We start from the raw sequence: 144,179 nt of genomic DNA, 5'->3' as shown, positions 1-144,179 counted from the left end.
GCGTTGGTGATTGCCCTGCCGTACTCACAAATTTTAGAAATAATCTATCCCTACACAGTTGGTTTTCTATCAGACAAGATTGTTAAAGCTATATCGGAGAGGAGTTGTATTGAAACCTTCTATGATCACTTTTTGGCAAACTTTATTCCTGCAAGAGCTCTGTCATCCCTAATTCAGAAATATTATTTCCGAGTCCAAAGGATAGATAAAAATGTAGCTGATTTTATTCAGGATATTAAGTTCTATACTAGAGTTTTTGCTTTGCACTATTCCGAAAATCAAATTGTACAAACTATCATTGAAGGGATTTCACCCTCTTATTGATCATATTTGTGTTTTGTTTCACGTCCTCAAACGGTTAGACAACTTGAGGCCAAGTCCGCATCTGGGGATGGAGCAAAATATTGCAATACTCTGGGATTCGCTCGACACTCCACCACATTCTTCTAATATTTCTCGGCTACCCCTCGCCGAACGTTCACTCCCCGCAAAATTATGCGTGTGGGTCTGCGAACTATTTACAAAATAAGTATCCTCTATTAAATAACAAAGTATCTAAGAATGGATCATCGTCTTCTACAGGCTGTTTCAAATGTGGATCATTTACACATCTGGAAAAGAATTGTAATTTACAGAATAATACACCTTCTTGTTCTACCTCCGGTAACAACAACACCAACAATAACAGAATTTGACTAGAGTGCCCGGCTGAGTCCACTTCACAGACTCTCTCTCCACGCTCAGCCGAGTTATAATCTGACGATACTATTGTATGTTCTGAGGAAAGAAGGCTGCCTCAAACCTTATTTGAAGGTCCTAAAGAATACCTGAAATTGCCTCTGATACTCCAGGATTTGTTCCACTCCTCAAAATTGAAATACACGATGAACCTGTTAATGCACTGTTGGATTCAGGTAATATTGCGTCTATTATTTTTGAAGCATGGTATTCTGCGTACTGTTGCGTTCGGCTAACTCTTCCACGGTAGAAATCTCAGGCTTTATCAATGCCAAAATTCATATTTCATAATTTACCCGGAAATGTAAGCTATTTGTTGCTAACAAATTGTCAAGCCCTGTAATATTAGGGGCCGACTTCATGTCTCACTCCAGTCTGGCGCTTGACTTTCATAAAAAGTCGTGCACATTCAAGTTTGATAATAATGTCCATATGCCCATTTTAACGTGTAATTCTCTTTCATGTTCGCTTATTTCGCATCTTCAGTGTGAGATAGCGTTAGACCTTAGGCATCTACCTGAGGATCAGGCTAACTGCATACGTAAATTATGTCAGTCATTTCCTGACGTGTTTTGGGAAAATCCTGGGGGAGACTGACTTATCTGAATACAAGATAGATGTTGCGGATTCGATTTTCGTAAGATTTCCTCCTAATAGTCTATCTCTGTCTAAAATGAACGCCCTCAAGGAAATTATGGATAAGATGTTGAGTGATGGTGTCACTCAACCCTCCCAAGTCGGCGTATTCTACATGTATTTTTCTGGTGCCAAAACTAGAAGACAGCTTCAGGCCAGTAGTTGATTACAGGGCATTCAATCGTAAGATTGTTCTACAATCAGTAACCTTTTCCGACTAACATCCATGTTTCACTTGGTTTCGTAAGGCTTCACCATCTTAGATCTAAACCAAGACTACAATCAGATACCCCTAGAGGAAGATTCGAATAATCTGACTGCTTTCGCTACCGACTGGAACCAGTACGAATACAACCTTATGCTCTTCGGGCTCCCTTCGGGCGCAGCTGTTCTTACTAAACTGCTAGATAGTGTCTTCCCTGATATTGAATTTGATAATCTTTACCATTATTCAGATGATGTTGTCATTTTCTCTGAGACCTTCGAAGAACATTTAGGTCATCTAGAGGAAGCTCTAAAACGCCTTCGTAAAGCAGGTTTGATGGTGAAGCTGTCAAAATTATCTTTCGCTAAACAATATGTCTTTCTTGGGCATATTGTTTCACCTGATGGAGTTTCGAGAGATCATTCCAGAGCTGAAGCCTTTTTTTTGTTTTCAGGCCCCCAAAGATTTGTAAAGGGGTTCATTGGCATTGTAAATTTCTTTAGGAAATGTATCCCTAACTTCGCTAATCCGACGGCACCCTTGAATCTTTTTCACAGGAAAGGTGTCAAATTCGAATGGATACCTTCTCAATGGGCCGCTTTCGAAGATTTCAAATTAGCGCTTTGCAACGCCCCTGTCTTAGCTACGCCGGATTTTTCTAGCAAATTTATTGTACAACCGTCGCGTCTTCATTGGCGGTCGCTTCCGTTCTTCTTCAGGAATCTGATCTCGGAAGACGGCCCATCGCCTATGCGTCTCAGACCTTGTCTCCTCAAGAGGCCAAATACTCCATACACGAGTCAGAGGGACTGGCAGTGCTCTTTGCCTTAGAAAAATTCCGCCTTTAGCTTGAGCGTGTTAAATTTTAATTAGAAACTGGCAATCAGGCCCTACGCTGTGTAATAGCTGGGCCCCGTCGTATTGGGATCATTTCCCGCTGGGCCATTAGAATTTCAGCTTCATTTTCACGTGCGAAACATTCGGGGATCTGAGAATGTGGTCGAAGATGGGTTAAGCCGAATGGTTTCCAGTAATTCTAATTCTATTGACTCGGAGGAGTCTCTCCCCACACCTTCTGGTATAAGTGCTATATAATGACATAATTAAATACCAGCGTGAAGATCCGGTGCTGGTTCCAATTCTGGAAACCCTTTCTTCTGGGGAGCATGTCCTTATGTTTTGAGGACTGGGGTCATTTGTGGCTCCTCATGGCACGATCAAAAGGTATACACTGTTGTTCCGGCATCCATATGATTTTCAACTATTACCATGACTCCCCATTAGGGGGAGGTCTGGGCATTTTTAAACCCAGGGAGAAGATAAGGGAATAGTTTATCAGGAAGACTGTGGACGGCGAAATTAAAGAACTGTTTAAAGCATGTAAAATTTGTTGGATAAGTAAGCCAACGTTGTCTACAAAAGTAGGGCTATTGTCGTGACAGCAAGCCTCTCGCCCTATGGAGCGATTGTATATCGAGAATGTGGGACCATTCCCGCAATCAAAAGAGAACGGGAATAAATTCATTCTTGTGTGTGTGGATGGCTTTACACGATTCTCATGGCTGTTTACGACCAGGCTTTGCACTGCACAACTAATATTTCTTGTCTCAATTCGGTATTTGCTTCTGATGGACCCTGTCAGTATATTGTTTCAGATAACGCTAAGGCATTCACTTCCAATTTCGTAAGTTCTGCTTCGATCTCTCTATTTTACATGTCACTACGTCGGCATGTTACCCACAGCCAATTCTCGCTGAGCGGGTTAATCGAAATCTTCGATAAGCTCTTATTGCCTTCCACCAAGAAGATCATTCTCGTTGGGACACATCTTTACATTGGTTATCATTAGCCTTCAACTCGGCCGTTCATGTGTCCCACAAGCTTTGTCCAATACAGTATCTGTTATGTTTAAGTTCGCCCCAATGACTCCGGTGTCAAATTCGTGGTCAGTCAATGAGCTATTACCAGAAATAAGAGATGCGGAGAATACCCGCGTTCTATGTGGAAAAGCTAGATATAATCTTAGGGCATCTCATAAGAGAGAAAAAATGATGTATGAGCATGGACGAACACCCACCAATTTAAATGTTGGAGACCAAGTCATGATAAAGAATTTAGTTCCCACGGGCAGGATTGCCCCCAGATCTCATGGATCCTGTATTATATTAGATGTTCTTACTCTTGTCACCCCTTTGGTGAGTGATCCGGAGACTGAAAGGATTTTTCGTGTTCACCTGTCTAAAGCCAAGACTGTGTGAAGGGATTCGCTTTGTTCAGTAAATGCCACGAAGTGATTAAGTTTCTGAATTGATATTATTTCCTTCCTTTATGTAAGTAAAGCGAAGGTGTCTTTCTGCTCCTTTTGGTTATCAAAAGTTATGTATGTAAACTAGAATTTATTTACATGTTTAAAATACATCCTAAGAAACCTTGTTTCATTATTAAAATTCATTTGTTAAAACCTTTCCTTCTATAAGTTACACGTAATCTGCCACGAAAGCCCCTGCCTCCAAACCTAAGTCAGAAACACCGTGTGTTCCTCCTCCAAAGTCGCCAATCTTATCTACGCCATGTGTACTGTAGCACCGTTTGAGAACCAGTTACTGCTACCACAAAATGAATGTTGCAGTGCCTATCTTTCATCCGAGGCCATGCCATATCAACCTGGGAGAGATGCCGACGTGGGGTATGGGCCCGCCTCGTTCCGACGAAGACTCAAGATAAACAGCCTCAGTTGGGAATAATGCCATTGGAAGATTTCGAAAGGCTGGACTCAACATCCCATGCTATCCTTCGACTGAACCGTGCTACTGCGTTCTTGCCTATCATCACCTTCACTTCAGCCTTCAATATATCGGGATAATCGTAGCTCAGGGTACATAAGGAGTCCGGGCGACTCCAATCCAAACAACGGCAGCGGCGGCCGCTCTTGGCGTCAACCTTGGACACTACAGCCCGGACATGGACTTCTTCGGAAACGCTATCAAGGCTACTATATTTCAATAATCTGAAACAAACAAACAAACAAACAAGAAGGGACTATCCGTCAACATATATTCTGACTTATATGTGTCTTTCTCAAAATTAATATATCTCAAGATTTCAAGCTGTTTATCCCATTGCAAAATCTTAGGGAGTGGAGGGGAGGTTGTACCGGGGGTACATCCTCTCCGGCCATGTAAACTGCGCGCCTTCTGTAAGGCGATCTATGCAAACAAGCTTGAACTGATGTACTACAAGACACTTTGGTCTTCAACTGTTAGATGCCTCTATCATCGCTTTAATTGCTCCCTCTAGCGGGACGAAGTCTAATTAATCTAAAAAGGAAAGTTTAATTTTGCTGTTGGCAAACCTTAGGTTTTGAGGATTGTTTTCTTTATGTACCAAAGTTGTCAAAACTTCAGCTTGTTCCTTCTTCAATAGTAAACAACCTATCAGAAACATTTCAATATTTTCTCTATCCGTTTAAATTGGGGGTGTTTAAATGAATCGAGCCTATCAGTAAAGAGTTCTGGAAGCTTCCCCTCAAAAATACAAAAAAATCCTGAGCGCTTTAGGACCATATTGTCTGAATTGCTCCAGTGTGTGGAAGGTGTATTGACGTGAATCAGGAGGCAGGGGCGCGCGTGGCGTTTGTAAGGCCCAGCAACTCAAGGTAATGGCAGAATTTTCATAGCCATATGATAGGTCCTGCAGAGAGTTTGAGGGGAAGGTTTCAAACTTTTTATTTATGTACATTTCTAAGTTTGGTGCTTTAAATGTAGAATATTCGGCAAGTCTGAGGACTCTACCCTATTCCCTAGGGAAAAATATGTAATGTAAGGGAACAAAGAATGATTACCCTCTGTAGGTTACCATTAAATTTGGTATGGGGTGACTACAATTTTCTAAATTCTAAACGTCTTTAATCATATTTTGCTTTAATATTTCCTACTTAGTCACTCCACTGTAGAATAGGCTTAGCCTCTGTATCACTGGGCCATAATCCCACTTAGGGTTTTAACTATTTCTATCTTGATGGCAAACGTTTCGCCTCCTGGCCATTTGTTTATGGCCAGTCATGTTCAACCTTTTCTATTTATATTAAGGCCAGTTATTATGGGCAATCATGCCCCTGTTTATTCGATAATTGTCTCTGGTGTGAAGTTTCCTTTGGAAACAGTAAGTTTTAAACTATTGAGAAATAGATAAGCCCAAATCAAGGACACTTGGTGTAAATATTTTTTTGAGCACAACTGATAGATTGGTAGGTGTAACTAAAGTGCGTTATAAGAAAATGATGCCTCTGCGAGGCTGGGCTATAGTACATTTTGGAGCTCAGACTCTTATGTTGCATCAATGATCGGAGCAAAGAATGCTCTTTGCAAAATATTATTTTCGTCAAAAGCAACAACTCTCTTTTGTATGTAAACCTACCAAACTATTAACAATTGTAAGTCTCTTCTAATTCTAATTCCACTATGTTCTTGATAGGAGCAAATCGTTCCCAGGAAATTTTGTACTTGCCAAGAGCAATTCAGCTCTTTTCTGTGGAAATTATTATTTTTAATTCTCCCAAGTTTGGTACCTGATATTCGGACTTCAGAGTCCACTATATTTTCAGAGTTGACGGGCTCATTATATGGTTGTAATTCATTAAGATTTTCTGTTTATCAAGTTTTCAATTAAAGAAAGGGAAGAAATAAAATTTCTAAATTTATTGCTTTAAGTCCTGCTCTAATTAATTACTTAATTAATTAATTAATTCAACCCTCACGCTTCTTACACCTATGTGATCCACATATTTTCTTAACAATTATATTTGCTACTAGGGCCTTTGTGCGAAATCTTTTAACCACGAGAAAGTAGAAGGAACATTCCGTACTTTTGTTGATTATTGAGACGATGGAGGCTCAGAAATGTATCACAACGCGTTGAGTCATTTTGTCAATTTTATATTTGTACACAACGAAAGAGTAGAAAATGAAGCTTTTCTCGAGACTCGAGAATTTCATCACTGGATCGTAAGCGGATTTTTATAACACTAACAGACAATAGTGAAAAAACACGAATATAAAATTTAACAGAAATATTGATGGTTGTAAAATTGATAACGTAACATGTAAACAAATAATTGTATTTTCTTGCGCCTTTTCTACAAGAGTAATAGTCCATCAGAGGGTTAAAACGCTTTCTTATATTTCGTGTATATCTTCTTCTTCCTCTTCTTCTATCTTTAGAGAGCGTATGATCTTTATCAACTCCTAAGCCTATACCTTGGTGCAGGTACCAAGGGATGTCGGATCTCATCGCCTATAACTTGTTTAGCCCAGGTTTTCTTTAATGTCGTACGCTGAACCAACTTTTGAGTGGATCTGCTCCTCCGTAGGATTCTGTAAGGTAACGCGGTAACATCCATTCGACAAATATACCCAAGGCAGTGAAGTCTCCGTGACTGAATCAGCTCTTCGATCGTTGGGTCTTGTTTACATCTACTTCCAATGGCCCCTTTTCTGACATGTTTCCAAGTTAAGATTTGCATAATTCGGCAGACATCGCATTTGAGTTTGAACAGATCAGATTTAAGTATGGTCCATATTTCGAACCGTTAGGAATAATAATAATAATAATAATAATAATAATAATAATAATAATAATAATTTCGTGTGGCTATTTCTAGCCGAGTGCAGCCCTTGTAAGGCAGACCCTCCAATGAGGGTGGGCGGCATCTGTCGTGTGTAGGTAACTGCGTGTTATTGTGGTGGAGGATGGTGTTTTGTGTGGTGTGTAAGTTGCAGGGATGTTGAGGACAGTACAAACACCCAGACCCCGGGCCATTGGAATTAACCAATGAAGTTTACAATACCCGACCCGGCCGGGAATCGAACTCGGGACCCTCTGAACCGAAGACCAGTACGCTGACCGTTCAGCCAACGAGTCGGACCCGTTAGGAAGTATCAGGTTGCGAGAAGAGGCGAATCTTGGTAATGGAGGAGACTTCGGCTCTTTTCCACAGACACCAATTAGAGGGTCAAATGCTGTGGCTGCTTGATCTATCTCAGTTATAGACTCCACTTTCTTTTACTGATCAGCAAACCTAGATATTGAAATTCTTTAACCTGCACTGCCTGAATGCTCACAAGTTGAACAAGGGTTTGTGATCCGTCGGATGTCATTGCCTTGGCCTTGTCAATGTTTATTTTTAAAAACCATGTGATGATAAAATACGGGCGGGCAATATCGTTAGAAATATTTATGGTCCTGGCATTCTTATTGGCCGCATTGCCACTGTCGTCTGCAAGCATACGGTCTGCGTGAATGTGGTCCTCATCAAATTGAACTCCAGATCTACCCACAAAGAATTATCTCATAACAGTGTCAACTACGTCGTTGAATAGTAATGGGAAGAAGGCGTCCCCTAACAAATTCCAGACTGAATTGCAAACACGTCTGATAATTTATTTCGGATTCGTACCTGACCACATGATCCACTATAACTTGTCTGGAGAAGCTTGATCATTTTTGGGGGAAAAGAGCTCCACAAAGTTGGCCTATAGATGTAAACAAAAGTTGATCGATAAACAATAAAAACTGTAACTATTCATTTGCAACAGGGGATTCCTTCTTCCATCAGCGGACAGATTGTAAATATCTGTTCATTGGAGCTAGGTTTGGTTTAGTGACTACTTGTCCTTCCACACTAGTCTCCTCACGATACCTTTTGGATTATCGACTAAATGGCCTTGGAAAAGACATTCCCAAGTATGGAGAGCAGGCTAGTGCCACGGTAAGTTTTTACAATCATAGCTACTACTTTTCTCATCCATTGGTATGACGATAGATCAGCATGTTACCAGCAGGCTCGATTACTTCTGCAATAACCTTGTCATTACCTTTACCTAGTACCTTGATCAATTTCAAGGATGGGACAACTGCTTTCAATTCGTAGGTACTGGATTCGATGGCAGACATTTCGAACATTGGGGACTGGATGTACAGATGTTCCACAGGAGTGCCGTGTGTAGATTCGTGATTATATGACTCTCTCCAAGCGCTTGGTGGTGGATCGTACGCAGGCTCCATCAGCTTTTCGAATTTTACCATAAGTTGATTGGATCTTTGCACTCACTCCCATGAGGGTTTGACAGAGATTGAGATACTCGTGTTTGGAGGCACCGTCCTCCATATCAGCTGAAATTAAGTTCCAAGTCCCCTCACTCTCTTCTTTCATCTGTCGTCCGATTCAACGCCAGGGATTTTAATCGCATCTGATTAATGCTTCTGGCTCGGGAACTGGTTGTTTAAGTTTGTTTCAACACTCTCCTGTTCGTATTCAGACAACATATCACACTACCATCCACGCCAGAAACAAGCAATAGTGATTACATCCCTCCGTACAGGGTTGGTGTCAGTAAGGGCATCCAGTCGTAAAACAAGGCCAAATCCACTTACGACCCAATATGGACCCTCTACACACCAGGTGTTGGAAAGTTGGTAGAATAAGAAGAAGAATAATGCTCGCTGCGTGGAATCCTTAGCCACCTAAAGTACCTTATTCTAGCACCACACATGTTTTTGAGCGATCGCTCCTTATCCCGAAGTCCTCCAGATTACGAGGTGTCATTTGGTCAACACGATGAATCCTATCGCACATTATTCATGGCTTTGTATCCGGGATCGCTATCTCATCGTCAGATAGCTCCTCAAAATTTTAATCACGCAGGCAGAGTAAACGTCGAACCAGCACTCAGATCCAGGTAAAAATCTCCGACTTAGTCGGGAGTCGAACATGGGGCCTCCGGGTAAGAGGCAGGCACGCAACCCCTACACTACGGGGCCGGCACCCTGCCACATACCTGTACATAGTTGCTACTACAACTAGTCACCTAGATCGAGCAAATTCCTAGTTGCTCAATCTGGCGCCCCAGGTCGTCTTAGACGTCTTCGATGACTGGTAAAATTCGTGATCGGGTGGAGCAATGTTACGGCGGAATTCCTGTGATACCATTGCTGTATGCAGCTGAGCATTAACTTGCTGAAAAATGGCTCTTGGAAGCCCTGCCATGAAGGGCAACACACATGCTACCGCAAGACTCCTGCTGTTAATATCCTTCATATCACTCGCTACAAGGGGTGAAGGATTATCGTATACACTCGCTCCACCCCTATCGCCAGCACAACAGACAAGTACACCAGCAGTGGGGGCGGTGTGTTGTGCCACAGGAAGAAATTTAGGTGCTTCTTCCAGACCGAATACAGCCACCATCAGTGCGTAAAGAAACCTGGATTCGTCACTAAAGACGATCCAATTCAGTCCATATACGTCGGGGTTTGTCATTCACGTCACCACTCTAAACTCTGACGACGGTGGGTGGTTTTCAATGGCTGGACACACAATGGGCGTCGTCGAACTTAATATTCTTCAGCCAAGCACCCGAAAATGTTGATGAAGGGCAACATAAGCCAAGCTGCCGAAGTGCGTATCTTCACACATCCATTGATCCCAATACGTACTAACAATCTGAAAATAACGGCCTAGGTGATGGGCGATTCTTCGATACGAACATCCAGCCTGGTGCATTCCAATAATATGCCTCGTCTCAAACTCTGATAACTGGATGAAATGTATTCGTGCTCGACGAGCTTTCAACGAACTGAAGCAGCGTTCCACTACGTACCATGATGTATGTATAATGGTGTGTCAGTGCGCATCCAGTCCACCGCAGTCACGTCACGCTGGTAGCAAAGCAAGGAAGATGTAACATTTCTCGCTCTGTGAAGAGAGCACATCGTTCAAAATGTATTCGTTTACAATCGAGAGACCATTAATACATTACTTCAGTCAGTTTATTATTATGTCATTCATATTCTAAGTATTTTACTATTACATGTATATAATGAATGCCTTACACATAGGCCTAAGCGTTATACGGTAGCTCTAGCAGTTAATAATGTTTGACATTTTCTTGGACGTTTCTCTCAGAGTATATTATCTAATTTCCTTCCTGTTTAACTGTTTAAAGTGGATACAGGATCTTCTCGAGGAATTTTCACCATTGGCGGTAATTGCTTCATTTTCTCTCTCTGTTACTTTGTCAAATATGTAGGGTTCCCCGCAAAGGTAGTTACCCTGAACGCCATTAAATTATTTCTCCAGTGTATTTGAAACTGTCAGTAACTCGTAACTGGGTCTCATTACATTTCCTCTTGAGACACACTAGAGCCAGTTTGTTTGTTTGTTTGTTTGTTTGTTTGTTTGTTTGTTTGTTTGTTTGTGCCTGCCGAACAGTTGTAGGCCTACCTTTCTTTCCTTCTTTCTTTCTTTCTTAATCTGTTTGCGCTCCAGGGTTGGTTTTTCCCTGGGACTCAGTGAGGGATCCCAACTTTACCACCTCAAGGGCAGTGTCCAGGAGCGTGAGGCATTGGGTTGGGGGATACAACTGGAGAGGATGACCAGCACCTCGCCGTGGCCTCACCTACTATGCGGAACAGGGGCATTGTGGGGGAATGGGAAGATTGGAAGGGATAGACAAGGAAGAGGGAAGGAAGCGGCTGTGCCCTTAAGTTAGGTACCATTCCGGAATTTGCCTGGAAGAGTGGAAAACCACTTCCAGGATGACTGAGGTGGGAATCGAACCCAGCTCGACTCAGTTGACATCCCGAGACTGAGTGCACCCCGTTCAAGCCCTCGTACCACTTTTTAAATTTCGTGGCAGAGCCGGGAATCGAACCCCGGCCTCCGGGGGTGGCAGATAACCACACGAACCAATACCCACCACAAAGGCGGACACAGTTGTACCTAAATAGGAATATTTGTGGTGAATCTGGTGAGTGATATAGCCAGCAATGTATTTCAAGCTTTCCTGATTAATTGTTTCTTTTGATGGCATAACTTCGAAACCTTGGAGCATATTTATGTGTCCTGGAGTCATCCACACTTTAACTAAGCCTCTAGCTATGACAATTTGACAAGTCTTGTGTGGTCATACTCCCTGTTGCAGTTTCTTATCGATGCAAATTTCATTCGATATATACATTTCATCAAATATCAGAACAGTTAAACGCTCCTGACGGCTTGACTCACGAGCCTTGGTTTTCATTAAAACAAACAAATCGCGTAATATACCCTGTTCTACATTGAAACATGCTACCCATGAACTCAATGTTGAAGGAGTCAGGAATGGGTAATGGTGGGGCTCTTAGGCAACAGTATGCCTTTGGACTGACACTTCCCAATGATATCGCTGCTGATATATCGTCTGAAGTCCGGCTCCATGGCTAAATAGTTAGCGTGCTGGCCTTTGGTCATAGGGGTCCCGGGTTCGATTCCCGGCAGGGTCGGGAATTTTATCCAAAATTGGTTAATTAACCTGGCACGGGGACTGGGATCAGCTAATGGTTTATGTTTCACTTTTAAGAGCACATCGGGCGCAGACTGACTTCAATTTTATATTAAATGGACATTGTTAATAATACTAATAATAATAGCGTGTTTCCTCCGGAGAAGTCTGGTAAAGATCTTTCTAGTCGACGCCTGACAGGGGACCTGCGTTTCGGTGAGGATAGGGTCTTACCTATTATTAATTCAATTGTGAAGACGGCACAAACACACCCAGCCCCCGAACCATTGTAATTAACCGATGGACGTTTAAATCCTCGATCCGGCCGGGAATCGAAGCCAGTACCCCCTTGGACCAAAGGCCAGCACACTAACTACTTAATCATGGAGCCGGACGTTAATATGAATTTAAAAACTGTTCAACTGAACAACCATATTATCTAAAAAAAACGTAAGGTACGAAAAAGCAACAGAATACGGGAAGACTCTCACAAACAAACGTTTGCCATAGTTCAGGAGCTAACTTACAGTGCAGATGGGCTGGATTCAATTCTTAGCTCCGTCAAGAATTCAACACATTCTAACGAATTTTCTCCCACAGGTAGAAAAATTCTCTGGTTCGAATGGATGATGAATGAAGAGAAGCAACATCATTTAAAAAAATTATATTTTGAGGATATTCCTGGCATGTCCACATTCACGTGCATTTCTCTCTGCATACACTGAACTATGTACGATTTGATATTGTAAAATAAAAAATATCTAAAAAGACTCATAAGAGCGGACCCTATACACCAGGATTCGTGCTTGTAAACATGAGTTTAGGAGGCACGAGCCTAAAATAACTACGTTTACCAGTCGATTTTTAACATGTGTTACTATTATTATTATTATTATTATTATTATTATTATTATTATTATTATTAAGAAAAATACGTGATGTCCATGAAGACGGTGCTATTCGATGCATTTAAATATACTAATACTTCAAATTCAAATAAGGAATTTCTTTGTAATTCGCACTTAAAATATTCTTCACATGATTGCCATGCCCGTCTCTGGGTATAGTTATACACAGAAAGAAAGAAGATACATAATTTAAAGGATTCCAACATTGCTAGCAGTTTTATAAAACGAAGACAGTACAGTTTGAAATACAAGCTGTGGGCTAACACTACTTTGGAAAAAATCAGTAAAATAAAAGAACAATAAACTAAAGTTAAATTAGACAGACAATTATATTTCCCATAGCTATGTATACCTCAGAAACCTAGGCAATGAATATTACATCACGAGAAAGAATTTCATACGAAATGTTGGTTATAGGCGGGTGCTAAAAGTACATGGATGCAGCATCGAAATTGTTAATCTATTTTGAAACAACTGACTATCACAAAAGAGATATGTAGAAGGAAGTCGAATAATAATAATAATAATAATAATAATAATAATAATAATAATAATAATAATAATAATAATGGGCCGATTACCTTGGATGTTAGGTCCCTTTAAACAACAATCACCATCATCATTAATAATAATAATAATAATAATAATAATAATAATAATAATAATAATAATAATAATAATGTCTTTACATCTCAGTAATCACTTTAATGATTTTCAGAGACACCAAGGAATCAGAATATTTTCCCACAGGAGTTCGTCTTAAGTGTCGGTAAATCTACTGACACGAAGCTGGTGTACTTAAGCCACTTAAAATGCCACCGCATTCAGCCGGGATCGAACCCGTCAACTTAGTTTCAGTAGGCCAATGATTCAATCATGTGAGCCACTCAGTCCAACCGAGGCAATCGAGCAATCACACCTTAGTTATTCTGGACACATTTCCAGAAGTAGTAGTGGCCTAGGAAAAATAATAATATCGGTTGTAAACGTCGGAAGTAATAAAGCCATTTACTGGCCATTGAATGTATGCAGTCGTTCACGTAGCACAAGAAGTACAACTCGCATCATTGAAACATGAAGTCACCAGACTCTTGTTAGATTAACGAGACTGATGATGAACCTCGTAACAGTTATTAATACAATTGTTACATTTAAAATAATTTTCCACTGGTTTCTAAATTGGAAGGGGTTGTTCTAATGTTCGCTTCATTTATTTCATTATTTCGTACAGCAATGCATCATGGATGTTACCTACCTCGTATATGGAGTTTTACATAATAAAAAATGGCCATCAGGTAAATGAACTACGTGAAGACACGTGAATCCCAACGGAGATGTGTAGATAACACACAGGGCATTTGACACGTTTTCAACGTAAGAGCTGAAAATAAGGACAAGAGCATTTAGACGACATCGATATCAAATGGTCGTCATGGGACAAGGAGGCACAGTATGACGTAAACACATGTTAGCACTTCAGCTTCCCTCGCGCTCAAAAGTGAAATACACTCTCGAAATTATTACTGTTGTATTGGAGAATATACGGAAAAAACGTAGGCGAGGTGAGGGATGTCCATTAGAATTTCTGCTACATTAGTGACATTGATATGTATGAGTGATATTCGGAAAGCATTCCAGATTTTCTCCTCACTTGGGTTCACTCAGCCTGCATGAAACATGAATTCTACAGCAGCTTAATTCCAGGGGTCATAGGCAGTCGGACAAAGCGCTGACCACTCTGTTCCACATAGTGTGAACATTCAGTTGGCAGCCTTCACCTCAATGGCCTTCACCTTCTTTGCATTGCCACTTTGCTTTCTTCATTCGGAAAGGCGTAAGTTCGATCGCCGCTGGCATCTAACTCCAAATCCTGGGACTGTTCATTAATGGAGTAAACTCTCTAAACTACGAGGAAAACTATCAGAGGGATCACAAGTTTTATGAAATGCGATATTCCAGAATACCCATGAGAGTCAATTATTATTATTATTATTATTATTATTATTATTATTATTATTATTATTATTATTAACAACAGAAATCCAGAATATTCAGCAGATAACAATAGTTTTGTAAATAAATAAATGTGAATTACATTGCAGGTAATTTTTTTAAGTAGTAACTATTTCTTGTAAGAATGTTGTAGGCCAATTCTTTTACCATAACTCTCGAAATACTAAACGCAATGAGACTGAACGAAAAACTGCCAGATACATCGAATGTTTCTGTATATTTTGTATTCTTAACACTGCTCTGTTACTACAAGTCAGAGACAGTTATTACCTTTTATCTACCAACTAACTAAAAGGCCCAAACTACCTCTTTTGGAAGGCCATAAAGTGATTCTCTGAATCAGTGTCGACAGCGAAAATGAACAACCAAAAACGTCCACCGGTTAGCAACGTGAGAAATATATAAGAAGTTACATGATTGAAGCTGATGAAGATAACAATAGAGAACCAATGACATTAAACACTACGGAAGTGTACATTATTAACTATATTTATCATGTAGTGAATGTTAGAAGTGGTCACCAGTTTAATGTTCACACGAAAGCTCTAATTCGAGACTTTCATCCTATTTGTGTAAATGAACTCAAGTATAAAAGTCCTTACAGGGATACACACTTGTATGTTTCTAAGTTACAATTATTGTTATGATTATTGCAATGTTTATACATTTACAGCATTTAAATTACCTTCTTGTTGTCGTTAACTTGATCCTCTTTCAAAATTTTCTTGTTGCTCTGTAATGACCTGTTAGATTATGTTAAATAACAGTTACTTTGGAAACAAAATATGCCTAACGCAATATAGGAACCAGAAAGACATTACATATTATAACAAATCGCATATTTAATTCGATTTGCTGCTTCAGTTATGTTCAGGAAGTGTCTGTCTATCAGGAATATCCTTTAACTCCAATATAAAGGAGAAATAAATCAGATATAACCAATATATCTCAAGATTTTAAAGAAAGAATCAAGTTTCTACATTTTCATGAAAAATAGCTTGGCAATTTACGAAGTTAAAACAGCAAGGTCGGCTGGCACTCGGAGGCTGAGGACGTGACCTGGATGCTACCAATATTGATGAGTCAGGGATATTTCGTCCACCGTAAAGTTTCATCCAGTTGTAGGCGTAGTCCACAGTAATGTTGTATCCATAAGAAATTCTTCCGCCATTTCATGTCCACTTTTAAAATTCGACCACTGTATATTTGGAATCACAATGTAAACATGTCAACCACAAATAATTTAATCTATATCGTACACTTACGTTCCTCGAAAACGCGTATATTGAAAGAAAAATTGTAATAATAATTTCGTGTGGCTATTTCTAGCCGAGTGCAGCCCTTGTAAGGCAGACCCCCCGATGAGGCTGGGCGGCATCTGCCATGTGTCGGTAACTGCGTGTTATCCTGGTTGAGGATAGTGTTATGTGTGTTGTGTGAGTTTCAGGGATGTTGGGGACAGCACAAACACCCAGGCCCCGAGCCATCGGAGTTAACCAATGAGTTAAAATCCCCGACCCGGCCGGGAATCGAACCCGGGACCCTCTGAACCGAAGGCCAGTACGCTGACCATTCGGCGAACGAATCGGACAATAAAAATTGTGAAACGCTTTTAGTGTTTGGGTACAACGCGTATATGGCCGACAGTATTTAACTTACGATTATGTCTCAGTTGACAGACAAAGAAGGAGGCTACCTATTGCATATATATATAGAAGCGTAGCTTTCTTAAAGCAGCGCTTCAAAGTAAGGCAACATTTGTGCTAAACATATGACGTCACACGCCCACTCTGTTATAATATGGCGCTGTGTTGACTCCCGCGCTCAGTTGGTTGTACTCTGGGGCTATTACAACAGCTCTTTATTCGTTTAGAACGGCTCCTGCATACACACAGTTATCAAATAAATATTTCAACCACTTCCTTTAGTATATCCTCAGAAATCTTATATCTTATCACTCCCAGCTACTTTTCTAGTTCTCAATTTTTTTAAACATATTTTTACTGTCATAGGTAAACATCAATACTTCGCCAGTACTAGTAACCTCCTCTACCTGCAGATTACCCTTATATCAAACAATCTCTCGGGTACTACTACAGTGCTACAATATACTACCATAATAAGGTTCATCAAGAATGATTTAAGATTCTCTGTTTACGACAGTAGTATATTTCGTTGGTTTTATTTATAGGGAAAATATACTATGACAAAAATTGAGACGTATTTCACAGAAAATAAACAACAACATTGGGACCAAATAAAATGAAAAACATTTTCATGAACCTATGAATTTCATTTCATTGTCCATTGAACCCCCATGGTTGGATTTTTCCCTCGGAATCAGCGAGGGATCGCACCTCTACCACCTCAAGGGCAGTGTCCTGGAACGTTAGACTTTGGGTCGGGGATACAACTGGGGAGAAGGAAAAGTACCTCGCCCAGGCAGCACCTGCTATGCTGGGGCCTTGTGGGGGATGGGAAGTTTGGAAGGGATAGACAAGGAAGCGACCTTAAGTTAGGTACCATCCCGGAATTTGCTTGGAGGAGAAGTAGGAAACCACGGAAAACCACTTCGAGGATGGCTGAGGAGGGAATCGAACCCCGCCTCTAATCAGTTGACCTCCCGAGGCTGAATGGACCCCGTTCTAATCCTCGTACCATTTTCCAAATTTCGTGGCAGAGCCGGTAATCGAACAGGGGCCCCCGTGGTTGGCAGTTAATCACATTAACCATTACACCACAGAGGCGGACACTTACGAACCTAATGGGCAATAGTGGAAACAGCAGAAATATATATATGTACAAAGGAAGTGGACGAAATGTTTTTGTTCCAAATAAGAGTGGATTAAGTGACAGTGGACATAATGACCTGGAATATTCTGGTTCCACAACGTTTAGGATGCCTTATTTTGAGGTTTAATATTTTCAGGTACATACCATCTAAGAAAGACTTCTCCACTGTCGCCGATAATTAATTATTGTGTAGATACAAGATTTGACATGTATGTATTCATACCTGACGAACCAGCAATAGGCCTAGATAGCTAATAATGAACGATCGCAGAGAACCGCGTTTCGGATTTGACAAGAACGCTCCGTGTTGATCTGAAACTATGTTGACACTGAAGTGTTAGGTTATTGGTATGAGACAGTATTAAGTAGTTTGTGACCCCCCCCCCCATAACCTTTTCGAACTGGCATGTGTGTTGCCATTTGGAAATTCTATGTCAATCGGCTTTCGCCAATATCTCCTTTGTTATGATATGCCGCGCGCTGTTGAACGGAGTTTTGGTCTGCGCCTACTGCGCGTGAGCGAGTGGTGAGGCGAGTCTAGTCTTGACCCCTAGCAACTACTTCCGAGGGAGTCGGCGTGCTGTAGCCGCCATGGATAGACGTGTATGTGAGTGTTCCGCTATGCGGCGGGTGGTACTGCTGAAACCCCCATGAAACCAACTTAAGAGGGATTATCCCATATTCTATTAGTTGCTGGCCTCCTACTGTTTCATTGGATTATGTTTTTGCTACGATAATCCTCCAGGATCCTTGGTGAACAACCTTAGTTCACGGCCTCGTGGTTGCCGGTCTTCAATAACAATGGCCAAGGTTTGAACTTCTCAATTTTTCTGGACTCAAAGGTATGTAACTGTTTTGGATTAAAGTAATTCTGGGGAAGCAAGAAGATTTATGTGTTTCGGCGTACTTCAAGATAACTGTAACGATGATAATAATAATAATATTTGGATTAAGACTTCCTCTTCGAAAATTGTGCTGGATATCGTGTGCGTCTGTGAACCTTAGGAAACGGTTTCGGCAATTAATCATTTTAGAATGCAGTTCGCACGGTGGAAAAAATTAGTATGATTATCGTAAAATTCTGTAAAAGTTTTTTTTGCACTTGATTGTACAATAAGGTGTGAACCAAGGCGCAGTTTCCAAGGTAGCGGGGTTAGCTTTCCTTCGGGTTCCTTGCCTTCTGGGATTTATTTCTCCTTTTGTTCTTTTTGCATTGTTTCTGGGATCTCTGTTTTATTTTTGACTTAAAACCGTTGGTTTTACTTCTCATTTGTAGACCGTGCTTGCTTGTCCGTTACTATGGCAACGTGTGTTTGGGTAATGGTGGTGGCTTTTGTTTTACCGTGATTGTTGTTGGTTGGTGTGTTCTTGTGGGATGAATATACTTTTGTTCCCTGGTATCGTTGGCATTTCTTTCATATAAGTGATTTATTTCGGCCTACCTTTGGTCGTTTCGTCTCGTTTTTTTTTGGGCTGGGCGAAATGTGTAACTTCTTTCTTTATTTTCGTGTGCCCTTGAAAATTGCCCTTGGTAGAAATTGGAACGAATTGTGGTAAAGTTAAAAGGCAACCGGCCTAAAGGTCATGGAACTACGGTTTGTTTCTAAACATGGTATTTGTTTTTTTCTCTTAAACGCGTGATCGATCACATTTAAATCAATATTTAATTATCTTGTTTGACGGTATGGAGGTCACTGTTGTTTTTTTTGTTGATTTTTACGATTTAGTTCCTTTATTTTGTTAAATGAAGTCTGCATTTTCTTATTTAAAGCTGCCTCATTGGGTATTTATTTATTAATCACATTAATTTCTTGCAGGTTAATCCAATTATTGTTAATCGAGTATTTACTTTCTTTTAAACAATATGGTTCAAGGTGTTATCTGAATTAATAATGAACCTAGCTCCACTCCTGATATTATCTTGAAATGTTACCTCTCATTTAGATGTCTATTAAAGTTTTCTTTCATATCACTTGAAAGTTGGTTTTCATTTGCCACATTTGGTGCAGCGCTGCAACTATTTCTTTGTTTGGTTGTCCACGGACCTTAAGTCGCATTTCCTCCACGTTTTGGGTAAGTGTCTCTCTTTTCTTCCTTTTGGGTAATTTTAGTATCATGTTGTTGGCTGGTGCCGTTTTTATCCTTGGAATTTTTTGATGTACTGTTACTTGTTGCTTCTTTTTCGCCCTTGTTCTCTCTTGTGTTCGCTTAATCTACCCTTATGGGGCGGACACAATAGCAACCTTCTCACCAGTCTCTCTCTCTCTCTCTCTCTCTCTCTCTTTTTCTCTCTTTTTCTCTCCCTCTCTCTCTCTCTCTTTTCCTATCTCCTTCTTTTCCCTCAACTGGTGGGTAAGGTTATTAACCTCATCACCGCTAGGGCGTTACCGGGGTCCTAGAGGGTGGTGATCGGTTAGAGTGGTAGCAGAGCGTGGTTGTTTGTTGTTCCACTGTTGTTGCTCTGCTGCCTAATCTCTGTTGTTTCTGCCTTGTGCAGCCTAACTTTCCTCCCCTCCTACCCTTGCTCGGTGCAGTGCTGTGGCGAATGTTGGCGGATGGAAATCAAAAATTAAAAAACTAAAAGTGTTGTTGTCAATAACTATTGTAAAAGGGAGTGCAAGGATCTTGTGTAATTTTTTGATTATTTTGTTCCATGTTTGCTACCATGGCGCGTGCCGTTACGAACCCCTCCTTCCTGCGTCGTGCCGAATTGGAGTACGAGTTATCCATTCGTGGCCTTGAACCTGCCCGTACTGTTGCTGAGTGCGCTGCCTTGCTATCAGCCAACTCCCAGGTCCCCATTAATGTATTTTCTATTGACAGGAGTCGAGTGGGTGAGTACCTTAACCTGATCTGTGACAATCTTAACGAAATTAATATTATTCGCGAAGAGTTTATTGAATTGCCTCCGTCTAAAGCCCAAGTAAACCGGCTGAGGGCCAGAGCTGACCACTACTCGGGCCGAATTCTGGATTTATTATCTATTAAGCCTGATTCTGTTTTTGTGTCAGAATGTGCTAGATTGTTAACGGTGGTTTCTGGCATCACCTCTGATTTAGATTTGCTGTTGATTAACAGAGATATGGAGAATTGTTCTATTTCTACTGGACTTAACCCTACTGTACCCACCCCGAGTGTCCCTTCCCACCAAATTGCGTCCTCGACCCATGCCCAAGGTCAGTGCTGTGTGACTGCTCCTTTACTGGAAACCTTAGTCTCTAAGCTAAATTCGGCGTCATCGCCTAACTGTTTAAAGGAAGTTTTTCGGGGAGTGAAGTCCTTTTCTGTAAATTCTATCGATGAGTGTATTCGATTCCTTCGGTTTCTGGTGGAGTTAACCGAGACTGGTAATGTGTACTCAGTCGATGATTTGGGGATTTTCCGCGCCCTCTTCCCTCATTGTGAAGGGATTCTAAAGAGAGAAATTTCTGAAGCTATCTCTAAAAATTTATCGATTAGTACCTTTCATGAACTTGTCCTTTCCAAATTTATTCCCTCTCTTGCTCTCCAAAGTCTTGTGCCCCAACACTGTTTTCGGACCCAGTTCCTGCATGAGAACTTGCTAACTTATGTGCTGGATCTGCGATTCTTTTGCAAGGTTTTTAGAATTTCTGTGCCAGAATGTGAAATGGTCTCTAGAATTTTAAAAGGAATATCTCCTGCGTACCGCTCCTATCTTTCCTTAACCCGTTGCCCTACCTCCTTTCAAGAATTGGAAGAGGCCTGTTCCTTTGCTGAAGATGTCAAACATGGGGATGCCTCCAGACCTGTGAATTTCCCTCCCCCTACTACTACCAATTGTCCCGTCCTTCCGTCAACACCTAAAGTAGTGAATGCCCGTAAGTGTTACAACTGTGGGTCCCGAAGTCATCTAAGAAATTCCTGCCCTGACGTTAGACGTGGTCCAGGCGCTTGCTATTCCTGTGGCTCTAGACAGCATGTTAAAAGAAATTGCCCCTTGGTAGACAGAAATGGTACTCAATGACTAGAAAGGGAAAGGGCAAAGTCTGCCAATTCTAAGTTTGTAAACCCTGAATCTCGTAAGAAACCGGTGTGTCCCCCAAGGTGCAATAGTATTTCTGCTCATGCCCCCTCCTCTGGCACGTGCACTTTTGTCGAGGTCAACAATGAACCTGTAGATGCCCTTCTTGATACTGGAAGCGTAGTATGCTTGATGAATTATGCCTGGTATTGTCAAAAGAAATCCTCGTGTAAACTTCCGGAAATAAAACCCACTAATCTAAGATGCGTTTCGGCTAATTGTCAGTTTTTAAATATTTTGGGGACTGTGAAGGTCAAGTTGAGGATTGGGAATTTCACTTGGAAGGTCAAGTGCCTGGTGACATCCAATTTATCATGTAACATTATTCTGGGTACCAATTTTCTATCTTGGGCTGGTGTCGTTTTGGATCCTCAGTGTCGAAATTTCTTTTTTAAATTTTCTCCTGACCTGAAATTTGAATTGATTAACGTTCCCTTGAAAATGCCTCAAGTTTTGTGTGCGGGTTACCCTGAGCCAGATGAGTCTAGGGACATCGATCGGCTTGACCTGAATCATTTAGGAGATGCCGAAGCACGGCAAGTTCGTGATCTCTGCAGGGAATTTCCCGATGTGTTCACTAGCAAGTTAGGCTTGACCAACGTACTCGAGTATGACATTGAGTTGTCTGACCTGCAGCCTGTTCGATCCCCTCCTTATCGCCTTTCCCCACCCCGTATGTTGGAATTAAAGAAAATCATTGAGCAAATGGAAAGAGACGGAGTGATCAGACCTTCGACTTCCCCGTATGCGTCCCCTGTGTTCTTGGTACCCAAACCTTCTGGTGGTTATCGTGCTGTGATTGACTATAGGGCCCTAAATAGTAAGATTGTACTCCAATCTATTCCTCTACCCGACCTTGTGGTTTTGCCCCCATTCGGGTTTTCCGGTGCGTTTCCTTTCCCCTGTTGTAACCTTTTGCAACACGAGATCATGCATTTCCTTAATATCAAAGGAGACTTGTAAAGGTATTCATGCATTAAAAATTAATTTACCACCGTGCTTGAGAAAATAACCTGGATGCGTGGACTTATAATCATGTGGTTTTTGTTTAATTTTGGTCAGTACATCTGTGATTAGTGTGAGAGTTGCCGAACCTCAAGGTGAACTGCGTCATGTGTCATAAACTATATCATTGTCTGATGCATTGAAACAATGTGTATTGGGTGAAACTGAATATTTGGCGAACTCTGGTCATTGTGCTCTCTATTTGATGACAAACTTTACTCTGGTGGCTTTCCGTGTGCTCGGTTAACGTTTCTGGACACTGATGTTGATCGCAGCCCGCCAATTATTTCTAAAAACTATGTGATATGGAACTGTGTATTGGACTATTAACCTGGTCATGTGAACTCCTAACTGAAATTAGTTAATCTTGGTGGTCGTTTCCTGTTGGACTACTTCGCCCAAATTTAGTATATATGTGACCACCACATCATCATCGTGTTATGCTTCAGATTTGTCGTCTTTCGGGGCGGGAGGGCTGAGACAGTATTAAGTAGTTTGTGACCCCCCCCCATAACCTTTTCGAACTGGCATGTGTGTTGCCATTTGGAAATTCTATGTCAATCGGCTTTCGCCAATATCTCCTTTGTTATGATATGCCGCGCGCTGTTGAACGGAGTTTTGGTCTGCGCCTACTGCGCGTGAGCGAGTGGTGAGGCGAGTCTAGTCTTGACCCCTAGCAACTACTTCCGAGGGAGTCGGCGTGCTGTAGCCGCCATGGATAGACGTGTATGTGAGTGTTCCGCTATGCGGCGGGTGGTACTGCTGAAACCCCCATGAAACCAACTTAAGAGGGATTATCCCATATTCTATTAGTTGCTGGCCTCCTACTGTTTCATTGGATTATGTTTTTGCTACGATAATCCTCCAGGATCCTTGGTGAACAACCTTAGTTCACGGCCTCGTGGTTGCCGGTCTTCAATAACAATGGCCAAGGTTTGAACTTCTCAATTTTTCTGGACTCAAAGGTATGTAACTGTTTTGGATTAAAGTAATTCTGGGGAAGCAAGAAGATTTATGTGTTTCGGCGTACTTCAAGATAACTGTAACGATGATAATAATAATAATATTTGGATTAAGACTTCCTCTTCGAAAATTGTGCTGGATATCGTGTGCGTCTGTGAACCTTAGGAAACGGTTTCGGCAATTAATCATTTTAGAATGCAGTTCGCACGGTGGAAAAAATTAGTATGATTATCGTAAAATTCTGTAAAAGTTTTTTTTGCACTTGATTGTACAATAAGGTGTGAACCAAGGCGCAGTTTCCAAGGTAGCGGGGTTAGCTTTCCTTCGGGTTCCTTGCCTTCTGGGATTTATTTCTCCTTTTGTTCTTTTTGCATTGTTTCTGGGATCTCTGTTTTATTTTTGACTTAAAACCGTTGGTTTTACTTCTCATTTGTAGACCGTGCTTGCTTGTCCGTTACTATGGCAACGTGTGTTTGGGTAATGGTGGTGGCTTTTGTTTTACCGTGATTGTTGTTGGTTGGTGTGTTCTTGTGGGATGAATATACTTTTGTTCCCTGGTATCGTTGGCATTTCTTTCATATAAGTGATTTATTTCGGCCTACCTTTGGTCGTTTCGTCTCGTTTTTTTTTGGGCTGGGCGAAATGTGTAACTTCTTTCTTTATTTTCGTGTGCCCTTGAAAATTGCCCTTGGTAGAAATTGGAACGAATTGTGGTAAAGTTAAAAGGCAACCGGCCTAAAGGTCATGGAACTACGGTTTGTTTCTAAACATGGTATTTGTTTTTTTCTCTTAAACGCGTGATCGATCACATTTAAATCAATATTTAATTATCTTGTTTGACGGTATGGAGGTCACTGTTGTTTTTTTTGTTGATTTTTACGATTTAGTTCCTTTATTTTGTTAAATGAAGTCTGCATTTTCTTATTTAAAGCTGCCTCATTGGGTATTTATTTATTAATCACATTAATTTCTTGCAGGTTAATCCAATTATTGTTAATCGAGTATTTACTTTCTTTTAAACAATATGGTTCAAGGTGTTATCTGAATTAATAATGAACCTAGCTCCACTCCTGATATTATCTTGAAATGTTACCTCTCATTTAGATGTCTATTAAAGTTTTCTTTCATATCACTTGAAAGTTGGTTTTCATTTGCCACATTTGGTGCAGCGCTGCAACTATTTCTTTGTTTGGTTGTCCACGGACCTTAAGTCGCATTTCCTCCACGTTTTGGGTAAGTGTCTCTCTTTTCTTCCTTTTGGGTAATTTTAGTATCATGTTGTTGGCTGGTGCCGTTTTTATCCTTGGAATTTTTTGATGTACTGTTACTTGTTGCTTCTTTTTCGCCCTTGTTCTCTCTTGTGTTCGCTTAATCTACCCTTATGGGGCGGACACAATAGCAACCTTCTCACCAGTCTCTCTCTCTCTCTCTCTCTCTCTCTCTTTTTCTCTCTTTTTCTCTCCCTCTCTCTCTCTCTTTTCCTATCTCCTTCTTTTCCCTCAACTGGTGGGTAAGGTTATTAACCTCATCACCGCTAGGGCGTTACCGGGGTCCTAGAGGGTGGTGATCGGTTAGAGGTATACCTGCAATAGATTTCTCTTTGGCCGGGTGTTTAACGGCCAGCGCTGTGTTTTTTGTTCGGAGGTTCAAATCAGGTGCTTGAAGAATATGCGTTTATTTCAATCCCATGTGAGACACAGTAATGAAGATCAATATTCATTTTGACAACATTTCACAATCGACGCCCTCTGCTATGTTTGAATATTAGGTAGCCCTTAAAATGGTTGCTTTAAGTGAAAGCATATCTCACAACAGCAGGCACGATGGGATATTTGATCAACATGCGCTTCCTTGACGCCCAATGAGCTGATTAAGACTGGTATGCAGGTTATAATCAATTTCATTTTGGATAGTTTCTTCGTTATCACAAAATATCACCGGAAAGGTGGTTGTCTTCCAGGGGACATCGTTTTTTGCAGTTGTCTTTCAAACTTTCGAAACGCTTCTGCAGTCGGCTATTTTCGTTCAAAAATCGTTTTTGGCATTAGCATCGGGCTTCCACTGGATTTCATCTTGCTTCTCCGTAGAGTAATTTCATATCCACGAACTCATCACCCGAACACATAGTGGTTGCCTACACACAAACTATGATTCGAATGTGCAGACAGGTTTGCCTTCCTGCAAATACGCCAGTGTGTTTAAGATGCATACCTCTCTTAAATCCAGATATTTGTAACCATGCCCAACAAGTGGGATATGAATTTATTGCTTAGTTGAATGGATACAACATAATGTTGACAATGGTATACACAATGCGCGCCGAGTGAGTTGGCCGTGCGGTTAGTATCGCGCGGCTGTGATCTTGCATTCCGGAGATAGTGGATTCAGATCCCACCGTCGGGAACACTGAAGATAGTTTTCAATGGTTTCCCATTATCACAGAAGGCACATGATGGGGCTATACCTTAATTAATGTCACGGCCGCTACTTTTCCACTCATAGCCCTTTCACATCCTTCCATCGCCGGAAACCTTCGATGTGTTAGTGGGACTTTAAACAAGTACCAAAAATCAAAATTAATAACGCGCTTGTCCGTCGTTGGTGTTTACTTGGCGATATTTATTATATCTACTTTATTTATTACAACTTCATTGTACGGATATAGGAGATTTCAGGAAGTCAAGTATTCATAGAGCATGCCTTTTCGAGTAAAGTCTTATGGCCACCAATTTCGGCCTTTATTCAAGGATCTAATAATTACAGTACATGGCTTAAGCTATTATGTAGACCTATGGTGTGTATCATTTACGTGCTATAATTTATATCATCATTTGGAAAATAAATCGTATGAATTTCAATATGACGAGACTAGTGGTGAATGCACACGCCTATAATTGGTTCTAAACTATCACGTTCTCTACGACACCACGTCCACGTTTTCCTCTCAAAAATAAAATAGGGTAGCCTCTTAGACAAAATACTCAGTTCCCTAGTGACAGATCTGGGGATGGATATAGTATGTATAGTAGAGTAACCTTTCATAAAAATGATTGGGGAAGTAGACTCAGCTTTGCATAAAAGGGTGCGGTGTTTTCCAGATGGACCTCACAAACTGCCACTTGTACCTTTCATTTATTTTTGCACCGGGCGATTTGGCAGTGTGGTTAGGGGCGCGCAGCTCTGAGCTTGCATCCGGGATATAGTGGGTTCGAATCCCACTGTCGGCAGCCCTGAAGTTGGTTTTCCGTGGTTTTCCATCTTCACACCACGCAAATACTGGGACTGTAGCTTAAATAAGGCCACGGCCATTTCCTTTCCACTCCTAGCCCTTTCTTAACCCATCGTCGCCATAAGACCTGTCTGTATCGGTGCGACGTGAAGCCACCAGCAATATTTTTTTGCATTTTACGGGGAAGCTTATATCAGAATATAAAACTGATATATGACGTCGCTTTAGATACGACAAAGAGACATTTCATTCCTAGCAGATTGCATAATATTTAGAAAAGTATGTATACATATTCAAGAACAAAAATCTGAGTGCTTTATATTACAATGTTGTAATGTGTAAAACCATGTTCAGATCGACCGAAATATCACTCATATTTTCCCAGTCAGTCTATTATAAAGCTTCCTTCAGTTTCGCCAGATAATTATGAATTCTTTAGAAACTTTAAAAACACTGCAGATGGTTTCAAGCAAATTCCTTATACCTGGACACGTTTCATTCGTACGTTAAGAGAAACATTTTTTCCTGTTACATTGCGGAAGAGTGACGGATGACGTACCGTGGTAAAACTATACTATCATAAATAATTAGATGCTGATAACGTAGATTGGCGGAGTGTAATATAGAGGGTAATATTTGCAAATTTTAATGTAGAGACCTTACTTTCGAATGAAAATAATTGCCCCACGAAGCACAACGCTGACTACGTAATTGTAGTTCATATTAACATTTAGGTAACCAGAAAACCTATCATTTGGGAAATGATACCCCGCTGGAACAGAAACAAATCACCTAGCCAGTATGAACGATGGTTATATTTGCAACAAAGGGACTTCCGAACACATTATGTTTATCATTGACTGCTATGATGTTATCTATAAATCGTAAATTAAGCCATGGCCTTAGAATTGTGCAGCTTGGAGAGCGATAGCATTTACACCGGACTGTGACATCAGATAGAAAAATCGTAATAACATCAGTTAACAGCTCTTTGATTTTTGAGTGATTTATAAACCAGTAAATCACGTCCTTTTCTATTTATTGAATGAAAATATTCATTTAGAAGGGGTGATGAAACGTGATCGTAGGTTTTATAAATTTCGTTTCAAACTGAATGCAACCTACATTGCAGCCAAAATTAACTGAGGTGTCTGAGTGAGTGTGTAGCTATTGCTGTTTAGACACTCGCCCACTGTCTTCAACATAGAGACATGGAAGCTTAGTACATCCGAGTGATATGTAAATGTGCTGAAATATAAGAGACTAGTATCAACAGATTTATTAGAGCGTTGTAAGTTTTCTTTTGAGTGCGAAGGAAGCGCCCGTGACCTTGATTAAGGTACTGTCCCTGAATTTTTCTGGTGTGAGAACGGGAAAGCACGGAAATCCATCTTCAGAGCTGCCGATAGTACGGTTCGAACCCACTATCTCCCGAATGCATGCTGACACTACGTGAACCGAGCCGTGCACCCACTCGCTTGGTAAGTGCCAAATTCTGATACTCCAGAGTTCCCTGAAACTGATAATTGTTTGAGGGATGTGATACACATCGGTAGTATAGAATCCACAAAAGGTGTCCTGAAATTCTTTACCATACTTTCCGGTCGTTTAACCAACTAGCAACAAAATGGAAAATGCGGGAATTAGTTTTATACATAGGTATACGCCTACCACATTCATCTGTGTATATGTTAACTTACGAACGGATGTTTCAATTGCGATGAAATTTGGTGCAATAAAAGTATGGCTGCTGCATATCCGAGTTTTAAACTTATGATCGGTATCATTGCTACCAACTGCAAGAAACAGACTTGTCTGATTGTTTCAGCAATCTTCCATCTGTGACAGAATGCTAATTCTATTTCATTCATATTTAATAGAGAATGGACAATTAATTTTGTAATTGATATTCATAGTATGTCTACTAATCGCCAACAAAACATTCAATTTTCATCTTCCAGTAATGGCACACTTCATTATTATTCCAATTTCAACGAATATTTTTACTTCTAACATTTGATAAAAGTGTACCAGAATTTTGAACATTTATCATGGGCAAAATAGGCAGGTATTTCTCACCTTACTAAGTCGACACATAAACGTATGGCTCGCTTACTAACAAAATAAACTCCGTTTACATCCTGTTATACTTGAAATTTCGAACCCATCTAACTGAAGTGCGCCTGTACTACGCTCTACCTCCTCGCTCTTCCAAGAAAAAGTGTTCGGCAGATTGAAAAGCTTTAATGTATTGCACCCATGGAATTGAGCCCAGTTGCATTATTTATAATAATTGTAATCAATATCATAGATGGAATATTTCCACATAGTAGAAACTCGGTTTCTCACAGTACTGCAGAAAGGAGGACCACACAAAAGGAGCCTTAAACCTATGAAGTCTCTTAAAGTCACGTTCTGTTGTCCCCCAATAAAGTAATTATCTCTGAAGAATACGGCAGGGATACGCCAAACCCACTAGAAATCGAGGTCAATGTTCAGTACTTTTCCATAGTGTGTGAGAGAGAAACTCGGAGGACAATGATGAAGGAAGACAGAAATATCTACCAAACACCCCTCAAAATAGAAGTGGAAACAGTCCAACTTCCTTGTTAGAAAACCCTCTCAACCAATTAGAAGCTTTTATTCTGAATATTTCGAATAGAGCGCCCTCAAATATTCAATCTTTTGGCAGAAACTGGCGGTAGTTAATAATTTTTCAACTGTAAAGACACTGCAATTCGTATATTATAAACGGTGAAGGATAATAATTCTGTTGATATGCAGCAAATATTTAATTAAGAGAGGATGTGTCTGTGGACAAGGGTGTGAGGATATTACCGCCATTGAGGTATTACACCCAGCATTACGACAGGTGAAATAGTTCGACCGAAGCCATCTAAATTATGTAAATGTCTATGATTAATTCGGTGAGCGCAGTGTATTAATCGACTTACCGGAATTTTATTGACGAAGTGTGATATTCATGAAGTAGCAGAAAGGGATTCATGACTTCAAAGTCGCTCCCTAAGTCAGCTTATATCACTCCGCAAAGAAATCCAAGGAGGCACAGGACACCTAGCAGAAGAATCACTTGTTGTTCAACGGTCGTGTAGAGTAGACGCGTAATGTCAATTCTCCTATTTGAGGAGTATCCTAGGGGACAGTGTAAGACAATTACTTAACATGCAGAGCTTCAAATGAATCTTTAGATTTATTTAGCAACACTATCGCACACGTCAGATATGTTAATACATCTAGAACTTTATACCAAATTTTGTTATGACAAGTTGGTCACAGATGATATTTTCAGTGCGTCTTAACTAGTTATATTTGACTGTTACATGGGAGACGGAGAAAACTTCTTTCCATGAAAGGCGGGCGGTACCCCAGCTGGCTCGGAAACACTTTTGGTTTCACTAATTCATAACAGACAAGTAGAGGGAGTGAGAGTGAGTGAGCCGTTCTACTACAAATAAGTCATTAGCATTACTACAGAGGCCAAGGAACTGGTAAATAGGATTAAATGGGCTCGAGGACAGCAAAGCAGGTATGCGGGGAAAATACTTTCACACAATAGGGAGTCCAGCACACATAGTAAACAACACTAAAAACCTTCAAACGCGGGTTACGCAGAGGAGAAGTGAGAAATAAAAAGTGTATATAATTCTCTCCATATTATTGTGTGTTTTTAAATGTTAAAGTGTTAGAATTAAGGCATCAAGAATATATATAATGCGTGTGAATAGTGCAACCATTATCATGGGTGGATACGTCGGTATTATGAAGATGCATATTTTCTTTGTAATCATGTTGTAATTCCACATCGGCGGATGCCCTAGGAAGGGCGAAACTTCATTGCAAAAATGTGAGTAAAATGATTCATATAAAAATCTAACATGGAGTATACTAACGCGAGCTATCAAGTAGATATGTAGTTATCGTAATTATATTTTAGGGTATAGCACAGAGGAGATACGATAATGACAATTTATTCACGCATGATGGTATCAATTTTATTTGTTTTCTTATTCTTCTTCTTATTATTAATATTCCTTTTATTATTATTGTCAATTGGACTAATTTGTTTAAATGCATAGGCCTACATTTAAACGACATTAGGAACCGTCAATATATTTTTTTTGATGATTGCACATTATGAACTTACGATTTGATAATTAAATGATATAAAATTATTTTGATTGATATCAAATTTTCTTTTATTCATGGTTATTTGTATAATTTCCGTTATTTTGATACATACATCACCTGAATAACCGGATTATGGACAGGTGAAGAATAATCATTTTGTTAATTGGTCATAGTGTATTTGAATGGATTTGATTAATATTATTGCGATACGATATAAAGCACTCAATTGGGAGATTGTAGTTGAATAATTTCAGTAACTGGGAAGAATGAACCCAAGGAAAAGATGTTATGTCATAAGGCTCAAACGATGATAGAGGATGATATTATGTGATAATTGATTATGCACTGAGGACGAATGTCTCAAGGTAAATGAGAAGTTGACTATGTGTTACCAGCCGCCGAGCTGCGATGGAAATAATTAAGCCGTAGGTGCTAATAAAGTGAAATAATATTCAAGCTTTGCAAAGCTGATATTGTGTATGTGAAAATAAATGCCGGCCATGACGAGCCGAGGGTATAATGAAAGTGAGCGGGAGGACAAGCCCGTGGTTTTCTTGCAATTAAGGTGCATTAATAATGATGATTATCCCAATGAACAGATGCTGAGGCAATATGACATACCATCTTAAGCGAGATAATGATATGCAAAACCAAGTAAATTGATCGATGTAAATGACTTAAAAAGATAGTCTGTGATCCCAATTGGTATGCGAAGATTGTGTCACAATAAGTATTCATGAGATGTTATTTGATGTGATTCAGTTCGTTATCACGTTTCTTTTGATTTATTGCCAGTTAAGTTTGGATACATTTATTTTGTAATATTCCTTGATTTATATCAGAGAAATGGAGTCAGGAGAGCCATGAGATGTTGATATGGTCGTGGTGACATACCATCCTTACTCAGAGATTTGAAGTTAATGGACTCTGAGCAGGATAATAATTTTCTTATGTGTAATGATGCAATCTGAAATCTATTATGTTTGATTTATGAACAACAGTGCGTGAGTGAATAAAATAGTGTAAATAGAACATGAATTTGTACGCAAATTACCAGTTAAAAATGATGGTCGTTTTTATTTGAATTATAAATAATTTGCATAAGTAACCTCTCTGTGACTATAATGTAATATAGTGTGTTTCTCAATAATTCCTATCTAATTTTGAGTGTTAATTATAATGTTCATTTATAAAGTATTAGAAATGGTAGTGCGCGTAACAATTAGTACACGAAGTGTTAGATTCAAAATTTCTCCTCACATAACAAGCAACAACAAATTTTCTCGGAATTACTGAACGAATAAATTGAACACTGAATTATAATTTTACTAATAATAATACGATGATACTGATGATAAATATAGTCAAAAAATTTGTCAAATAAATCTTTTCAATTTTCAATATAATATTTATATGAAAGTTTACATAATCCAGGCTGAGATCAAAGATTAGAGCTATGCTTAACGGAAAGTTCAGTAATGTCCAGATTTTCAATAAAATACTTGCAAGACATATTGAGTCAAAATATGTCACACTACACAGTGGTTTAATTTAAATGGTGTATTTATCCTCATTATTATAAAATGAGAGTTCAATTGCTAAATAAGTTGCATTAATTACGGAGAATATACTCCTAGAAAGTGATTGGAATGATCTAAGTGTATCAAAAGGTGGTATTAATTTGTAATAGCGTCATAAATTTTTATTTTCAACAATTGTGATTTTTTTATATCAAGCTCAAAACTTAACTGATTTTATTGAGCCAAGCTATTGAAGCTGTAGATCATTTGTGATCGAGAAGATTGCCACGACTTATTTAAATATTTGACGATGTAATATGGTCACAAGTAAAGTTTGATTTAAATGGATAATTTATATCCTAAACTTTTATTAACTAATTATTTAATAATTATTTTTATTTGTTTTTAAATTAATTGTGTTTATAAAGCTTGAGTTTGCACTTATATTATTTGAATACTATAAATTTGGTTCACTTCCTAATCCATGATAATGATTTCACTTAATTTATTAATAAAGAATTATTTTATTTTACAAAAATCTGTCTGAGTCATAACAGTTATTTATTCAGTAGTCATATGGTAACCTTTAGCTAGGCAATCCCTCAGCAGCACCCTGTGGACGACAAAGGACTGATCACCAATGAGAGGGAATCTCATCAATGCGTTAGGTATAACTTTTACAGCAGCCGAAGCAAGAAAGAAGAAAATTAACAGCAGCTCTACCGATTAAAGGGTGCAGTATAATTACCGAAGAAGAAGCCACACAAGACTGAGCTCCGGGTCCCGTTGCTGCAAAATAAATTAGGGAACACCTTATGTTCTATTGACGATCCTAATGCCGAATCAGTATTCATAATGTGTCCATAACTACTTTTAGCCTGGCGTTTCACTATCTGTGCGTTTTGTGGATCTATTGTCATGTGTTGTGGTGTAGGCATATACAGTATATAGTGTTGCCAAAAATGTGGAAAATAAGTGAGGCGTGAATACTACACCCGAAGACAAACAAGACGTCCCAATGAATATACGTCGTAGTAGTCGATCGTTTACGAGTTACGCTCTTTATAATTATGTTATGAGTTTGAATGGAGGGGATATTTCTTATTTATTTTTGAGTCAGTAAACATGTCCTATGGTCTTGTATCATTTAATTTACAATCTAATCATTACGAATTCAATGGTCTGTAATAATTCTGTGGCTGAAATACCGTAAGATTCACTCATTGATAACGTCATGCACAATTCCCAACTCTGAAGGAACTCCCTTCAATGATGATTTTGGTGTTAATCAACATCTCACCGTTCTCTTTTCATCTTGTTTTTGGTAGTGGTTTAAAACCACACTAACAAATTGAAGGTATTAGGTGACTAGAGGATAGGAAAGTGCTAGGATTGGGAAGGTAGCATCTGTGGCCTTAATTAAGGTACACACCCGGCGAGTTGGCCCTGCTATTTGGGGCGCGCAGCCGTGAGCTTGCATCCGGGAGATAGTGGGCACACTAGTCAAATGTTGCGTCTGTACATTAGTTAAGGCCACGGCTGCTTCCGTCCCACTCCTAGACCTTTCTTATACCATTGTCGCCATAGGACCTATTGTTGTGACGTAAAGAAAATCGTAGACAAAAATTTTAAAAAATAAGGTATAGCCATCACTTGCCTGGTGTGAGAAAGGGAAACTTCTGGGTTGCCGACGGTGGGTCCGCGCTTTCTTAATGTCCTCTTGTGTATTTCCTTCTCTTTCTGCGCCGTTTTTCGTGCATTCTACTACTACGTTCTTTCAGCAAATACAGTGGGAAATTATGCTAATGATTGAACTTGTCAGCTACTCAGATAGGTTCTGGCGACGACGTAATAGGAAGGGGCTAGTATTTGGACTGGCGTGGCCATGGCCTTCAGCCTCATCATTTGCCTGTTGTGATAATGAGAATCCACAAATAACCACCCTCATGTTTGCTGATGGAGTGTTGGAACTCACCATCTACTGAATACAAGCTGACAGCTACATGGTTCTTAGCGCACAGCTAACTTGCTGGGTGATTAAAGGGTACATATACTGTATATCGTCAGAGAGTTACGGTTCAGTTCTTCTCTGTAAAGAAAAAATATTTTGGCATGATACCAATATATTGCCTTCACCAGAAATTTCAATTTTCTGGTGCCTAGAAAAGTCTGACTGTTTATGCAAGTGAAAATGAAAGTATGGTAGTTAACTTGGGAAACATATTCAGTCAACAAATATAGTATACAACGGGTGTTGAGAAACGTCCAAGGCCACCTTCATGCGACAAGTTTCTGTCGGTAACTAAAGACGCATGAAGCCACACGTTGACTAGCTGAAATATAATGTCGTTTCTGATCGTTGTCCTGGCATCTATTGTTTTTCTGTGACTTTTGCAGGTGATACAGCTGATCGGAACTAATAATATTTATATGTGGTAGAAATTTGTGGTAAATCACGTCGTTAAATTTCGACCAGAGAGAAAATAAACATCATTCAAAGGAATATTTCATATGTCATCACTAAACGATTGATTCACAAAAAAACCTCCCTTTATTCACAACACTAAGTTTTCTACATGACAGTGCAATATGAAAACATCACATGACAAACATACAAATAAATTTACACTTTTCACGACTGAATATAACTGAGAGGCGAAATAAAGTGTCGCCTTAGAAGTGACAACTGTAACGGAGCGCTCTAATATATATTTGACTATAATTAATTTACTTATTACATGTTGAATACAATTTCTTAGAATATCATAATATAAAATTACAGAAAACCAAGGTCTCTGTACGTTCTCAGGCGTCGAGGTCCTCTGTAAGCCCTCTGATTGCCTGGCAAACAGCCGAAGCCTGAGTGTATGCAATGTAGTGTGACAAATCCCCTGTCTTCCAAGATGTTGCTCGTGAAATTGTGAGATTGCAATTAGCAGGTTCCTGTCAGGTACTACATAGTTTTCGCACACATGTCATCGAGTACCGTGTGCATGTAGTGAAGTTACTTACCTTCTGAGCTAGGCAATTTCGTGGAAGTTTTTGGTAGTTTTCCGAGGGACAGTATCAGGTAATCTGACGAACACGTAAGTGGATGAGGGAAATGTGAAATAAAGTGATGTGTTTCATTCTTCGAGCGAATGGATGACTAAATGCTATGATCAAAGCTATTATCTGAAAATATTTTTTGTAGACTTTTCAGAGTATGCAATAAAAGAGACTAGCACGACATAAGAGAAAGTCAACTCACCTCCGTACACGATATGAAAACCTTGGGAGAAGTGGAAATTAACGGCTTCCACTCTCCGTGACAGCAGAGCTAAGTGGGACAGAATGGTTAGTTCTATACCCGGAAGTCTTTGACTCAAGAAATAAAACTGGTATTTTATTTGTGGTGTAGACTGAGTGAAACTGAAAGCAAGAGGTTGAAATCTCTTTTCTACATTCCCCGTCGGGAAGTCGAACGACATCCTTCCAAGTGAACCAAGCGTCCTGTTGTACGGTTTAGATAAGGTTATAGGCATTATTTTCACTATGGATCTTTCACTGAAAGGTATACATTTATAGGGAGAGATTCAGATGGGTAGATTAACGTAGTAGTAGTAAACAGTCTGGGATATGCAGACGATTTCTTCTTTACGATAGACTGCGCTTAAAGCCTACAATGTAATATCTCGCAGTTTGAAAAGAGTATGATTTGGAAATTCGCATTTCCAAGACTAATGTGATGTCAGTACTGAAGAAAGCTAACAGGACTGACTATCAGGTAGGGAATGCAGACCTGGAACAGGTTGATCACTTCAGGTATTTAGAATATGTATTCTCTCAGGTGCCGGCCCCGTGGTGTAGGGGTAGCGTGCCTGCCTCTTACCCGGAGGCCCCGGGTTCGATTTCCAGCCAGGTCAGGGATTTTTACCTGGACCTGAGGGCTGGTTTGAGGTCCACTCAGCCTACGTGATTATAATTGAGGAGCTATCTGACGGTGAGATAGCGGCCCCGGTCTAGAAAGCCAAGAATAACGACCGAGAGGATTCGTCGTGCTGACCACACAACACCTCGTAATCTGTAGTCCTTCGGGCTGTGCAGCGGTAGCTTGGTAGGTCAAGGCCCTTCAAGGGCTGTAGTGCCATGGGGGTTGGGGGATTCTTCCAGGTGCAGCAAAGCTAATGCAGTGAGCAAGCAGTAGCGGTCTACGGTATTCTCTGAGAAAGAATTGAGGTCTCGAACGAACTGCCTATAGATACATCGGTTTGTTTCCAGACCGAATTTGATGTACAGGAGTGAAAGCTGGCTAGACCCAAAATATCTTATTAATAAGTTGGATGTAATGATGATGCTTGTTGTGAAAAGGGGCCTAAAATCTAGGTCATCAGCCCTAGTTGGATGTAATAGACATGAATGTAGTGAGAATAATTTCTGCTACAAACAGGTGGAAAAAACGGCAGGAGAGTAATCGAAATGAATAAAACTGGGCTAAGTTAGAAATGAACTCCAAAGATGAAGCTGTAGGAACAAAGCAGCTCAGAAGTGGGAACGTTTACCACATACACTTCGTAATCTTGCATTGATATAACGATACCATTCTTGGTGTTGAACCTCACAACTCATCATCATCATCATCTGTTTACCCTCCAGGTTCGGTTTTTCCCTTGGACTTAGCGAGGGATCCCACCTCTACCGCCTCAAGGGCAGTGTCCTGGAGCTTCAGACTCTTCGTCGGGGGATACAACTGGGGAGTATGACCAGTACCTCGCCCAGGCGGCCTCACCTGCTATGCTGAACAGGGGGCCTTGTGGAGGAATGGGAAGATTGGAAGGGATAGGCAAGGAAGAGGGAAGGAAGCGGCCGTGGCCTTAAGTTAGGTACCATCCCGGCATTCGCCTGGAGGAGAAGTGGGAAACCACGGAAAACCACTTCCAGGATGGCTGAGGTGGGAATCGAACCCACCTCTACTCAGTTGACCTCCCGAGGCTGAGTGGACCCCGTTCCAGCCCTCGTACCACTTTTCAAATTTCGTGGCAGAGCCGAGAATCGAACCCGGACCTCCGGGGGTGGCAGCTAATCACGCTAACCACTACACCACAGAGGCGGACTGAACCTCACAACTACGTAACAAAACTCGTCTACCTCATCCTCACCTGCTCATTTAAATGATCACACCGACAACGAAATATCTAGTGTTAATTTATCTAAGTATCTATCCACATCACCTGTTGATTTTTGCTCTAAACAGCAACTGTACTGCGTGCTATGGTTTCTATAAAGACAATTCTTGCACCGCACACCGCCCTTCACCTTGGTTCTTATTACGGTCATATGATAATCTCCTTTCTTCTTATCATCCGTACTTAATTAGATAATTTTGAGACACATGCTGACGCATCCTGCTTTTTGAATCAGTCATTGTCCGGCTCCATAGCTAAATGGTTAGCGTGCTGGCCTTTGGTCACAGGGGTCCCGGGTTCGATTCCCGGCAGGGTCGGGAATTTTAACCTTAATTGGTTAATTTCGCTGGCACGGGGTCTGGGTGTATGTGCTGTCTTCATCATTATTTCATCCTCATCATGACGCGCAGGTCGCCTACGGGAGTCAAATCAAAAGACCTGCATCTGGCGAGCCGAGCTTGTCCTCGGACACTCCCGGCACTAAAAGCCACACGCCATTTCATTTCAATCAGTCATTTATACATTAACTTTTCCTTAAGCTCCATTTACATTGATAGAATACTAGACAATTCAGTTCCACCCGTCAGTTATTTGCAAGGAGTCCTAGGGCAGTGAAATGGAAGTATGACTCCGTCACTCCTATAGGTCTGAAGCTAGCAAAAATAGAGATGTGCTGGCCCGCACTCTTTATTTATACGTAGCTCCAATGAGAATTCATTCATTCTAACCGTTCCGGCGAGCTCCGGTTGATTCGTTTGTTCTAGTCACCTGAGCACAAGCGAAGTCATGTACAGGATATACTCCAGATGCCCGCTTATATCCCATAATAATCATACCTAGAATCTCAAGACCACTACTAATAAAAAAATGGCGTCTGGCCTCCGGAGAGGCCTGGTGCAGGTCTTTTTCTAGTAGACGGCCTAATACGCGACCTGCATGCCTGTGAAGAGAAGGGCCCTACCTAGGATGATTTCTAATGTTGAATACGCTACACACACACAGCCAGACCCCGAGCCCCCGAGCCATTGGAATTAACCAATTAAGGTTAAAATCCCCGACCCCGTCGGGAATCGGAACCCGGGACCCTCTGAACAGAAGGCCAGTACGCTGACCATTCAGCCAACGAGTCCGATAAGACCACTACTGAGATCATTCAGATCTTGCACGCAGTTCACGAACTAGAATGAGACTACAGGAACTCTTATCATGAACAATGTGGATGAATGTCGAAAGGAGGAATTTAATCTATCTATCTATCTATCTATCTATCTATCTATCTATCTATCTATCTATCTATCTATCTATCTATAGATATAAGAATGTGCCTTAATTTCATTCTTCAGCTCTTCACCTGACGTGTCTAGTACGCTGCATGTCTTTTAACTTGATGTAAAGAACAGTACTGAATGATCATGTAATGCAAAGAGCAGCATGAAATATGACAGCGGATACATGCACGATCCTTTATTAATTCTGTGTAACTGAACGACTCTTTAATACCATGCAAAATTGTCCATTTGAGTCCCGCTGGAATGCCTGCTGCTCCAAGTGCATGCATGATTCATAAATAAAGCAGACATTTTCCAGTACAATAGCTGGGATTTTAATTAACGACGTAAAAACCTCCATCGCAATATATGCGTGGCTTCAGGCGAGTCGCACACATTAGTACACTCATGTGATCAGCTTATACCATCCTCGTCCCGCAACACAAGCCTTCCGTCCATAAAGGCTGTATAGTTCAATTCATTTTGCCCATACTACTACTACTACTACTACTACTTATTTCTTATAAAAAAGGGTTCAACATCGAAGATCATCTTTCCTGTGACATTAAAGTGATCCGGAATAACTGATAATGGGTGGTCATCACAAAGGAACATTTAGGAGGAATTTATGACGTCAAAGAAATGGAACTATATGAATGATGGAACTTGAGATACAGTCAGCATAAGAAATTATATTAGATACTTCCATTGATCAGTGGTCATGTGTCTATCTCCAAATCCCAAGATCGTGGTTCAAAATCCCTAATAAGTTGGATATTTGAAAGGCATAAAAAGGTACATTTGGTACTAAATGCCATACCATGTCGTCCTGTGAGAGATCTATTGTGAAACATTTGGTTTACCCCCAAAACATTTTGAAATCAGCCTTAGTTTCTCATAAGAGTTTCATTTCCTCCGTCATCTGGTAGAGTAAAATGGAGCGTGGAAATTGCCACGCAGGCAGGCTAATTACATCAATTCAAAATGTGTGAATATGGTAGCGGGAGCTACGCAATTATTATTATTATTATTATTATTATTATTATTATTATTATTATTATTATTATTATGTCCGACTCGTTGGCTGAATGGTCAGCGTACTGGCCTTCGGTTCAGAGGGTCCCGGGTTCGATTCCCGGCCGGGTCGGGGATTTTAACCTTCATTGGTTAATTCCAATGTCCCGGGGGCTGGATGTTTGTTCTGTCCCCAACATCCCTGCAACTCACACACCACACATAACACTATACTCCACCACAATAACACGCAGTTACCTACACATGGCAGATGCCGCCCACCGTCTTCGGAGGGTCTGCCTAACAAAGGCTGCACTCGGCTAGAAATAGACACACGATATTATTATCATTATTATTATTATTATTATTATTATTATTATTATTATTATTATTATTATTATTATTATTATTATTATTATTATTATTATTGCAGGTATTGTCGCTGAGATGTTTTGTTTCAAATTTTTAGGAGCTTAAGGGGCATACATTTCCAAACCCATGCGACTGTTGATTGTGTTATGTTTGATAATATGTGTGACAGTAATGTGAGTTTACTAGGAGTATTTTTAAATAACTGTGGAGAAAATTTGTAAGAAAGCGTTCTCTGCCTGGTGAAAGATACAGAAATAATAATAATACATATTTTAAATGTGACCCTTAGATCCTTATCCATTTGAGTCTGTATGACGATTAACTTCTAAGGTATATAGACAAAATTTATGAATCAGGAATTCGGATAAAAACATAATTTAAAAATTGTTCAAAGCAAAAAAGCAAAGTCATCTCCGTACAGGCCATGAAGGCACATGGAGGGGTGGAAGGTAAAGGCTTCCACTACCCGTAACCTCGACACTTTGTGGGGTGGAGTGGTTAGGTCTACGGTCGGCAATCTTTGTCCCCAGGAATTAACCTGGTACTCATTTTCAAAGTTCTTAATATCAAGTAAAATAAGGAAAGTTATTATCCAGAGTTAAGTAACAAAACGATGATATCTGAACGTGTCACGTTAGAGTTTTAGAACAACACAAAAGCCGGTTCTGTGCGTGTGAACTAGATTGCAAACCTGTGTGACCTTATGTCTATCCATTTACATTTCTAATTTTTTTTTTTTGCTATGGGCTTTACGTCGCACCGACACAGATAGGTCTTATGACGACGATGGGATAGGAAAGGCCTAGGAGTTGGAAGGAAGCGGCCGTGGCCTTAATTAAGGTACAGCCCCAGCATTTGCCTGTCGTGAAAATGGGAAACCACGGAAAACCATTTTCAGGGCTGCCGATATTGGGATTCGAACCTACTATCTCCCGGATGCAAGCTCACAGCCGCGCGCCTCTACGCGCACGGCCAACTCGCCCGGTACATTTCTAATTAATTTGAGTGATAATAGAAAGATAGAAAGCATGTGAAATCGAGGACAATGAACGAAAATGGAAGTTTTAGGAATTCAGTATTTTTTTCTAATACTTGAGGAATGTCTGTAGAGACATTGCTGTCACGCTTCTGAAATTTTGTTGAACGCTGTAAGTATGTCAAGGCGACACGCGCCGTATATGCAAAGCGGTGCAAGAAATAGACCACATTGTGGGGCATAGTGAGGCTCCACAGACCGCATGGCCGTACTAGAATATTCCAGAAGTTGGTCGAAGTATTTAACAGCGCGTTCACATTAACTCTGGCGCTTTCGCCAGAGGAAGGTGACTATGTCCATCGGTATGATTCCGGACAGCAGCGACGTACAGATGTCCAACAATGCCATTCTACACAATGAGCGACTTTGGTGGACCCAACATAAACCACAGAACAATTTGGAGGTTGTGAAGCACCACGGTAATCAGCTACAATAATCCGCAACTGTTTATTCATAGCTCAGCTACGAACGAGAATGCAGCTACGTCGAAATTACTACATTCAGTTCTCCAAATGCAGTAGGAGATACCGTAACCCATATATATCATAATCATTCACGGGATCAGTTTTGGTAATTAACAAAGCAAACAACAAATGGTTCAAGTGCAAACCGCGACTTGGAACGTGGCTCTACGATACATTCTCTAAGTTCAGTTTTTTCACTGTGAATTCTCGTATTCGTCTACGTTTATTTCGTTTCAGTTTAATAGAATGGGGCCGATGAACTAGATGTTAGGCCCCATTAAATAACAAGCACACGCAAGTTTAATGGAATGTCCTATGTTCATAATAAGTCATTTTGTGAGAAGAGTGTTGTTTATCATAGCTACGGATCGACTATTTCTTTCTTTACATAGATTTGAGTCAACATTCGAGTTTGAATACAAGCAGCAGAATACTTTTATTTTCAGTGTTTTGTATGTAGAAAGTGATTTAGAAAATCTTGCTGAATCTCGCTCGCACTCTTTATAAATTACATATGTTCTGCATTCTCCGATATTTGTTCCCGATATTTCTCAAACTCTCCTGTTCCGTTGACTTGCATCCATCTCTCCCTTCCTCACTGTGAGTATCGCATGCTAAATGAATGTATGTGTTTGGTTGATCGTCCATAGCGTGAGTGAAGAAAACCTGGAGTGGATGGGCTGGAATGAAACAGCTTTCGCTACAATAAGAGACGGCAAGTATATTTCCTCCGTCATGACACCTTGACATCAACGGTACTGTCTACTTCCTGCACTCTAGCATATTGCATGTATATTAATGTTACCGTGAACAAATAGTAGGCCATGCGAAAAGGAGAATCTTAACACTTCTCCTTGTCTTAAACCCTTATGCCAGCATATTTCTCGCTTGAAGATTAGGCTGTAAACTGTGGAAGGCGTGTTGGTGAACTCGGAAGTTGATAAGTATCTCGACAGTGGTAGTAAATTTCGCACGTTTCTGCACGAGAAAAAATGCTGTGATGCACTATGGAGTGTATGCCTTCCCTCGTAAGTAAAATTTAGAAGTAAAAATGTTCCAAATTACAGATATTTAAAGGATTCAGTTATTGATCAGGAAGATGTATTCGTTCCCTGTGTGAAGCCGTAACTTTCTCAATCATCACTGAAAGAGTCCATGTAAATATCTTTTATTGCAAAGTGCATACCGGTTATCTTTCTACTACAGAGGAAGCTGCCGTACATATATCGACGATATCGTCAAAAGCCGTAACAAGTAAGAAAGAATGAAATTCCTGTTCTTACACCAAAAAATGTAATTCCGCCGTTCAGCAGCCCAAAGTCCAAATACCATAAGTTCAAAGTGCTATTTGGCTTATATCTGTATGAAAGTTTGGTAAACTTATGTTATATTGTCAGACCAGAGAGTAACAGCTAAACGTGTTGCTTTTGGAGTGGAAAATATGTAATAACGTCTCCTCAGAAAATCAATACAACTGAATATTTGAGATATATTAATTGAGATCTAATTGGAAATCAAATTTGCAGTCTTTAAAATTCCTTATCTCGAAGAGTTGGATTTTATATTTGTTACGGTTTTAGTGACTTCATAAACGTATGCGAAAAATGCCGTCCAATAATAACAGTCCGTGATAAATGGGGCCAGGACAACTACAATGAGGATAGAAAGTAATCCTCTAACTGGCCATTTTCATCCAGATTCAAGTACACTACCGCTCATTAATATCAATACACCCTGGTATTTAGGATTTACAACACAAATCAAACGTTATTTTTCACAAAAGATAATTATATTAACTTACACATCTATATATTTAAAATAACTTGTCCTGAGTGACCGACTGACTGATTCATCATTGCCGAGCCAAAACTACTGGACATAAAGAAATGAAATTTTGTGGATACATTCATATTAAGATGTAGGTGCTCGCTAAGAGAGGATTTTTGGATATTCCGTCGCTAAGGGGGGGAAAAGGTGGTTGAAATTTTAAAATGAGTATCTATATCTCAAAACTTTAAAAGCTTACACATGTAAAAATTGGTATTTAGGATCATCTTTAAAAATAAGGAAACACGTATTTTTTTGTTTTCAGAAAATCCCAATAGGAGGGGTGAAAAACGGTGTAAAAAGGGTTGAATGCCCTTAATCAGGATACCGGTACTTATATCTCAGAAACTGAAGATATTACAGACCTAAACATTGGTACACTTGATCTCTTTTAAAAATAAAGAAACACGTATTTTTTTGTTTTTAGAAAATCCAATTAATGTGAGGGGGAAAAGGGGGTGAATTATTAAAATGAGTGTATCAATATCTCAAAACTTTGAAAGTTTACAGATGTAAAAATTGGTATTTAGAATTTTCATTATATATAAAGTAACACGTATTTTTTTGTTTTCGGGAAATCCCAATTGGAGGGGTGAAAAGGGGTGAAAAATGGGTTGAATGTCTTTAATGATGATACTTATATCTCAGAAACTGAAAATATTACAGACCTGAAAATTGGTGTCTGGGATCTCCTTTAAAAACAAAGAAACACGCAATTTTTGTTTTCGGAAAATCCCAATACGAAGGGTGGAAAACGGTGAAAATGGGTTGAATGCCTTTAATGAGGCTACTTATATTTCAGAACCTGAAGATATTACAGATCTAAAAATTGGTATTTGATATCTACTTTAAAAATAAAGAAACAGGTACTTTTTGGAAAATCCAAATAATGGGGGGTGAAAAGCGGGTGAATTTTTAAAATGAGTGTGTCTACATCTTAAAACTTTAAAAGTTTACAGATGTAAAAATTGGTATTTAGAATCTCCTTTAAAAATAAATAAACAGGTATTCTTTTGTTTTCGGAAAATCCTAATAGGAGGGGTGAAATGGGTTGAATGCCTTTAATGAGGCTACTTATATCTCAGAAACTGAAGATATTACAGACCTGAAAAAAGGTATTTGGGATCTCCTTTAAAAATAAAGAAACATGTACTTTTTCTTTTTGGAATATCCAAATAGTGGAGGGTTGAAAGGGGGATGAAATTTTAAAATGAGTGTATCTATACCTCAAAACTTTCAAAGTTTACAGATGTAAAAATTGGTACTTAGAATCTACTTTCAAAATAAAAAAACAGGTACTTTTTTGTTTTCGGAAAATCCCAATAGGAGGGGTGAAAAGGGGTGAAAAATAGTTTAATGCCTTTAATAAGGATCCTTATTTCTCAGAAATGAAGATGTTACTGACCTGAAAATCGGTATTTGGGATCTCCTTTATAAATAAAGAAACATGTATTTTTTGTTTTTAGAAACTCAAAATAATGGAGGGGGGTTAAAGGGGGGTGTATTTTAAAAGTGAGTGTACCTATATCTCAAAACTTCAAAAGTTTGCAGATGTAAAAATTGATATTTAGAATCTCCTTTAAAAATAAAAGAACATGTATTTTTTTGTTTTCGGAAAATCCCAATAGGAGTGGTGATAAAGGGGTTTATTTTTTTAATGTGGATACTTATATATCAGAAACTGAAGATATTACAGACCAGACAGTTAGTATATGGAATTTCCTATAAAAATACAGAAAAAATATTTTTTTTGTTTTTGTAAAATCTAATTAATGGGGGTTAAACAGGAGTGAGAAATTGGGGTGAATTTTTAGAAAGACTATATCTACAGTATATCTCAGAAACGTAAAATGTTGCAGACGTAAAAATTGGTATTTGAAATCTCCTGTTAAAGTAACGAAACAGGCATTCTCGGAAAATCCAATGAAGGTTGGGGGGGGGGCGGTGAAAAATTGAAAAATTTATTGAATTAATTGTTTGAGTATACTTACATCTAATAAAAACGAAAGTTGTTACAGACGTGAAAATTGGTAACTATATCTTCTTTAAAAACAAAACGACGCGTTTTGGGGTGGGGGGCGGTGAATCATTTTTGGGAGTGAATGTGAAAAGGAGTTGAATTCGTTTCATGAGGACACTATCTCAAAAACTGAAGATAATCGGTATTTAGAAGATCCTTTTCTATTAAAGAAACAACTATTTTTGCTGGAAAATTCACTTAAGGGGGCGGGGACTGTGAAAGTAAGTGAAAAAAGTGAATTACATTTATGGAAATACTTATATCTCAAAACTGAAGGTAACACACGTGATCATTGGTATTTGAAATCTACTTTAAACATAAAGGAACACGTTTCCTTTTTGTTTGTGGGGGGGAGGTAAATCAACTTAACCGCGGTGGCGTGAAAACGGTGGTGAGACCAATTGATTTTACTGTTCCTAATGTACTTATAAGGAGCCTCCGTGGCTCAGGCGGCAGCGCGCTGGCTTCTCACCGCTGGGTTTCGTGGTTCAAATCCCGGTCACTCCATATGACATTTGTGCTGGACAAAGCAGAGGCGGGACAGGTTTTTCTCCGGGTACTCCGGTTTTCTCCGTCGTCATTCATTCCAGCAACACTCCCCAATATCATTTCATTTAATTTGTCATTCATTTAATCATTGCCCAGCGGAGTGCGTCAGGTTTCGGCAGGGCTTATTCATCCATTGCTGACCCGGTTGAATGACTGGAAACAGCCTGTGGATTTTCAACGTACTTTTTCTGATCATAAATCGATCATTTTTAATCTCTCCTGGGTTCGTTTTCAAGAGCCAACTTTTCCTTTGGAGAACCTTCTTAGATTACAGTAGATTCTTCTGGCATGTAAACAAAAATTTAAACATATTTGAAATAAACAACGAGCTAGAAAGAGGACTATAGAGTGGCTAACATGGCTGCTACAGCGCTCTAGGTGGTGCCAAGACGAAATAGCGACTCCATAGTTTAAGCGCCATTCATATAATTTCTTCCGCATACGGTGCGATACTTTTAACAGATTAGATCGAAGAAATTATGCTCTCTACGTGTGTGGCATGCAATTGCATAAATTGTAGAGAAAACACGAAGAATAAATATCATATTTCAGACAAGATTTTTTTTTTTTTTACTAAAGTACACAGTTTTGGGCGATTAGCAGAATTACGTTGCCTGTGTAGCACAATCCAGCACGTGTACATTAGGCCTACTTTTATTTTCTTGTAGGAACTGGCAGCCAAACACGATAAAAATTATCCTGCCTGACTAAATGTCTCAGACGGTAGAGCGCTAGCTTTCTGAGCCCAAGTTGCCATATTTGGTATTTGAAGGTGCTCAGATAGGTCACCTTTGTGTCAGTAGATTTACCGGCCCGTAAGGGAACTCCGCCGGGGAAAAACTCCGGCACTTCAGCTTCTCCGAAAACCGTACTAAGTAGTCGGTAGGACGAAAAACCAAGACCACTATTTATTATTACATTGTATCCTACAGAGCACATTTCCCCCCAGCATTTTGAAAATAAATATAAAGTGAACAACGGTGTTACAAGACGCCTGCTGTCCAACGCCACACCTACAATATTTCGAATTTCCTAGTCACCCCATCCCCTCTGCTAACGATGAGGACTTTCAGTCCTACATCACCACTACTACTGAGCGAGTTGGCTACGTGCTTCGCGGTATATAGCTCTTAGCTTGCATTCGGGATATAGTGAGTTCTAATTCCACTGCCGACAGCACTGATAGCCGGTTTTCCGTGGTTCCCATTTCACATCAGGCAAATACGGGGGCTGCTGTGCCTTAATGCCACTGACACTTCCTTCGTAGTCCTAGTATTTTCCTATCCCATCGTAGCTATAAGGCATGTCTGAGTGGGTGCTACATAAGGCAAATAAAAATCGGCGTTACCATAATCTTCTTCCAAAGATAATCGAAGTGAATTATTCAGGAAAGTTAACTTATGTGATTTAAGATCATTATCACAAGAAGAACTGTTCTCTTTTTCAACAATTATTTCAAATTGTTTATCCTACAAATTCTTGTTATTATTATTATTATTATTATTATTATTATTATTATTATTATTAAGGGATACTTTATTACACCATTGTTCACTTCAAACCTTGTACCCCACGGCTCTAGAATACTTATTTTTCGTAAATTATTATTAGTTTTATGTCCTATTAACTACTTTTTCGGGTAAGCCAGGTGCCGGAATGTTGTCCCGCAGGAGTTCCGAGGGATATGAGCACCTTCAAATACTATTGTACTGAGCCAGGATCGAACCTGCCAAGTTGTTTAGTGTCGGCTACACACAACAGAACATACTGCAAACCACTACAGAAACACGCAATATTAAATACATCACTCCACCTAGGGTTGGCGTCGTGAGGAAGGGCATCCGGTCGTAAAATTAGGCTAAATCCATACAAAATTCCAATTCCAGGTAAATGGAAAGATACTAGGATTTATTATTATTATTATTATTATTATTATTATTATTATTATTATTATTATTATTATTATTATTATTATTATTATTATTATAGTTATATGAATTATTTCTCGATGTTATATTACTTTGCTCAAGGTTTTCTGTTCTATATTTTCATTCCCTGTAAGTGGGTCTAAATTTTTGGCAATGTCTTGTGATTTGTTTTGTAATTTGGACTACTGGAAATGCGCTAATTTTCTTTCTTTATACAATACTAGCAAGATACCCGTGCTTCGCTACGGTATTATACTGAAATTTATAATTGAATGCTTATTGTTTTAGATATATAATCCGCCGAAATTCGCGGTCTGACTCGTTTTCTGCGAGAACCCACCAAAATTCCCGATCTGACTCGTTTTCTATTAGATTACGGCATGTTTCCTCCCGTTTTTCAATCTTCTTTTCCAGCAATCGATTTCGTACTTAGCGGGCTAGGCTCAGGTATTCCTCCCGGTCAGTTGGGTCCGTAAATCTTTGCCATCTTTTCCTATAATAATTTTTAATATGGATAAAATCCTTCAGGAGATCCGGCGTGGTGTCATATTGGGTGCCTAAAAGGCACTGAACCCGCGGCCGGACTGCATTCTTAGTCATTACCCGTCCAGGAGCCGTTTCCAGCGCGGTCCGCACATTTGACGACGGTCCGGAACATTATTATTATTATTATTATCATTATTATGTGTTGCTGGAATGGATGATGACAGGAAAACCGGAGTATCCGGAGAAAAACCTGTCCCGCATCCGTTTTGTCCAGCACGAATGTGACATGGAGTGAACGGGATTTGAACCACGGAACCCAGCTGTGAGAGGCCGGCGCGCTGCCGAGGATCCTTATAAGTACATTAAGAACAGTAAAATCAATTGGTCTCACCTCCTTCTACACCCCACCGCCGTCAAGTTTATTTACCGGCACCCCCCCCCCAAAAAAAATTAAAAGAAGGCTTGTTTCTTATGTTTAAAGAAGATTTCAAACACCAATGTTCACGTCTATTACCTTCAGTTTTGAGATATAAGTATCCCCATAAAAATAATTTACTTTTCTCACTTCATTTCACACTACTCCCCCCCCCCCCTAAGTGAATTTTCCCGCAAAAATACTTGTTTCTTTAATAGTAAAGGATCTTCTAAATACCAATTATCACGACTCTAACTTTTTCAGTTTTTGATTTATGTGTCCTCATGAAAGGAATTCAACTCCTTTACACTCCCGCCCTCCAAGATGGTTTCCCCCCAAAACGCGTTTTTCTTTGTTTTTAAAGGAGATCCAAATACGAATTTTCACGTCTGTAACAACTTTAGTTTTTATTAGATGTATGTATTCTCATTCAATTAATTCAATTAATTTTTCAATTCTTCCCCCCCCCCCCTTCATTGGATTTTCCGAGAATACGTGTTTCTTTATTTTTAAAGCAGATTGCAAATATCAAATTTCACGTCTGTAACATCTTCATTTTTGAAATATCAGTAGCCTAATTAAAAGAATTCAACACCATTTTCAGTCACTTTTACCCCCCCTCCACCCAAGTGGTATTTCCGAAAGCTAAAAATACACGTTTCTTTATGTTTAATAGAGATAAAAAATACCATTTTTCACTTCTGTAACATGTTAAGTTTTTTGAGATAAACTGTAAAAATTCTCATTTTAAAATTTCACCCCTTTTGAGTTCCCCTTAAGTGGAGTTTCCAAACACAAATCACCTATGTTTCTTTAGATTTACAGGAGATTACAAACACCCACTTTTTACGTCTGTAACATTTTACGTTTCCAAGATATCCTGTAGATATAGTCTTTCAAAAATTCACCCAATTTGTCACTCCTGTTTAACCGCCATTAATTGGATTGTCCAAAACTAAAAAATACGTGTTTCTTTATTTTTAAAGGAGATCCGATATACAAATTTTCAGTTCTGTAATATCTTTCGTTTCTGAGATATCTGTATCCTCATTAAAGGCATTCAACCCATTTTTCACCCTTTTACACCCCTCCTATTGGGATTTACAGGAAACAAAAAATACGTTTTCCTTTATTTTTAGAGGAGATTCTAACTACCAATTTTTACATCTGTAAATTTTAAAGTTTTAAAATGTATACACACTCATTTTAAAAAATTTACACTCCCCCCTTTTTACCCCCAATATTTGGATTTTCCAAAAACGAAAAAATACATGTGTTTATTTATTTTTAAAGGAGATTCTAAATACCAATTTTCACATTTATAACCTTTAAAAATTTTGAGATAGATACACTCATTTTAAAATATTACTCCCTTTTCACCCCCCCCCCCCTAAATTGGATTTTCCAGAAACAAAAAAATACGTGTTTCTTTATTTTGAACGGAGATCCCAAACACCAATTTTCAGGTCTGTAATATCTTCAGTTTCTGATATATAAGTAGCCTCATTAAAGGCATTCAACCACTTTTTCACCCCTTTTCACTCCTCCTATTGCGATTTTCCGAAAACAAAAAAATACGTGTTCCTTTATTTTTAATGAAGGTTCTAAATACCAATTTTTACATCTGCAAACTTTAAAAGTTTGGAGATATAGATTCACTCATTTTAAAAATTCACCCCCTTTTCACCCTCCCATTAATTGGATTTTCCAAAAACAAAAAATTACGTGTTTCTTTATTTTTAAAAGAGATCAAAAGTACCAATTTTCAGGTCTGTAATATCTTCAGTTTCTGAAATATAGGTACCGGTATCCTGATTAAAGGCATTCAACCCATTTTTCCCCATTTTCACCCTTTTTCACCCCTCCTATTGGGATTTTCTGAAAACAAAAAAATACGTGTTTCCTTATTTTTGAAGAAGATTCTAAATACCAGTTTTTACATCTGTAAACTTTTAAAGTTTTGAGATATAGAGCAACTCATTTTAAAATTTCACCCCCGTTTTCATCCCCTTAGCGAAGGAATATCCAAAAATCCTCTCTTAGCGAGCACCTACGTCTTAATATGAATATATCCCCAAAATTTCATCTCTTTATGTCCAGTAGTTTTGGCTCGGCGATGATGAATCAGTCAGTCAGTCAGTCAGTCAGTCAGTCAGGACAAGTTATTTTATATATATAGACTAGCAAGATACCCGTGCTTCGCTACGGTATTATACTGAAATTTGTAATTGAATGCTTATTGTTTTAGATATATAATCCGCCGAAATTCGCGGTCTGACACGTTTTCAGCGAGAATCCACCAATATTCCCGATCTGACTCGTTTTCTATTAGATTACGCCACGTTTCCTCCCATTTTTCAATCTTCCCTTCCAGCAATCGATTTCGTACTTCCCGGGCTAGGCTCAGGTATTCGTCCCGGTCAGTTGGGTCCGTAAATCTTTGCCAGACCGTATTTTATTTTACTCATTTTTAATCTGGATAAAATCCTTCAGGAGATCCGGCGTGGTGTCATATTGGGTGCCTTGGCGGCACTAAACCCGCGGCCGGACTGCATTCTAAGTCATTACCCGTCCAGGAGCCGTTTCCAGCGCGGTCCGCACATTTGACGACGGTCCGGAACATTATTATTATTATTATTATTATTATTATTAATGTTATTCTTCTTCTTATTATTATTATTATGTGTTGCTGGGATGAATGATGACAGGGAAAACCGGAGTATCCGGAGAAAAACCTGTCCCGCCTCCGTTTTGTCCAGCACGAATATCACATGAAGTGACCGGGATTTGAACCACGGAACCCCAGCTGTGAGAGGCCGGCGCGCTGCCGCCTGAGCAACGGAGGATCCTTATAAGTACATTAAGAACAGTAAAATCAATTGGTCTCACCTCCTTTTACACCCCACCGCCGTTAGTTTTTACTGCCAACCCCCCCCCCCCCCAAATTAAAAGAACGCGTGTTTCTTTATGTTTAAGGGAGATTCCAAACACCAATGTTCACGTCTATTACCTTCAGTTTTGAGATATAAGTATCCCCATAAATATAATTTACTTTTGTCACTTCATTTCAAACTACTCCCCCCCCCCCTTAGTGAATTTTCCCGCAAAAACTACTTGTTTCTTTAATAGTGAAGGATCTTCTAAATACAAATTATCACGACTCTAACTTCTTCACTTTTTGATTTATGTGTCCTCATGAAAGGAATTCAACTCCTTTACACTCCCGCCCCCCAAGATGGTTTCCCCCCCAAAACGCGTTTTTCTTCGTTTTTAAAGGAGATCCAAATACGAATTTTCACGTCTGTAACAACTTTAGTTTTTATTAGATGTATATATTCTCATACAATTAAAGTCAATTAATTTTTCAATTCTTTCACCCCCTCCCCCCGCTTCATTGGATTTTCGGAGAATACGTGTTTCTTTACTTTTAAAGCAGATTGCAAATATCAAATTTCACGTCTGTAACATCTTCATTTTTAAGATATCAGTAGCCTAATTAAAAGAATTCAACACCATGTTCAGTCACTTTCACCCCCCTCCACCCAAGTGGTATTTCAGGTTTAATAGAGATAAAAATACCATTTTTCACTTCTGTAACATGTTTTTTTTAGATATACTATAAAAATTCTCATTTTAAAATTTCACCCTTTTTGGGTTCCCCTTAAATGGAGTTTCCAAAAACAAATCACCTATGTTTCTTTACATTTACAGGAGATTCCAAACACCCACTTTTTACGTCTGTAACATTTTACGTTTCCAAGATAATCTTTCAAAAATTTACCCCAATTTGTCACTTCTGTTTAACCGCCATTAATAGGATTTTCCAAAAATTAAAAAAATACGTGTTTCTTTATTTTTAAAGGAGATCCCATATACAAATTTTCAGTTCTGTAATATCTTCCGTTTCTGACATATATGTATCCTCATTAAAGGCATTCAACCCCATTTTTCACCCTTTTACACCCCTCCTATTGGGATTTACAGGAAACAAAAAATACGTGTTCTTTTATTTTTAGAGGAGATTCTAACTACCAATTTTTACATCTGTAAATTTTAAAGTTTTAAGATGTAGGCACATTCATTTAAAAAAATTCACCCCCCTTTTCACCCCTCAATATTTGGATTTTCCAAAAACGAAAAAATACGTGTTTCTTTACATTTAAAGTAGATCCCAAATACCAAATTTCATGTCTGTAATATCTTCAGGTTCTGAAATATAAGTAGCCTCATTAAAGGCAATCAACCCATTATTCGCCCTTTTACACCCTTCCTATTGGGATTTTCCGAAAACAAAAGAATACGTGTTTCTTTATTTTTAAAGGAGATTCTATATACCAATTTTTACATCTATAAACTGTAACAGTTTTGAGATATAGATACACTCATTGTAAAAAATCACCCCCTTTTCACCCCCCATTAACTGGATTTTCCAAAAACAAAAAAAAAACGTGTTTCTTTATTTTGAAAGGAGATCCCAAACACCAATTTTCAGGTCTGTAATATCCTCAGTTTCTGAAATATAAGTATCCTCATCAAAGGCATACAACCACTTTTTCACCCCTTTTCACCCCTTTTCACCCCTCCTATTGCGATTTTCCGAAAACAAAAAAATAATTGTTTCTTTATGTTTAATGAAGATTCTAAATACCAATTTTTACATCTGCAAACTTTAAAAGTTTGGAGATATAGATTCACTCATTTTAAAAATTCACTCCCTTTTCACCCTCCCATTAATTGGATTTTCCAAAAACCAAAAAATACGTGTTTCTTTATTTTTAAAAGAGATCAAAAGTACCAATTTTCAGGTCTGTAATATCTTCAGTTTCTGAGATACAGGTACCGGTATCCTGATTAAGGGCATTCAACCCATTTTCCTCATTTTCACCCCTTTTCACCCCTCCTATTGGGATTTTCTGAAAACAAAAAAATACGTGTTTCCTTATTTTTAAAGAAGATTCTAAATACCAATTTTTACATCTGTAAACTTTTAAACTTTCGAGATATAGACACACTCATTTTAAAATTTCACCCCTCTTTTCACCCCCTTAGCGAAGGAATATCCAAAAATCCTCTCTTAGCGAGCACCTACATCTTAATGTGAATATATCCCCAAAATTTCACTTCTTTACGTCCAGTAGTTTTGGCTCTGCGATGATGAATCAGTCAGTCAGTCAGTCAGTCAGTCAGGACAAGTTATTTTATATATATAGACTAGCTGATGTACCCGTGCTTCGCTACGGGATTCTCAGAAAGACTGACTTGGTGGTTTTCCTAACTTAATCCAACATAGGTCATTACAAAAACGTCAGTAGGAATGTAGCGATTGAAAGCAATGTTATCATATAAAATACTCGATCAAATGAAACACCGCACACTTTCTCACTTTCAACGAACAGTACTACGGTGTCGATCTAAGAGTCCGAAGTTCCAGAGCTGGAATAACCAGGTCGCAGACTGCCGTGAACACTCCTCTGTCATTATTCCTTTAAACATGCACACTACTCATTCCAATCAGTGCCTCCGAGTAGGGATTGAATAGCTCGAATACTATGATGAACCAGTGTGTTACGAACCAGATATATCAGAAAATGTATGAACCAGAGGAATGGCATGCTACTTCCCGCCAATATACAGGCAGGCTGTTTCAGTCGGTACGACCAGGCGAGTTGGCCGTGTGGTTAGGGGCGCGCAGCTGTGAGATTGATATATATAGATTTATCTATACGACCACTAATGACATAAATAACTTATTTGAGAATTACATTCCAGGCCTTCCCCTAAACTACCATTTCACTCAGCGTGAATAAAATAATTTATAGCCTAGATTGTAGTGGTTCATCACCCGACATTAAATGACGATTTTCATTAAATTCTCTTCAGCCGTTTCCTCTTGATGCGTGTACATACATACATACAGACGGACAGACAGAAATTACGGGAAAGTAAAGAAATGCATTTCCTTGTTACTGTAGACATGACAGATACAGAAACACCATTCATTTCAAATTCTGAGCAATGTACAGGCAAAACACTTATTTTATATATAGATTACATTTCAGGCCTTCCCCGAAACTACCATTTTACTCAGTGTGAATTACATTATTGATAGCCTAGATTATAGTGACCTATTCCCCGACTTTGCATACCAATTTTCGAGAAGATAGGACCACTAATACAATAAAGTTTTGACAATTAAATTTTAGGCCTTCCCCTAAACTACCATTTTTCTCAGCGTATATAGCCTATATTGTAGTGACTTATTTCCAATGTTTGTCTACTGATTTTCATTAAGGCACGACCACTAATAACATAAATATTTGAGAATTAAATTTCAGGCCTTCCCCTGAACTATCATTTCACTCAGCGTGATCAAAATAATTTATAGCCTAGATTGTAGCGGTTAATCACCCGACTTTACATTCCGATTTTCATTAAATTCCCTTCAGCCGGTTTCTCGTGATGCGTGTACAGACAGACAGACAGACAGACAGACAGACAGACAGACAGACAGACAGACAGACAGACAGACAGACATTACGGAAAAGTAAAAAATGCATTTTCTTGCTACTGTGAACATGACCGATACAGAAATACCATTATTTTCAAATTATAAGCAATGTACAGACAAAACTCTTATTTTATATACATGGTGAAGCGAAATTCGCGCACTCAGGCGTCGCAGCGCGACTGCTCACATGCCAGCAATAAAAAAATATCTCTCACAAAAGTTCGTCCTTCGAGTATATCCGGCAGTAAAAGGGCGTTGAAGAGTGGCAATCTGGCAACACTGTAACCACATATAGGGTAACTACCTCTGTCAGCACGTATTCTTTGCGCTGTACAGTTGGTGCAGTGGTTACAGTTTTGGGTTAGCATTCAGGAGGTCGAGGGGTCGATCCTGGGTTGAAGCGTATTATCTTTATTTCATAAATGTAGTCAAGGTGGTATGGTATCTGGCAACTTAATCGTCAACAGCCATTGCAGCGGGTCCTCTAAAAACCCTTTGCACTTACATTCTACGATCCTACAAATGGACGAACAATCGTTTCCCTTGGTCAGCTTTGAAAGACGTCCTTTCCACGTCGTGGGCGTGAATTTATTCGCACAAATTCATATACTAAATGCGAAACCTGTTTTCTTTCTACCGTCCTCCAACGATCTCATAGATTAGTAGCAACTGTTATTCTTGCCTCATTCAAGTCCACTGTATTTCGTAAGGGCTTACGTTACCAGTAAGCCTAGCAAGGTGTTTGTTGTGTTCAGCGTTACAAAATGTAGTAAATGTAGGATACATGAGACCTAAGGTACGGTGTCTTACTGTATTACGTTATGTAATGTCCGATGGAAATTAGTAAACAAAAAATTGCGCCTCTACCCAGGATCGAACCCTCTACCACCTGCATGCCAACCCAAAACCCTATCCAATGCACCCACTGCTCAGCGCGAATATATGTTGCTGACAGAGGTACTTACCGTACATGTAGTTACAGTGTTGCCAGATTGCCACTATTCAACGTCCTTTCTCTGCCTGATATACTCGCAGGTCGAACTTTTGTGAAAGACATTTGTTATTGCTGGCATGTAGGGAGTCGCACTGCGACGCCCGAGTGCGCGAATTTCGCTTCACTCTGTATATACAGAAGATTACATTTCAGGCCTTCCCCTAAACTACCATTTCACTCAATGTGAATAACATAATTGATAGCCTAGATTATAGCGACCTATTCCCCGACTTTGCATACTAATTTTCGTGTGAAGATACAACCACTAATACAATAAATATTTGACAATTAAATTTTAGGCCTTCCCCTAAACTACCATTATTTTCAGCGTGTATAGCCTATATTGTGGCGACTTTTTCCCATCTTTGTCTACCGATTTTCATTAAGACACGACCACTAATAACATAAATATTTGAGAATTAAATTTCTGGCCTTCCCTAAACTACTATTTCGCTCAGCGCGATTAAAATAATTTATAGCCTAGATAGTAGCGGTTCAACACCCGACTGTACATTCCGATTTTCATTAAATTCTCTTCGGCCGTTTTCTCGTGATGCGTGTACAGACAGACAGACAGACAGACAGACAGACAGACAGACAGACAGACAGACAGACAGACAGACAGACAGACAGACAGACAGACAGACAGACAGACAGACAGACAGACAGACAGACAGACAGAAATTACGGAAAAGTAAAAAAAATGCATTTTCTTGTTACTGTGAACATGACCGATACAAAAATAACATTCTTTTCAAATTCTAAGCAATGTACAGACAAAACTCTTATTTTATATATATAGATTATTACATTTCAGGCCTTCCCCTAAACTACCATTTCACTCAATGTGAATAACATTATTGATAGCCTAGATTATAGCGACCTATTCCCTGACTTCGCACACCAATTTTCGTGAAGATACCACCAATAATACAATAAATATTTGACAATTAAATTTTAGGCCTTCCCCTAAACTACCATTTTTCTCAGCGTGTATAGCCTATATTGTAGAGACTTATTTCACATGTTTGTCTGCCGATTTTCATTCAGACACGACCACTAAGAACATCAATATTTGAGAATGAAATTTCAGGCTTCCCCTAAACTACCATTTCACTCAGCGTGATTAAAATAATTTATAGCCTAGATTGTAGCGGTTCATCACCCGACTTTACATTCCGATTTTCATTAAATTCTCTTCAGCCGTTTTCTCGTGATGCGTGTACATACATACAGACAGACAGACAGACAGAAATTACGGAAATGTAAAAAATGCATTTTCTTGTTACTGTGAACATGACCGATACAAAAATAACATTCTTTTCAAATTCTGAGCAATGTACAGACAAAACTCTTATTTTATATATATAGATTAAAGATTAATAACAGTAAAATCAATAGGTCTCACCTCCTTCTACACCCCACCGCCGTTAAGTTTATTTACCGCCACCCGCCCCCACCAAAAAAAATTAAAAGAATGCTTGTTTCTTTATGTTTAAGGGAGATTCCAAACACCAATGTTCACGTCTATTACCTTCAGTTTTGAGATATAAGTATCCCCATAAAAAAATTCATTATTTTCACTTCATTTCACAATAATCCCCCCCCTCCTTAAGTGAATTTTCCCGCAAATAATACTTGTTTCTTTAATAGTAAAGGATCTTCTAAATACCAATTATCACGACTCTAACTTCTTCAGTTTTCGATTTATGTGTCCTCATGAAAGGAATTCAACTCCTTTACACTCCCGCCCTCCAAGATGGTTTCCCCACCAAAACGCTTTCTTCTTTGTTTTTAAAGGAGGTCCAAATAAGAATTTTCACGTTTGTAACAACTTTAGTTTTTATTAGATGTATGTATTCTCAAACAATTCAGTCAATTAATTTTTCAATTCTTTACCCCCCCCCCCCTTCATTGGATTTCCCGAGAATACGTGTTTCTTTACTTTTAAAGCAGATTCCAAATATCAAATTTTACGTCTGTAACATATTCATTTTTGAGATATCAGTAGCCTAATTAAAAGAATTCAACACCATTTTCAGTCACTTTTACCCCCCCTCCACCCAAGTGGTATTTCCGAAAGCTAAAAATACACGTTTCTTTATGTTTAATAGAGATAAAGAATACCACTTTTCACTTCTGTAACATATTAAGTTTTTTTAGATATACTGTAAACATTCTCATTTTAAAATTTCACCCCTTTTGAGTTCCCCTTAAGTGGAGTTTCCAAAAACAAATCACCTATATTTCTTTACATTTACAGGAGATTTACACCCACTCTTTACGTCTGTAACATTTTACGTTTCCAAGATATTCTGTAGATATAGTCTTTCAAAAAGTTCACCCCAATTTGTCACTCCTGTTTAACCGCCATTAATTGGCTTTTCCAAAAACTAAAAAAATACGTGTTTCTTTATTTTTAAAGGAGATCCCATATGCAAATTATCAGTTCGGTATTATCTTTCGTTCCTGAGATATGTGTATCCTCAATTAAGGCATTCAACCCATTTTTCACCCTTTTACACCTCTCCTATTAGGATTTACAGAAAACCAAAAAATACGTGTTCCTTTATTTTTAGAGGAGATTCTAACTACCAATTGTTACATCTGTAAATTTTAAAGTTTTAATATGTAGACACACTCATTTTAAAAAATTCACCCCCCCTTTTCACCCCCCAATATTTGGATTTTCCAAAAACGAAAAAATACGTGTTTCTTTACTTTTAAAGTAGATCCAAAATACCAATTTTCAGGTCTGTAATATCTTCAGGTTCTGAAATATAAGTAGCCTCATGAAAGGCATTCAACCCATTATTCACCCTTTTACACCCTTCCTATTGGGATTTTCCGAAAACAAAAGAATACGTGTTTCTTTATTTTTAAAGGAGATTCTAAATACCAATTTTACATCTATAAACTTTAAAAGTTTTGAGATATAGGTACACTCATTTTAAAAAGTCACCCCCCTTTTCACCCCCCCCCCATTAATTGGATTTTCCACAAAAAGAAAAATACGTGTTTCTTTATTTTTAAAGGAGAACCCAAACACCAATTTTCAGGTCTGTAATATCTTCAGGTTCTGAAATATACGTAGACTCATGAAATGCATTAGACCCCTTTTTCAACCTTTACCACCCTTCCTATTATGATTTTCCGATTCAAAATATACGTGTTTCTTTATTTTTAATGGAGATTCTAAATACCAATTTTTACATCTATAACCTTTAAAAGTTTTGAGATATAGATACAGTCATTTTAAAATATTACCCCCTTTTCACCCCCTTAATTGGGTTTTCCAGAAAAACAAAAAATACGTGTTTCTTTATTTTTAAAAGAGATCCCAAACACCAATTTTCAGGTCTATAATATCTTCAGTTTCTGAGATATAAGTAGCCTCATTAAAGGCATTCAACCCATTTTTAACCCCTTTTCACTCCTCCTATTGCGATTTTCCGAAAACAAAGAAATACGTTTTCCTTTATTTTTAATGAAGATTCTAAATACCAATTTTTACATCTGCAAACTTAAAAATTTTGGTGATATAGATTCACTCATTTTAAAAATTCACCCCCTTTTCACCCTCGTATTAATTAGATTTTCCAAAAACAAAAAAATACGTGTTTATTTATTTTTAAAAAAGATCAAAAGCACCAATTTTCAGGTCTGTAATATCTTCAGTTTCTGATATATAAGTACTGGTGTCCTGATTAAAGGCATTCAACCCATTTGCCCCCATTTTTCACCCTTTTTCACCCCTCCTATTGGTATATTCTGAAAACAAAAAAATACGTGTTTCCTTATTTTTAAAGAAGATTCTAAATACCAATTTTTGCATCTGTAAACTTTTAAAGTTTTGAGATATAGATACACTCATTTTAAAATTTCACCCCCCTTTTCACCCCCTTAGCGAAGGAATATCCAAAAATCCTCTCTTAGCCAGCACCTACATCATAAAATGAATATATCCCCAAAATTTCATTTCTTTATGTCAAGTAGTTTTGGCTCGGCGATGATGAATCAGTCAGTCAGTCAGGACAAGTTACTTTATATATATACTAGCAAGATACCCGTGCTTCGCTACGGTATTATACTGAAATTTATAATTGAATGCTTATTGTTTTAGATATATAATCCGCCGAAATTCGCGATCTAACTCGTTTTCTGCGAGAATCCTCCAAAATTCCCGATCTGACTCGTTTTCTATTATTTTACAGCACGTTTCCTCCCATTTTTTCAATATTCCTTTCCAACAATCGATTTCGTACTTCCCGGGCTAGGCTCAGGTATTCCTCCTGGTCAGTTGGGTCCGTAAATCTTTGCCATCTTTTCCGTTAATCATTTTTAATATGGATAAAATCCTTCAGGAGATCCGGCGTGGTGTCATATTGTGTGATTTGGCGGCACTGAACCCGCGGCCGGACTGCATTGTTAGTCATTACCCGTCGAGGAGCCGTTGCCAGCGCGGTCCGCACATTTGACGACGGTCCGAAACATTATTATTATTATTATTATTATTATTATTATTATTATTATGATTATTATTATTATTATTATTATGTGTTGCTGAAATGGCTGATGACAGGGAAAACCGGAGTATCCGGAGAAAAACCTATCCCGCCTCCGTTTTGTCCAGCACGAATGTCACATGGAGTGACCGGGATTTGAACCACGGAACCCAGCTTTGAGAGGCCGGAGCGGTGCCGCCTGAGCAACGGAGGATCCTTATAAGTACATTAATAACAGTAAAATCAATTCTTCTCACCTCCTTCTACACCCCACCGCCGTTAAGTTTATTTACCGCCCCCCCCCCCAAAAAATAATTAAAAGAAGGCTTGTTTCTTTATGTTTAAGGGAGATTCCAAACACCAATGTTCACGTCTATTACCTTCAGTTTTGAGATATAAGTATCCCCATAAAAGTAATTTACTTTTTTCACTTCATTTCACACTACTCCCCCCCCCCCCTAAGTGAACTTTCCCGAAAAAAATACTTGTTTCTTTAATAGTAAAGGATCTTCTAAATACCAATTATCACGACTCTAACTTCTTCAGTTTTTGATTTATGTGTCCTCATGAAAGGAATTCAACTCCTTTACACTCCCGCCCTCGAAGATGGTTTCCCGCCCAAAACGCGTTTTTCTTTGTTTTTAAAGGAGATCCAAATACGAATTTTCACATCTGTAATAACTTTAGTTTTTATTAGATGTATGTATTCTCATACAATTAAGCCAATTAATTTTTCAATTCTTTCACACCCCCCCCCCCGCTTCATTGGATTTTTAGAGAATAGGTGTATTTTTACTTTTAAAGCAGATTGAAAATATCAAATTTCACGTCTGTAAAATCTATATTTTTGATATATCAGTAGCCTAATTAAAAGAATTCAACACCATTTTCAGTCACTTTTACCCTCCCCTCCACCCAGGTGATATTTCCGAAAACTAAAAATACACGTTTCTTTATGTTTAATAGAGATAAAAAAATACCATTTTTCACTTCTGTAACATGTTAAGTTTTTTAGATATACTGTAAAAATTCTCATTTCAAAATTTCACCCCTTTTGAGTTCCCCTTAAGTGGAGTTTCCAAAAACAAATCACCTATGTTTCTTTACATTTACAGGAGATTCCAAACACCCACTTTTTACGTCTGTAACATTTTACGATTCCAAGATATTCTGTAGATATAGTCTTTCAAAAAATTCACCCCAATTTGTCACTCCTGTTTAACCGCCATTAATTGGCTTTTCCAAAAACTAAAAAATACGTGTTTCTTTATTTTTAAAGGAGATCCCATATACAAATTTTCAGTTCTGTAATATCTTTCGTTTCTGAGATATATGTATCCTCATTAAAGGCATTCAACCCATTTTTCCCCCTTTTACACCCCTCCTATTGGGATTTACAGGAAACAAAAAATACGTGTTCCTTTATTTTTAGAGGAGATTCTAACTACCAATTTTTACATCTGTAAATTTTAAAGTTTTAAGATGTAGACACACTCATTTTATAAAATTCACCCCCCCTTTTCACCCCCAATATCTGGACTTTACAAAAACGAAAAAATACGTGTTTCCTTACTTTTAAAGTAGATCCCAAATACCAATTTTCAAGTCTGTAATATCTTCAGGTTCTGAAATATAAGTAGACTCATGAAAAGCATTCGACCCCTTCTTCAACCTTTCCTTCCCTTCTTATTAGGATTTTCCGAAAACAAAATATACGTGTTTCTTTATTTTTAAAGGAGATTCTAAATACCAATTTTCACATCTATAACCTTTAAAAGTTTTGAGATATAGATACACTCATTTTAAAATATTACCCCCTTTTCACCCCCTCCCTTAATTGGATTTTCCAGAAACAAAAAATACGTGTTTCTTTATTTTTAAAGGAGATCCCAAACACCGATTTTCAGGTCTGTAATATCTTCAGTTTCTGAGATATAAGTAGCCTCATTAAAGGCATTCAACCCTTTTTCCACCCCTTTTCACTCCTCCTATTGCGATTTTCCGAAAACAAAAAAATACGTGTTTCTTTGTTTTTAATGAAGATTCTAAATACCAATTTTTACATCTGCAAACTTTAAAAGTTTGGAGATATAGATTCACTCATTTTAAAAATTCACCCCCTTTTTACCCTCCCATTAATTGGATTTTCCAAAAACAAAAAAATACGTGTTTCTTTATTTTTAAAAGAGATCAAAAGTACCAATTTTCAGGTCTGTAATATTTTCAGTTTCTGAGATATAAGTACTGGTATCCTGATTGAAGGCATTCAACCCATTTTTCCCCATTTTCTCCCTTTTTCACCCCTCCTATTGGGGTTTTCAGAAAACAAAAAAATACGTGTATCCTTATTTTAAAAGAAGATTCTAAATACCAATTTTTACATCTGTAAACTTTTAAAGTTTTGAGATATAGATACACTCTTTTTAAAATTTCACCCCCCTTTTCACCCCCTTAGCGACGGAATATCCAAAAATCCTCTCTTAGCGAGCACCTACATCTTAATATGAATCTATGCCCAAAATTTCATTTCTTTATGTCCAGTAGTTTTGGCTCGGCGATGATGAATCAGTCAGTCAGTCAGTCAGTCAGTCAGGACAAGCTACTTTATATATATAGATGTAAGTACGTAGCCTGTATCTTGTATTTTTAATGTCCTTTTAAACAGACATTGCGCATCTTTGAGTGCTTCCCTAATAAAGAAAACTGTGAAACGGTATTTATTCCCGCAGCCTCTGTACTTGCTTCATCACAAGCCCACTCGATTTGATCGCTTAAAATATGGCGGACGTGGCTTTCAAGTAGATTCAAATATGGTGGTCCAATAGCCACTCTATAGTCCTCTTTCTAGCTCGTTGGAAATAAACGATAGATATATGATTGACCGTGCAATTGTTCAGCTATGTGAAAAGGTCAATAATGCACGGAAGTCTGTCATTCGTATCGCCAGAAGTCCTGCGCACTTGCCTACGCGCGACATGGTGCTGGTCGTACTGTCATCAATGACAACGGCAGCAGATGTAATTTACCGCCAAGTAGAGGTTCAGTACCGCCAAGGCACCCAAGACGAAACCACGCCGGATCTCCTCAAGGATTTGATCCACATTAAAAATGCTTATAGGAAAAGATGGCAAAGATTTAGGGACCCAACTGAGCGGGTGGAATACCTGGACATATCCCGGGAAGTACGAAATCGATTGCTGGAGAAAAGATTGAAAAGTGGGAGGAACGTTGCCGTAATCTTTCAGAAAACGAGTCAGATCGCGAATTTTGGCGAAATCTCTCAGAAAACGAGTCAGATCGCGAATATCGGTGGGTTATATATAAAGCGATAAGCACTCAATTATAAATTTCAGTATAATACCGTAGCGAAGCACGGGTATCTTGCTAGTATATAATAAAATCACAAACATTATATTTTACTTTCATCAAAGTATCCTCCTTTGGATTTAATGACTGCCTCACAAACTCGAGGCGTGCGGTCAGTCAGTTCTTTAGGTATCGTGAATGTATATGATTCCACACATTCTTAACAATATTCCAGAGATGTTCCTTTCTGGATATATTAACTTCCCTGATACGTCTGTCCACTTCATCCCAGACAATTTCAATGGTATTATAATCGGGGCTTTGGGACAGCCATACCTTATATTTCAGTACTTTCTGTTTTTCCTTTGATGCAATGTAGTTCGTACAGTATGCCGACCGATGCTTTGGGTCATTATCCTGTTGTAAGGTGAATCCTTTCCGTATTAAGCTCAATCCACTTGGTACTGCATGATACTGGAGTATGCGGTGGTACTGCTTCTTATCCATACATCATTCTATTCCCACAATGTCGCCAAATCTATCTCCGTCAAAACATCCACAAAACATAATCGAACCTCCACCGTGTTAAACTGTAGGTAAAACATACTGCTGGGATACCCTTTACCCTACAAATCGGTGAACAAATATTCTCTTTTTGGTTCCAAAAATCTCGAACTTCGATTCATCGGTGAATAACACCTTCGTCCATTCTTTCGATGTCCAATTACGATGATTTATAGCCCATTCAAGACTCTTCTGTTTATTCATGGGCCTTAGAAGGGGTTTTCTTGCTGTGACACATCATTTCAAGCCGGCTTCTATCAGTCTCCTTTTTACTGTTGCAACGGATATTGTTGTCGTGTTCAATTCTACCAATTCTGCACGAATTTGGGGCGCTGTTTTGAATCTATTTCTCTTACTAGTAATTATGATATATTTGTCATCGCTTTTAGTTGTTTTACGAGGTCGTCCTGGTCGTGGAATGTCCTTATTGCTGCCTGTTGTCTTCTGACGGTGAAGGGTGTATTGCACTCCCCCTAAAGACACACTACACTGTTTCGCAATTTGGAGAACAGATAAACCTGCTTGGCTAAGTGCTACAATTGCAGCATGTTTTTCTATGGATATCTTCACTCGTGGAGCCATACTAGCGATGTGCACACTTCAACTCTCACGAAGGAACTGACATGCAGGAACCACATGTTATGTATCGTGGCAATGCCTGCCGTTCGCTGCAGATATCACATCACTACAGGGAACAACACAGGTGCACCAAATGCGGCGTCCGTCGGCAAATAGGTAAACAAACATATCCGATAGGTACATAACGTTTATGCACACAACGTTGTTTGTTGGATATTGTTGTATCTTGATGACCACAAACAAAAATCATGACCTGTGTACAACTGTTGTACTATTCCTTTGCTTCCTCAACCGTACCCACGATATACTGTAGGACCTTATCTATAGAGAACTAGTTTTCAATTATTGGGCGTATTGAAATTAATGAGCGGTAGTGTAGGTCAACTAATGCACGTAGTTTTGGACGAGATAGGGGTGTAAATGCCCCGAAAGGTACCTCCACGACGTTTTGAATCACAGTTATATTGTGAAGTCCACTTCTTCGGTGCCTTGTGGTCATGCAACGTCAAGATCCATCAAAAACTAGATATAGAATTTCCGCATGAATACAACACTCCCTTCCTGACACACAACCGTTTGAAATTTAACATCGAACTGCGACCCATCAGAACAACTACGGAGACTCCTGCTTGATAAATTATAGATAAAATCGACATTACCTTACTTTTTGCAGCTGACCCTGGGTGAAAATTGCGAGTTGTATATGCCACGCTATTGAGGCTTCACAGTCCCTAAGCGGCTTGGCTAACACAATTATCATTGCAGATTGTAAAATTAAAATTAATGCATGTTTACATACCAGATGCTTGATCTTTACAGTGACATTTCTATTTACAGCCATGGTTGGAGTTTAAACTCTCATAAATAACTTTTGAATTTATTATCTAATTTCACAGGAACATCGACCGACTGGCGTAATATTTTCGTTGCAACGTCTAATATTTCGGACATTGGTAAATGTTCAACGAATTACTTTTGTATCTCTCTCTCTCTCTCTCTGTATGGTAAGTATGAATCAATAGGTTAATCCAATTCGGAACTTACTGCGAAGAATGAAGTCATGGCAGTTATCTGTTTCATTAACATATGAATTGTTACATTATTTTATTAGTGGAAGTTGTGGAAAACGTGAATTAGATTTTACCAACTTAGTAACGCTTGGAAAGTTTTCAAACGTATTTTATAAAATTAAAAATAAAAATAAAATTCAACAGTTGCAATGTTCCCAAGCGGATTTGTTATGCATCTGACGGATATAACCATACTCAGTAGTTTCTGTCGAACACTGAATAACAGAGGGATATTTTTAGCCATCGAGACTTCTTTATTTCTGAACACTCTACTTTAGTTGACCCAATCACTTTTAGAACTTGTTTTTCCGATCACTCTCTATTTTGACATCAATACTCGAAATATTATGCTATTGACGACATTCATTTATAGGTTATATTTATTAACCCACTCTGAAAGATCTGGTAAAATCTAATAACGCTTACTATTAATAAAATATTTACTGTCGTATTTTCGATATTGTACAGTTCGAAACTATTAGTATCACCATCCACCGAATTTTGGACAATATCCCTGCTGTTATCATTGTTTTTCATGAAGAGCCATGTTATAAATATATGATTCTAGACGATTTCACATGGTCCCTCTACGTGAAAATAAATGTATATATTCCTTAAAACATTGCATAGTGAATGAACCCGTTGTGAAGCCTTGGCATTCTGTTTTTAAATGCTTGAAAAGGTCAATTAAGTTGTTCAAAGCGCTGATGTCCTATTTCGGTGCTGTATGAAATGCACCTAATATAAAAGAAGACTCAAGAGGGATATAATACCGCGACTTTAATCCGCCCTGTGTCTAAACTGAGTGTTTCCTGTTCCATTCCCTCAAGGAAATTCTATATTTTTGGCGAATTTGGAAGTAATTTTTATGATAACGGTGACGTATTCTTATTCCTAGTCAATGCCAGACGACGGTGAAAACGTGAATAACAACAATTATTCTACGAATGAATATGAAAGTTATTTTTCAAGCAGTGATATGGGGTAAATATAATATTGTATAATATCTATTTTCAAAAATAAATATTCATTGTAATTCCTGCATCAAGGATTAAATAAAGAGATCTCCTTGATTAATATTAAAGTCTAAAATACAGTATGTAACAGGCATTCAGGTTGTAGGACTTAAGAAATTATATTCTTCGATTTGTTAAAGTGCAGCCTATATGTTAGACAGAAGTCAAAAGTGTCAGTAAATTTGACCGAAAAGAATGCAGACGATTATTTAGACCAATTACAAATAGTATATCGAGCAGAAATTTTAGTACACTTCAACCGTAATAGAGTAGTTTCATGGCGTACTGATGTGCAATAAAACTGTGCTTAAATGCCTTCCGCTAAAACTACTCGCAATTATCCGCTATGCAATTTACTAACAGGTGTCCGACTGCAGTCATTCCGCGGTACTCTCAGGGAATGACGGCTCACGAAACGGTCTGTAAAGTTTGAAGCTTATTTCACGGATAACAACACTTATGCGATAATGCTTCTCTCCCTCAGTCTGTAATTTAAGAGCAGAATACACGAAAATATTGTATTTTATAGTATGTCGAACTGATTTTGTTTACGTTCTTCAAATTAATGTGCAAAGTAGAACTTCACGATACTAGATAGACAGATAGATAGATTTATTAGCCACCAGAAATTGTACTACACTAATAATCTATTTCCTACAACTAACCTATATTTACAAATAGTCACAAACTAACTACTGTTACTTACGGCACTCAACTTCTATCGTCATATAAGCATATCATCAGAAACTTTTTCATTGAATGTAAAGCAGATACATTGATACCAGGTGGCTGTACTGCGTCATGAGGGCGAGACAATACATTCTTGGCTGAATGGTAAGCCTAGCCGTCTTCGGTTCACATAGACTCAGTTCGATTCCCGGCTGTGCCGGAGATGTTAACTTTAAGTGGTTAACTCTATTGGCTCGAGGACTGGGTGTTCATAATGTTGCCAACATCCATGTAACTTACACATCACCCACAACACTATTAACCACTACAATAACACGTAGTTTTCCATACACGGCAGAAGCTGCCCACCTTCATCGAAGGGTCTGCCTTACAAGGGCTGCACCAGCCTAGCAATAGACATATAAAATAAAATAAATATAAAAAATAAAATCAAAATGGAAACAGTGAACGTAGTATAAAAGAAAATATTGTACATCACACGGGCGTCATAGACATAAGTTCGCTTTTCAGCCCTTATAACGTAAGATACGTTTACATGGAAATTACGTAGCAAAATATTATGCTTAAATTATCTTTTAATTTTTCCTTAAGTACGTACACGGTCAGAAATCCGTAATTGAACAACTGAAAATTGAAAAAATGATTCGTCCATTTCAAACGGACACGAAGAAAAGAAATAAGAGTCACGGTTATATTCTCCGTACATTCATTCTTCTTGAAATTTATTACCATGCCATTGGTGAGAAATATTTAAATTTTGTAGTGAGAAAGTGTAAACAATGTCGATACGATAAAACTACATGAAATAGCTGTATCGACCTTAGAAGCGTTGTCAGTAAGTTTCTGTTCTTCTGTTACCAAACTAGAAGGATCGAATCTGGCTGAGGCTGAAGTACTTTAAGTGTGTTCAAAACACAACAACTCTCAGGTCACTGACTCCCTGCCTGTTAACGAACTTCTGGGGGACAAATTTCCTTTGCTCTAAATCGGCTTAAGACTGTAACAATTGAAAGTACATTAATAATAATATTAAGATGACTGCGAATATCATTTAAGTAACAATGACCGGACGAGTTGGCGGTGCGGTTACGGTCGCACAGCTGTGAGCTTGCATCGGGGAGGTAGTGGATTAGAACCCCACTGTCGGCAGCACTGAAGATGGTTTTCCGTGGTTTCCCATCTTCACACCAGGCAAATGCTGGGGCTGTAACTTAAGGCCACGGTCTCTTCCTTCCCACTTCTAGGCCTTTCCTCTCCCACCGTCACCATAGTGTGTAACGTAAAGCAAATAGGAAAAAAAATAAAGTTTATTTTTAATTTTTTCCTTCAAAGCAGTATACAGTATTATGATGTGTCTTGGCACATTCTTCCACAAGAGTGGATCTCCGAGATCAGGCAAAGACTTTACAGCCGTTAATATTCTTTTGCATAGCGCATAATCAATTAAGAATCGTTCTCAACCACTGCATCATCCTTGACTAAATCTAATCAGGTTTCCACTTCAACTAAAGCACACGCACCTCCTTGCTAAATGTGACAAAATACATAGGACTACGGGGCAACACTTGCAATACTAGTGCTATATCTTATGTCATCAGTAAAGCGTTTAACTCTGTAGACCACGAGCAATACCTATCAAACTTTTGCTGCCCGGATTACTCCGACATTAATCTCAGATTAACTGAAGCCAATTTATACGAATTTATACGAACATCAATCGTGAGTTACCAAACATTGTGCTTTTTCCATTACGTACGTAAACTCGTGTCTCTGTCCTGAAGTGGTGCAGCTCTTTCCATGCACACCCACAATGGAGGTGAGGTGCAAGTACCATTTTGTCACATACCTGCCCTCCTGCCATTCTTAAACTTATGACATTACCAGGAATTGAACCCGGCCCCCATGGGCGGCAGTTAATAGTGCTACTGTTACGCTACGCAGGTAAACTATTCTTTTATTAAGCTGAGACAACAAATATGGCTCATTTATTACCATGAAATGTCATGAAATAATTAATAGAAAATTAAGTTCATCTGACAAAAAAATTAGTCACCCTAGAACGCATGCACAGATGGATCGTTAAGCCTGTACAGATGACACAACGAACGGTTTCCACGCTCAACCACATGCGCACTGCCTCTATGTGAGCATAAGGCACTAGTGATCAATGAGACATCGATGTTTCAAGCATAAGGTGTACCTTAAGGTAGGTAGATGTAGTCTAAGGATGTGAAAGAGTAGCAAAAAGGGACACAATAACCTATTTTCCTCCATTCGCCTCACATGACGCCGCCACCGAAGCTGGTTTATGCGTACAGCTTCATCCATCGAGTTCATTCCTAACTTAGCCTATCTCCTCATTCCGAGCTCCTTCCTGCCATTGTTCCCACCGGTTTGTACCAGTAATCATTTTCGCTGCTGTCATGTCTGTTACTTCTAGCTGCCCATGCCCATACAGTGCGTGAAATTGCTGAATTCATTGGTGTTTCGCAGCGGACTGTTCAGTGCGGCCACAAGCAGTGTTGCACTACACGTGGCCACAAAGGAAACGACGTCAAGATTGTGGTCGGAAGAAAGATCCTGAATGAGTTGGACCGGAGGGGCGTTTCACGGCTTGTGAATTAAAATCTCTTCCAAACTCGACAGGAATTGCTGCAGTCAGTGAATGAAGGTCCATCCCAATCTGTTAACGAGAGAACATTGCGATGAGAACTGCATGAGTCGATCACCTTAGAAGAGGCCATTACTCACCAAGGCACGTAAAGTTGCTCGTCTTCAAAGGGCTAGAAATCATTGAACATGGACATTGGCTGATTGGCGGAATGTAATGTGGTCTGACGTATCACGGTTTTGCGTACATTACAATGATGCATATCGTCGAGTGCACCGAAGGCCAAATGAAGCATCTCATCCTGGATGTGTGCAAGGTCACGTTCAAGACGGAGGTGGGTCTGTGATTTTTTGGGAGTGTTTCCCGTATCACGGATTGGCTCCGCTTACTGAGGTGATCACTAACATGAACCAGCATGTTTATTTAAACATTCCGTACGATCTGGTTTTTCCTGTCAGTCAACCTGTGCACGATGAGTATGCTATTGAAACCCCTTTTTTCAGATGACAACATCTAAGTACATCGGACTCGACGCATATATGATTGGTTTTATGTAAACTACCCGACCTTATGACATCCGGATTGACATGCATACACTTCTGACTTGAATCTCATTGAAAATCTGTGGGACACGTTGGACAACCGGGTAAAACGACATCACCATCCGAAATTTGGTGTAATTCCGCGATCAAAACCTCAGTGAGTGTTTTAACCTGGATGCGATGTACCTTCAGAACCTTGTAGACTCACATCCTAAGCAAATGAAAATGGAAACCTGCAACTTGCTTTCTAGTCAATGAACGGGTCAGGGATGGAATGAATGAAGCCCCCATCTTGCGGCGAGGATAGGAATTGTACCGGCTGCCGAAGCCTGACGTACTCCTCTGGGGCAATGTTAATGACTGTCTTATGAAATGAAATGATAGTGGAGAGTGTTGCTGGAATGAAAGATGACAGGGAAAACTTACCCCCCCCCCCTCCGCTTTGCCCAGCACAAATCTCACATGGAGTAACCGGGATTTGAACTAAGGAACCCAGCGGTGACAGGCCGACGCGCTGCCGTCTTCGCGTTGGAGGCTACTCCCAAGCGAATCCAGGTGATTATCAAGACCAGAGGCGGAGTTGCGCATTATTAAATGATGCTTGTAATGATTTCTCCAGAGTGACTTTTTTTTCTCTGGTGAGCTTAGTTCATGTGTTTTAGCAGAGTACCTGTAACCCTTATGAATAATTCTTCTCCAGCATAACTCCAAATATTCTTGATCCTTATTTATCTCTAGACGAGCTATTATCGAGCGAGTTGCCTGCATGGTTCTACTCAGGTACTTGTGAGATTGCATTCGAAGGATGGTGGATTCGAGCCCCACTGCCGGCAATTCTAATTCGTGTTTTCAGTGGTTTCCCATTTCCACACAAGGCAAATACTAGGACTGTACCTTAATTAGGACCACGGTCACTTCTTTCCCCGTATTAGCCCTGTGCTACCACATTGTCGCCGTAAGACCTGTCAGAGTCTGTGCGACGTAAAACCAATGGCGCAATGCGAGCTACTGCCACGCTACGTACTATTAACTGTATGAAATTAACTTTCGCAATCATTCTTAAGAAAGTCCTGATCATAAGTTTCGAATTCTCAAATATTTACTTTTGACCGAATAATGTAAACCCAGAACTTTGAAGTGTATCTCCATAAACACAGAATGCATATGTGCTTGTAATTAATTATATTCTAGCCACATCACCCAAGATTGAACTTAGATGGCAACGCCTCGAGGGGAGAGATATGCTGTAGAACTTTAATCTAAACACCAAACGGATACATCTCAAACGTCTTAAATGAATGATACTAAAGCCCTCCCAAGAGCCACGAGAAGTTTTCCAGAGTGAAAAACGCGACAAAGTACACTAATCACTTTACTGCAAGTTCATATTTACTTCCCTGAAGTCAATCTTACTTTTCAAGGTTCAGAAGGGTATACAATCTCAGCAGTTTTAATCGTTCGTTTTCAGAATAACTCTAATGTAAGTAGTCTTGGATCGACGGTGTGTAACGTCATTCTTCTTCTTCTTCTCCTGTTATACACTCCTCCAAATCTCTTAACTCTATCACTCCTTATTTATGTTGCCCTGATGCCAAGCTTCAGTAGTGTACATGTTAGTCATCATATTTTCCTGTTATTTATGTAATTATATTCAATTTACAGTTAATATGGTAAAGTAACGCCTCTCGTAATTATTGTTATTATTATTATTATTGATGTTGTTGTTGTTGTTGTTGTTGTTGTTGTTTAATACTGTGCTATTACAACAAGCTTCGCATGCATACAGATAGGCCTACCAATGAAATGTAAAAACAAAACAAAAAAGATTATGAAGGGGAAGAAGAAATGTAGGAAATAACAAGGGGCACTATTCCTGCACTCGAAGTACGCGATGCAATTATCAACAGTATTCTTAACTCGACAAACGATGCGAGACCTATACGTCCGTTAGTCAATTTCAGGTCCTCAAACAGTCCAACGAGAAAGAAACAGTCTAAGAGAAGAAATGCAAAACTGAAGGGAATGAACATTATAGTTTTTTTGACGATTTCGATTTTGTGGTGTATGATATGAAAGTTTAACTGAAAAATGGATACACTTTTTGGTTAAAATATGAATACATGCTCCCATGTGCATTTAAGTTCCGGCATCCAAAAACGTTCAATTGCCACTGTTATCGTCGATAATTAAAAGATCGATGAACAGTTCCAGCCAGCAACAGTGGGATAACGACATTAAATAGGCTGCGAGTACTGGCACCAGCAATGCGATAGAAGCTCGCGGCCGGGCGAATGGAAACGATAGCCGGGCCTCTGTATGGAAGATCGTAACTAAGCCGTGTTACGATTGGTTGTTAAAGGTTATAACCACCATGCATCAGTAAAACAAATGTTGGCTAACGTAGGTATATCAGGGATTGGAGAGTTGTCTAAATACTAGGGTTGTGTGTTCCCTCTTGATAACATACTGTAGCCATTAGTTAATGTCTGTACAGCAGAGAGAAACAGTGATTAGAGTATGTCTTCCAGAACAGATTTATTATACAGATCCGATGAAAAAATGTGTTCCGTTTTCATTGGTTCATGTACAGTAAAGTGGTTCGTGCTATGGGTTACTCCAGTCATGGCGTAGTTCCTGAACCGTGGGCAACGACTGAGTGACCTAGTAAGTAGTGTTGGCTACTGAGTGTATGATTCGAATCAGTGTATCGATTCATTCAAGTGTCCGAGTGAATCGATTCACAGGAACGGCGAGCTACGGCACATGATACAGCTGACTCGCAGCAGACAGTGAGACACAATACACACACGGCTCACTAGCGGGTCACTGGACATTGGCGGGGAGTCGAACTTCCGCTGCAGCGATACATGCAGAGCCATGGCACACTGACAGAATCGTTCGCTATAACGGACTCTCACGCTCAGCTCATATGAAAATAATACCCACTAAATAATAGACGAATTTATTTGCAGTGTTAAGAAGGTAGTCAAAACATAATTCCTAAGTACCTAGCTTGTAAGTAGGTAGACTATTAGGTTATTCGATTTACCGTTTAATCAATCAGTATTTGTAGAACTATTTGACATTCGACAATTAATTACACTCAGCTCTCTAGCCTACCCGCCTGGCTAAGTGGCTCAGACGATTGAGGCTAGCCCTCTGGCCCCAACTTGACAGGTTTGATCCTGGCTCAGTCTGGTGGTATTTGAAGGTGCTCAAATACGTCAGCCCCGTGTCGGTAGATTTAGTGGCAGGTAAAAGAACTTCAGAGGGACTAAATTGCGGTACTTCGGTATCTCCGAAACCGTAAAAGTAATTGGTCGGACATCAAGCCAATAACATTATCTAGCCTAACCTATGACTATGAGTCATGCTCACGACCACACGAAATTGTCTGTTTTATACTGGGAAGAACCGTTCTGTATTCTATCAATTCGTAAGTCGCATCAATTCACAATACTTCATCAACTGAATCACGAGATCACCGGTATACGTGGACAGTGAGTAAGCGAGCTGACTGATTCAACAGCTCAAATAAAATGATGTTTAATCAGAAAACCAGTGGGCTACTGTACATCTCGGGAAGCCTATGCAAAATATAACGATTTAAAAATATCCTCTGCTGACAGAAAAATACATTTTCAAACACGACCGAGCTAGTTGGCGTGCATTTAGGGTCGCTTGCGTTCGGGGGATGGTGGGTTCGAATCCTACCTCGTCAGCCGTTAAGATGTTTTTCTGTAGTTTCCCATTTTAACATCAGGCAAATGCTGGTGATGTACCTTAAATAAGGCCATGACCACTTCCTTTCCACTTCCAGCCCTTTCCTATCTCATCGTCGCCATAAGACCTATCTGTGTCGGTGCGACGAAAAGCAACTTATTTGATTTATATTCAAAATGTAGGCTATTTATTGTGGACACAGGTATTATTACCTCTAATTCTGTATATAGAATAGAGTTGCGAGTTTCAGAGAACTGTGGAAAACCATAAGTTTGTGTATAAAGTTTGAGTTTTACAAATTAATCTTATGATTATTATTGTTATTAACTACGTAAGTTTTGCGTTGTAATAAGCGTGCATAGTATTGCACAAGTACCTATTTTTCCTGCATTTCTCGTCACCAAAAGACCTATCCGTGTCGGTGCGACGTAAAGCAACTAGCAAAAAAAAAAAAAAAAAAAAAAAAAAAAAAAAAAAAAAAATCCAGCATTTCAATTTTTAACTTTATTTTTTGTTATGTATTTACCGATAACAGGGGCTGCCTGGCCGAGGCGGTAAAGGCGTGCTCGGTTCGCCCGGAAGGACGTGGGTTCGAATCCCTGTCAGGAAGTCGTAAAATTTAACAAACGAGATTTCCACTTCCGGAGATGCATATGGCCCTGAGGTTCACTCAGCCTACACCAAAAATGAGTACCAGGTTAATTCATGGGGGCAAAGGCGGCCGGGCGTAGAGCTAACCACTCTACCCCATCACGTCCCGAGGTTAACAATGGTGGAAGCATTTACCTTACACTCCTCCAAGGGCCTTCATGGCCTGTACGGAGGTGACTTTGCTTTGCTTTTATTTACCGATAATGTAATGAAATTTCCAAGTTGTTTGAAACCATTTAAGGAAAGACTAGGCAGGCGATTGATAGAGAATCGCCGACCTGTGCGACACAACTAAACGCAGATAATTTATTATTTTATGTACAAATATTTTTTATCTAACTCTATATACTTATTTAAAGGCGTTGTCACTGTTGGAGGAAAGCTTCGTAACATCAAAATTTGATGCGAAGAAGTGGCTGCAGGAGGATCTAGAATCTGAAAGCTAGATGACGCATAGAAAGCAGTTCATAGAATGAAGACAGATGGCAGCAGCAAGCACAGGATTTTGTTGCTGCTGTCTAATCAGTACACACTACACAGAAGCAATAGGATCAATGACTCTAATGAGCCGTGATTCGGCTCACTGTATCGATTCAGTAACGTGAACGGAATGAAATTATTCGATTCCGTGAAATGAATCGAATGTCATATCACTACTAGTAAATTGTCCTGAGAGTCGGGAAACCATTTGCTATGAAATCTGAGTGGGCATCTCAGGCATCTTCTGAGTGTTAGCCCTCCTTGTATTCAGGTGACTAGGACTATACAATCCACCAGTGGTCCCTAATCCATTAGATGTGAGGTCCTCACTGGGACTATGCGTAAGTACGGTAGCATCCTGCTCCACTGAATTGACCGAGCTCAGGATATTTTAAGCAAGCTTCGAATCAATGAGAGTAACGAAATCACATTTACTTTTGACAGGTGAGGGACAAAATGGAAACAACATGGCGAACGAAATGGAATTTGATGCTGGGATATACATATTAATGGGACTCACTGAAGAAAGAATGTAGAACGGGCTAAGTCAGTAAAGGGGAAACTTCTGGATGGGTTAGGAGTTAAAGATATTCGGGTTAGTGTAGATAACGATGAAGAGAAAGGAGATTAACAGGTGCTAAAAAGGGAAGGGCAGAGTAAGGGGTGTTCAACAGGAACACTACTGAACGCAACGTAGATTCTGCTAGGCACTTAAACGAGCTAATGGTGTGAGTAGATAGAGCAGCTGGAGGAATAAGCAATATCTACCGTTGTGGGGTACATTTACCTACGCGTATATAACTCATTTTAAATATGCATTTTTATTAAATGCACCAATTTAAGTATATACCGGTACACTATGAATACAACGAACATGACATGTTTTACGAAGCACTGAGGATTATCGTAATCATGGTCAGCAAAGTGATAGGATGTGATGTTGGGCAACTTCAATGCGAGAGTTGGAAATAGAACCGAAGGGTACGAAAAGGTGATGGGTAAATGCGGGGAAGATATGGAAGCCTGTACGAATGCGAAGGGTTTGCTTTACTCCTGTGCTAGTATGGGATTAGCAGTTAGGAATAAATTCTTCGAGCATAAGGATGCACATGGGACGATAGATCCACCGGATCCGTAATAAACTATATCTCAACCGATTTTGAATTCCGGAAATTAATTAGAAATTCGCGAGTATACCGAGGAACGTTTGATGATACAGACCACTTTCTGATCTGTAGTGAATTAAGCAAAATGTCTGACAAAATACGTTAAGCACCCAGATGGAGTGGTTGAAAGTGAATGAAATTACTATACATACGCTGAGAGAACATGTACCTTTATTGAAATGATTATAATATGGGATGAAAGACACAAGACAGTTGGCAGTTACGGGTTAAATGTTGGCGCCAGGTCAGAAGGTTTTCACCCTCCGCCCCCCCATCCACCCTCCCCAGCCGTCGAAATGCATGCCCTTATGAGGTTCGGAATGGTATCAAACAACCTTTGGATCCTCTCCTGAGGCAAGTTCTTCCACAATTGTTGCAGCTGCCCCTCCACATCCGAGAGGTTGGTACTAGGACGGGGTCCTCTTCCAATGTCATCTCGCACGTGTTCAATGATGGAGAGGTCCGGGGATCTTGCTGGCCACGGGAGGACCTCAACATGCTCTACGCAGTCCATTGACACACGTGCTTTGTGTGAATGTGCATTATCTTGGTGGAACACTGTCCCAGCTTGGTGTGCCATAAGGGTAGGACGTGCGGACGCAGAATGTCTGTAACGTATCACTGTGCCGTCAAAGCATGCCGAAGCACTACTAGAGGTGATCTGAACGCATATCCCAATTGTCCCCACACAATGATGCCAGGGATTACGCCTGTGTGTCTTTCCACAATATGGGCAGGATCTGCCCTCTGTCCTCGACTTCGCCAAACCCGCACACGATGGTTATCAGAGGTTATGTGGAACATGATTCATTGCCATTCTTCCTCTGCCCATACCTCCCGGGCTAGGTACCACTTCAAACGCAGGTGTTGGTGTTCTTGTGTCAATTTCAACCGATGCATGGGATGGTACGACCCCAATCCGGCGTATGCGAGTCGTCGGGACACTGTGCTGGAACTCACTGGATGTTGTAGAGTCTCCAGTACATGTTTGCAGATGACGAGTGCCGAAGTTACGGGATCCCGCAATGCTTGGCTTACCATACGAAGGTCCTCCCTCTGGGTGGTGTTTCTTGATCGACCAGAACCTGCACGGCGTGATTGGGTGCCCTCATATACCCAATTTGTCCAACATCCGGTCACTGTGACATCTGAATGGCCCACATGCCTAGCAATAACCTAATGCAGTCTCACAATGCGGACTCTGTCAAATGCTGTCACTTTGTGGACAGGCAATCTAACGCGTCTGCTAGGCATCGCGGGTGCTTCGTACTGTACGTAGTCCTTTCTGCACGTCTTGCTTAACTCACATCAGTTGACTGGTAACAACTTACCAATAACAGGAAGGTGCCATCACGAATGCACTCTGCTAGGCGTTCTACACATTAGGGATTCTTGCAAATCTAATAATTTACTCACACATCAATTGTATGCATGTACACCGAAATGGGATAATACTTAACTATTTCTTCTGGGTGTTTAAATTCTTTCCTCAGGCAGTGTATATCTAGTCATAGGATAGGGAAAGTGAAATATTTTTGCACACGAATAAGGGTAGAATATCTCCAGGACGAAGAAATTAGATATATATAAACATATGATTCGTGAAAAATTCCAAACAATCAAGAGGAAACAGGTTCAGAATATAGGAAGGGAATGTGCGGCATACAGGTTTGCTGTAGTAGAAAAAGCAAGTGAATATCAAGGGACAACAGTGTGTAAGATGGGGTGTGAGGTAATAAGCTTACATTGACAGCATAACATATAGTTTCGGGTAAAAAGACATTGAAGTGTGGTTTCCCCACTAAAATTTGATGTATATCGAATATATGTATGTATATGTATATATAACGAAACATTCTGTACATTACATATTTTTACTACTGTGTGAATGTTCAGTATGAGTGGGAGGACGGATGAAAGTTTATGGGATCCCGAGTGAGTGAGACCGTATGTGGGTATGAATGAGTGAGTCGGCCTAGCTAAAGTATATGTGGGGATTCTAGAGAGAGAGAGAGTGTGTATGTGTGTGTGTGTGTCGAATTACTTGAATGTTTAACAGGTCTTGAGAGTATTATGTAAATATGCCAATGTAAGTACGGTAACTCTACATAAGCATACTATGTAGAATGTAATTGTATATTTGAATATTGCAATTTTAAGTGGTGATCTTCGATTCCGACGCAGTTATTGTCCTAAAAATGAGAGGTCAAAGCGTTTATACCAAATGCTTAGACAGCAACCAGGAATGGCAGGGAATTGTCCTAAAAGCTTTGGTTAAAATTCTACGAGATGTCACAGCTGCAGCTGTCCTTTGTATTCTGTCCATATTTTGTTCGATTCACAGTTGTCGCCAAACTCAATCGTAATCCATGCAATGTGTATGTATTGAAGTGTATGAATTTTCACTGGCCGGGCTTTGAGTCACGGCCGCTTTGGAGAGAAGCCGGTGATGATATCACCCAGCATGAAGTCAAAAGAAATGCTCGTGAGAACATACATTTCGCTATCGAGGGTAAAAATCAATCGTCTAACGGTGCGTAATTTGAAATAAAACGATGGAATGGTGACGGCAACATTCAGTCATGTACATCGTATCTTTCAACCTCATCATCTGATTAGTATCAGAGTAAGGAGGAAAATAAATGATAAAACCCCGACCTGCTGGAAATTGATTTTCATTACATTCAAGATACGAAGAAATTTCAAAACCGAGCAGAAACTACACGAACATGAAAGCGAGATACATGAAATATGAATATTGAATTTTCACGACCGCATTGTAATCGAAAGAGACTTTCAACGTATTAGGTCGTGTTACGTACATGTAGTACGTGTTGAAGAGATGTTAAGTACAGAACAAAAATGGCCAGCCGGACACCAGTGGGATCCGAACCCACATCCCACACGTAACACGACCTAATACGTTGAACGTCTGTTTCGAATACATGAAATAGATTTATTCTGTGAGAGATGAAGTACCGGTAACTAGATTAAGGATTAGGGAAGCAAACTAACATATTAACCTGTACGATGAAGAGCCATGTACTTAATATCACAGAACCTGTACTCTTCAGGTAAAACGTTCACCGCCACCACCTCAGGGTAAGATCTAGCGATTTAATCATCCGTGAAGTCATTTCTCCGGTATATCTACTGCTAGTATCTCGTCCAGAGAGAACCATAATGATTCTGTTGAGGGCTTATAATTGTGACAAAGTCCGGCTCCATAGCTGAATCGTTAGCGTGATGGCCTTTGGTCAGAGGGGTCCCGGGTTCGATTCCCGGCAGGGTCGGGAATTTTAACCAGCATTGGTTAATTTCTCTGGCACGGGGACTGGGTGCATTTGTCGTCTTCATCATCATTTCATCCTCATCATGACGCGCAGGTCTCCTAAGGGAGTCAAATCGAAAGACCTGCACCTGGCGAGCCGAACATGTCCTCGGACACTCCCGGCACTAAAAGCCATACGCCATTTCATTTCATTGTGACAAAGCAATGGAATCGCTCCTTTCATAAAGGTTCTTAGCCTACTGATTAGAAGACGCTCGTTACATATCTCGAGTTTCTAGTGATGCCATGGTAATCTCCGGTCTCTCTGAGAGGAAAACCTGAAATGAATTTCTAGATTTATTTTCCAGAAACGTTGAACTCACTGATAACTGAACGAATGCACCGTGACGAGGGTTACATTATACCCAGACTTTCTAGTGAGAAAATTATTCAGACAGGTTTCAAGCTTATATCTTGACGCTACAGTTGAGTATTTCTTTCATAACAGCGCAATTGTTTCATTCTATAAAAATCACCGGACTACTAAACCTCCCCATGCAGACGTGAATAGTATCAAGTGGTAAACGTTCATTTTGGCCAGGCATAGAAAATAAATGTAATGGTTATGTGGATATTTGAGTGCAACCCGGGTGCCAATAAATTAATTTAAATATTATGTCATTGGAACAAGTTAAATTTAATTATATTCATATTCATTCGTTTTCTCCTCCATCACCAATTTCGAACACAGTTTAGAATGCAATTTAAATAACATAAAATCACGTCATTAAACGCGAATAAACTGTTCCGAGAACCTGTTCGCAAAGACAATTCAAAATGATTCAAAATGTAATGAACTATACATTATAGCATAGATTATTAGCCAGTAGTCGAGCTGATGATCAACAATTAATCATTTTTTTGCTAGTTGCTTTATGTCGCACCGACACAGATAGGTCTTATGGCGACGATGGGACAGGGAAGGGCTAGGAGTAGGAAGGAAGCGGCCGTGGCCTTAATTAAGGTACAGCCCCAGCATTTGCCTGGTGTGAAAATGGGAAACCACGGAAAACCATTTTCAGGGCTGCCGACAGTGGGGTTCGAACCCACTATCTCCCGAATACTGGATACTGACCGCACTTAAGCGACTGCAGCTATCGAGCTCGGTCAATTAATCATTACCAAATGTATTATGTTCTGATACTGACAGGTAAAATTTGCCCTTTTTATCACTCACAGGCCTCCCCACATGTATGTGTTTACATTACAGGCGTGAGACTGGATGCTAACAACGGAATTGCATTACGTTATAATAACAAATATAGTGTTACAAGAGAAAATTATAATTATCATTAACTGTATACGTTGCCCGTAACTCGTTCCTCATTTCATAAATACGCTTTGCAAATTAAATTGCATTTAGTAAAATATTAATCTCCAATGATCAGGCAAATATTACACTAATCAAGAATGGATGTCGTTGTCTGCTAATTAAATATTTTGGCTAGTAAACTGAAATTGTATACGAGTGTTTTACTGAAATATTAGGTCAGAGATTCCGATAGACGTCCATAACATTTGCAAATAAACACTAGATAGTGACATACTGAAATTTATCCTGTGCACAACGATCAGAGGGGATAGACTTCTTGACCAAAATGATTTCACTTCTCGACTATCCTGGAGCTGGTGTTCGAGATGAACTGATAATGTAAAATAATTATCGCAATACAAAATTATTAGGAAGGTTCATAAAATTAATATTCAAGAACTAGATAGTGAAAGAAGTTAAAACATAGAAATGCAATGTTTTTACACCACAGACACTTTTCTTCAGCTCTGCTGCAAAATTTCCATCTCCGACTTTCGGTTCCTTTCCGCGTAATTGGTCACAATTACAATTACTTCTGAACTCGATAAATTTCTGTCTCATAATTCATTTCTGTATTGGATGAGATGTGCAAGAGTAGGTTCACTATATTTCTAGTTGTCTGTCCGTTCTTTACGGCATCACTGAAAACGGTTTAACGTTTTTTTTTCTCTAAACTAGGTATCAATAGCGGGGTGTGCACTAGGATATATATTATTTTATTAGTATACAGCGGTAAGTAAATTCGTGTCCTCATCCCGAGGTGATGCAGCTCTTTTCAGGTACACCCCCAATAGAGGTGAGCTGTATGTACCATTTTAACCAACCAAATTCCAGCCCTCCTGCCATTCTTAAATTTCTTGTAGTACCGGGAACCGATTCCGGGATCCCGAGGACGGTAGCTAACAACACTAACCGTTACGCTACGGAGGCGGACACTGGACAGCGGTGCAGGCAATGACTAATTTACCCCTATTCGCTGTACCGAAAATGAATTAAAGTTAACATAAACTCTAACAATAAAAACAACCGATTTCAGTAGTAAATCATTAATTCAATAAAATGCCGTTTCCTTAATCAAGAATCACCTTCTGCAATAACCAGGAAATACAAAAGACGAGCATCTCAGATAGACATATTTTACATTTTTGAAAATAATACGTTATATATCTCAATAGTACGCATAAGGTCTCAAACGATTACTATATCAGTACACCGATTACAATAGCACTCCATTCTAAACTTAAATAAAGTGGTAAACTTGCTTTACTACAACAGAAAATACCATCCCTAGCATCTTGAACTCTTCATTCCTCAATACAATTATGTTTCGTATTTTGTTTGTTTCCATAGATGTTTGATATAAACAGCATTGGCTTCGATACGGTTCACTGCACTGTAGTAATTAAGAAACCATGTTTTTACTGTAATGATCTGACAGACTTTCACTGCGATGAATGACGTGTAAGGGGAGGCAATGATGTTATGCAACATTTTTCTTTCGAGGCGGAACAAACAACAATACTGTTAATTACCTTATTGATATGTTGTCGAACAGTCGCGCTGCCCTCAATAATCACCAATTGGGACTTATTATCTTCAAAAGCCCCCCATCACCATAACACATTGTGGACTGACAACAGGTCTTAGCCGTTCTATCTCTCTTTAGTACGGTACGCCATTTAAACGAAGGTTGACTGGACAAAATCGGCAATCTTCCCTAATGGTGACTAAAACGTACTTCACTTCTTTCATCTGAGTTCCGCCTCGATCTCATTACAGCAGAAGACTTTCCTGCTCTCAATTTCAAGTGCTGTGGATATGCAGTTTAACGTAATATTTTAATACGTCACAGCTCCGACAAAATACAGTTTATTATTACACTGTCACTTCTCACTGTAAGTTAGATCTCGAACATAGCCGAGATCTAAACGTTTCATAGTCATTGTCTTATACTTCAGTATAGTCAGCGCCTTTTCTTAAGTGGGGACGTGGGAGTACGCGTACGCCTTAAAGATTTGGAAACTTCGTACGAGAAAGACATTTTCACAGTTTTGAAATCGCTGTCAACCAAAGTGCTAAGACTGGACGAAGTTAAACGCTATTATGCAAAATCACGAAATTTAGTGTTGTGCGTTGGCTCCACTGTTTATAAAACAGCGTGGGACTTATCGTGAAATAATGCGTATTTTCTGTGTGGATTTTAGATCTGTTACAAAGAACATTTTAAAAGAACTGATCACCGTAGTTGAGACTCTGAACACTTCTGCAGAAGACGTGATGTGACGGTATAGGCTAGCATTTCCACAAAAATGTCTTCCAATGAGAAAAAGTCGTGTATTCTGTATATTACACTTGGAAGTACGTGGTTTTTGGAAGCAAAGTTGTGGTTATTATTTGTGGTTATGTTAAGTTTCAAGTTACCGGGCGAGTTGGCCGTGCGGTTAAGGGCACTCAGCTGTAAGCTAGCATCTGGGTGATAGTGGGCTCGACCCCCACTGTCATCAGCCCTGAATGTGTTTCCCGTAGTTTTCCATTTTCACACCAGGCAAATGCTGGGGCTGTACCTTAATTAAGGCCACGACCGCTTCCTTCAAACCCCTAGCACCTCCTATACCACCGTCGTCGTAGGACCTATCTGTGTCGGTGCGACGTAAAGCAAGTTGTAAAAAAAGTGTTCAAGTTGGAGAAAATTAAGTTGAGTGAGGCAGGGGAAAAGTTAAATATAACTGAAGATGACACAAGCTTAAGGAACGACGAAGAAACAGAATCAATGTCGAGTTATAACAATGCAGGAAGTTTGGTAAAGTAATGGCCGTAGCCTTACTTTTCATACAGCCCCAGCTTTCGCCTGGTGTGAGAATGGCAAACCACATAAAACCGTTTCAGGGCTACAGACGGTGGGATTCGAAACCACCATCTCCCGAATGCAAGCTTACAGTCACACAACCTTAATCACACGGCCAACTAGCTGGGTAAAAATGTTTGTAGTTAGGCTTAACAATTTAAAACCGTGCAAGAACAATATACAAATATTCTGGTAATGCTGAGAATATGCCCTAAAATGAATGTAACCCTATATTAACATTAGTGTAAGAGCTGTGGCTGCTCAGCATATTCGAAAGTATTTTTAGGTGATGATAGGCAATACTTTCGATTAAAACTACTTTTAACAAATTTATGTGATATTTTTTTGAGTTAGAACAAATTTTAATAAACCAACCAGAAGCTTTTCATTCAAACGACAGTGGAACCCCCCTAATCCGAACCCATTCCGTCCAAAATTCCGGATAATCCGAACCCACACATATATGAAAGGAAAATTGCCAAATAAATATCAGACTAAAATGGCCTAGTATTACACATTAGAACACCAACTCGTCTGCCTCTGTGGTATAGTGGATAGTGTGATTACCTGCCACCCCCGGAGACCGGGTTCGATTACCGGCTCTGCCACGAAATTTGAAAAGTGGTATGGGGCCTGGAACGGGGTCCACTCAGCCTCGGGAAGTCAACTGAGTAGAGGTGGGTTCGATTCCCACCTCAGCCATCCTGGAATTGGTTTTTCGTGGTTTCCCACTTCTCCCCCAGGCAAATGCCGGGATTGTACCTAACTTAAGGCCACGGCCGCTTCCTTCCCTCTTTCTTGTCTATCCCTTCCTATCTACCCATCCCCAGCAAGGACCCAGTTCAGCATAGCAGGTGAGGCCGCCTGGGCGAGGTACTGGTCATCCTCCCTAGTTGTATCCCCGACTCAATGTCGCACACTCCAGGCCACTGCCCTTGAGGCAGTAGAGGTGGGATCCCCGCTGAGTCCGAGGGAAAAACCAACCTGGGAGGGTAAACAGATTAAGAAAGAAAGAACACCAACTCTCCTATAAAAATAATAATACAGTACGTAATTAGGATAAGCACACAGATCAACAGATTTAACATTCAATACATTTGACAGTGCCGGTGTAGGAAGCCAAGAATAACGCCCGAGTTGATTCGTCGTGCTGACCACACGAGACATCATAATCTGCAGGCCTTCACGCTGAGCAGCAGTCGCTTGGTAGGCCATTGCCCTTCGGGTCTGTTGCGCCATGGCGTTTGGTTTTGGTTTGGAAATTTAACAGTGAACACTATAAAACAGTCAGAATATTACATCTCTCATTACTACTGAATTATTCAGTCTCTTTTTGGTGACGCAAAGAGGAAATTCTTGAGGATGACGCTATACTACACCATCGCTTGTTAAACTTTATGCCCGCCGCTGTAAGGTAGTGGTATTGCTCTACGTACTGCAGGGATGTCTCCAATGCTTTTGCTGAGTCCGAATGAGTAATTCCGGGTAGCGTGTCTGCGCCTGCTTCACCTGTTACATCTTAGAGTTTGGCTTCATATACAGGCTGTATCTAAATTATAGCGTTAAAGAACTAGGGATGCTCTAAGTGTTTTATGAAGAACGATGTCACAATCGGGTAGACGGACAAAATGTTTCATTTCAAGAAAAATTACGTTACTTGTTAATTCCGGGGGCGCGATTCAATTTGACAAACTCGCCATATTTGTGGTGCCAGAGCTCAAGCCACTGCCGTGCTTCAGGGAACGGATGGGGAAGGGTGGAATTGGGGTGTATGGTAGACAGTGACAGGGATAATGCTCCGCACGAATGTATACGTTCAATCGTTCGACTTACACAGGATCTTCCTTGCCTCGTACAAGCAATATCCACAGTTCTTTTATTAAACAGCCGTAACTGCACACATAGTACAAGAACACATTGTAATTAAATGAACTTGTCAGTCAAGGAATGTATAAGATCGTTTCTTCCCTCGTCTGTTGGTCGCAGTAACGTTCTTCATTATAATAATTATAATGAAAATGAAAACCTACAACCTATTTTCCAGTCAGGGACCGTGTCAGGGATGGAATGAATGAAGCCTCCATCTTGCAGCGAGGATAGGAATTGTGCCGGCTGCCGAAGGCTGTCGCACTCCACTGGGGCAATGATTAATGACTGACAGATGAAAGGAAATGATGGTGGAGAGTGTTGCTGGAATGAAAGATGAGAGGGAAAACCGCAGTACCCAGAGAAAACCTGCACAAATTCCGCTTTGTCCAGCACAAATCTCAAATGGAGTGACCGGGATCTCAACCACGGAAACCAGCGTGAGAGGCCGACATGCTGCCGCTTGAGCCATGGAGGCCTAATAATTATCATAATTATTTAATATTCTCGGAGCTGCAACGGTGCCGCCCCACGATGGCGAATTCCAATTTTCACAACATTGTAAATGGAATGAAATACGAACGAAGGAAACAATACACACAATTGTTTGACTACAGTATATGTTCAATATGCCCCCTTCCTACTTCGATGCACAAGTCACAACGGTGCGGCAGTGACCTTTGGACTCTATTCAGGATGTGTAGTGTGTCACAAGCGACCAGGAAAGCTTCCTGTATTCTTGGTAGAAGTTCATCCTCTTTTTCTAAGGGGTTAGCATGCACTAAGTCTTCATGTAACCACACAATAAATCGTCCATGAGAGTTAATTCGGTCGAGTGCGGAGGCCATTTAACAGCCCAACAAGACCTACCCATCTACTACTTGGATAATTACCACATAAGTGCTTCGTGACACGGAGAGTGAAATGCGGTGATGTGCCATTATGAGACAGCCACGTTCGCTGCCGAATGACCAGAGGAACATCTTCCAGTAATCCATGTAGTGATTCTACCATGAAACAGCAGTATTCCTCACCGTTAAGGCAAGAAGGAAGGACATACGGTCCAAGTAAATTGTCACCAACAATGCCGGGCCAAATATTGACACTAAATTGATGTAGAAATGTGCACACAACTGTCACACGAGGTTTTCTTCCGCGCTAAAGTGCCAATATCTGCAGTTTACTACGCCTTTTCTCGTACACGCAGCTTCATCCGTGAAAAGGAGCGATGAGAAGAAGTGTGAAATATTCCCGTATCTGTTTTAGACCCACTTAGCAAGTGATAGGCGTTGTGGGTAATCGAGTGATGTTAGTTTTGGTACCGATTTATATGGATACTGGTGCAAATTGTTAGTCCTTGCATATCCTGAACATAGTCATATGAGATGCTTCAATATTCCTCTGGACAGAAATCATACCAGTTGATGGATTTTCATTTATTCCTTCTAAAGCAGTCTCTTAAATCTCTGGGTTCCGTACCGACGTGTTCTTCCAGCTTCGAGCATCGGAGACACGAAGTGTCCTCCTTCACTCAGTCACCTGTTAATGGATACGAATATTGACTGCTGAGGTTGGAGGCGATTAGTTCGCCGGACGCCGTAAACCCGTGCGCCTTCTCCCCCGTTCCCGTTTACTGCGCCAAAGGCTAGGTGAATACCATCCATTTCTTCGTTGGTGTACCAAACGTAACCATTCTCCCCAGTTTCTGTCGCAAATGTAGTAGTCAATTTCTGCAGAACAAACTGTACACTACCTACTGGTACTTGGAAGAGAACGAGAAACTTGTTTATTAGCACCGAACAGTACATCTGCCTTCGTTTACCATGCACCCCGCTTCCCCTCCCTTCCCTACTCTTCCCTCCTCCGGCGCACGGCAACAGGCAGCGGCTGGCGCTGTGGCAGAGCAAATAGATCAAGTTCGTCAATTTGAATAGCGCGCCCTGAAGTAACAAAACTATCACATTTTCTCGAAAAGAACAATTTTCTGCGGCAAGCCGATAGCACCATTGTTCTTTACATACCACGAAGAGCATTCTTGACTTTTGTCGGTATAATTATGGTACATTCTGTATATCCTAATTATACTGATTATAAATCAACCCATTTAATCCGAACTTTTGCCAATTCGAGCATATATCGGTCCCAATTTGTTCGTACTGACTGAGTGCATGTTACAACTATCTCTGACTAGGTCAAAGTGATTTCAATTATCAGCGTATTCTTTTACTAGTTATTACTTGAATGGGGTTTAGGCGGATTTTGGATTTCTAAGGTAACATATATATTACTGACGACTAGAAAGAATGACACTTAACTTCTCAGACATAGTATACCATTTAGGACGAAATATTCTTTTGATACACATAATATTTCACTATTAATTACTGACATCATCTTGTGGTGAAGAAGAATATCTTGAAATTCAGATGTACAACTGATTAGTTAGCAACACTGTGTTCAATCTCAATGAATCGATTTCTTTCTACCCTTCTTGCTTCGAAAATCGTACAAACACGATATCATGAACTCACAAGGGATTAATAGCATTATAATCTTCTCTATTTATAAGACTTATTCTAAACTTATATCCTATAAACAGTATATCGGAGAAAATGAACCACTCTCCCTTTTCAAAAACAGTCTACATCTAGACACACAGACACAACCGCTAATCGTATTAGGAAAGTTTCCTGATAGTTAATCTAGTCTTGTACTGTCAGTTGCTTTGGAAAGATGATTCTGAAACTCAATTCGCCACAATGGTTGAGGAGATTGGAACTTCTTCTTGCCATTAAACTCTTTTCAATCAAACGTCGTATCCCTTCAGCTTATACTCCACAATAGGTAAGAAAGTGATTAACGACAAGAAAGGAACTCGTAAAAGAAGCAATATTTAGAGCAGAGGATAGAAATTCCTTCTATATGGAGAGTCAATTTGAAATATCTTCAATCGCAAGAGTGCAAATAATAATTCAAACTATAATGTGATTTCCGCTGATACATACTTTCTGTGTAGCAATGAAATATTTACCGAGCATGATGCGTTCCTCTCATTCTAAACGGAAGATTTAGTCATATTTCACTGATAAATGAGATCATCCCTTCCGTTACAGAAAGTAGAATTCTTATGACCTTTACTTAGTAACATACCTCTCTAGTTGTGGAAGATGTCCGTCTCCATGGCTAAATGGTTTGCGAGCTGGCCCTTTGTCTAGAGGGTCCCGGGTTCCATTCCTGGCCAGGTCGGGGATTTTAACTTTCATTAGTTTATTTCGATGGGTGTGTATGTCGTCTTCATCATTAGAATCCACCATTAGTACGGCCCCATCCTCATAGACGCGTAAGTCGCCCATACGACGTCAACTCGAAAGACCTACACCAGGTTTCATCGGATGCCGCTCGCCATTATTAAGTTGCGGAATATCATCCCCTTTCGAAATAATACCTTGAGATTGTTCGTTCTCAGGATAATAATCTGTTTGGATATTGCTAGCCTAGCGCAGCCCTTGTAAGGCAGACCGTCCGATGAGGTTGTGTGACATCTACTGTGAATGACAAAATGCGTGTTAGTGTTTTGGTGGATAGTTTTGTATGAAGTGTGTGAGTTGTAAGAATATTGGGGACGACAGGAATATGCAGCCGGTAGGCAAATTAAATTCAATTAACCCCTCGACCAGCCGGAATATAACCCGGGGCTCCGAGGACTGAAGGTAAATGTACTGACCACTCATCCACATAGTCAGACACCGAACAATAGGAAGATATACACAAGGCTTTTATTATTCAATTTAAATGCACAGAATAAAGGTGAAAATCGCATGGAAACATAGGGTACACATATGATATAAATACAACGTAGTTCCATGTTTCTGTTAATTGTCTGCTTGTAATCAATCCACTGACATGTTTCACGTACCCGCATTTTCTATCATTACTATCACTGTAGTTAACGAGTGCTTGAAAATTTGCAGAACGTACATTGCAGTTCGAGGAAATATCGTTTACTACTGTAGTACTAATGCCTTTGAAATTATATAGAGCCAGTTGCTCTGAAAAGAAAAGAAGTTACAATATGTGTAGGCTCTTTTACTTTTGCCAAACCTTCCTCACATTTCTGCATATTAAAACAGCATCATTCTCTAACTGTGCGCAGGAAAGTTTATTTCTCCTTGCCGGGACCGTTAAACAGTTGGTGTTGAAGGAAATGCACGCCATAGTTATGCCGACACAATGGATATCAGAAACGCAGTCCAGTTCTGAATTTGCTACGCGCGACAATGTACCGTCTTAATAAATATTCATTTTAGGTACAAGTGCAGAACCGACCAGATATATCGTATAGTACCTCCCGAAAGTAACACTGAATAGTATAATATAATTAGAGGACAGTAAAATAAATTCAAGATAACCTTAAGATAATTAATTAATTTCGTGTGGCTACTTCTAGCCGGGTGCAGCCCATGTAAGGCAGACCCTCTGATGAGGGTGGGCGGCATCTGCCATGTGTAGGTAACTGCGTGTTATTGTGGTGGTGGATTGTGTTATGCGTGGTGTGTGAGTTGCAGGGACGTTGGGGACAGCACAAATACCCAGACCCCGAGCCAAGGGAATTAACCATTTAAGGTTAAAATATCCGACCCGGCCTGGAATCGAACCCGGGGCCCTCTGAACCGAAGAACACTGCGCTGACCATTCAGCCAACAAGCCGAACTACCAGACGATCATTTCCATTTACTTATTCGCATTTTTGGTTGGTATACCCATACTTTTCTGAAAATTCTGATAGTACTTTGCACGAGCTGCTCGACTAAGTGGTATGTTCCGAGCTATCAGTGGAGAGATGGCGTGGAACGACATCAGTAGACGAATAAATATGAGTGGTGTCTTTAAAAGTAGGAAAGATCACAATAAGAAGATAAAAGTGGAATTCAAGGGGACAAATTGGGGCAAATATTCGTTTATAGGAAGGGGAGTTAGGGATTGGAATAACTTACCAAGGGTGACGTTCAATAAATTTCCAATTTCTTTGCAATCATTTAAGAAAAGGCCAAAAAAAAACAGATAGTGAAACTACCACCTTTGCGACTGCCCTAAATGCAGATCAATATTGATTGATTGATTGATTGACGTCCCTAATTTTAATTGCACATTGTTGAGCAATGGTAAAAGGAAACTAAGCAATGCAGTCCAAACTGCAAGGGCAAATTATGCTAATTACACGAATAGCAGCTGTTAGTATTACTGATTTCCCCGAGAATGATCATCCTACTCCGGATGACAATGTGTTCAAATGTGTTAATAATTATTATAATAATGTTATTGTTTTTACGCCCCACTAACTTCTTTTGACGGTATTCGGAGGCACCAAGGTGCCCGAATGTTGTCCCGCAGAAGTCCCTTTATGTACCAGTAATTCTGCCGAGATGAGGCTGACGTATTTGTGCACTTTCAAATACCAGCGGACTGAGTAAGATTCGAATCTGCCAAGTGGGTGTCTTAAGGCCAGCGCCTCATCCGTCTAAGCCAATCATCCCTGCTCAGATGCGTTAAATTATACCTCAAAAGTGATTCATTTGAAGACAAATCTAATTGTGTAATAGTTGTCGCTTCATTGCTTTTTCAAAATACACTCACGAAAATTGAAATTGCAACACCATGAATACATTGGTAGTTTGTGCTGATTTTCAAGGTATGGAACGATGCAATGTAGGTATGTAAACGATCAAAGTTTAAGATCCATTGGATTGTTGATACAGGTCTCCCCACGTGATTGGTCACGGAGAAATCAACTCCAGTATACGGACTCTGGTGTAGCGTAGTTGACTTGCAGTCTGTGGGGTGAAGTGTTCCCCATCAAACATGCCTCGACGACAGAGAAGCGCACGATATCAACAGCTGTCGCCGTTTGAGGGGGCTCGGATAATTGGACTGTGTTAGGCTGGATTATCGCTAAGGACTGTCGCTGCACGTGTTGGCCGACAGGCATCTACGGTACAGCGTGTATGGCAGCAGTGGTCAAATGAAGGTACCCACACTCGTAGACCTGGCACAGACCCTGCGCGACAGACAACAGTGAGAGAGGATCGCCGCATCATTCGGATGGACCGGATGGAACCCATGCAACAGCAGCGCAAATTCGAGCAGTTGTGGCACCCCACGTTACACAACAAACAGTTGGTAATCGCCTGCGTGCAGCTGGCTTACGAGCCCGTGTCCCTGCAGAAGGTGTTCCATTGACCCCACAACAGCGACGTGTAAGGCTGGCCTGGTGTCGAGAAAGATCGACGTGGGTCGACGAATGGCATAGGGTCGTCTTTAGTGATGAATCGCGCTTCTGTCTTGCCCGCAGTGATCGCCGGAATCGTGTGTGCTGACGTACCGGGGAGAGGGGCCGCCCAGATCTTATTGTCGAGAGGCACACAGGGCCAACACCAAGCATTATGGTCTGGGGAGCTATTGGCTTTAATGTGAAATCACAATTAGTGCTTGTTGAGAGCTCTATGACTGCTCGACAGTACGTTGATAGGGTACTCAATCTAGTGGTTGTCCTTATGATGGCGAACATTGCCAATGGGATGTTTCAGTAGGACAACCCCCGGGGTTCACACTGCGCGCATCTCCAGAGAAGCTCTCTACGACATCTCAACCGTAGAATGGCCAGCCAGATCCCCGGACCTCAGTCCTATTGAGCATGTGTGGGACGTGATGGGTCGACAACTGGCCAACCGACCTCAGCAACCCAAAACTCTGGAACAACTGACCCGTGCAGTGCAGCAAGCATAGGCCACAATTCCTCAGGAAGCGATCCAGAGCCTTATTGACTCCATGCCTCGACGGATTCATCAATGTATTGCAGCTCGTGGTGGGCACATCCTGTATTTATTGTTGTCCAAATTTGCAGTCGGAGGGACCTGAAAATATAATCATCGAATCACAACCGAACACTCGTCCTGCATGTTCAACTGCAGCAATGTAACACCACTCCTTCTGGGTGTTGCAATTTCCATTTTCTTCAGTGTATAATCTGAATACCTCTCGCCAGTAGTCATTAAAACTTTTCATAGAAATGTGTACCGATAAGAGTTCCAATGCGTTTCTAGTTATGGCAGTCATTGACTATTTCATTTTACTTATAACAAGAGAATATACTTCTCCCGTCATCAGTTTGGTACACGGTAATATTATCTCTTGTACGAATTTTGCTTAGATCCTTCTTCCTTTAATGAAAATTGCTCATCTTGAAATGGTTGGCAAATATCGTTTTACAAGACAGATTAATTTGAAAGTCACGTCACGCTTAATTGTGAAACCACTTTTTGCCTGTTTAAAATTCTCGTGCGCAACAAAATGATCAATGATATGTTTATTTATCTTTTGAACGATCAAATAAAATACGTCACCATTTACCACCGATTCTACTTCAGACCTCTAGTTTAGGTTGTATAATTGTTTAGTATACATTGTATACATTGTTTAATGTTGTTATCATGGGGGTAATTTATCTTGGGTTCTTCCATAATTCTCCACTTGAAGGCTCAGAACATTTTTATTTCTAGTCAAAAAGTATAGGCCTATTCAGTCCACAGTAACACAGACACTGATGTTGTACTTTATATTCGACTGAATAATAATGATGATAATAATACCTCCGCCTGCAGGAATTACTGGGTGGATTGGGTAGCTCAGTAGTTTCTGTTGCCAGTCCCAAGCCCGGATAAAGAAGGAGGGTAAAAGAGAATTCAGCTTAGAACATCTGAAAGCACCGTTGAACTTCAGCAAAACACCAGCTGTCGTATGGGCTAACTACCCTTGCGACGAGAGTGAACTGAATCGATAATAAGTGATTCACTCGCCCTGGGCTTATGCCCGCCAGCCAAAATCAACCACGAACTTAGCATGATGGAAACACAAGCGACAAAGCAACTACCTCAGGCCTTAGCTGCGAATAGTGAGCACAAATCTGGTTATTCAGATTCTTGAGGACCAGGACATCATGCCGGGAAGAGTCGGAGCTTCCCGAAACTTCTGAAATCCAAGACAACGCAATTCATTGGTACGCTCAATGTTTAAACACTAACCAAAACGGGGAAAGTCGAAATGCTGACGGATACCTCCCATAGATTCGGGATTAAAATTCCTGCAATACAGTAAACACGATTTCACGATTGTGATCACTTCGATTCTAGGTAATACCTGCAATAAAACTAAAAAATAATAAATGCATATACTAGGAAGCGCATTTCTAGTACACAACAGTATCCAGAAATCAGTGGTAGACTTCACATCACCATCGGAACGGCTCTCCCTACTCAAAGTTAAATGTGCCAATAAGGGCTACACACTGATACACTGATACACTACACACTGATAAATACGCAGGCCCCAATTAACAATGATACCGACAAAGGGATATGGCTAGTTGTTTTACGTCGCACCGACACAGATAGGTCTTACGGCGACGATGGGACAGGAAAGGGTTAGGAGTGGGAAGGAAGCAGCCGTGGCCTTAATTAAGGTACAGCCCCAGCACTCGCCTTGTGTGAAAATGGGAAACCACGGAAAAACATTTTCAGGGCTGCCGACAGTGGGGTTCGAACCTACTATCTCCCGAATACTGGCCGCACTTAAGCGACTGCAGCTATCGAGCTCGGTGACAAAAGGATAAGTCGAAGAGTTCTGGTTACAACTTGAACGGGCACTCATCAAGATCCCCCACAACATCACGTCAAGATCCTCCTCGGTGATTTCAATGTTCAAATTGGCAGAGAACTGAAATACAGATACACCATCGAAAATTTCTCGGCAAAAAATAATAAAATTCCAATAGACTTCGTTTGATCAATATATATCGAATGGCTAACCTCCAACAAACGTCCTCACACTACAAGAAACCACTGCGGAAAATTACTGCATGGTAATCACCAGTCAACCACATCGGGAAATATCAAACTGATCATGTAGCAATGACCAGGACATTTTCTCCGGAAATCATGAATGTGAGGGTGCGCAAGGGTTACGTAGAGTCCAACCACCATCACTCACAATTCCAAGTCCGTTTCATACCAAATCGAATGAAATGTCGAAAACATAAATTCTTACGCACAGACCCGGAATAGTTAAAAGAACAAGCTCAGGAGTTCGAACAAACACTGGAGACAACACACAAACACGTGAAGAATTTTGTTTTGTGAGATCATCCAGCAATCATCAGAGAAACTCGGCCACCAAGCTCTATAACTGCAGTCGCTTACGTGCGGCTAATGTCCAGTATTCAGGAGATAGTGCGTTCGAACCCCATTGTCGGCAGCCCTGAAGACGGTTTTCCGTGGTTTACCATTTTCACACCAGGCAAATGCTGGGGATGTACCTTAATAAAGGCCACGGACGCTTCCTTCCCACTCCTACCCTGTGACAGAGCTCTGGAATCAAGTATCCAAACGTGGAAGATTTGGCACACTCACCATAGTCTATACCGGAGAATTGGAATAACTTTTACGAAACACAGAAGGCAACATCTAAAATAATCAGACGTATTAAACGCTCGTATCATAATATAAGTTTGGATGAAATTCACAGTGATTTCAAAAGGAACAATACGCGAAATTTTTACAAGACATTCAGGGGAGAACTAACGAACTTCAATGCTTCTTTGCTTTCGTCGCTCTGATGGAACACTCGAGGCGAATACAAAGACCAAATGTGAAATCCTGAAGTAATTCTTGGAGAAGCTACACAACAGTGAACAATCTACAAAAAGACTAGAATTTCATGCAACTACCCCCAAACCAACGCTCGTACCACCTACACAAGAAGAGATACAAAAATAGTATTAATCTCAAAAGCAAAAAATCACCAGGGGAAGATGGAGTAATCGCCGAAATGATGAAGATTGGAGGGGAACTCATGGTTGATAAACAACAAACCATCATTCTAAATATATGGGAAACCGGAATCATACCATCCGAGTGAAATCGGCTTTGATTCATCCGCTCCCCAAAAGGGATGACAAGACTGATTCAAACAATTATTGAGGTACTTCACTTCTAGCAAACGCCTACCGAGTGCTCTCACTTGCCCTCTTCACCAGGTTGGAGCAACATTTAATCCGTCAGTACCAGGCAGGCGGTGTGGATAGCAAAACAACTGCGTTAATTGAACAGAGTTTGGCAGACACATCCTCTAAAGCAGAGCCTCTCAAAAGCCCAAATCTCACTCGTGCAAATCGAAGCGCAGAGATTCCGTGCACTGTGCATCGGTCCGACTCGGCTCATCTCGGCTTGACTCCGATGGTGTAGTGTGCTGATAGCGACCGCTGATAGACGGTTTGTTTATCAGTGAAATAGATAATCGCAGGACAACATAATAATCGAGAAAACTTTTTCGAAGAAAGCAAAGACTTCTGAAAGTCCATTTCAATCGAACTGGGAACTTTCGTATTTTTTTTGTCAGTCGTAACGATAAAGCCAAATGCTTAATCCGTGGGACAATAATTATATGATAAGTTAATCAAAAAGATCTATTTTCCAATACAAAGGTTTTGCTCAAATTCTACGAGAATTTGTCGAAGGAAGATTTTCCTAAGCTGCATCATGAAGCAGCTAAGATTATTTCTATGTTTGGTTCCACATGCATATGTGAAAAGTATTTTGTTCCTGGTTTGACTCGTACGAAAACTAGATTGCGTGCGAGTAGGCCTATTTCATTGTAATTTAAATAAGGCTCTCAGAATTGCTGTCAGCCGGTCCCTTGTTCCAGGCATAACTGGTATCATTGCAAGGATAAAGGAAAAGAAGAGCTAGAGAAGATAAATTATCTGCCCTAACCAAATTGAAATAAGAGTGTTTTAACACGGGTAAAAAATGGCGTATGGCTTTTAGTGCCGGGAGTGTCCGAGGACATGTTCGGTTCGCCAGGTGCAGGTCTTTTGACTCCCGTAGGCGACCTGCGCGTCGTCAAGAGGATGAAATGATGATGAAGACGAAACATACACCCAGCCCCCGTGCCAGCGAAATTAACCAATTATGGTTAAAATTCCAGACCCTGCCGGGAATCGAACCCGGGACCCCTGTGGCCAAAGACCAGCACGCTAACCATTTAGCCATGGACCCGGACAACACCGGTAACATTGTCCCGTACAACAGTCACCACCCACCGCACATAACATTTCGCAGTGAGGGGAGAATCAGTGGGCAAGGTCGAGAAGGCGAAGACAGGCCGAACGGGTGAAACCGTTGTAGGGGAAGTGGAGTGGGGTTTTGCATTCTGGTCAACCTAGTGGAGTCGTCTCCTGCACTTTGCGCCGTGCAGTGCACGGGTGCCTCCACCCTGAGAGGCCCTGCTCTAAAGTAAAATGCATGACTGAAATCACCGAAACTTTTCAAATCAGAACGACAGTAAAACAGGGTGACGGGTTGTCCCCACGTTTGTTTAATCTAATACTGGGTAAGATCATCAAAACCTGGGAGAGGGAAGTACCTGGAATGAGTATGGGAACCGAAGATAAAAGAATCAACATAAAGTGCTTTGCCTTTGCTGACGATCTAGTAATAATTACCCGGACTCCTGAGGAAGTCAGAAATGCCATCGAGAAACTTAATGATATCGCCATCAAAACCGGCCTCCAAATCTGTTACAAGAAAACACAATATACGAACTCCAAGAACCAAAGCCTGACATCAATTGCAACCAAATATGGCAACAACTCACTAGTTAAGCACTCCAAGTACTTAGGTGCAATTACCGGGAAAAGTGGAAGTGAAAAGATAGCTGATATAACACGTGCAGAAAAATTGTGTAAAGCCTTTACAATCACTTGGAATATGTACAACAATAAATCGCTTTCAACTGAAGCCAAACTCCGACACTACCACACAGTGTTCTCCCAGAAGCACTATACGCAATTGAGACGTCATCCTTCACCATCAACATCAAGGATATAGAGAAAATTGAACGGCAGATATTCAGATATTGAGATATTTGGACTCAAGTTTCAAGAAGGTATCTAGATACGTAAAGGCTCAAAAGAACTGTATTCTACGACTGAGAGATTCTCCTCAGTTGCACGCAAGAGGCGCATGAAATTGTACGGAAACATAGCACGAACGGACGAATCTCGACTGACTAAATTATCTTTTTCATCATTAACGGAAGCCGATAAACCAAAGTACGCTGTTTGGTAGACACTCAAAGCGGCCTTGCAGAAATTAATATGAATCCACTGGCAAATACACGGACCACATTCAGACAGTAAATCAATTCACATAACTTCACATCCAAGAACCCAACAGCCAGGAACTTCAACCTTAAAAAGCTTGCACATAGGAGAGAAGACAGGATGAGGGAGTCTTGGGAAGATAAGAAGAACAAGAATTCCAATGCTAAATAATTGTTCTACGTGCTCCATAGAGGACAAAACACATTATATAATAATAATAATAATAATAATAATAATAATAATAATAATAATAATAATAATAATAATAATAATAATAATAATTGTACCGGGAGGTACACCTCTACGTCGCACATTTAAATCTTGCGCCTTAAAGAACTCCTCTACAGGAGAAACTGTGAACTTGAAACTGGACCAACTTATAAATTTTCTCTGAAGATGGCACCGCTAAAATTTGTTATTGTGAACTGTGTGAATTTCTATTTGTTTTTGTTTTCCATTCATCAAGAAGTTTGAACATTTTCTCATAGATGTCACTACTAACAAACTTTGATCATGCACCCTGGTGCGAAGTGAAGGAACCTTTTTGAAGAAACTTTGTATTCATAATTTTTTTCTGTACTAAATTTCGTTCATTCATTTTTGGGTTGGCAATATATATCTTTTCTTTCCGCCAGTTTTGAATTTAGCCAATCAAGAATTTCTGTAAATAATTTTCGACCAATCTCATATTTCTTCTTCGATTTTGAGTGTAACTTTTGATTTTAACCAATAAAACTCTATGGGTGTGTCTTGATTATTCATGAAAGGTCTCGAACATTCCCCGAGGGTTTATGAACTACAGATTTTCTCCTCTCTTGGCCATTTGATCAACATCTAACTAAGTGTTTTTGTGGCACACAGGGGGCGGGAGGCGCCTTTTTCTTCACGCAGCAGTTCTTCAGCAAGGTAATGGCCGTTTAACATCTTTATTTCTTGCTAGTTTTGCAGTTTAACCAGAGGGAAAGGTTCTAAACCTTAACTATGTAACAAACCTTCAAAAATGTAAATCTCATTTCGGCTCATGTAAAATTTTATAAATCTTTAACTGTAACCGGGGATAGAGAGTGATTTACCCTCTCGGTCTCCTCTTCATCTTGGTTTGAGGTGCCGCATTTGTTTCTGCTATGTATTAAAGTTATCTCCAAGCGCGTTACCTCAGTAGATTGGGATTAGGCCCTGTTTCGTTGGCCAAGTGCCCTATAGGTCTATAAATTTTTTGTGGAGCTCAATCTCCGTCTCCATTCCTGTTGTACTCGGGTCATTTATTGAACCTGTTCTTTTTTACTAAGGCCCCGTACGTTGGGTACTAGATACCCCTGTGTAATAAGAGGGTTATTTGTAAGTAGTGCCTTGTAAGGCTTTCACATGGTGCTGCTTTGAGTAGGCTGTGTATACCGAGAGCACGTCAGCTCTTTTCAAGTGTTGTAAAATTGCCTCTGGGAGGCCTGATATTGCAATTTTGGGAGCAAGTGCTGCAGGTATTAGGGGATTTCTGCCCTTTGGGTAAATATATATTCTTTGTAAATTTGAGCTAGGAGCTCAAAATTATAAAATTAGGGGCTTGTAGCCCAAAAGTGTTAAAATTCTGAAGTCTTGGATCTTTCGTCTTGTTAAATTGCTGGGTCATTGTTATTTCACTAAGTTGTTTAAATTTTGTTGTTTCAAGAAAATATAACCTTTGTTAAAATTTTAAATTAACTTTGACTTTGTAGTTAGACCCATTCATCCCGGCACCTTCTTTCACCTCTGCTGATATCCACGGGTAATCCCGTAATAATAATAATAATAATAATAATAATAATAATAATAATAATAATAATGCGCGTTTCTTGAGCTACTTTTGTTCTGATGTGAGATATGAGTGCCGTTAATTTAGCCCTGAAAATGGTTTTATCAACTTGTATGTTTACCGATAAGAATCTTTCTCCGTCAAGGAGTCATAAAATCTGATCGACTGGATCGGGATCCGTTCACGCAAATTTCAGCACAGGAGGCAGTTGTGTAATCAAAATTTCTCCTAACAAACGATAATGAATACTACCTTTTGTATAGCCCTTACACATACGACAAAAATAACAATAACAAAATAATCGACAACATAAGCAACTGATTTTAAGGGTTGTGTGGATTTAACACGTGAAGAAGCCTGAAGAAGACTTAATAAGAATACTCATAGAGAATGCTTTAATATAAATTATTTAAAAGGAAATGTATTAATCAACAATATATGAAATTTGGAGCAGGTAATTATATTTCTCCTTAATATATCTGGGAGGGTGTTTGCAAGTTTTACCGATTAGATTTCAGTGCGATAACTCTACGTGTACATTCTGTTAAAAGTGTATGGTGACAGCTACCTTATTATTAACATATGGAAAGAATAATTATTATGTTAACTACATTTTTCAGCAGGAACTTGTCTAGTTATACTTTATTAATTTTCCGCACGCTAAGGTACAGTAAGTCTGTATGGAACAGAATTAGTGGACGATTTCATACAAACCTGCTTATATACAGGCGTCCCAGGAGGAATAGTCAATATTCGGGAAGGTTTTTTTGTTTTTAGCTAGTTGCTTTACGTCGCACCGACACAGATAGGTCTTATGGCGACGATGGGACAGGAAAGGGCTAGGAGTGGGAAGGAAGCGGCCGTGGCCTTAATTAAGGTACAGCCCCAGCATTTGCCGGTGTGAAAATGGGAAACCACGGAAAACCATTTTCAGGGCTGCCGACAGTGCGGTTCGAACCTACTATCTCCCGAATACTGCATACTGGCCGCACTTAAGCGACTGCAGCTATAGAGCTCGGTGAATTCGGGAATGTGACAGGAACGATAATTTGAAGCAAAAAACTTCATATGGACCCATGTCCTATTCCTAATTGTTTCCGAGATAGAACACATTTAATGTACATTTTCTTGTCGGGTTAGTGGCGCGCGCGTATGTCTTAGCCACCCAACCTCTTTGACGTTCTGAAATGGGTACAAGTTTTCCGCATGTAAAGTTCGCCATACACGTGTTCGTGGCACTTCGATACATGCAGAAATTTGCTGTGTGCTGGTAGTAGGACTTCGCTGCACCATTTGAGCAATATGTCGCTATTGCTGCACAGGTTGTTGAACTACACGTTCAGAAGAAACTGGGAACTTGGAAGAATACCTGTTTCACGCAATCTGCTGAAACTTCTTGTGAACATTCCATTTGTCGGAAAGCGCAGACGGTATTCCTCGACAGCATCAGGAGAACTACCATCGCAGAAGCCGTAAACATACACCATATCTTCATTAGTGTAGGTATGTGTTCAACACAGTTAACCAGCGCTTCTTCCTGATAGACTCTCAGTCCCTCGCACTACTTCACTCACAACACACCATGGACAACTGCGCGTGCAACGGGTCAGTTTAATGGCAGAAAGCCATCCCAAGCAAAGAGGCTGAAAGCAACGGGGTAGGTTAGGCTAGAATAAAATATCAAAGCGGTGGGCGGGTAAGACACATACGTGCGCACCACTAGCCCAAAACAAATGTACATTAATTTTCTATCTCCGAAACAATTCGAAATATTGTATATGTCCATTTGACGTTATTTGCTTCAAATGATCGTTCCTGACACATCCCTGAAGATTTACCTGGCACATGCTGTATAAATTATTTAGTCTTCTTCTTCTTTTTCTACCGCCTTTCCCACACCTCTGGGGTCGCGGGTGCGAACTGCGTCGCACATGTAGAATTGGCCCTGTTTTACGGCGTGATGCCCTTCCTAACGCCAATCCTATATGGAGGGATGTAATCACTATTGCGTGTTTCTATGGCAGTTGGTAGTGTACTGCGTTTTGTGAATATGAAGAGGGAAGTGTTAGGACAAACACAAACACCCAGTCCCCGAGCCAGAAGAGTTAATCAGAGGAAATTAAAATCCTCGACCCGGCCAGGAATTGAACCCGGGACCCTCTGAACCGAAGGCCTCAATGCTGACCATTCAGCCAATGAGTCGGACTGTATACATTTTTGGGTAAAAATAAAAAATACCATGTCAAATTTCTTGAAACTCGACTCGAGAGGAAATTCTTTCGTTATTCACTTAGTTAAATATTGGACTATCACTACTTGTAAAGTTTTATATTTGAAATTCACGCGGAATTTACATATGGCAATATTATCTTTGGTGGAACTCGGTTTGGACTTTTGTGAAGTTAATTTCCTATTCAGCATGACGATAATTTAATCATTACTTTGCAATATGTAGCATTAGTTTTGCACATGTTTCTGAAAAAGGGACATGCGAACTTTAGATTTCTTCCTCCTTACTTTTACAGTATATATTTACAATATGTCAATTCCCTCATGATTGAATTCATTTCTAAATGACCTGTTATAGTTGCGTGAGCGAATACAGCTCCTGGTTATTGCACACACAAGATCATACACAGTAGATCAATCCTGTTAACACTGAGATACATTTATTTATGGACTTTCGATATGAGGACAGCTCCACGGTATTGAAATTAATGTTTTTGACGTAATAGTAACATCGACATGCGAAATAGAATCATACAGAGCGAGAGAATTAACAGCATGATTGGCCAATGATATATAGTGTACCTATATTATTTACAGTTCCACAGGTGTCAAATGGAAATTTAATTAGAGAGAACGTGTATGAGGTTTCGTGAACCGATGCTAAGATGACAACAGTTATGTGATGTTACATGTTTGTTCAATAAGGAAAACATTCATTAGTGTTGTTTAATACGTACGATCAGTGCATTCACAGTTGGATAATATTGTTGGTTCAGGGTTATCATCCCCAATTACTTCCACTAGTGAATAGTCTACGATAATTTATATTTCCAACACGCGCTTTCCAGACTTCTTGCACACACGAGCCCCCTTTCAAGAATAACGTTAATAGTGACTCCCTGCATATACTTAATAATCATCAATCAGCAACTTCGCGCGCTGATTTTCAAAATTGAGACATTTAATACAATTCATGAAATACGGTAGGCCCAGATCTAGTAATGTCTGATTAACTGCAATAATGAAGTGATGACATTTCTTCAATAATTTGTAACATTTTCAGAACCTTCCATAGAAGAAGCTTCCAATAAAACCTCGTAAGGAATCATTTCTTAACATTCAGTAGCGGAAGAGTTCCAAACTGGATTTATTTTATGGCGTATAGCCAGCCTCTGGAGAAGCCTTGTTCGCGTCTTTCTAACTGACGCCTATTGGCGAACTGAGCGTCTGTGAGGATGAAGCCGCACTTACGGTATGATGAACTCTAATGATAAGGATGGCGCGCACACACACACAAACACACACATAGTCCAAATTCCAGGGGAAATAACCAATCAAGGTTAAAATTTCCCCAACCAGCCAGGAACTGAACCAGGGATCCCAAGGACCAAAGGCCAGTATGCTAAATATTTAGCCCTGGAGCCGGTCATCAACTAGATGAACTCTATGTTAAGTAGTAGGAACATGATATACGAACTCTTTGGAACGACAGTGAGGAAGCTGCAGTCCGAGGCTGTTCGGAGGGGACAAGTTAATCTCCTTTCTTGTGGCGCGTCCGGTGGTGGATCAAGACGGATCGATTTGCAGATGACATCACAATTTACTAAATGGAAATAACTCTAAAAAGTCCCAGAAGTGCTCCAATTACCATTGAAAAGTGTGGAAAGCTTTTGTAACAAAAATGAACTTTCTGTTAACCCCAGTAGAGCAATCTTAGTAGCCTTCACAAGACATTGCAAATTGAGGACTCTTAAGGAACTACTTCTGCTTGGAGAACGTATGCCAGTTTCTAAACAAGTCAAGTGCCTTGGACTAATTTAAGACAAGGGCCCGACTTAGAACGAGCATGAGGAATATTGTATGAATAAAGCATACGGACCTGTCGTACTATGCTCGGAAAAGTATACGGACTAAAATCTCCTGTGATGCATTGCATTTACAATCACAATAGTTAGACCCGTAACCTCTTATGCTGCTTTTGTTTGGTGACGAAGATTAAAAACCTGCTGGAAAAACTGAACAAGTCAGAAAGATGGCCTTATATTGGTATATCAGGAGCCTTTCGTACGAAACCTAGAACGGTAGTGGAGGCGTTGCTGGACCTTCTACCTCTTGATGTGTGGTTAGAGGTGGTACCTAGTTTGTCCCATGAAAGACTCCGCTGATAGTCTGATGATCCAATTTTGCGGATCCAACATATATGAAATTGAATCGGGACACGGAGTTACATCATGTGCTCAACAAGAGAAACGACAGAATTACATCAGAGTATTCATTTCCCCGTGTCGTATCCAGATAGTAATGACTGTAAGGAGAAGGATTTTGTGAAATTAAATAAATAACTAGTATGGCATAGTTGTGAATAAAAACCCAGTACTGAAGTTGGTGCTGCAGTATACGGATGTGGAACAAGGCAGTCCTGTAGTCTGCGTCAGTATGGAACAACATTTGAATAATTGAAATTAATTAATAGAGGTCCGCCTATTCAATGCACAAACATTTATTAATGTGAATCAATCACATGTCGTTCAGATAAGGTACTAGTTCCGGCACCAAACTTGTGTCATCATCAGCCACAGAGTAAAATCAAGCAAACATAATAACTAGAAACAACCTTAAAACACACTGTAACACCTACATAGATTAATATTAAATAAAATATGGTACATGACAATATTGTACTTCAGTATAAAATCCTTTAAAATGACGATGACACCGCTGTTTTGTGTTGTACATATGGTGGATTATCTAGCTTGTATACGTCTTTGATCTTGTTGAAATTACGCTGCAGAGTTTAAAGCCATATGAAGTTAACGTTAGATCCAAACAAACACAACAACTAGAAACAACTTTAAAACACACTGTAACACCTACATAGATCAATTTTAAATAAAAAACGGTACATGATATGCAAGTTCACAGTTGAGCGCCCCTAACCGCACGGCCAACTCGCCCGGTACTTTGTAAATAGATTCATAGGTTTTTAAGATTCTCCTCGCTGATTCTCAACGTCTATGGAGGAAAGTTATATCTTCGCACTTGCTGGAAAGTCGACCTACAAGAGCACTTGAACGATTACCTGTGTTTAATTTGATGAAATTAAATGTCGTATGGCTTTTAGTGCTGGGATATCCCAAGACAGGTTCGGCTAGCCAGGTGAAGGTCATTCTATTTGACGCCCGTAGGCGACCTGAAATTATGATGAAGACAACACATACACTCGGCCCCCGTGCCATTGGAATTAACCAATTAAGGTTAAAATCCCCGACCCGGCCGGGAATCGAACCCGGAACCCTCTGAATCGATGACCAGTACGCTGACCGTTCAGCCAATGAGTCGAACTTTGATTTGATGAATATCGTTGGTACAAATATGATGTCTTTGGAAGTACTCGAGGGGTAAGAAAGTATCTCATCCAGAACTGTTGAAGTTATTAGTTTTTCTGTAGTAGAACTGAAATGATATTTTTATCGTACTTTATTTTCCCCCGCTTCTGGTTACGTGCGATGTATATAAATTAAAAGAACGTATAGATTACAAAAATGTACCGATGACAATTTTACTTCAAAACTAAATTACAAGCAAGCATTACATTTTGTAAAAAAGTAATTATTATAAGGAAAAGTTACTAAGAATGTAATAGTTACAAGTAATTCGATTACTTTTGATCAATTACTTCCCAACTCCCCTGATGAACACATTCATTATGAGTGAGAATCCTTACCCATGTTAAGCGCAAACAATCTTGGGAGTCACTTTAATGGTTTAAGTGAACTCTATAATGTCCTCCTTAGTAGTCTCACAGGATGGTTACCTAGTTCTAATTCCTCTTAAAATAAAAATCACAACCACCTAACAGCATTTACCACTAAATATAGAGTTATACAGGGAGACTAAAGTGGGAGAAGTACAATACATTACTTCGTTGCAGTGCGAGATCATGCAGTGAACTACCCAATCTAATGTAACCTACTATAATTCATTCAAGCTTACTAGATGTCGTTGCATTGCTCCATAACTGGTCAAATGATAATTTAGGTCAGAAACGGTTATATTATTCATTTAATCAAAGAGTTCTTGAAAATACAGGCGTAAATGCAACGTTATAGGAGAAAAATGCTCCAGGTTTTTCGAAATCAAACTTTAAAGTTACTTTATAGAAGAAAAATGTTTTTCCAGTTTGTAGCTGTTCAAATCTCCTGTATGCTGTGATGAAAATGCGTATGTACCTAGTATGTCTGTGAAATTGATTTTCGTCAAATGTGAACATCAAGACTAAATTCAGGAGTAAACCGCTCTTAGAAAGTGACTCGAAACATTGAATGATTAATTCGTCGCTGTTCGGGCAAAAGGTCATATCTCACAATGCTCTTCATATCAATGATTGTTCTTAAGACTGGTCACGCCTCCCAGCACATACAGTACGAGTATTTAGTCCATCAGAACAATATTCGTTGTGTTCATTTTCCTATGCTTACGTTTGAAGGAAAATGAACCTTACCGTACCGCACTCTAGAAATGTATATTTGTATGACATACTCACGCACTCCTGCAGTATGATGTACTTAAGGTTCATTTTCCTTTACACGTTAGCATAAGAAAGTGTACCCAGCGGAAATTGTTCTGATGGACTGCATATCCACAGGCGAGTGGAAGGCGTGACCAGTCATAAGGAAAATAATGGATATGAAGAGCATTGTGAGATACGATCTTCTGAGCGCACAGCGACGAATTAATCTCTCATTCGTCACTCCAGTGTTTAATGCAGTAACTAATCGTTTTCATACATTCTGAACACTTCTGTGAAATAGTATTCTTTATATATTTGATATACATAAGGCATGAAATTGATTAAGTTCAATGGTTAATTGATTTCCGTCCTCCCAATACTACTACTACTACTACTACTGCTACTACTAACTGGCCGACCCGGTGAATTAACATAGCTCGTTTTGCCCTCCTCGTAGACACGAAGCGACTATTTTCATATTGCTTTTCGCTTATCGTAGCAGACGCTGATTTTATTCTGATGATTTGCTCAGTGAAGTAAGCAGGTGTACTATTTTTGTGATTGAAAAATGAATGCTAGGGAATGAACATGGAGTATTTTGGTAATCCAGTAGAAACTTAGTCCCTTAGGACTTTAAGATAAAGGTTAACTCTGCAGTGAATTTGATTGAATTTTCTTTAAGCTACAACATGTTTTCCAGTCTTTGATCGGGTCAGGGATGTAATGAATGAACAATATACAGTCTGTTATTACAATGGGGTCGCCACTCCCAAAGTGATTTTTATGAATGTCTGATAAATGTTATGAAATGATAATGGAGAGTGTTTCTGGAATAAAAGATGACAGGGAAAACCGGAGTACCCGTAGAAAAATCTGTCCCGCCTCCGCTTTGTCCAGCACAAATCTCACATGGAGTGACTGGGATATGAACCACGGTATCCAGCAGTGATAGGTCAACGCGCTGCCGGCTGAGCCAAGGAGACTCTTGTATTGAATTACGAGTGGGAAAATATACGGGAAATGACTGGCGGCGCAATTGTAAATCTCTGCAGGAATATTGTACTCTGATGGAATCAGAAAATCAAATAAGAAGAATATTCGACTAGACGCACTTTAAATAACATTAAATAATAAATAATGATCTTATTGGCTTATCGTCGCAATAATTACTGTACTTTTAAAGTCTTCGGAGACGCCGAGGTGCCGGAATTTAGTCCCGCAGGAGTTCTTTTACGGTCCAAGAAATCTACCGACATGACGTTGACGTATTTCAGCACCTTCAAATACCGTGGGACTGAGCCAGGATCGAACCTGCCAATTTGGGGTCAGAAAGCCAGCGCCTCAACCGTCAGAGCCACTAAGCTAAAGAAAATTAAGTAATATTGTCGGTTTAACTGGCCATTTCATTACCAGACCAAGGGTCTTGTTCCGAGGAAGCCGATTAAGAGGACGTCCAATATAATAATTGTACCGGGCGGTACACCTCCACACCGCTAATTTAAAATTTTGCGCCAGTTGAAACTCCTCTGCTGGAGAAAGTCTGAACTTTATTTAAGGTGTTAATTTTCAAGTTTCTCAGAAGATGTCACTACTTGGAAATTTTGAAGTTTCTGAACTGGGTCGTTTTCGATGTATTTTTGTTTTACCTGTAGTAAGAAGTGTGAACTTTCTCTTCTAGAGGACACTACTGAAGAACTACAATAGTGCACCCTAGTGCGAAGTGAAAGAACTGTTTTTTGGGGAAAATTTTATTTCAAAAGTTTGTTTCTTGTTAAATTTCTTTCTGGTATTGTTTAAGTTGGCTGTATTCCCCTTTCTTTCCCCTTGTTTTGAATTTAGCCAATCCCGAATTTCTTTAATTAATTTACGACCAATAAGGGGTTTCTTCTTCAAATTGGATGTGCTGCTTAACCCTAACCAATAAAATGATTGTGGGCGGGTGTTTTCTTTCCTGAAACGCCTCGAACTTTCCGCGAGAGTATATAAACTGCTGATTTTAGGGTCTCTGCGCCACTTCTCTACCATCTTTCAGTGTGTAAAGTACATAGCAGGGGGCGGGAAGCGCCTCTTTCTTCGGACAGCAGTTCAACACCAAGGTAATGGCCTTTTAATAACTTCTTTTCTTGCTAGCTCAGCAGTTTAACTCTCGGGGCGGGTCCGAAGCGTTTCCACCATGTAACTTCCCTAAAATATAAAGACACCTTGTATTTATTCTATCTTTTAAACTACATATTGGGATAGAGAGTGCTTAACCCTCTCGAGCTCCCACTCATATTGTTCTGAGGTGAACTTATTTTTCTCAACCGATTCTTCCGTAACAGTAATGTAAATTGTTTCTTTCTTAAGTCACCTCGTTAGTATGGGATTAGCCCTTGCATTAGCGGCCTAGTGCCAGATGAGGTTTTTAAACAAGTGTATTAGGAGTGCAGATCGCCTCCTCTCAAGTGGTTATTATAGAGGTCATGTAATTAACCTTTTTCTCACTTAATAGGCCTCAGTAGATTGGGTATTTTACCCCTGTGTCTATGTCCTTAGAGGACAACTTGAAGGTGGAGTTTGGTGTGGCCTTTAATAGGCTTAATGTTGAGAGCGAGTGGCTCTTTCTCGTATATTGAGTGTTGTATGCCTCGAGGAGGCTTTACTGTGTAATTGGGAGCAAGTGCTCCTGGGCATGATTGGGGTCTTCTGCCCCTTTGTTGAATTTCTGTATATCGTAAGATTGGGCTAATTGTTCATGTATTGTGGGTTTGGCTCTCGGAGCCCATCCTGTAACTCTGTAATTGTACATTCTCGAATAGTGGCTTTGCTACTCTGTACCTGCCATGCTTGTTATTTCTTAATTTTGAAAAGAAAATATAACCTTGTTAAATTTTAAATTAACTTTAATTTCGTAGCCTGAGACCCGTTCAACCCCGCACCTTCTTTCACCTCTAACTACCACGGAAATCTCCGTAACAATAAGAATAAGAATAATAATAATAATAATAATAATAATAATAATAATAATAATAATTATAATAATAATAATAATAATAATAATAATAATAATGCGGCTGTGTGGCCAATTCCTTTTCTCCCCTCATCTAGCCATCAGAACGTGGACTTACTCATCCAAGCGGACACTGAGCCCAAGGGATCCGGTGTTTCAACATGGCTATGCCGTTGGCTCTGTAATGTTAATAGTAATTCATAGATTATTCGAAGCATTTACCGTGACCAGCTTGGTAAAGACTGCTATAGACTTCTAAGATTCTCATGATTTAGGTCTCGAAGCCTCTATGAATGACCTGCCGGGCTGAGTGGCTCAGACGGTTAAGTCGCTGGCCTTCTGACCCCAACTTGGCAGGTTCGATCCTGGCTCAGTCCGGTGGTATTTGAAGGTGCTCAAATACGTCAGCCTCGTGTCGGTAGATTAACTGGCACGTAAAAGAATTCCTGCGGGACTAAATTCCGGCACCTCGGCGTCTCCGAAAACCGTAAAAGAGTAGTTAGTGGGACGTAAAACAAATAACATTATTATTATTATTATTATTATTATTATTATTATTATTATTATTATTATTATTATTATGTGAATGACCTAGCCGTCTACACAGTCATTTATGTGCAATTACCACTGCGCTCTCTTCTATTATACACCTTACCTTCAAACCATTAAAGACTGAGTACAACTACCGGGATCCTCCGTGGCTGAGACGGCAGCGCGTCGGCCTCTCAACGCTGGATACCGTGGTTCAAATACCGGTCATTCCATGTGAGATTTGTGCTGGACAAAGCGGAGGCGGGACAGGTTTTTCTCCGGATACTCCGGTTTTCCCTGTCATCTTTCATTCCAGCAACACTCTCTATTATCATTTCATAGCATTTATCAGTCATTAAGAATCACCTTGGGAGTGGTTTATTCATCACGCCCCTGACCCGGTCAAAGTCTGGAAAACAGGTTGTAGGTTCTCATTCATTTTCATACAACTACCGATTCCTTGTTCTCCCTCTGCCTCTCTTACTTATCCAGGAGGATGGTTCCCAAGTTGTACTTTCTTTTAAAACAATAATCACCACCAGCACTACCACCTCCTACCAATCCATGGCCGAGTTCATACGTCTCCAAGATAATCCATTCTCCTCAATTCACTGAATACGGCCATCGTTTCGTCCGTCTTGTTCATTTCCAAATTAGCCTTCACCTTTTCATGACAAATGCCTCACTGTCAATGTTACAACATAATATTATGACTACTTCAATGCTTGATGCCTTCAGTTTATTAAACGCCGTATATATTAATATTAATTGCCGGATAATAATGAAAATGAGTATTCTAATTCCGGGCTGAGTAGCTCAGACAGTTGAGGAGTTGGCTTTCTGACCTCAACTTGTCAGGTTCGATCCTGGCTCAGTCCAGCGGTATTTGAAGGCTCTCAAATACGTCAGCCACGAGTCGGTAGATTTACTGGCACGTAAAAGAACTCTTGCGGAACTAAATTCCGGCAGCTCGGCGACACCGAAAACCGTAAAAGTAGTTAGTAGGACGAAAAGCCAATAAGGTTATTTTAACTATTTCAACATGGTAAAAGAAGGGACTTGCTGTTTACGTTTTTTCACAATTCGGAACGATACCTTTTCTAAACAATTATTACCAGATTTAATGACACTTTTGGTTTGTATACTGTCATTTTATGATTAATAACTGGCGAATAATTGGGATAACTATATATTGTTAAATTTGTTTCAATATATTTGTTCACTTTATTGTGATTATTGTGCTTAGATCTTAATAATAATCTATATATATAAAATAGCTTGTCCTGACTGACTGACTGACTGATTCATCATCGCCGAGCCAAAACTACTGGACATAAAGAAATGAAATTTTGGGGATACATTCATATTAAGATGTAGGTGCTCGCTAAGAGAGGATTTTTGGATGTTCCGTCCCTAAGGGAGTGAAAAGGGGGGTGAAATTTTAAAATGAATGCATCTATATCTCAAAAATTTAAAAGTGTACAGATGTAAAAATTGGTATTTATAATCTTCTTTAAAAATAAGGAAACACGTATTTTTTGTTTTCAGAAAATCCCAATAGCAGGGGTGAAAAGGGGTGAAGAAAGGGTTGGATTTCTTTAAAGAGGATACTTATATCTCAGAAACTGAAGATATTACAGACCTTAAAATTGGTGTTTGGGATCTCCTTTAAAAATAAAGAAACAAGTAATTTTCTGTTTTTGGAAAATCCAATTATTGAGGGTGGTGGAAAGGGGGGTGATTTTTAAAATAAGTATCTATATCTCAAAACTTTTAGAGTTTATAGATGTAAAAATTGGTATTTTGAATCTCCTTTAAAAATAAAGAAACGCATATTTTTTTTGTTTTCGGAAAATCCCAGTAGGAAGGGTGGAAAGGGGTGAAAAAAAGAGTTGAATGCCTTTAATGAGGCTACTTATATTTCAGAACCTGAAGATATTACAAACCTGAAAATTGGTATTTGGGATCTACTTAAAAATAAAGAAACAGGTATTTTTTCGTTTTTGAAAAATCCAAATAATGGGGGGGGGGTGAAAAGGGGGGTGAATTTTTGAAATGAGTGAATCTGCATCTCAAAACTTTAAAAGTTTACAGAAGTAAAAATTGGTATTTAGAATCTCCTTTAAAAATAAAGAAACATGTATTTTTTCTTTTCGGAAAATCCCAATAGGAGGGGTGAAAGAGAGGTTGATTTCCTTTAATGAGGATACTTCAATCTCAGAACCTGAAGATATTACAGACCTGAAAATTGGTATTTGGGATCTCCTTTAAAAATAAATAACATTTTTTTTTGCTTTTGGAAAATCGAAATAGTGGGGAGGGGGGGAGAAAATGCGTTGGATTTTTAAAATGAGTGTATATACATCTCAAAACTTTAAAAGTTTGCACATGTAAAAATTGATATTTAGAATCTGCTTTAAAAAGAAAGGAACACTTTTTTTTCTGTAAATCCCTATAGGAGGGGATAAAAGGATGAATAATGGGTTGAATGCCTTTAATGAGGATACATATATCTCAGAAACTGAAGATATTAGAGAATTGAAAATTCGTATATGGGATCTCCTTTAAAAATAAAGAAACACGTATATTTTGTGTTTTTGGAAAATCCAATTAATGGCGGTTAAACAGGAGTGACAAATTGGGGTGAATTGTTTGAAAGACTATATCTACAGAATATCTGAGAAACGTTGAATGTTACAGACGTAAAAAAGTGGCATTTGTAATCGCCTGTAAATGTAAAGAAACATGGAAACATAGGTGATTTGTTTCTGGAAACTCCTCTTAAGGGGAACAAAAAGGGGGGTGAAATTTTTAAATGAGAATTTATACAGTATATCTCAAAAAAAAACTTAACATGTTACAGAAGTGAAAAATGGTATTTGTATCTGTATTAAAAATAGAAAAACGTGTATTTTTAGTTTTCGGAAATACCACTTGGATGTGGGGAGGGGGGTAAAAGTGCCTCAAAATAGTGTTGAATTCTTTTAATTATGCTACTGTTATCTCAAAAATGAAGATGTTACAGACGTGAAATTTGATAATTGGAATCTGCTTTAAAATTAATGAAACACCTATTCTCGAACAATCCAATGAGTTGGGGGGGGGACGTGAAAGAATTTAAAATTAATTGACTTAATTGTATGAAAATACTTACATCTAATAAAAACTAAAGTTGTTAGGTCGTACAGACATGAAAATTGGTATTTGAGTCTCCTTTAAAAACAAAGAAAAAACGTTTTGGGGGGAAAACATCTTGGGGGGCGGGAGTGAAAAGGGATTGAATTTCATTTCATGAGGACACAAAAATTAAAAACTGCAGAAGTTAGAGTCGTGATACTTGGTATTGAGAAGATCCTTTACTATTAAAGAAAAACGTATTTTTTGCCGGAAAATTCAATTGGGGGGGGGGGGAAGGAAGTGAAAAGTAAGTGAATTATTAAAACTGAAGGAGATAGACGTGAACATTGGTGTTTGGAATCTCCGTTAAACATAAAGGAACACGCCTTCCTTGAGTTTATTTTTTTGAGGGGGGTGTAAATAAACTTTAACGGCGGTGGAGTGTAAAAGGAGGTGAGACCAATTGATTTTACTGTTCGTAATGTATTTAGAAGGAGCCTTCGTTGCTCAGGCGGCAGCGCCCCGGCCTCTCACAGCTGGGTTCTGTGGTTCAAATCCCGGTCTCTCCGTGTGACATTCGTGCTGGACAAAACGGAGGCGGGACAGGTTTTTCTCCGGATACTCCGCTTTTCCCTCTCATCATTCATTCCAGAAACACTGTCCAATATAAGTTCATTTAATTTGTCATTCATTAATCATTGCCCCAGTGGACTGCGACAGGTTTCGGCAACCGGCACAATTCCTATTTTCGCCGCTCGATGGGGGCTTTATTCATTTCATTCCTGACCCTGTCGAATGACTGGAAACGGGCTGTAGATTTTCGATGTACTTATTCTGATCATAACCGATCACTTTTAATCTTTCCTGGGTTCGTTTTCAAGAGCCATCTTTTCTTTTGGAGAACTTTCTTAGATTACAGTAGATTCTCCTGGCATATAAGTAAAAATTTAAACACATTTGAAATAAACGATAGGAATGAGATTGGCCGTCCAATTGTTCACCTTTATAATAAGGTCAATAATTCACGCAATTATATCATTCGTATCGCCAGAAATCCCTTGCACTTGCCTGCGCGTGACAATGGTGCTGGTCACATTCTCAAGAATGACAATGGCAGCACATGTAATTTACCGCCAAGTAGCGGTCTTGCATCTTGCTGTGGGGTACAGAACATATAATAATAATAATAATAATAATAATAATAATAATAATAATAATAATAATAATAATAATAATAATAATAATAATAATAATAATAATAATAATCTGGACCGTCGTCAAATGTGCGGACCGCGCTGGAAACGGGTCCTGGACGAGTAATGACTAAGAATGCAGTCCGGCTGCGGGTTCAGTATCGCCAAGGCACCCACGACGACACCACGCTGGATCTCCTGAAGGATTTGATCCATATTAAAAATGCTGATAGGAAAGGATTGCAGACATGTAGGGACCCAACTGACCGGGTGGAATACCTGGACCTAGCCAGGGAAGTACGAAATCGATTGCTGGAAAGAAAGATTGAAAATGGGAGGAAACTTGCTGTAGTCTATTAGAAAACAAATCAGATCGCGAATTTTGGCGGATTCTCTCAGACAACGAGTCAGATCGCAAATTTCGGCGGATTATATATCTTATTTTTTTGCTACGGGCTTTACGTCGCACCGACACAGATAGGTCTTATGGCGACGATGGGATAGGAAAGGCCTAGGAGTTGGAAGGAAGCGGCCGTGGCCTTAATTAAGGTACAGCCCCAGCATTTGCCTGGTGTGAAAATGGGAAACCACGGAAAACCATCTTCAGGGCTGCCGATAGTGGGATTCGAACCTACTATCTCCCGGATGCAAGCTCACAGCCGCGCGCCTCTACGCGCACGGGATTATATATCTAAAACAATAAACATTCAATTATAAATTTCAGTATAATACCGTAGCGAAGCACGGGTATCTTGCTAGTAATAATATAAATGTTATTTTATGTTTGTAAACCTACACACTGTGCAGCATTCTGGCATTGGACAGGAATGGAAGTGGATACCAAGAGAAGTCCATATGTACGATGGCAGGGAATGACACTTAATTAAATTTTCTTCTATGATATTTTGACAAAACTACTAGGCAGTGTGACTCCTTGGAAGAATGATCAGTACCAGGGCCCCCCATTGAGAGGATCATTAGTTATATTCACGGCAGGGTCGGATATTTTAACCGCGTTTGATTAATTCGCCTGTCTCCGGAACTGGGTGTTTGTGTATGCCTCAATAAATTCAAACACGCCACACTATTAACTACACAGAGACAAGCAGTAGCGAATTACATCCTTTCAAACAGTACTGACGTAAGAGCATCCGGCTGTAAATAGGGCCAAATTCGTGTGTGAGACCCTTCAACACACGATTCGACCAGAGTGTGGAAAAAACGGTGAAAGAAGGAGATTGACAAGACTAGTAGGCGGGAAGAATTCGGCAGTGAAAACCCCTAGGATAACTAATCGATATATTTCTCTTTAGGTCATTACGCGTGGTTTTCTCATCACTGGAACATTCTACTTTCAGCCACACCCGTATTAAAATATCACTGCAGGAAAAGAACTAATGTTCAGTGTATAGGACTAAAGTGAGCTACATAACATATGGTCACTGCGTGAACAAAACATCATAAATCACAATCCTACTGAACAAATTTGAAATTTTTTCCCCATAACATTAATAAAATAGGCTGATCTTAACTAATTTGGATGTGCTGGATACAAAACAGTGAAAAGTTCGTAAAACGTCACGTTTTATGTTTAAAATTCACTTGATACATTGAAAAAAATCAGGATTTTTGATCTGTTATCGCCTTTATGTATATCACCCTTTCCTTTACACACAAGGGTTACTATAGCAACTCTCCATTCATTCGATATAGTGTAACCGTCCAGGCTTCCCCAGCCCTACTAATTTAATATAATATAATTTTACGCGATATCATTTGATATCAAGTTTATCCACCACCGGCAATTATTCGTAATAACATATTTATTCAACGTCAATCATTTGTAATCAAGGCATTTTGGAATCATATTGTATATATGATAACATCGTTTTATTATTTAAATTATTATATTATGTAGGATAGGAATTCATTATGTTGTAAATACGGTCAATATGTTGAGACATAGTTGTTTTCATTTCATCTCATATTTATGTATACGGAAAGTTATTCTTGAAGCTGGGGATTTTGCGTGACTCATGGGTTTGGCGAAGGCAGTAAACAGCGACCCGCGCGCGAGGCTTGCATACCTGCAGAGTACATCATCGCCACGCCTACTGGACTCGACAAGAAAGAAGAGAAGGGGAGATGATAATGCGATTTACGAATCAGATGTTTCGTTATATAGAGATCTGAGATGAAGCTGTTACCTAGAGTGGGGGAGCCCGGCGATATTTCAAGTGCGGAGCCAGATACTTACGGATACTCCATTACTCCGTCACTACTACTTCTACTGTGAACATCTACTTTGTACGATGTTATTTGATTTTTGAAACAGTGTGTGGTCGCTCCACGACATAGTTATTTTTGTACAATGTGTTGTAGCTTCGATACAGTACTTAGGTGCGGTAATGTTATCGGATCTGCGTGAGACGAAACAAGCTTACGGCTTGTGTTATTTTCAGTAAATCTTCTGGACGAAGAACTATGTTTAGTTCAAGTCTACGGTATTTGGTACAAGTCTGTACCGTATAAATTGTATAGCTCAGTTGGATTGAGATTTCTACTAATATGGAAAAATTCATATCTCTGAATTTTCTCCTCTTACGATCAACGCTGATCAGTTTCTACAAGTATAGGGCCAATGTCTAATTTAAAGACTAGGCAATTAGGGAGTGTTAGTCCTGATAGCCCGTACCATATCAGAGAAGGAAGGAAGGAAGGAAGGAAGGAAGGAAGGATGTCCATGGAGCAAATTCTACATCTAGAAGAAGAGAACGAGTAACCACGGAAACCAGATGACTTCAAAGGAAGCTGCAATTGGTGAGCTTCAACTAGATAAAGCAAGCAATAGTAAATTCAGTAAAGTAACTTATAAATTCCTCCACGCTTTAAGGTACTTTTCCGATTCATCTAATTTTTTGTATAATAAATTCATTTGTATTTTATATTGCGTTAATTTTCTTTCTTAAGCGATACTTAATGGTTAATTATTTAAAATCCTACCCCTGTGATTTAATTATAAGTCTCTATGCTAGTAAATATAAATGTTGGTTTACAGTTTTATTTAAAACTGTAACCCTGGCGCCCAAACATCACATAGAGAAATGGGAAACCATGGAATGTAATTGTTTCTATTTGCGTGGCAATTTGCGGGCAAGCCACAAATAGTTTATTTGATTTTCATGTGTCCCAAGATAATAACTTTCATCTCCCCAAGTGTCTTGACGAGGGGTCGAACAGTTACAATAGATCTTTCAGGCAAACAGTAATCAAATAAGTACTTCAGATATGGTACTAAATCCAATTCAGGCTGCATTTCTAATTTTATAATTTTGAATCTTGTAAATGTATTTCATTTTTCGTAGGTAAATTTCGGTACTTCGTTAGTATTAGTCACTTCCAATAACTGGGCATTACCCTTGTAACCAACAATCTTTACCTACTTCTGACTGAATACTTCTGCGTTCTGTAAATCCTCCCTTATACACTCCCCTTGTTCATTAATTTTTTCTGGAATATCCTTTTAGAGACCTGTTTCAGTCTCACAGTACCTATAGATCTACATACAGTTCCATTTGTGGTTTCCCATTTTCACACCAGACAAATATACCTTAATTAAGGCCATGGGCGCTTACTTCCCATTCCTAGGCCTTTCCTATCCCATCGTCGCCACAAAACCTTTCTGTGTCGGTGCGACGTAAAGCAAATAGCAAAGAAATCCATTTTTCACTCAAATTGGTATGACTGCCAATTGTGCTTGCCATCATGTTATCCTTAGCTGACTTCTTCGCTGGATTTAATTTCTCAGTAATTTCCTTTAATTTCTCCTTACTTCCACAAATATTTCATACTCTATTTGTTTTCAAACAGCACCACCTTCTTAATCTCTTTACTTCTCTGTTTTAAAATACCGTGTCTGTACCTTTCTTACCCCCTTTAAATGTACATCCCTGTGTTCACATTCCTCAACAACTGCTTTAAACCCATCCCACAGAATGTTTAAATATTTATTTACCTTTTTCTACCGATCGTAATTACTTCTTGAAAACTCCCTCATGCCTGACTTATCAACCGTATGTTATTGCCTGATAGTCCTACGTTCACAACATTCCTTTCTATCGCATTTATTACCTACGAAGGTTCTTGATCTTTTCTACCATCTATTACTTCACTTTATCTATACAGATCATCTGGTTTTACCAGCAACACATTCAGAATATTCTTCCCTCTCGTTGGTTCCATGATTCCTGTCTTTTGCATTACCTTCCCAATTTACAGTGATAAATTGATATCACCCACTACAATTACGTTCCTTTCCATGTCGTCTCCCACATAGCTGATTATATCAAACAATTCCGCATCAGTTTCAGCGCCGATTTCCAGGTCTGTACACTACAAAAATACCAAGTTGGCTATTATCTTTAGAGATAAGTCTTACACCTAAGATTTCATGTTTCTCATCCATAATATTTTCGTAACTTACTAATTCTTCTGTCACCAGAATGAATACACCCACCTCCTACCATTGCTATGCTGTCTCTACGACAAACACTCCAGTACCGTGAGAAAATTTCTGCATCCATAATACGAGTTCTCAGCTATGATTCAACTCCTATTACAATATATCTATTACAGTATATTTATTCAATTACTTAATTCGATCCCTTCGTTTACATTACTTCTATATTTCAATACTAACATTTTTATACCATCCCTACTTGACTTCCAGATCCCCTATCACCGCTCCCTAGTCCACCCCGTTTCCCTAAATGTACATCACAATACCATTCTAAACAAACCTCCTGACTTATACGTACCACTTCAGTTCAAGTGAAGGCCATCTGAGTACAAATCCTTATCTCCTACCGTCCTATTGGAATGCACAAATTTCACTTCCAATTTCCTACATACCCATTTGAATTAACCATCGATTTCCAGTCAGTATCCCTCGTGTACAATATTCTACTGATAATAATCTCCGCTTCCTTCAACTTCTACCGTGCTGCATTAATCATTTCCTATACTGACCGCATACATTAAATTATTTTTACCCACATTTCCGATTATGCTGTCTAGACAGGCGTTGTTCCTAGCAGGCTAGTAATTTATGGGAGAAACAGTGTATCGCCTTAAAAAGTCACAGAAAATATTCTTATCATTCCATTCTTTTAGAATATTTATGTCAATAAGTTCTATATTGTAATGAATAACGCTTTAATTATTTTATGTTTCTAAGTGTTTCCCTAAATATTCCTACCCTTGTGTTAAAATAATAATAACTGAATTAGGTGTTCGATATAAATAAACCGAGCGAGTTAGCAGTGGCTTTATGGTCACGCAGCTGTGAGCTTGCAGTGTGGAGGTAGTGGGTTCGAACCCCACTGTTCGCAGCCCGGAAGACGGTTTTCCGTCGTCTCAGTTTTCACGCGAGGCAAATAATGCAGCTGTACCTTAATTAAGGCCATGGCCGCTTCCTTTCCACTCCTTGTCCTTTCCTATTCCATCGTCGCCACAAGACCTATCTGTGCCGATGCGACGTAAAACAAATTTGAAAAAATATATAAATAAATAATTATCTATTTTATATTAGAGAACATGATTACCGCTGCCGCAAATGATAACTCTTCACAAAATCTATCAAGATTAACGCACTATGATATATGCAAATTTGATTTTTAGAAAAAAATTCTGCACATCCATGTACCATTTATCTTGTACGGTAACTTGCCTCTGACTCATAACCTAGTGGCAGCCTATATATAAACAGACTTCCTCTTCTCTAAGCCAATGATCATTAACACTCAATACATCTGCCTTGAGTTACTAATTTGTCAATAAGGTTCGGCTTGTAGCCGTTTTTCTCTGCAATTTATTTTTTATTTGAAGTTCTTTATCGAAATCTGACTGCTTTTGTGATAGAGTAACATGTCTGTGAATCATGATATGGAAAGTAGCTAAGTTGTATTGGAAGAGGTGACAAGAATCATATGGAATTACTAATTCTGCCGAAGTGAGTTTTCTGGAGATATTAAACGCATGGATATTTTGAGAATGGTCAATAAGTAAATCAAGAAAATTTATTCTGAAAATTCTTTAATTTTCAAACGTAAACTGCAAGAAGGAATGTAGTAACTGAAGTAATTTCTGAAGTTCGCGATTGATTCCTTTATACACGCAGATTATATCATGAACGAAACGAAACCAATAAACAACGAAATAAGTATACCTAACTAGTCAGTTATATTATAATATGAAAGAAGATAAATATTAAGAAATATGACATGAATGACTGCTTTCACCACAAAGACGTAGAGGTGAGGAGGGAAGAGTCAGGAATAATATATAATATCAAGTATAGAGGTAGACCCGTGAAAAGTGAAAGAATATTTCTTTATTCTTTTATACGAAACCTGCAGACATTTTCTTTAAATATTTGAATAAAGCCTCGAGAAAAGTGTTGGATGTTAGGTCTAAAGCAGCACAAGTAACGTCAGACGAAAACAGGACTGAGAATGTTACAGTGTAAAATACGAAAAGAGAAACAAGGTGTAACAGGTGGCGTGGCTCGAATAATTCAGTGCGAATGTTCTCCTGGGAGGAGGTGTGAGTGCGAGGACGGAAAGTGAACTGTGATCTGGAAAGAATGTCATTAGTAAGCAAATTAAATTTCTACAAGACTACCGCGTTCGGTGATAAAATACGAAATTTAAAAAAATGTGTAATATTGAATTTTGGCTCCAGCAATTGTGATATATGCTTGTTATGGAAGAGGACAAGGGGAGTCTTCAGATGATAAAGAGTACTCAGCACAAAAAGTAATAAATCAATACTTCAACTCATTATCAAGTGAAGACATGGAGAAGGAACTGATCATTCCGTAAGTGAGTGGCTGAGTGACTCACGCCCTGTTAGCCAAATACAAGTCCGGTAGCTTTTCAACCGGCTCTAAAAATGATAGCTCGTTAAAATACGTTTATCGAAACCAAGACTGAGCTGTTATATTATACTGGCCTTGCTACATCCGATAGCAACATAAAGGCCAAGGTTACTTCCGTTACATGTCATGTAGGTCCCTGGACGAGTAAGCGGTAAATTTACTATTCGTAAAAATTATTTCGCCTTCAATTGGAAGGGATTGGTTTGCTCTATACGAAGGATCTTTCTCCATAGGAATTCACCTGATAGGCTTACACATTTTTTCCCGATTAAGACACATGGTCATGTAAGTCTCCTGTGAGCAGCAGAACCTTAAGTATTATCTCCGTATTACTGACCAAATGTCAATTATATATTTTCTTTCTTTCCCCGCCGACTTGGGGCACTATCAAAGACAACTTAACAGATATTCTTTGTCATTTTCAGCAACCTCAAGTGTTTGAGGAAGAATAATGATATTATTAAATGGGCTAAACAGAATGAACATAAGCGTGTATCAATGGTTACACAGTAAATGTGTAAATGGGCTATTATTACTATTATTACTAACATTGTCATTTTGCGAGATAGCGAAACAGTCAGTAATAATATTAACACAGCGATTTTGCGAATTGATTTGACGGCAACTTGTTGGAAGGAATTTACCGTGGTATGCCTCTAGTTTCAGACATAGTCTGCGTACTGGTCATCGGATCAGAGAGTCGCGGGTTCGATTCCCGGCCGGGTAGGGGATTTTAATCCCTTCTGATTAATTCTTCTGGCTCGGGGACTGGGGGTATGTGTCAGACCCAACATTCTCCTCATCATATTCAGACAACATACCACACTACCAACCACCAGAGAAACTCAAAATAGTTGTTTCATCCCTTCATATAGGGTTGGCGTCACGAAGGACATCCGGCCGTAAAACAGGGCCAAATCCATATGTGCTACCCAGTTAGGACCGGCGACCCCACAGGTGTGGGAAAAGTGCTAGGAAAAGAAGAAGAAGAATTCCTCTAGTTTCAGACCTATCTTGATGCGAAGGAGTAAAGATTAGCCATAATAATAGTATGTATGTTTAATCCTCAACCCGAGAGCTGTTTAGATCCTCAATAGCTCCACCATTAAGTGCCACAGATAGCCTAGGCATCACTGAAGAGGCTTAATTGGGAAATGAGGAGTTAGGTAGTTTCCCGTTGCTACATTTACACAACACTCATAGCAGGGACCGGCTGAATAAGAAATGGCGTTACTATTATCGCTCATACCAAAGTCCTTTGCCCCTCCGAGACTATTTTGACTGGTGCATCAACAAGTGAGTATTACTCCGCTTCACCCAAGGCAGCTGGTGTGCTGGGGTAACACATAAGGTAGGCGGTTTCATCATCCTAATCTTGTGCATTCTAGAATTATCGTGCCGTACCAACCGTGTTTTAACGTAGGGAGTTTCTGACTTGATTTAATTTCTATATTAGTTCTTCTTTTGTTATTTTGTTTTTCAAGCTGCGAATATAGCAGCCCTAATTGGGTGATACGTAGTAAAGGTAGCACGGGCGTTGACTCTCGTTTCCCTTTATCACTGATTCTTGTGACTCTGTCTTTCTAAACTTAATTTTGTCTTCCACTTGCTGTCGTTATTTCCTTCTTACATTAGTTACATCGTAGAATGACTTAACCTCTGTGTCACTCAGCCTTCCGCCCCATTAGGTTGTATTATACTAATTTTATGGGGTTGCTAGAGGTTGTTATGCATTCCTTCCTTATTGTGCTTGGCCTATATTTTCTTTATTCCCTTTGGACTTGTATTTATTTTGGCTAAATTTGTTGCATGTGCGTTAGCTTCTGTATCCTTTTTGGATCCTCCCAATCCTACAAATGTTGTTGACATCCATGAGGAATAAAGGGCAGCGAGTGTCAAAACGGAAAGCGGCAGCTCACTCTCTCTCTCTCTGGCTGTTAACGATCTATAAAATTGGGAACTCATCTCCCTGCTTGTTAATGATTTGAGAGAGTTTATCCTGACAAGATAAAGGCACATGAGGCATGGTAAATTGGGATGTTACTCTTCCGAGTCAACGACGAAAATCTGAGAGCTGTTATTTGTAACTGAAGATTCCAATTGTTGTTACTGTATTCCTTAAAAGTTGTAATTTAATGTGATCAATCACAGTTGTTCTAATTGTTAAATGATTGAACCAGGTGGTTCCAGTTGTTAAATTCTTGAACCGAAGGGAAAGAATAAGAATGAAAAGGGTTAGAAAATACCAATTTATTCGTCCATTCCTGCAGCCCTGCAGTTTATTCCCTCTACGTTAGCCGTCCACTGTAACAACAACAACAATAATATGCGAATCTTTAGTGATCGGCTCAGAAATATTAAAGAAATTAACATGTTCAACTGCTAGTCACGACAATAATACATTTATGTGTACGGAATGAAGCAGAAATTAATATGTCCACACGCTTACTAAAAGTATTCATCCTATTACATTAGCTATATTCCACCAAACATAGATCTGTCGACAGCACATCCGAAAGTATTAGCTGCATTTTCCTGATCAAATATCAATTATATATTTACTTTCTTTTCCTGTCGACATTGGGGCACTATCACAGACAACATGACCAGTATTCTGCCATTTTCAGCAATCACAATCGTTTGAGGAAGAATAATCACATACAAATGTAAGGAATAACGTGTTTAATAATAATAATGTTATTTGTTTTACGTCCCACTAACTACTTTTTAAGGTCTTCGGAGACGCCGAGGTGCCGAAATTTAGTCCCGCAGGAGTTCTTTAACGTGCCAGTAAATCTACCGACACGGGGCTGTCATATTTGAGCACCTTCAAATACCACCGGACTGAGCCAGGATCGAACCTGCCAAGTTGGGGTTAGAAGGCCAGCGCCTTAAAATAACGTGTTTAGCTTGCCACTGCACGGGCACCACCCCGATCTTCTCCATTGTAAGCCCTGGAGATATAATGAAATTGCATATTACTTGTATCTCTGTTTGTGTACGAGTAAGTGTGAGAAAGGAAACACATCTTTGTGAGTACATAATGTGACATCTAGTGTTATGAAGTGCCTACGACATTGGTCTAGACCGAGAGAATTGGCCGTGCTGTTAGGATCACGGAGTTGTGAGCTTGTAGCCGGGAGATAGTGGGTTCAAAGCCTACTGTTTGTAACCCTGAAGATTGTTTCCCGAGGCTCCCATTTTCACATGAGGCAAGTGCTGGGGCTGTACCTTAATTAAGGCCACGGGCGCTTCCTTTCCACTCCTAGACTTTTCCTATCCCATTGTTACCATAAGACCTATGTGTGTCAGTGCGATGTAAAACAAAATTGTCCACATTGGTCTAGACGCACGGGATATCCTTCGTTCTTAACGAATATGTGACTTAGTGACGTAAACTTGAAATGCATTTCCATGTCCGCTCTCCAAGCCATAGAGCGAGAGCAGGCTAAGCCTCGGTCGATGATTTCATTGCCACCCTCTGGTTTCCCACTATTGATTCAGCTTGCGGCGCAACAGCACACCGTAACACGTCATCTGTTTTATGTTTCATCAAGAAGGTACTGATGGGAGATTCTGATCTGAAATATAAACTTAATGAGACAACTTTTCGCATTCCCATGTCAAGTATAAAATACGAAAGAAGGGGGTTCTACCTTCAAAGTACAAGGAGTTCGTTACGGATAATATACGGAATGATAGAAATAGGTATACAGCCTTGCTTTTACGATATGAATGAATAATACAGGTGTTTTAATGAGAATACGTCTCGAACGAACGTTTAAATATTTCATTGAAGAAACTTCAAACATACGTACGTTCAAACAAACTGAAAAATACACTTCATTTACGCAGACGGTCATGAGTGTATCAAGGTACGGAATACGTGTCTTTTTAAATCATAATAGTGCAAGGATGATGCATGACCTAAATTCGTCATAAATGTTTTTGTAGGTAAGAGATGTTAATTAGGTGATTAGCCTATAATCTATATATATAAAGTAGCTTGTCCTGACTGACTGACTGATTCAACATCGCCGAGCCAAAACTACTGGACATAAAGAAATGAAACTTTGGGGATACATTCATATTAAGATGTAGGTGCTCGCTAAGAGAGGATTTTTGGATATTCCGTCGCTAAGGGGGTGAAAAGGGGGTGAAATTTTAAAATGGGTGTGTCTATATCTCAAAGCTTTAAAAGTTTACACATGTGAAAATTGGTATTTAGAATCTTCTTTAAAAATAAGGAAACACGTATTTTTTTGTTTTCAGAAAATCTCAATAGGAGGGGTGAAAAAGGGTGAAAAAAGGTTTGAATGCCTTTAATCAGGATACCGGTACTTATATCTCAGAAACTGAAGATATTACAGACCTGAAAATTGGTACTTTTGATCTCTTTTAAAAATAAAGAAACACATATTTTTTTGTTTTTGAAAAATCCAATTAATGCGAGGGTGAAAAGGGGGGTGAATTTTTAAAATGAGTGCATCTATATATCAAAAGTTTTAAACTTTAGAGATGTAAAAATTGGTATTTAGAATCTTCATTAATAATAAAGGAACACGTAATTTTTTGTTTTCGGAAAATCCCAATAAGAGGGGAGAAAAAAGGGTGAAAAAGGGGTAGAATGCCTTTAAAGAGAATACTTATATCTTAGAAACTGATGATATTACAGACCTGAAAATTGGTGTTTGGGATCTCCTTTAAAAATAAAGAAACGCGTATTTTTTTGTTTTTAGAAAATCCAATTAATGGTGGGGGGGGGGTAAAAGGGGGATGATTTTTAATATGAGTGTATCTATACCTCAAAACTTTTAAAGTTTATAGATGTAAACATTGGTATTTAGAATCTTCATTAAAAATAAAGAAACACGTATTTTTTTGTTTTCGGAAAATCGCAATAGGAGGAGTGAAAAGGGGTGAAAAAGCGGTTGAATGCCTTTAATGAGGCTACTTATATCTCAGAAACTGAAGATATTACAGACCTGAAAATTGGTGTTTGGGATCTCCTTTAAAAGTAAAGAAACACGTATTTTTTGTTTCTGGAAAATCCAATTAAGAGGGGGTGGAAAGTGGGTAACATTTTAAAATGACTGTATCCATATCTCAAAACTTTTAAAGGTTACAGATGTGAAAATTGGTATTTAGAGTATCCTTTAAAAATAAAGAAACACATATATTTTGTTTTCGGAAAATCCTAAAAGGAAGGGTGGAAAAGGTTGAAAAAGGGGTCGAATGCCTTTCATGAGTCTACTTATATTTCAAAACCTGAAGATATTACAGACCTGAAAATTGGTGTATGGGATCTCTTTTAAAAATAAAGAAACACGTACTTTTTTTTTTTGGAAAATCCAATTAATGGGGGGGGGTGAAAAGGAGTGATTTTTTAAAATGAGTGTATCTCTATCTGAAAACTTTATAGTTTATAGTCGTAAAAATTGGTATTTAGAATCTCCTTTGAAAATAAAGAAACACGTATTCTTTTGTTTTCGGAAAATCCCAATAGGAAGGGTGTAAAAGGGTGAGTAATGGGTTGAATGCCTTTAATGAGGCTACTTATATTTCAGAACCTGAAGATATTACAGACTTGAAAATTGGTATTTGGGATCTACTTTAAAAGTAAGGAAACACGTATTTTTTCGTTTTAGTAAAATCCAGATATTGGGGGTGAAAAGCGGGGGGGGGGGGTGATTTTTTTAAAATGAGTGTGTCTACATCTTAAAACTTTAAAATGTACAGATGTAAAAATTGGTAGTTAGAATCTCCTCTAAAAATAAAGGAACACATATTTTTTTGTTTCCTGTAAATCCCAATAGGAGTGGTGTAAAAGGGGGAAAAATGGGTTGAATGCCTTTAATGAGGATACATATATCTCAGAAACGAAAGATATTACAGAACTGAAAATGTGTATATGGTATCTCCTTTAAAAATAAAGAAACACGTATTTTTTAGTTTTTGGAAAATCCAATTAATGGCGGTTAAACAGGAGTGACAAATTGGGGTGAATTTTTTGAAAGACTATATCTACAGAATATCTTGGAATCGTAAAATGTTACAGACGTAAAAAGTGGGTGTTTGGAATCTCCTGTAAATGTAAAGAAACATAGGTGATTTGTTTTTGGAAACTCCACTTAAGGGGAACTCAAAAGGGGTGAAATTTTGAAATGAGAATTTTTACAGTATATCTAAAAAACTTAACATGTTACAGAAGTGAAAAATGGTATTTTTTATCTCTATTAAACATAAAGAAACGTGTATTTTTAGTTTTCGGAAATATCACTTGGCTGGAGGGGGGGGGGGGGTAAAAGTGACTGAAAATGGAGCTGAATTCTTTTAATTAGGCTACTGATATATCAAAAAAGAAGATGTTACAGACGTGAAATTTGATATTTTCAATCTGCTTTAAAAGTAAAATAACATGTATTCTCTTAAAATCCAATGAAGCGGGGGGTTGGGGTGAAAGAATTGATAAATTAATTGGCTTAATTGTATGAGAATACATACATCTAATAAAAACTAAAGTTGTTACAGACGTGAAAATTCGTATTTTGATCTCCTTTAAAAGCAAGGAAAAACGCGTTTTGGGCGGGAAACCATCTTGGAGGGCGGGAGTGTAAAGGAGTTGAATTCCTTTCACGAGGACACATAAATCAAAAACTGAAGAAGTTCGAGTCGTGATAATTGGTATTTAGAAGATCCTTCACTATTAAAGAAACAAGTATTTTTTGCGGGAAAGTTCACTTAGGGAAGGGGGGGGGGGAGTAGTTTGAAATGAAGTGAAAAAAGTAAATTACTTTTAATGGGATACTTACATCTCAAAACTGAAGGTAATAGACGTGAACATTGGTGTTTGGAATCTCCCTTAAACATAAAGAAACAAGCCTTCTTTTAATTTTGGGGGGGCGGTAAATAAACTTAACGGCGGTGGGGTGTAGAAGGAGGTGAGACCAATTGATTTTACTGTTATTAATGTACTTATAAGGATCCTCCGTTGCTCAGGCGGCACCGCTCCGGCCTCTCAAAGCTGGGTTCCGTGGTTCAAATCCCGGTCACTCCATGTGACATTCGTGCTGGACAAAACGGAGGCGGGATAGGTTTTTCTCCGGATACTCCGGTTTTCCCTGTCATCAGCCATTCCAGCAACACATAATAATAATAATAATAATAATAATAATGTTCCGGACCGTCGTCAAATGTGCGGACCGCGCTGGCAACGGCTCCTGGACGGGTAATGACTAAGAATGCAGTCCGGCCGCGGGTTCAGTGCCGCCAAGGCACCCAATATGACACCACGCCGGATCTCCTGAAGGATTTTATCCATATTAAAAATGATTAAAGGAAAGGATAGCAAAGATTTACGGACCCAACTGACCAGGAGGAATACCAGAGCCTAGCCCGGGAAGTACGAAATCGATTGCTGGAAAGGAAGATTGAAAAATGGGAGGAAACGTGCTGTAAAATAATAGAAAACGAGTCAGATCGGGAATGTTGGTGGATTCTCGCAGAAAATGAGTCAGATCGCGAATTTCGGTGGATTATATATCTAAAACAATAAGCATTCAATTAAAAATTTCAGTGTATACCGTAGCGAAGCACGGGTATCTTGCTAGTTAAGTATATAAATAAAATACTGCTATTACAAATTATGAACAGTTTTTGTTATATCAGGTTGCGTTGGATCTGTGAATTTACAGTTGCCACTCGCCATGAAAGTCTGAACCAGTACAGAATCGAGTTGTATTCGTTCGGTCTCGTTCTCACAACAACTTTTCTAGAGAACTGGATGAGAAAACTGGATTTGTCCCCTGTTGACACGCCTTGATACTACTGGCCTACAGAAAGTTTTACAGGAAATGGTTTTCATTAGCTTATAATTATTAACATCAAGTGTCAATATATTCAAAAAAGAGTTATTGAAAGATTGTATGGGGTCACTGACGACTATATCTAATGAATTTCACGGCATTACTTTCAACAGATTGTGACGTAAGCTCACTCTAATCCTGTACGCTTTATATGTTCTACATTCCACTGCCAGATGGAAAGATTCAAATCTGACCACTTAGGTAATTAACAACATTTTCTTGTCACTGGTAATTTAAGTTGATATCTGATATAATATCGACTTAGAAAAGAATATCCGTACTATACATTTGAAAATGGCTAAAGTCTGACCACCGCCTTATAAGATTATTATGTTGCGAATGAAATAGTTGATGATGATGATGCTTGTTGTTTTAAGGGGCCTAATTCGAAGGTCATCGGCCCCTAATGGAACGAAATGGACGACATGATAGATGATAGTTGAAAGGTTAAAATTTATCCACTGACTAGAGTTAAAAAATGGTGATGAAGAAAAATGAGTATGAAATTAAAACAATCAGTGGATCTAATTCGCAATGCTTTATTTTCTAATAAAATAAGAAAAAATACAGAAAACAAAGGCATAAGGCAATGCCTGGAAGTACAGACATATGTATAATATACGTTAGACGTTAAAATAACACATTAAAATACGCAACACAAACTAAAATAAAGTCAATGGGATAAAAGCGCAATTAACACAAATACACAAGGACAAAGGACGTCATTACACACGATGAAAAAAGGCCACTATTCCTCATAAAGCGAATGACGAGGTCTGCTGACTGCTCGTCATCTCGCAGGATAACGGAGATTGTACTCGGGAGGTTACGACTACGGTGCAGATCGACCAGGTCCACACACTCCGTAAGGATGTGTACCACGGTAAGATGATCACCGCAAGTGCACACCGGAGGGGGCCTCCTTTCATTAGATAGGAGTGAGTCAGGATACCGTGGCCGATCCTAAGACGTCATTATACCACTGCTTCCCTCCGCGAAGTCCGAAGGGAAGTCCTCCATATCTTCGTTGTTCCTTTTATCGCTCTCAGCTTATTTGGAAGTGGAATGGCCTGCAACTCCATCTCCCAATGAGACATAACCAGATGTCTCAGCTGAGTGCGAATATCACTTGCTGGAACCTTGTAACGCAACGGAGGCAGTGTATTTGCTAATTCATTGCCCTCTACACCCATGTGGCTTGGGAGGCACATAAATGTAATTCTGGTGCCGGCATCCGAACACCCGGCCAGCAGGTCCTGGACCTGCTGCACCAGAGGATGCCGAGGGAAACAGGTATCAATATACTGTAGTGAGCTCAAGGAGTCAGTACACAGAAGAAAGTGTCGGCGCTCATCGGACAGTGGGTACCGCAGAACTTCACAGATGGCATAGAGCTCCGCTGTGTACCCACTACAAGTTTCCGGGAGAGCAAAATGAAACCTATAACAGTCGACAACGAACGCACAACCCACTTTCTAGTCTGTTCTCGAGCCATAAGTGTAAACGACGACTGCACCTGGATACCGGCCAATAACAGACAGGAAGAGCCTCCGGTAAATCGAAGGGTCCGTGTTTTCCTTCGGGCCAGTGTGCAGATTCATGAGTATTTCAGATCGACGCACTACCCACGGAGGTACCCCAATTGGTTGTCTGACAAGGTAAGGAACCGAAGGCACGCGAAACAATCTGTGACTGCTATCTAAGCGTATTCCAACCAGCCGCGTTGCTCGAGGACAAGCAGCGTACAGCCGACGGTTTCCATTGTGGAATACGCAAGGATAGCTTGGATGAAGTGACACCTGTCGCAAATTTGCAACATACGATAGAAGCATTTGTTGGCTTCTCAGGTGTAAAGGCAGAACACCAGATTCGGCGAGCAGGCTAGCAATGGTGCTTGTACGAAAAGCTCCCGTCGCCAACCCTAACCCCGCTGTGGTGGATGCTGTTCAGCTTCGCAAGGACGCTTGGTCTTGCTGAGCCATATGCTGCACTGCCGTAGTCTAGCTGTGATAAAATATGTGCCCTATAGAATCGTAGGAGCACCGTGCCGTCAGCCCCCCAATTAGTGCTGCTAAGATACTTCATGATATTCAGCTTCCTAATGCATTGCACGTTTAACTGCCGCACATGTGGCTCCCACGATAATTTGCTATCGAAAAGGAGCCCAAGAAATCGGTTTCAACTACAGCAATATCTACATTTCCTAAGTAAAGTTCAGGAGGAGGGTGAAGAGAACGTTGGCGACAAAAGTGGACAACACAGTTCTTTGTGGTGGAAAACCGAAAGCTATGTTCGAAAGTCCACTGCTCCACACTCCTAATAGCATGCTGTAATTGTCGCTCTGCGAGTGCCGTATTAGGCGAGCTATAGTGCAGAGCAAAATCGTCCACATATAGCGACGGCATGACTGCTAAACCAGCATCAGCAACAATACGGTTTGTGGCAATCGCGAACAGAGTAACACTGAGAACCGGAATGAACTAGTTTGGATTATACCGAACTTTATTATAGCATCTAACCCCACTGTCGTAATGCTCCCTTCCGTTCTGAGCACCTGTTTTTAAGTAGTTGGCTCTCTAACAAGGAGCCATTACAGCATAATTCACTTTAGTTCTTAATTTAAAACACAGCGTAATCGGACAAAGAAGGGGTCCGAAAAATAGTCATGCGAATACAATTCGTAGATATAGCACTGACTGGACGATGTAAAATACAGAACGGTAAAGCCCTCTCTGAACATGTGACGAAGGCTATAGTAGGAAAGGAGAAGAAGGTGCAATGAGGCACTTCCTACCTGTCAATACCAGGAAATTGCTCTTTTAAGGACAAATACTACCAATATTTGATTATGATGGTGTAGTCTGTAGTAACACAAGTTGTTCACTTGGTTCTAAACTTCAAGGGAGCATAATACTTGCATTCGATTCACTCTACCATCAGCTGTCCTAGTTAAGATTAGCTGATAGAGGTACGTACCATGCTGTTTCTCTTCTGCATAAAATATTGCAAACAGATAAACTATATTACATCAGAACTGATTTAAACTGCTGCATCTTTTTCCCTCAGGTAGTGCATCTGTAAGGTCATCAGTACGATCCTTGCTGTCCATCACCACTCCTCACAGCAGTACGTCTAATAATTTGTACGAAGGGCCATTCGTTCCTAGAATTATATCCCGACTGAAATTAGAGACATAAGTAACCTAAAACTATTCAGAGGAATATGCTAGAAGTTTGTACCTACATTGAGATTTATGAAACTAATAAGCACCCCTAAAAGTTAGATTGTTATTTAAATATTATAAGTTGAAGATTAGTAACTTCAGATTTTTCATTTTTCAAGATTTAGTTTTTAATCATGTTAAATATTTTACATTCATTTCGGAATTTTAACATGAGTTTTTATGATAATTTAAATTTCGGGTAAATTAAATTTTACGATAACATTAAATTATTTTAAATTTACTTTAACTTTTACGTACTTATAATGCTCAATATATTCTGTTCGTGCAGGTGTTTAATTATATGGTTCGACATAACAGCAGGCTTCATAGGCTGATCCCCGCAATGTAAATAAATAAATAAATAAATAAATAAATAAATAAATAAATAAATAAATAAATAAGAACTTGCTGAAAATCCTAAATTCTTTTTTTTCTAGTGGCTTTACGTCACACCGACACAGATATAGGTCTCATAGCGACTATGGGATAGGAAAAGGGCTAGGAGTTGGAAGGAAGCGGCCGTGGCCTTACAGCCCCAGCATTTGCCTGGTGTGAAAATGGGAAACGACGGAAAACCATCTTCAGGGCTGCCGACAGTGGGATTCGAACCCACTATCTCCCGGATGAAAGCTCACAGTTGCGCGCTTCTAACCGCACGGCTAACTCACACGGTAAACGTAAATTCTAAAACCATAGTATATATTGTATGTTACTATGCTAACCTGCCTGCCAATATTTCTTGACGGATGCAGTATGTTTGCATCTTTCTCTTGACACAGACCAAACCACAATGTAGCTTTCACTAAAGCCGCAGTCGCTGTGACAGTAAGGGACATTCAGAGCACAGCTATTGCATCAGAGTGTCGTGAAAAGTTCTAAACATAAGGTCAGTCTACCTACAATAGCACCTTCTGGGCCAGTGAGGAAAACAATGGCAAAGTCCGTCAGCCCTCACATTGCCTAGTATGCCTCGTTCTGGCACCACCGATTTATTTTATTCAATTCTCACACAAACATTTTTTCTTCTGTGGTGCTATTTAGAGCAAACAACCAGCCTCCAGGCTGATAACCTGACCTAACATAACCTAACCATAACCTGCTTGTACGTTATGTTATGATACCCCGCGTTAATTTAGTGCTGCTGTTATTATTGCAGTGAAAAAGACTTGAGGCAATGTGATGAAAACCTTCGTCTGTGAAGTCTTGTCTGATAATCCGTATATCTCAATAATGTTGTAATCGTAATTAACTTGAAATCAATTATTCAGTAAATGCATCAATCAACGTCTAAATGCAATGCCTTGTCGATTCAACCATTGCCTTCTGTCTTCAGCTTATCATTTCATCTCACAGTAGGAACTACATCCAATGTTCTGCATCAATATTTGAAGGAATTGCTTCCTAGGTCGACGTCTTCCCTTCTTTCCTAGGATCTTTCCTTCTAGTAGATTGGTCAGAAAGGTATTATGCCGCACTGTATGTCCAATGAATTCTTCTTCTATGTACCTTAAATGCATGTTGCATATAATTTCAGCTAAATTAAAACATCTAGACGTCGCGCAATGATCTGTAAATTTAAACGTGATCTATTAAAGGAATAGAATAAAATAATGTTTCCTTATAGTACGAAAGGCTGATTTTGTGGAGACACATACCGTTCATAATACATGGATATGTTTAGTCTTACGTACAACAGTAGTCTTCCAGGAGTGGTGTAAACAGAATATTATACAATGGAGTCAAAATACAGAGATATGAAATAAAAAGGAATGTGATTCACGGAGAACTCATAGTACTAAATACAAAGATCTGATATTTTGATGATGATGATGCTTGTTGTTTAAAGGGGCCTAACATCGAGGTCATTGGCCCCTAATGGTGTGAAATGAAATGACAAATTAAAAGTTCAAAATCATCCACTGACCAAAATAAAAAAATGTCATGAAGAATGAATGGATGGACATGAAGTTAAAACTATCAGTGGTTCCGTCTCAAAAACTATCATAAATAATAGTATTACTGACCAAGGGACCACTTCAAAAGCACAATCCTGAATCGAGCATGCTTGATGTCTAAAGGAGTCCAAAATCCAGGTCAAATGCCCCTCAGAATGGCACTTATCGCTAGTAAAGTAGAACCATGGTAAGTGTCATGTTGGGGTACTAATCAACAGAAGCGAAGTCTCACAGTGGTCCACACATGATGGTACTACTCACAAGTATGGTACGTCGTACAGGTAACGCTGACCTATGTGTTTCTCACACAATGGCGCCACTCATAGCCAGCGCAAACCGGTGGGGTTCCTCACCTAGGTGTACTAATCACGGGCGCCGATATTCCCGTTGTGTTCCTCACATAGTGGATACCAATCACAGGCAACGCAGACCCACGGTGTCTTTCATACAGTGGTACTAATCACAGGCAACGCCCAGACCCGTGGTGTTGCTCACATGGGGACGACTCACGGGTACTGGAAACCCACAGTCCACACCCACTGCTGCTACTAAGCACAGACCCATTTCGTACCTAATAGAGTGGTACTACTCGCAAGTAAAGGCGACTCATGGTGTTCCCCGCGTGATGGTACTAATCAAAAATAGTTTGGTCGCCCCTTTTAGTCGCCTGTCACGACAGGCAGGGCATACCGTGGGTGTATTTTCCTTGTGCGTCCTCCACCCACAGGGGGCAGGGAGAGAGAAAAAGGAAGAAAAAGAAGGGATCCGTCACTTCGAAAAATGAAGTAACGGACGAAGAAAGACAAGGGCCATGAAGGGCGTGAAAATGAAAGACTTCCTAAGCCTCGAATGCTCTAATACCGTCGGGGTCAGAAAAGAACAAGAGTTGACCAAGATAGGTCGGACAGGATAGACGAAAGTGAGGAACCTGGCACAAGTAAGTGGAAGCAATGCCAAGACTCAGCTAAGGGCCCCGTGGTCGCCAATCCACACTCCCAAGTTGAGAGCCCCATGGGTAAATGCATCTCCTCTCTGCATTTAGTGCATAGCCGCATTCTTTAAAAACAGATAACATTTTATAACCACGTTCAAGGTGTTACTTGACTGCGTCTCTGAGTGAAAAATAAACCCAGTCTTGCTTACATCATCCTTTTGGCTTGTGCTCGTGATGTTAAGACGCAGCTGTGTACGTCCGACATTTACACGATTGAGTAAGCCGAATAGTCAGATTCACATTCTAGTGTTATCAGTTTTCCGTCCGAATTACTACATTTACGGTATTCGGAGATGCTGTGGTGCAGGAATTTAGTCCCGCAGGAGTTTTCTTACGCTGTACTAAATCCACCGACAAGAGGCTGGCGTATTTGAGCACCTTTAAATACCATCGAACTTATCTGGAATCGAATCCAAGTACTTGGGCTCGGAAGGTCAGCGCATCTACAATCTGAGCCATTCACCCAAACGACAAGCATTCTCATCCCACGTTCATTCTCTTGTGGTAGGGAACACAAATCAGATACTGGCACATACGGAACACGTACCTTCCTAAGAAGGAAGACACAAAAAATGTGCTTTCAGTAGGCGAATACCTGATTCGACTTGTTCGGCCACTTTTCAGATTTTCACGAATTATTAAGTCAATCCTATGTAACGAAGTTGTTTTCTAGGTTACAATATGATCCCTTCGATTTATTTTTGACCAATATTGGTTACCTAGTTCGGAATGTGGTAATGATTTTAAGAGTAGTAGGCCTACGCCGGGCTGAGTGGCTCAGTCGGTTGAGGCGCTGGCCTTCTTTCCCCAAGTTGGCTCAATCCGATGGTATTTGTTGGTGCCCAAATACGTCATCCTCGTGTCTGTAAATATACAAGCACGTATAAAAACCCCTATGCGACTACATTTGGGCACCTGTGCGTCTCCGAAAACCGTAAAATTAGTTAGTGGGACATAAAGAAAAACATTATTATTATTTATGATGTTTGTTGTTTAAAGAGGCCTAACATCTAGGTCATCGGCCCTTTATTATTATTATTATTATTATTATTATTATTATTATTATTATTATTATTATTATTATTATTATTATTATTATTATTATTATTATTATTATTAAGAGTTGTACGTCATTTTCATAGATCTATGACAAGAAAACGGTCTCGGTATACTCTACAAGGCTGAACAACCAATTCATTTTTGATATTGTTACAGCTATAAATCCACATTTTTTTTTTTACTAATTCTTCGAGCAATAACTGAACAGTACACACACGTGAAAAAGAGAAATATAACGCTGCACTCATGAACGTTATAATGACAGATGCAATCTGTCCCGAAACGGCTCACGTGATTACCACCATTTGAATTGGTGCCACTGCTTGTGAATCACTGTGACAATGTTATGCCATTTAAAAACTGTGAGCAAGAATTCTATGACGCAAATGAATGGCACCATAAATATATGCGAGTGTACTACTTCCCTACCGTGATATTACTCAATTTATGAATAAGTAAAATCTCTTCCTATTTCGTGTTTAATAGCTTCTGATAATTCTCCACGGCATGGATGTATGAAGATTAACAACCATATTGCATTATTTCCAGGTTCAAATCATATTTTATCTATGAAGATATTTTACACTGTAACCAATAGCATGTACGTTATTAATGAACGGTTGCTGTCTCAATTACGAAAACCAAACCCAGTGCAATATTCGGATTGAAATGTCATATGGCTTTTAGTGCCGGGATATCCCAGGACGGGTTCGGCTCGCCAGGTGCAGGTCTTTCTATTTGACACCCGTAGGCGACCTGCGCGTCGTGATGACGATGAAATGATGATGAAGACAACACATACACCCAGCCCCCGTGCCATTGGAATTAACCAATTAAGGTTAAAATCCCCGACCTGGCCGGGAATCGAACCCGGGACCCTCTGAACCCAAGGCCAGTACGCTGACCGTTCAGCCAACGAGTCGGACATATTCGGATTCAGTCAACAACATTGCCAAGCCTAGCAAGTTCACCTGAGTATTATTAAAGGTTTGTCATGAATCCCGTTTCTTCCTCTCAACCCAATTAAGTGTGATAAGAACATTTAATCAAACTATTTATGTATACATTAGGAAGCTGTTGGAAGAAGAAACCTGATATTACTCTAATGTTTATAATTTCCTTAAAACGAATTTTTAAAAATTACAGATTATCTACAAAATATAGTATACGATTTACGCGAAGCAATTCTGCACAACCGAGCGAGTGGCTGCTCGGTTTGAGCCACGTAGCTGTCAGCCAGCATTCGGAATATAGTGGATACGAACCCGACTGTCCGAAGTCCTGAAGATGATTGCCTGTGGTTTCCCATTTTCACAACCAAGCAAACGCTGGAGTGGTACCGTAATTAAGGCTACAGTCGCTTCCTTCCCTTCCCTATCCCATCGTCGCCGTAATTCCTATTTATGTCGGTGTGACATAAAGCAAATTGTAAAAAAGTAATCTGAACAGCGGTGAAGATGCAGAAGTAAATAGTGAAGTAAAATTTTAACAGAACAATATCTTAGGGATCTAAGATTACTTGCGAAGAATACGAGATTATGATATACATGAACTATACCGTATCAATATAGCTGGATTCCACGGGTGATACCTATTCATGTGAGAAAGTGAGTTTCGATTCCTCTTCAGTTCAGTGCGTTATGATGATCTAGTTATATGATATCTTACCTTTTAAATATTTATAATGTCTCTCTCTCAATTATTGAGTTATTTTTATAACACTTCGATTCCTACTTTATTATCGTGATTTATAACTTCAATCATGGGCATAAAAGGGAAATTGAGGGAATGATATGAAGTAATTCGACAATCCCCCCCATTTACAGAAAGAACATACACTAGTATCAAGTAGGCAACCCTGACGACAACTGAACTTTTTCACTATCAATTCAGTAATGACTAATCATTGAAGTTTACTTGGTAGAATAATAGATAGATAAATCTGAGTTTCTGAGTCAACAGTTCTAAATTCTGTTGATATTCTTTAACAATGGGCAGTATCGATCTCAGTGAAAATTACGCAATTCAAATGTTCTAAAATAATACTTCTTCTAAACCAGGAATGGCTTAAACTAGACCAGCCACCTAAACGGTGAAACGCATACACACACAATGATCACATGAACCAGCCTCCCTTCTTTAGTTTAGAAAGTAGGATTACGTGTTACATGAGTTCATGTCATTATAAATTGGCCTGCACGTAAAGCTAAGGACCCGTGGTTTTCAATAAAATAATGATACAAAAATTCGCAAACTGTTAAATTATTTATATTCCTAGTTATATGATATTTAAGCCAGAGTATCTTCAATAATCAGAGAACTCTAAAAGTTCTGATCCCAGGATATCGTTGCTGACGATACTTACACTAGTTTTAATGGCAGAATATACTCCAATGAAGTAAAACATTTTTCTAAATGCAAGTATTCAAGTATACATACAGTATATCTTTACTTGTAGACTGCAAAATCTTTCATCTTTCTGTCTATAGGCGCCCATGAATGAACTTAGTGATTCCAAAATTCCCTATTTCCAACTATATCTATGGCCTGGCTTAGATTTCCACCTCTATAGGTGCAGACATTTTCTCACGGAACTGAGCCTTTATCATAGAGACAGTTTAGGAGTGATAGGAAGGGGACTATTCATATCGGTACTGGTGAAAGAAGAATTTGTAAGCTACGAAAACGTTAAGGATGAGCAACATGAAATTCTAGGTGCCAAACTTATCTTGAAAGGTAATATGCAATTCGATATTTTCTGGGGTGTACAGACCTGGGAAGGCTGGCGTTGACGCAGATGCGGAATTATTTGATGAGAAAATCGGCTATGTGGGGAAGTTATTATAGTGAGTGATCTCAATTTACCAACATAAACTGGGAAGAGAATGCGAACGACAGAAAGCATTCCGAGCAAATATGGGAAGAATCAGAAAGTGACGGACGAACTAGAGAGAAAATAGTGATGCTAATCAACCCAGACAAGCTCTATAGAGAATCTGATATGATAAATGGCATAAGTGATCATGAAGTTCTTTTTGTCGCAGTTAAAATTAATGTGACGGAAAGAAATGATGTAAAAGAAGGACCATTAGGCGATGCCACATGTTGGTAAGAGAGTCATAGGAACATTATTAAAGAGCAATTATGATCAGTGGAAAATGGTAAATAAAATGTAAACAGCCTAAGGGATGGCTTTAAAGCAATTTTTAGTAGTGAGAAAACAGGCATTAACCTTTAACTGTGGTAGGGAATGGTAAGAACTCATTATATTATAACAGAGAAAGAGATTAAGAAGGAGGTACAGATTGAAAACTAAGAGTGTTAGAAATGGTTGGGTGAGTAAGGAGAGATTGAAGGAACGTAATAGGAAATTGAATTTAGCAAAAAGTTCAGCTAAGGATAACATGATGGCAAACATAATTGGTAGCCATATGAAGTTTAGGGAGCAGTTGTAGTATATGCATAGATACTTCAAGGCAGAAAGGGTTCCAGGAATGGATCGTTAGTGAACAAGAGGAGTGCATATGTGAGGAGTTACAGAAGTTGGATATTAGGATAACTTCCACATAGAGGAGGCGAGTAGTACTGACGAATAACTGAAATTTAGCTATGATAATGAATACATTTACAAAAGTTCAAAGCTAGAAAAACAGTTGGGATTGACAAGATTTCTAGGGATATATTAAAAGTAATGAGTTGGTATATACAAAGCCCCCGTGGCTCAGCCGGCAGCGCGCTGGCCTCTCACCGCTGGACACCGTGGTTCAAATTCCGTTCGCTCCATGTGAGATTTGTGCTCGACAAATTGGTGGCGGAACAGGTTTTCTTCCGGGTACTCCGGTTTTCCCTGTCATCTTTCATTCCAGCAACACTCTCCATTAACATTTCATTTCATCTGTCAGTCATTTACTATTGCCCCTGAGGAGTGCGACAGGCTTCGGCAGCCGGCATAGTTCCTATCATCGCTGCTAGATGTGAGCTTCATTCATTCCATTCCTGACCCGGTAGAATGATTGGAAACAGGCTGTGGATTTTCAATGTGTTGGGATATAGTGCCATATCTGAAATATATATTTGATTATTGTTTGCATGAAGGAGCGATACCAAAATAATAGAAAGTTGCTTAGTAGCCCCACTGTACAAGGGAAAGTGTGACAAACATAAAGCAGATTATTACTGGCCAGTCGACTTGATATGTGTTGTTTGTAAGCTCCTGGAAACTATTATTTCCGATTACATTAGACACATTTGTAAAATTACTGTGTTTTGGCATGAGGCAGTTCGGGTTTAAGAACGATCATTCCTGTGAGGGTCAACTTACAGGATATTTTAGATTGTGGAGGGGAAATGGACTATATCGCTATTGACTTTGTTAAGGCTTTCGATAGGGTAGACCATGGGAGATTACTGACGAAGACAGTGGACTAGACAAAACCATGGATGAATAGGCGGTTACTTTTCTAAACAAAATAGAATTCAGAAAATTCAAGTAAGTGAAATGTTATTTGATTATAAAATGATTAACAGAGAGTCTCCTAGGACAGTATTATTGGATATATATATTCTGTTGTAGGCCTATATAGGTGTATAAATGATTAAGTAATGGTCTGGAATCAGAGATAAGATTATTTTGGATGATGATGTACTGTATAGAGCAGTAAATAAGTAACAGCATCATAAGTGACTGCAAAAAGACCTAGACAATGTTGTGAGATGGACAGCAGACAATGGTATAGATAGATATGGTTTATTTTAACTGGAAAAGTTAAGGACACGTGTCCCTGTCTTACACTTAACCAGTGAAATACATATATAACATAAAATAAAAATATTTGAATATTGAATTAAAAAAGAGACAAACAAAATTACTACGCTGCTGTGCTATCCTACTGTACATAAAATATATATTGTAAAACACAATACAAATTAACATTTCATTTCCTAAGTATAATAATATAATAGGCCTACCTGCGAAAAAATTAACACACAACGAACTGCAATAATAATAATAATAATAATAATAATAATAATAATAATAATAATAATAATAATAATAATAATAATAATAATAATAATAATAACGGTAAACAGAATGAAATCAGGTTGTATGTTTCACCAAGCACAAAAGTACCGGGCGAGTAGGCCGTGTGGTTAGAGGCGCGCGGCTGCGAGCTTACATCCGTGAGACAGTGGGTTCGAATCCCACTGTCGGCAGCCCTGAAAAGGGTTTTCCGTGGTTTCCCATTTTCACTCCAGGCAAATGCTGGGGCTGTACCTTAATTAAGGCCACGGCCGCTTCCTTCCAACTCCTAGGCCTTTCCTATCCCACCGTCGCCGTAAGACCTATCTGTGTCGGCGCGACGTAAAGCCACTAGCAAAAAACAAAAAAACAAAAAAAAATGGAAGTCCTCTCAGTTTTAATTATTGTGCTGATGTGGTAAGAGTATCTCATGGGGACCAATGTAAGTACCTAGGTGCTTATATAAGGAATGGTCTCCGTTGGGGTAGTCACAAAACGAGGTTGGAAAGAAATGTTAGTGGTTTCCTCGCGTGGTTATAAGGGTATTTAGAAATAAAAGTATGGATGAAAAGGATTAGCCTCCGTGGCTCGGACGGAAGCGCGTCGTCCTGTCACCTCTGGGTTTCGTTGTTCAAATCCGGGTCACTCCATGTGAGATTTGTACTGGAAAAAGCGGAGGCGGGCCAGGTTTTCCTCACGGTACTCCAGTTTTCACTGTCATCTTTTACTCTAACAACACTCTTCACTATCATTTCATTTCATTTCATCTGTCAGGCATTTATCATTGCCCCAGAGGAGTGCGACAGGCCTCGCCGCAAGATGGGGGCTTCATTCATTCCATCCCTTACCAGGTCATTGAATGGAAAACAGGTTGTAGGTTTTCATTTTTCAGTAAGTATGTAAAGGAGATACCGGATACACTCCTGGTAGGACCTCAATTAGAGTATGTTTCCAGTGTATGGGACAAGCACCAGGTCTACTTGATACGAGATCTGGAAAAGATCCAAAGGAAATCAGTATGAGATTTTTTGCTGATTTCCGACAAAAGAGCTGTGTTACGAAAATGTTGCTAACTGTGGGCTGAGAAGACTTGAGAGTAAGGAGACATCATGCTCGACTAAGTGATATGTTCCAAGCTGCCAGTGGAGAGATGGCGGGGAATAACATTAGTGGACGAATGAAGACAATGTTGGAATTCAAGAGGCAAATTGAGGCAAATATTCATCTATAGGACGAGAAGTAAGGGGTTGGAATAATTTATGGAGGGAAATGTTCGATAAATTTCAAAGGTCTTTAACAAGTCTTAAGAAAAGCTAGGTAAACAGTTCATAGGTAATCAGATACATGGGTGACAGACCTAAATAGGGATTGATTGATTGATTGATCGATTGATTGATTGATTGATTGATTGATTGATTGATTGATTGATTGATTGATTGATTGATTGATTGGTTGATTGATTGATTGATTGATTGATTGATTGATTGATTGATTGATTGATTGTTAAACATTGAATCTAACGTTCGTTACCTTTGTCTTTCCGTACTTCTCTTACCGTAGATGGACGAATCCATTATTCCCATAGGTGACTTATCCTCGTTAATTCGCTCTCCTCCTGCAAAACACCCCCCTGCCATTGTTCCTACCAGAATTTAGAACAAATAATTCTCCCCAATTTCTTGTCTGTTATTTCCAAATTATGAATAACATATCTTGCGGCCATCCACCTTT

This window comes from Anabrus simplex, chromosome 2 (assembly GCF_040414725.1).
Source record: "Anabrus simplex isolate iqAnaSimp1 chromosome 2, ASM4041472v1, whole genome shotgun sequence".
Lineage (NCBI taxonomy): Eukaryota > Metazoa > Arthropoda > Insecta > Orthoptera > Tettigoniidae > Anabrus > Anabrus simplex.
The sequence above is the reverse complement of the archived record's forward strand: the minus strand, read 5'-3'. Positions refer to the sequence as shown.